The 118,761-nt window shown below is 41.0% G+C and overlaps 1 protein-coding gene across 1 annotated transcript; it reads left to right on the top strand.

The window, feature by feature from the left end:
* The first annotated feature begins 15,169 nt into the window (after positions 1-15,169).
* SLC38A3 (solute carrier family 38 member 3) lies at positions 15,170-90,328 on the top strand. The gene is made up of 16 exons (XM_063291985.1): positions 15,170-15,289; positions 57,439-57,650; positions 60,421-60,505; positions 61,193-61,308; positions 67,764-67,837; positions 68,561-68,653; positions 68,795-68,876; positions 72,654-72,736; positions 73,307-73,365; positions 78,185-78,355; positions 79,243-79,322; positions 80,125-80,225; positions 81,032-81,156; positions 81,958-82,102; positions 82,864-82,967; positions 83,640-90,328. The coding sequence occupies exons 2-16, from the start codon at positions 57,544-57,546 to the stop codon at positions 83,742-83,744; spliced, it is 1,530 nt and encodes a 509-aa protein (XP_063148055.1). The 5' UTR covers positions 15,170-15,289; positions 57,439-57,543; the 3' UTR covers positions 83,745-90,328.
* The last annotated feature ends 28,433 nt before the right edge of the window (positions 90,329-118,761 follow it).

The raw sequence follows: 118,761 nt of genomic DNA on the forward strand, positions 1-118,761 counted from the left end.
TGGATGAAAGTACTGATGCTACAGATACGGCTCAACTTGCCATTTTTATTAGAGGTATTGATAACGAATATAATGTCATTGAAGAAATGGCTTCTTTGGTGCCATTAAAAGACATAACTAAATCTCTTGATTTGTATGAAGCAGTAAAAATGACATTAAAGTGATTTTTTTTAACCACTGTCAACGTGTCTGGTATATCTACTGATGGCACCCTGGTGATGGTTGGTAAAAGTGAGGGACTTACAAAATATATAGAAGATGATGCAAGTGCCACTGGCAACTCATGTTTGATGAAGTATCACTGCATTCCAAATCAAGAAAATTTATGTGCAAAAGCTTTAAAAATGGATAATGTCATGCAAATTGTCATCAAAGCAGTGAATTTCATAAGGGCCAAGGGATTGAATCATTGTCAATTCCAGGAGTTCCTTAAAAGTATGGATGCTGATTATGGGGACATCATTTACTTTTCTGAAGTACGGTGGCTAAGTCGGGTAAAATGCTGAAAAGATTTTATGATTTGCGAAATAAATCAAATCATTTATGGAATCAAAAAGAAAATTTGTGCCAGAACCTGAAGATGAAAAATGGCTCAAGATTTAGCAGTTTTGGGGGATTTGACCACTCATTTAAATGAGTTAAACATGCATCTTCAAGGTGAAAACCAATTCATCACTGCAGTGTTTCAAACCATAACAGTGTTTGAAATGAAACTTAAAGTATGGCAAGCTCAAATTATGGAAAATAATTTTATACATTTTAATACATTGGCTAAACACAGTCCTGTGAACAGCAAGAAATATGCAGCCTTGCTTTTCAGTTTGATACAGGAATTTGAGAACAGGTTTCAAGATTTCCGGAAAAATAAACAATATTTTGGTATATTTTTGACTCCATTTTCAGTTGACATAACTACCTCCATATTTTCAAATAGAATGCATAGAGTTGCAATCAGACATTCAACTCAAAGAAAAATTTGATCATGTCTCTCTACTGGACTTTTATAAGACCTATCTTCCCAGAGAAAAATATCCCTCGCTTCACAATCACACCTTATTCATGACATTGCTTTTTGGCAGCAAGTCAAACGAGTAAAATTTTGGCACACGAGTAAAATTAGAATTAAAATTTCTGACGAGTACCTTGAGAACTCACTGAGAATTGCAACCACTTTCATCGAACCAGACATTGATGCATTAGTTTCACAAAAACAAGATCAAATATCCCACTAGTTTTATGCTGCCTTCTTTTCTGAAATTTTATAATAAAATATTTAAAAAATAAATGAAGTTTTATTACTTATATACATTAACTATATTATATATTTTATGTATGGCCCAAGACAATTCCTCTTCACTCAGTGTGGTCCAGGGAAGCCAAAAGGTTGGAAACCCATGCTTCAAACTCTCTTGCCTGTGATATTTGGTTCTTCTACTCTGCTTTGGTGCCTGACCTCTCCTCCCTCTATGATGATGTCCTCTGTCTCTGCTTCTGCCCACCTGACCCTCACCTTCCTTTATCCAAATTAGACTGTGGTGTCAGCCTGGCTCAAAGCTAGACCCCAAGTCCAACAGTCATGACAGTACTGATCACTGAAGATCCAAAGGTTTAAAAACTCCCAGAAGCTCTTGAATGGTCATTTCACTGCTTTGTTGCCGGCCTGCCCATTACACAGAATCTGTGTGGTTCAGAGTTCATCATATGTAGAGGAGGGTCCACACAGTTGTGGGTGTTAACCCGTGTGGTTCTGCTTATATGAAATGTCCCCAGCATGTTGCTGTTCATTTCTTTCACAACTGAGCAATTATTTGTCTGTTGCCCTAAGCATCAATGCCCATAGAATCTTCCCTGACAGGTATTTCCCACGGCTTCCCCACAGCTTCCCCTAAGTCACTCTGCACCATTCATAATTAGATATTCATCTATTTGTTGAAGCTGTGGCTGTGGATTCAAAACAGTTAATGCTGTGCTGGTACCTTTGGTTTACTTAAAACAGGGTCTTGCTCAACTGATCACAAGTGAGGTCTGTGACTCAGCTATTAGCTTTACAACCTACCTTGAACTTCAGAAGGCCGGGGCCAGCCAACTCTTTCAGAATTCTGGATACTGCCAGTTCGATTCCTCTTGATTCTATGGTCATTCAGGATTAACATTTAGCATGTTCCTTGGCCAAAGACATGCAGAACAAGAGTCTGTGTAATATGAGACAATGCCACATAGGGCTGGGGAGCACAAGGACAGATCTTGTGACTGCATCACTATGAATATTTAACATCTTAAATCTATGATACGGGTCTGTGGTTTAAAAAAATAGTATTGCCTTTGCAGGAGAGATGAAGGAATCAAGAACATTCTTGCAAATCGCAGCACACTCTTTTGAGCATTGTGGGGTTTTTTTTCTTTCCTTTTGTTTGTAACACCAGAAAAAAAAAATCCTGATAAAAGAACATAATTTGGCACAAGTTTTCAGAAGGGCTGGTTGGCATATTTTATATTAAGGTGATCAACTGCAGATTTTAAATACAGGCTTACATTTAAAAAAAGTGTTTTCTTTTAGAATTCATTTGGTTCCTGTCATCTTGTCATTTCAAAAATTTTCCATTTCCCAACAAATGTAATAGAAGTTGAGAACTGTAAAATATGTCATTTAACAGGCAGTGTTATGATATATATACAGGACCACATCATCATTCTATTCATGTTAATCAGTCTGAACAACTCTTGACCTCTCTTTCAGATTGCATTACAATTCTGGAGGACATCTAGTGTTGGCTGTGATTATAGTTGGTGTATCTAATTTAAGGCCCAAGTCTACATGAACCAAAGTCTTGGTTTTGGATCCCAAGATAATCCCAACAGTTGCTGCTGAATTAGGATTTCCAACATGCCAGAAAGAGAAAACTGAAATATATAAGAGAGCAAGTACATGAATTATGTTTAATTTCATTAAATAAATCAAGTTTAGGCTTTATTCTGGCTCATCCATTTCAGCTAATACAAAAATACACCTTCAGCTCAAAAAAGATTATGCATGCTTGAGTTAAAAGATTACCAGAAGTTCATGCAAAGTGTTCTTGGAAATATGACTCCTTTAAAAAATACGGTACATTGGTTACAAGTTGAATCCTCACTCAGCTATCTTGTGTGACCTTGGTCCAGTCATTATTTCTTAGCCTAACCTGCATCACAAGGCTTTTATTAATAAAAATGGGAGAGTGTATGCTGCAATAACTCTGAAGGAAAAGTGGGAGATACATATAATGAATGAAATATTCTCTTATAAGTCATGGTCAGGAATATTTTCATAACACATTTCATTTTCAGGTAGTTTTGCCAGCATTAGAAATATTCTTTAGAGGTCCCACTTCCGCTACATGACATCCGGACAAGCCAGTCCCCCCACCCTTCAGTAAGTCCCCTAGGATGGGGTATTTGTAGTGGAAGGAGGCAGGTTTGGCTCCCTTACTAACAGTGTTCAGAGATGGTCAGTCAAGATTGGCTGTTACGCTGAGGATTTTCAGTAGAAGACAACTACAGTAGCTGGTATCTTTATGGCCTTTGTTTTTACATATTTGTTTTTTCTGTGATTCCAGAAAAAGATTTTTTTGTTGTGGGTTTTGTATAGAACAAAAACATCTGAAATAACAATAGAATATCTGAAATTGATTTTGTTGCCTTACTGTCTTGTCAAAATAAAATATATGTAGAAAATGGTAAGCAAGATGAGCCAAAAATAGAACAAATTCCTTCCAATAAGATTATACAGACTCAACCCAGGGCTCACAAGGCCAGGGATACAGCTCCAAACTCTGCCTCCAAATTGTAATGTTAAGATTTCAGGAAAGGGGAAAATATTAAATGCAGTATATTAATTGTTCTAATTCAATTAGATTTAGGGTTTTTGGGGGTTATCTTACCCTTTTTGGTTTGGTTTTGGTCCACTCACTTGGTAGAATATAGCTTCCTGACACATCCATTAAAAAGCTAAGGGCATCCTTGGCCCTAAAACTGTTTATTCCTGCCTTATAGTAACTCCTTGTCCCAAAGCTGTTTTTGAACACATGATTTCCAAAGATAGCAGTGATCATTCATTAAAAAGAGAGTTCCTTTCAAATAAAATCAAGTATATTAACATTATGGAGCCAGAGCATCCTTCACTTGTAAAATCTTGAGGAATGGTTTCTAGTTGTAGTTTTAGCACTAAAATACAGAAGCACCATATGAGTTGGTCACAAGTCATTCTATTTATCAGTATGCCTCACAGACCCCTGAGAAGTTTAAATAACTTACCAATGGACAAATGGAACAACATTACTCATTAACTAATTCAGTTTTAGGATTACATTGGGACCTTGAGTTCATTTTTTTCCTGACTGGGTACCTGCACTTACCTCACAATGTGTACAGTACAAACAGCTTTATTTGTATTGGTGGATATGATAAATGAAAGTAAAATTTTCAGTTATATAAGACTACTGTTGCTTATGATTTCATTGCTTTCACCTGCAAAACAATAGTTTTCTACTTGATTTGGTTTCATGCTGAATTTAAAAAGTAAAACAATTTTAATTAAAACTCATGTAATTTAAGCTAATTTAAACTTTTAATTTAAAATGAAAATTAGAAAGATACAACATTAAAATGTCAGAATTATGTTCCTATGAATTTGGCTACACTGCTTAGAAGGCAGTAATATGTAATAATTCAATCTGGAGGTATTGTTCTTGGCCATTCCTCTATAGACTGATCTCCACTTTTATATGTAAACACAAAGGGGAAACAGGACCATGCTAACTGGACCTGTCACACGCACTCCCAGGTTCAGCTTACGGTCACTCACACACTCACAGCTTGTTGAGGCATGCAGACCTAGTAGCTCCCCCCCCCCCCGCTTTCTACCTGAGTTTCCAGATAAGTGCGGCTAGAGCAGAGGAGACACACAGCCGGGAAATAATTAGGGACATGCGCAAATCACTTTCAACCAAATGCTGAGGCACATCAGATTCTTTTGGAATACATGGAGACCCAATGAATTTAAAGTAGCAGCAAAACTTTACTGGTTACAATGTACATTTACTCTTTCTTTCACACACTCATCCCCACTTACCCATGACCTTCTCAGCTAGGCTGCCAGGCCCAAGTCTGGATCCAGGATTCAAAGAGTGGGCAGGCTTCAGGACCCTTTTTATCCCCAAAAGTTCTTGCCTTGTTGATTTACAAGTCTGATAGCTGTTGATGAGATGGGGGGTAGAGTTTCCCATGTGCTCAGGCCCAGCCTCCTTTGTCTGTTTCAGCTGACATTTCTCCTTTGATTCCTTAACAACTTTTTTCCTTCTTATCTACCTCCCCAAAGGGATCATTTTGACAAGGTTCTTGGCTTTTGTCCTCTCTCCTTACCTGCTGCTTCATCTTTAGGTTGTGACAGCTTCAGTCTAAGTCTCAATATTGCCATGCTTCACTAAATCCCATTCTTGCATAATAAACCAGCTAGATTGCTGCACTTGGGAGTATTCCTGTCTGTTGTGGTGACTGGAGCCATGGACTTCCACTCCAAAGTCCCTAATGATACCCACCATTTTTAAAAAAAAATTTGCAACCAAATTGATATTACATGGGGGGAAAGGGTGGGTGGGTAAAAATCTGCATTGATCTTGCTTCTTCCCATTACATTTGTTCCCAGAAAAACAACTTCTTTTGTAAGGGAGGTAAAAAACAACTAGGTAAAATGTACTTACATGTAAGGAGCTAATGGCAGAAAGTTTTCCTCTTAGTTTCCAAGAATTGCTAGTGCCTAAGCCCAATAAGACTAGCCCTCAGTATAAAGAATAAATGTGTTGCCTATACCTTTAATATTTAGTTCATTGTTGTTGTTTCTTCGTTTAGTCGCTTCCGACCCTTCGTGACTTCATGGACCAGCCCACGCCAGAGCTTCCTGTCGGTCGTCAACACCCCCAGCTCCCCAGGGACGAGTCCGTCACCTCTAGAATATCATCCATCCACCTTGCCCTTGGTCGGCCCCTCTTCCTTTTGCCCTCCACTCTCCATCAGCATCTTCTCCAGGCTGTCCAGTCTTCTCATTATGTGGCCAAAGTATTTCAGTTTTGCCTTTAATATCGTTCCCTCAAGTGAGCAGTCTGGCTTTATTTCCTGGAGGATGGACTGTTTTGATCTTCTTGCAGTCCAAGGCACTCTCAGAATTTTCCTCCAACACCACAGTTCAAAAGCATCGATCTTCCTTCGCTCAGCCTTCCTCATGGTCCAGCTCTCGCAGCCATATGTTACTACGGGGAACACCATTGCTTTAACTATGCGGGCCTTTGTTGTCAGTGTGATGTCTCTGCTCTTAACTATTTTATCGAGATTGGTCATTGCTCTTCTCCCAAGGATTAAGCGTCTTCTGATTTCCTGACTGCAGTCAGCATCTGCAGTAATCTTCGCACCTAGAAATACAAAGTCTTTCACTGCTTCTACATTTTCTCCCTCTATTTGCCAGTTATCAATCAAGCTGGTTGTCATAATCTTGGTTTTTTTGAGGTTTAGCTGCAAGCCAGCTTTTGTATTTTCTTCTTTCACCTTCATCATAAGGCTCCTCAGTTCCTCTTCACTTTCAGCCATCAAAGTGGTATCATCTGCATATCTGAGATTGTTAATGTTTCTTCCAGCGATTTTAACTCCAGCCTTGGATTCCTCAAGCCCAGCATGTCATATGATGTGTTCTGCATACAAGTTGAATAGGTAGGGTGAGAGTATACAGTCCTGCCGTACTCCTTTCGCAAACTTAAACCAGTCCATTGTTCCGTGGTCTGTTCTTACTGTTGCTACTTGGTCGTTATACAGATTCTTCAGGAGGCAGACAAGATGACTTGGTATCCCCATACCACTAAGAACTTGCCACAATTTGTTATGGTCCACACAGTCAAAGGCTTTAGAATAGTCAATAAAACAGAAATAGATGTTTTTCTGAAACTCCCTGGCTTTTTCCATTATCCAGAGGATATTGGCAATTTGGTCCCTAGTTCCTCTGCCTTTTCTAAACCCAGCTTGTACATCTGGCAATTCTCGCTCCATGAATTGCTGAAGTCTACCTTGCAGGATCTTGAGCATTACCTTACTGGCATGTGAAATAAGTGCCACTGTTCGATAGTTTGAACATTCTTTAGTGTTTCCCTTTTTTGGTATGGGGATATAAGTTGATTTTTTCCAGTCTGATGGCCATTCTTGTGCTTTCCAAATTTGCTGGCATATAGCATGCATTACCTTGACAGCATCATCTTGCAAGATTTTGAACAGTTCAGCTGGGATGCCGCCGTCTCCTGCTGCCTTGTTATTAGCAATTCAACCTCACTCTTCCGGATGTCTGGCTCTAGCTCACTGACCACACCGTCAAAGCTATCCCCGATATTGTTATCCTTCCTATACAGGTCTTCTGTATATTCTTGCCACCTCTTCTTGATCTCTTCTTCTTCTGTTAGGTCCTTGCCATCTTTGTTTTTGATCATACCCATTTTTGCCTGGAATTTACCTCCAGTGTTTCTAATTTTCTGGAAGAGGTCTCTTGTCCTTCCTATTCTATTGTCTTCTTCCACTTCTACGCATTGCTTGTTTAAAAATAATTCCTTCTGTCTTCTGGCTAACATCTGGAATTTTGCATTTAATTGGGCATATCTCCCCCTATCACTGTTGCCTTTTGCTTTCCTTCTTTCTTGGGCTACTTCGAGGGTCTCAGCAGACAGCCATTTTGCCTTCTTGGTTTTCTCTTTCTTTGGGATGTATTTTATTGCCGCCTCCTGAACAATGTTGCAAACTTCTGTCCATAGTTCTTCCAGGACCCTATCTACTAAGTCCAGTCCCTTAAATCTATTCTTCACCTCCACTACATATTCCTTAGGAATATTAGTGAGCTCATATCTAGCTGATCTGTGGGTCTTCCCTAATCTCTTTAGTCTCATCCTAAATTGTGCAAGAAGACGTTCGTGATCTGAACTACAGTCAGCTCCAGGTCTTGTTTTTACCAACTGTATAGATGTCCGCCACCTTTGGCTGCAAAGGATGTAGTCAATCTGATTTCGGTGTTGTCCATCTGGTGAAGCCCATGTATAAAGCCGTCTCTTAGGTTGTTGGAAGAGAGTGTTTGTTATGCAGAGTGAGTTGCCTTGGCAAAATTCTATCAGCCTATGTCCTGCTTCGTTTTGTTCTCCCAGGCCATGCTTATCTGTAATTCCAGGTGTCATTTGACTGCCCACCTTAGCATTCCAGTCTCCTGTGATGAAAATAACATCTCTTTTAGGCGTGTTGTCCAGTAGGTGCTGCAGATCCTCATAGAACTGCTCTACTTCAGCTTCTTCAGCATCTGTGGTTGGGACGTATATTTGGATCACTGTGATGTTAGATGACTTGCCCTGAATTCGAATTGAGATCATTCTATCTTTTTTTTTTTATTGTATCCAAGCACTGCTTTAGCCACTTTACCAGGAACTATGAAGGCTACTCCATTTCTTCTGTGGTCCTCTTGTCCACAGTAGTAGATCTGGTGGTCATCTGATGTGAAGTGGCCCATTCCAGTCCATTTCAGTTCACTGACGCCCAAAATGTCTATCTTTAATCTTGACATCTCACCAATAACCACATCCAATTTGCCCTGGCTCATAGATCTTACATTCCAGGTTCCAGTGGTGTGTTGATCCTTAGAATATCAGATTCGCCGTTCACCACCAGCACCGTCGGCCGCTAGCCATCCTTTCGGCTTTGAGCTAGCTGCGTCATCACGTCTGGGGCTAGTTGAACTCATCCTCTGTTCCTCTCCAGTAGCATGGAGGTCTGACCTGGGGGTCTCATCTTCCAATGGTATACCAACATATCTCTGGTTGCACTGATCCATTTAGTTTTCACGGCAAGAATACTGGGGTGGGTTGCCATTACCTTCCCCAGGGATCTCATTTATCCTGACCTCTCTGTCATGGCCTTCCCGTCTTGGGTGGCCCTTCACAGTTTAGCTCATGGCATCACTGAGGTGCTCAAGCTCCAGCACCACAACAAGGTAACGATCCTTTGCTGAAGATTTAGTTCATAGAATCAACAATAAGATATTTTCTGTTGTGGTCCTAAGGATATGGAATGGATTCCCAAGGAAGATTCAATCTCTCCCTACTTTTTAGCAAGCTGCAAAAAAGTATTTCAATGATCTTTTTAATCAGAAATTGTATTTTTCCAAAGTGGAGAAAATTGCAGGACATATTATTTGGTCCTTATATCTCAGTTGTGATTATTGTCTTGATCCTAGAGGAAGCAGTGATGCCTCAGTAGCTGAGGAATCAGTGGTACTTCCTCCAAGCACCAGAATGGAACTGAAAGCTCTTAAGCCTAGACCAGTGTTTCTCAACCTCAATGCTGGCTGGGGAATTCTGGGAGTTGAAGTCCACACATCTTCCAGTGGCCAAGGTTGAGAAACATTGGCCTAGACTGTCAGACCTTCCCCAGCCCAAGGCTCAGACTAATAACTGCAGCCATTATCACAGCTGCAGCAATAAGCTGCTTCCAAGAACTACATAATTGATAGAACTGGTGGATCAGTGCTGACAGTAGAACTGGTGGTGCAAGCAAGGGAAAGCAGAAGAACCGCTATGTTTTAGTGCAAAGGCCTTTCGCTTTAAGGCTTTCCACTTTGCAGGACGGGGGTGGAGTCTGAGTGAGGCTCTGCAGCCAAGGCTTCCGTCTAGTCTTAGCCCATGATGGAAGAAGTTGTTCACAGGGAGCTGTCCATGGTACTGCAACTGGGCACCAATCTGCCTTGCTATTGCCTGGTATACTGTATTCTGCAGAGCTAAGACTGGACAATGATAAAGATATTCTTAAACTGCTATACTTTATTGCTTAACATTATGCTATTTAATTTTTTTAATTTCATGAGTGCTTTTGTTTTTGTTAGCATTTTGACATGAAAAATTGGAATAGAAATGCTTGGAATAAGTGCATAATGATAGCGATTGTTTTTGTTCCACCATGATTTCACAACTTTCACTGCAGAAAGGCTGCACAAGTTTTGATATCATGCTAGAAGCATAAAACATATATTTTTTTGCACTTAATTGGAGCTACCTTCAAGTCATAAAACTGAGCTGAATTCTCTTATTTTAGCCACTGGCTATAACCAAGTACAAGATATAGGTCAGAACACAAAATGAGGGGGGGAAATGAAATACAACAGACTGCACGACTACAATCAAAATAAAAACATAAAATAAAGTACCAGAATTGTTGTTTATAATTACTGAAGTGGACATCATTCATGGTATTTTGCTGCTGCTACAGTATTAGTGGTAAATCATTTTATACTAAGCTATGCTCTCTCTTGAGTCATCCTTAACTCCCGATGATTTCACAGACACAGCCATGTAGTTCTTGGCAACAGTATTGAGGTGATAAGTGACTGTTTCTTCCAAGATTTTTTCCCCCAAATTCCCAGTCTAGTCTGCAGCAAGAACAATATTCAAAGTTTTGCAGTTTAGGGCATTCAGAGACCAACTTCATCTCTTAATGCTTTACTCCTTATGGCTGGGGCATATGATCCAGCTATTTTTCATCATGACTCTTTGATAGAAAATGTTGAGCAAGAGACCAGTAGAAAAAACTAGGAGGAAATCCAATCAAGACACATCCAAAAATGTGTAAAGCCACAACCAATTAAATGGAGTATTTGTACTGGCCAGTGGACTGTACGTTACAGGCTTCAATTGTCTTTTGCATCACAGAGCCCTGCTGCCCCACCCCATACCCTCAGTTATACTTCTCCAGTCTAAATTTATTAGAATCCGTGCCGTACATGCCCCCTTTTCAGGAGAGATGGGCGGTGATAGAAATTTGAAAAACAAACAAACAAACAGACAAACAAATAAATATGATCTGCCCCCAACATGACATGCACACGGATTATAGTGGCTGCCTTATTCATTGCTGAAACAGTGCTTACAAACAGCAGTGTGAGATGTTCAGAGTTGTGTTTTATGATCTTGCTTGAGCTCAAGAGGGCAGCAGATGGGAATATTGCACATCCTGACAGAAGGAAACTCCCATTCTTGAGATTAATCTCACCCAGAATCCATACTTCTAGCCTGCAGTGGTGACCAATAACCAGGGTGAGAAAATGGATAATTAGCTGCTTGTCTCCTTTAACCAAGTCAGCACAATGACTGTGACAAACATATTATTATTTTCAATCAACTGAATGAAAGATTCTTGCATGAGGTATTAAAAAAAACTTTAAAAAATGAAAATGATCAGTGGCTACAACTGCAACCCAGGTGATAGACAGCATTCTAGAGGCTACATGGAGCAATGTCACAAGTTTGCTTTTGGGTAACTAATGTTTTGTATGGCAGCTTTTTAAGATTTTGTGCCATTATCCACAGAATATGCTTAACATTCCCAGTCTATTCCCTGGCCCCCAAAGAATGTATATCTCAGCCTCAAAAACCTGGTATATACTTAACCAGCACACCTAATACCATAAGAACTCCATGTGGAAGTATCTACAAGCACATTTTATATATTATGGATAGGTTCCAGCCCCAGCATTTAGGTCCTACTAATTCAGCTTGAGAGGTTTAAAACATGTTCTTAGCCCATCCATCAACCCAGCCTGTGTATTAATAAATTATATGGGTTAACCTTTTTAAAAAAATGCCTCATCAGCAGCATCTGCTGTGGGGGGCATGTGGGGAGGGGCCAGAATGACTAAAGCACTATCACGGTGTTGTGATATAAGCCCCACCCATTCTGTACATGCATTGGAATATCACACGCATATACAAAATATGTGGAGCTTCAGAGCAATGCCTTGACTTTGCTTTCATCATTTTGACAAAAGCAGAAAGATCCTGTGGATGCAGCAGTGTTTGATCATTATACCATTAAGTAGGGTTTATAAAAGAAAGTGGGAATAAAAGAAAATGCAGGAACAGAGAAAGGAAATAACTATTCATATATGTTATATTGGTGAGGAATGGCTGGAACTGTGCATTCATAGGCTGGAAGAAGGGGAAGTGTAGGTTAGAAATTTTTGTAAGGACTTTGACCAATAGTAAGTGGAAGTGCTGATATAGGCTGACTGCATTGCTATTGATGCATCAGAAAAATAAAAAAAGAGTAACACATTTTCAAAATATTTTAGTGGACATGGGATTAAATTCCCAATACTTATTCTGTGATGCAGAAGTACGATATATAAACACCAATTCCTTATTAAGTCTATTCATTGAGCTCTGATTTGAATTTCAGTTGGATAATAATGATTACACAAATCCTCAATATATAGCATTTTTTCAAATCTTCATAGGAGTATCTTCAATTAATATTTATTTATTTATTTATTGGATGTATAACCCACCTTTCTGTTTATTCCAACACTCAAGGCAGCTTGCAACAATAAAAACACAGAGTATAAAACAGAACAGAATTAATACAATTGAAATGAAAATTAAAATTAAAATTAAAATAAGCCCTTACAATAGTTGATTAAAAACTTGGCAAAAGTGTGGTGTTCTTACCATCTTCCTAGATTCTGGGATTATGGAAGCTTAATGAGCCTCTTTAGGGCAGGCATGAATAGCCTGGGAACCACACCAGAGAAGACCCTTGCATCTGCACTTATAGACAAGCTTCTAGCAACAGAGGCATCTTCAAAAAGGCCACTCTGACTGAAGTAGCAGTTGTGGTCCCACAGATAATCAGGCCATTCACGATCACCACCACATTAAATTATGCCTAGGAGGGTTCTCCACTTGACAATATGTTATGCCCAAAGTAATGGGCTGAGCACATTTGCGTGTTTAAGGACATTTTTTTTTTCTGGAGGCAAGAGTGCATTATTTCAAAACGACATAAAATTCACTATATGCAAATATTATCAGCATTGGGGAAGAAACATTAACAATCTCAGATATGCAGATGATACCACTTTGATGGCTGAAAGTGAAGAGGAACTGAGGAGCCTTATGATGAAGGTGAAAGAAGAAAGTGCAAAAGCTGGTTTGCAGCTAAACCTCAAAAAAACCAAGATTATGGCAACCAGCTTGATTGATAACTGGCAAATAGAGGGAGAAAATGTAGAAGCAGTGAAAGACTTTGTATTCCTAGGTGCAAAGATTACTGCAGATGCTGACTGCAGTCAGGAAATCAGAAGACGCTTAATCCTTGGAAGAAGAGCAATGACAAATCTCGATAAAATAGTTAAGAGCAGAGACATCACACTGACAACAAAGGCCCGCATAGTTAAAGCAATGGTGTTCCCCGTAGTAACATATGGCTGCGAGAGCTGGACCATAAGGAAAGCTGAGCGAAGGAAGATCGATGCTTTTGAACTGTGGTGTTGGAGGAAAATTCTGAGAGTGCCTTGGACTGCAAGAAGATCAAACCAATCCATCCTCCAGGAAATAAAGCCAGACTGCTCACTTGAGGGAATGATATTAAAGGCAAAACTGAAATACTTTGGCCACATCATGAGAAGACAGGACAGCCTGGAGAAGATGCTGATGGTAGGGAGAGTGGAGGGCAAAAGGAAGAGGGGCTGACCAAGGGCAAGATGGATGGATGATATTCTAGAGGTGACGGACTCGTCCCTGGGGGAGCTGGGGGTGTTGACGACCGACAGGAAGCTCTGGCGTGGGCTGGTCCATGAAGTCACGAAGAGTCGGAAGCGACTAAACGAATAAACAACAACAACATCAGCATTGGAGACACATGCACGAGTATCTTGCAACTCAAGAGTGTTGAGCAGGCTCTGAAGGTAGACCATCTTGCAGACTACATTGGAGTAGCCTGAAACTTAGTTTGAAGTTAGTGGCACAGCATTTATTAGAGTTATCCAACTATTTTTGCACTGATAGAATAGTAATGAGGATATAATTTCCATCCCCTCAATGATGGCTGGCCATAGAAGATGCTAAAGATCACTAGTGGAGGTCTGCCATACATAGTTACCCATTTTCTTTTTTGCCATTGAGTCCAGTAGTCAAAGCACATTCAAGTCTGATGGGCAAAGATTTGACCAGAGATAATTATTGTGATTATGAAGTCACAGGCAAAGCCTACTCTTGAGTCTAGGCACTGCAAAAGGAAATAAAAGTTGATTCCACTTTAGATGCAGATGTTCTGCTTCTTTTAAAATGTTCATAGATATAAGATAGTGAGAATTACTAAGCATCTTGAAGAGAATTTATTCCAAGAGGGAGACCCACCACATTCCTTTGCAGATTTCCACTTAGGCAATGTAAGCAACGAACAGTTGCTATAAATAAATATTTTAAAAAGAGGAATGAGTCGACAGAGACCGGACAAGATGCCTTTTATCACCTTTTCTTCTAATTTAAACACTTGTCTGATATTTATTTTAATATGATTTTACTATAACCTTTATGACAGTTTAGGAAATGTTTGTATTTGGAAACCTGGCTCTTAAATAAAATGAAATTAATTAAATATATAAACTATATTGAACACAGTGACGGAGAGAAAGAAGAATACGAATACTAGAAGTAGCCACAAGTCCCAAACGCGTGCCCGACCGTTTTCCTGTTCCTGTTGCGTGGGAAGCATCTCATTTCTATTTCTGAGTCTGAGCCGTGCCATTTCTGCTGAGGAAGGGACCCTTTTTCCTTTTTCAACTTCCTTTTATTTCAACGGAGTCCAGTCGCCTCAACCGGCATTCGAGGATCTCACTCGAGAAACTAGTGGCCAGATGAATCCACAGGCTCGGAGAAAAAACGGAAAATAAATGCTTTCTCTCCCCTGGATCCAAGGCGTCCCCAAATACCAGGAACATTGAGCATCTTGGAGTTCGACCAGCGCGGTTAGCTCAGGTCGTGCTGGGACTGTAGGACTTTCCTCCAAGTAGTCGCCTTCCCCGGGGATCTCTCCTGAGTCAAAGGGTCCCCTCACCTGGCCGCTGGAGCCGCGCTGGGCAGGCAGCCCGCCCGCCCTTGCCGGTGTGCACGCGGTCCCCGGCCGACTGCTCAAGGCCCTGACGCCGGCCTCCCCCGCCCCCTCCGCTTGCCTCCTGCCAGTTCGGGGCGAGGGGGCACGAGTGACGCTCCTCCGGCAGCCACGGAGATTGGAGGTGACCGGAGGGGCGGGCCCGGCTGGCATTAATCTTCCCCTCCATTGGGGAATATTGGCAGGGCGCTGTAATCCGCGAGCCAGAGGGAGCCGGCGAGCGAGGGCTGCTGCCGAGTCGAGCTGAGGCGTCGCGAGAGACCCACAAGTTTTGTCCGCGCGCGTCGGTGAGAAGCCCCTGAACGTAAGTCAGCACCGAGGTCGCGCCCCGCGAGGACTCTGCTGCCGCGGACGCTTCGCCTTTCCTTGCTAATCCAACGGGCGCGGATTTGAGGTGGGGGCGGCGGCAGGGACGCCTTTGCCCAACTCCTGGGCGAAACCTTTCGACTTCGAGCGAGCGGCGGCGGTGTCCCGCCGTTGTGCAGCCTTCGCTCCTCCGCCCGAACCCCTCTTCCACCCCTGCCGGCTGTTTCTAAATAGCGTCGCCTCCTCGCTTTAGCCTCCGACCGCGGCTCATATAGGCGCGCAGTTCAGGCGGAGACGCGCTGGAGCCCGCGCGGCACCAAACGCCGCCGAGCGTCTCTCTGCCCGGGAGATTTGGTCAGCAGCGACGCCTGGCTCCCCTCGGTTCGGGAGAATGAGGGCTAATCCGTGGGGTGCTCGTGCGTGGAATTTACTCCGTTGAGCAAATGCTGGACCCCCCGGGAATTTATGCCTCCTGGACCAGCATCCCTCTCCTCCCTGCGCGCTCTCCTAAAATTTTCCCCCTAAAACTGCTCCTCACAGTGTACCTTACTTTCCTATTCGGATGTTACCCAGACAATGATGGTGATAACGATATTAGTTTCTGCTAGCTACTATGCAACCCCTCCACGACATCTGACCCATCCAAAGAGAGACGGAAATAGAACCCGGCTTATTGAATTTCTAGCCGTGCGATTCGATCGCTTGAGTCAGTGAGGACTCCAAAAAGAACTGAAGAGCCCCGTCTGCTTCCTCCGTTACGAGGAGCGTCTCCTGCACAAGCAAACATGCTTCTTGGGTCCAAACAATGAATGGACGGTCATCTTGAGACATCCCTGAACTGACGCTGGCAGACACAGCCAGTGTGACCCTCTCCACCCGTGGCCACAGCACTTATGGCATGACCTCTGATGTGCAGGTTCCTCATTATGTGCTGTGCACCAGTCTACCACCACTCATCTTGCCCTGATGGTAGAGAGGAAGAGAAACATATTCCCACGTTGTCAGGCAGAAAGATCGCTTGCCACCCTGGACACATTTCAAATGTGTGTCCTATCGAAGAAATACTAAATCAGTTTTGCTTACTCTGTAGGGACAGAGAGGAGAAAAGCTAGCAGTGAGTTTGGGAATACTTTTCGGGACTGCCCTGGTTTGCGATATTTCTCAACAGAAATTACTTAGGGGTCTCTTCCGGTCCTCACATTACAAGATGGCTGGAAGAGAGAAGGTTATCTTCTCGCCTGTTGTGGGAGCTTCCCTCCTTGCTTTTTTTAGAAGACTACAAGGGTTTGGTAGAATAAAGCCAGCTTGTCAGTTTCTCCCAAACATTCCCTCTTAACTTTGAAGGTTAGTAATTTCTATATGGCGGCTGCCTTCCTGACCCCTGAGCCTATAATCCCAAATGTACAGTGGTTCAAAGCAACACAATACACTGCTTGAAGCTCAGAACGGTCAATGCTTCCAGACAAGGCTTTGCACTGTTTTTGTGGGCTTTACACAGAATTGTATGGGATGGGGGCAAGCAGTGTTCCTTTCTAATTGTAACTCTTCCGTAGTCTCTCTCTGTATCTTCAGTTTTCTCCTATCATCACAAAAAGCAATTAAGAAGGAAAAGATAGAATAGCAGAGCGTCTTTTGCAGTTTGGAGCCTTTGGTCAGGAAGCACCCACAGACTAAATCTTTAGAGGAGAGCACAAGTAGAAAGAAAATGTTCCAGGAGCAACCACAATAATCCTACCCAGAGCTTCAAAATTCTCAGTGATAATGTAACTGTTTTATTTCATGGCACAGGGCCAGAAGTTGGGCCATGGGATTCCCAGGGGTTTCTTCCGGCTCCATATCTTTGCCATGTATTGAACTAATACAGTGGTTGAGAGCATGTGCCAGGGAAATTCTCAGTTAAAATCTCACTTTGGCACCATCCACAAGCAAAGCCCTCCTAAATTCAGTCAACATGGAATAAGGATTTACGCCTGCTGTACATGGTTGTTGTAGTTTGCTGAGGTGAAGTCTGTGAACACTTCACTTACTTGACGCGCACCGTATAAAGTGAAATTTCTGTGCTGTTGTGGATTTCTGAGCGGAATCTCTCGCTCCAACCTGTTTGCAGATGTTAGACCTATGCCAGATCCGCTCCTTTCCCTGAAAGTCCTCTAAAGTGCTGCAAAATAGGGTGAATTCGCAGGATATACTTATTTATTATTATTTATTTGATTTTCTATCCTGCCTTTATTATCTCATTGCTAAGACAATTTTAGCCATACTTAAATACAATGCACTGCTTATGGCAAAACCTTGGAAAAAGTTGTCTGCTAAGAGGCTGCGTTATCCAAGAGGATACAGATATGTCGGATATGTGCCGACTTTTATAGATTAAAATAACCCCCTTTTACCAGTTTAATTTTTAACTGGGCAAAGAAGTGACATCTGTTTCCTAGCTCTGGCAACTCTTGCAGAATAGATCAAATATCTAGACCACCTGATATAGAGCTGAGCTGGACAAAACCATAAAGCATGAAGAGTTTGAGAGCCTCCAATTCCACTTGGGTTGTCAGTTTGGGAGACAAGAGATCCTCCTCTGTTGTAGACTATGGAAAGTCTCATGTCTCGGTGCCTTATTGTTTGCAGCAGTAATAGTCCACAGCTGGACTAGGAGACCATTGCTAATACTCTGGCTGCAGGCCTCGCTATACTCTCTGTCTCTGGAAAGGGGAGAGAGAATCTTGCCAGAGGGCAGACTGCATAGAGAGACAGTGGTAAGGACATGCCCCGGGGCGAGTATTTATAGAGCTTGGCTTATTGATGCTTTGTGTGTGTGTGTGTGTGTCATGGGGGAAGCACTTGGCATTCTCTGGTGGGCTTCCCCCCCGCCCTGCACTGTTGGGTATTTTATTTTATTTTTTCATTTACTTACCCAGTGTAAAGGTGTCTCTTGGCTTTACAGAGGGTAAATAGAGTAAACAGGAGAAAAAATCCTACCAAGCGATGTCTACAATAGCCATATTTTCAAGAGACACATGCACAGTAGAGACCGTGTTGTCTTGCCTCCTAATCTTGAAGAGTAAGAAATCAATTTTCTAAACCTCTCTCTGCACATGTGTGTACTCACAGCTAGTGCTAGTGCTGCACTAGCAGGAATACAGGAGATTAGGGTATTTTGGCAAATTTGAGCCTAAGGTAAAAATTGTTGTTTCTAGAAGAATAACTTTATAACCTCTTTCAATTAGCAACTGTTTTATCCAAGGAAAGTTAGCTCCCAGGTGACTTCTTGGTTGGAGTGTGATTCTTAATTTAACAGAAGCACCACATCGGTTCTTTTATGAGAAGACAAGGTGCTTCTTCTTTTGCAATAATGGCCAGCATTAAGATCAGATATTTTCCTGCCTTGTATCAACGCGAAAGACATCTGTTTTCTTCTGAAAACAATCAAAGGTTATTCTTGGAGGATAGGATGCTTGTCAGTAATTTCAAACGGCTCTTCCTGTGGCTCTTGTCATCTGATTCATCTCCAAGAGCCTTGTGTTCATTCATTCATTCATTCATTCATTCATTCTCTTGTCATCACTGCCAGCATGTTATTCCGCATGTTCATTTCACAGGAGGATGGTGTGGTAGGAACAAGCCAGGCAGTGGTGCTGTCAGGGCAAAACCCTAGGCCTCCTTGCAATTTAAATGATGGTTTTCTTCCCTAATCACAAGAAGCCATTTGATGTGGAGTCTTTCTCACATTTAGGTTACTGTGTGACAGACTTAATCAACATTGTTTCTCACCCATTGTGCATGGATTGTGTAACTTCCCTCAAGATTCTGTGTTTTGGAGAGAATGTGCCAAATTCATATATGACAATCCTTCCTATATGACAGCTCCACAACTCTACTCCACACTCAATCCCAACACAGGATTATTATTTTCCCTAGCCATCAACCTCTTTTCCAACAGTTCTTGACTTTTAAGCATTTGATTTGTATAACATGCCAAAGAGCAGACCAAGATCTTCCATAACTGGTCTATGACCATACGGTAAACTAAACTTGACCATATACATACATTTTAGGTGAAAAATGGATGGGTCAGATGATACTCATAATATGTTTAGTTACTTCCCTGAACTCTAAGGGAAGCCTTCTCCATCTGGTGCCTTTGGAGGGTGGGGTGGCATCATTCCTTAGCCTCATTTAATCAGAGTGGGGAAGACTGCCCTAAGGCTTGACTCAGCCATCAAAGCAGTTTTATTTCATTTGTAGTTCCCTGACAAACATTTTCAACCTACTGGGACGTTTTCTTCTAAAATGGTTTTCCATTTTTGTCATTACTACTACTCATAGAAGAGGTTAGTTCCTACTTTTGAGTAACTATTGGTACAGAAGTAAACAATCTATTTATATTTCCTTAGCATGACATCTTAAAGAGGAAATCTTCAAGAGTAGACAGAGTATCTTCACCCTTAAAACTGAGCCCTGATTTTGCATGGTGGAAAGGGCAATTATTATTAGCAGTAACATCCCAAAAAATGCAGCTGGAGGCATGTAAGTTCTGGAGTAAACAAACCCGTTACAGTTTGGGCTGTTTTCTTTGGTACATGCATAACAAAACAAAGTATTAGTTCAGAGTATTGACCTGTTCATCCAGGGCATTGTTTTCAAAGCTGTGTTATACCTGGCAAGGCAACGAAACTATGGACACTGCACATTGGGTGGGAATCGGTTCCACTTGCTATGCACAGATATGCTCCCTACTGCCACCTGTTGATTCTTACCCAGATATTTTTATTTCCCGTTAACTCAGCCTTCCTCAACCTTTTGACCCTGGAGGAACCCTTGAAATATTTTTCAGGCCTCAGGGAGCCCCTGCACATTCATCTGAAATATAGGCCAGAAGTTACAAAATTATTTGTTTCATGGGTAGGCCTGTATACATGAGTTGACAGTGTTCTTAAACTAAAAACAAAGAATGAAACTTACCTCTTTAATGTGAAGTTGCCCTAATTTGAAATAATTTTTTTTAAAAATCGTGATCTCCCAGGGAACCCCTAGTGACCTCTCGTGGAACCCTAGGGCTCCATGGAATCCTGGGTGAAAAGCCCTGGATTAACTCCTTGGTTTTCACTTCCTTTTCTCTATCAGGTCTTTGCAGGCAATATAATCAAAGTACATTGTCAAAGATTAAAATGCTTTTAAAATACTTCTTAAAACACCGCTTTAAATAATAATAATTTCAATTTGTTTACTTTTTTCAGCTTATCAGTAAACCCCTTTCCCGAAATCTTCTTTTTCCCCCTCAAGTTCTGTTCCCAGGATTTGTTCTGAAGTTGAAAGGGAAGCTGGCACACAGTGATGTGACCAAGACTGGGGGCAACAGATTATTTACACATTTGAGGAAATGTGGACTGATTATGAAGAGGAACTTCAGGGGGTTATGTTCAACCCATTCCACCCCGTATTTGTTTCCTAATTAAATGCATGTGGTTAGATACCCAACACCACACAAAGACCTGTGACAAGATAAAATTCTCCTTAATGGTTTCAGGGGGCTAGAGACAACCAGCTTCCCAAATGATAAAGTACCATTTGGCATTTGTTTCTATGGTATCTTAAAGAAGGAGAACTGTTCAGGCATTTTTTACCTGTGCCAGGCCATGCAGGCTGAGCTGTATGGAAGTTGTAGTCCAACACAGGTGGATGGCACTAGACTGGAGAAGGCTGTGGTAGAGACAGTCAAATTTCTGCCTTGTGGTTGGACTTCTATATAACTGTTTTCTGTGGAACAGCCCTATTTTGCTCATTCTTTAATGGGCTATTGACTGACAGTATTCTGAGAGTGCCCTACAGTGTTTCTTTTTCATGCCATGGGAAATCTTACTTTTAGAGAAAGGTTGGAAGAGGTATAAATATTTCCTGTTTTTCCAGTGCTTTCACACCGAAGGCTACCAGTCAAAAGTTACTGCATGTCTATTCTGTATTAGTCTCCTTAATTTTTTGGAGGGGGTAGGGGATAGGAAATGAAACTGAAGAGGTGATAAGACATGTTCCAAAGCTAAGATTGATTATGATATTCATACTGTCTGTAACATTCCTCAGATGAGGCAAGGCAACCACAGAACAAATGTTTCATCTCCAAATATCTTTTTTGGTTGTTGTTCTTTAAAGATTTTGGCATGCACTAGATGGGTGAACATGCCGCTATGTATTTATAACAAGGCTTATGCTCACTATTGGCACCATTTTAGTACATTTTTTTCCTAACCCAACTACAGAACTAGATTTATTCAATGCAACTTTTGATCGTAGCCTAACTTTGGCTATAATGGCTGCCTGGACTCTGCATGCATTTTTCACCAGTATTTTGCAGATCCTCATAATATGGAGCACAGTGACTATATCCTTCTGTTCATAAAGCCTTGATTTCTATGGATTACAGTTAATGGACAATGTTCCTTCCCAAAGGGCAACTGGGGACGTGAGGACTGATGTCACACTTCCAGTCTCCATGGCTTTCTTGGCACCTGGAAGCAGCAGAAGGGGGGAAGTAGAACAATGGCCCAGAGCGAAACAGAAGGTCTTCATCTGACCTGTTATTTTGGTGCAGTGGCATCTGAAGTCAATGGCATCAGAAGAGCTGGGAATCAGCAGCACAGGCCTGAAGGGCGTATTGTTTTCACTGTCAGCTGAACACTGAGAATGTGAGTGGTAGAAAAAGGAACAAGCAGCATTCCTCCCAATATCAGTTGCTGGGGAACATGATCAGAGAGGCAGTTGTTGCCTTATGTCCTACTTGTGAGCTTCCCAGAGGTACCTGATGGGCTTCTGTAGGATCAGAATGCTGGCCTAGAGAGCCATTGGCCTGATTCAGCACAGCTCTTCTGTTCTTATCTATATAGTCCAATGCATACATCTTTGCATTTTTACAAACTAATTATTGAACAATCACTGTTCAGTGTCCTCAGTATGTCCTCAGTCAGTATGTCCTCACTGCCAGCACATATTGGAAGTTCATGGCAAAAAGTTTCATTGAAGTTTGAAGCAGAGCCGTGTTGCATCTTTAGTTTTAGCAATGCTAATGACATTTCAGTGTTTCCTTTCCAGTCTTCTGCTTTGGAGAAATGTAGGCAATTGGCAGTCCTCTGATATTCTGTATTATTGTGCATTCAGAGTCTGCATGCCATGATCCTAACCAACAAAAGCCTGACAACTGCTTCACATGCATGTGGGCCTTGTCTTTGTTGTTGTTTATTCGTTTAGTCACTTCTGACTCTTCATGACTTCATGGACCAGCCCACGCCAGAGCTTCCTGTCGATCATCAACACCCCCAGCTCCCCCAGGGACGAGTCTGTTACCTCTAGAATATCATCCATCCACCTTGCCCTTGGTCGGTCCCTCTTCCTTTTGCCCTCCACTCTCCCTAGCATCAGCATCTTCTCCAGGCTGTCCTGTCTTCTCATGATGTGGCCAAAGTATTTCAGTTTTGCCTTTAATATCATTCCCTCAAGTGAGCAGTCTGGCTTTATTTCCTGGAGGAGAGACTGGTTTGATCTTCTTGCAGTCCAAGGCACTCTCAGAATTTTCCTCCAACACCAGAGTTCAAAAGCATCGATCTTCCTTCTCTCAGCCTTCCTTATGGTCCAGCTCTCGCAGCCATATGTTACTACGGGGAACACCATTGCTTTAACTATGCGGGCCTTTGTTGTCAGTGTGATGTCTCTGCTCTTAACTATTTTATCGAGATTTGTCATTGCTCTTCTTCCAAGGATTAAGCGTCTTCTGATTTCCTGACTGCAGTCAGCATCTGCAGTAATCTTCGCACCTAGAAATACAAAGTCTTTCACTGCTTCTACATTTTCTCCCTCTATTTGCCAGTTATCAATCAAGCTGGTTGCCATAATCTTGGTTTTTTTGAGGTTTAGCTGCAAGCCAGCTTTTGCACTTTCTTCTTTCACCTTCATCATAAGGCTCCTCAGTTCCTCTTCGCTTTCAGCCATCAAAGTGGTATCATCTGCATATCTGAGATTGTTAACGATTCTTCCAGCAATTTTAACTCCAGCCTTGGATTCCTCAAGCCCAGCATGTCGTATGATGTGTTCTGCGTACAAGTTGAATAGGTATGGTGAGAGTATACAGTCCTGCCGTACTCCTTTCCCAATCTTAAACCAGTCCGTTCTGTGGTCTGTTCTTACTGTTGCTACTTGGTCGTTATACAGATTCTTCAGGAGGCATACAAGATGACTTGGTATCCCCATACCACTAAGAACTTGCCACAATTTGTTATGGTCCATACAGTCAAAGGCTTTAGAATAGTCAATAAAACAGGAATAGATGTTTTTCTGAAACTCCCTGGCTTTTTCCATTATCCAGCAGATATTGGCAATTTGGTCCCTAGTTCCTCTGCCTTTTCTAAACCCAGCTTGTACATCTGGCAATTCTCGCTCCATGAACTGCTGAAGTCTACCTTGCAGGATCTTGAGCATTACCTTACTGGCATGTGAAATGAGTGCCACTGTTCGATAGTTTGAACATTCTTTAGTGTTTCCCTTTTTTGGTATGGGGATATAAGTTGATCTTTTCCAGTCTGATGGCCATTGTTGTGCTTTCCAAATTTGCTGGCATATAGCATGCATTACCTTGATAGCATCATCTTGCAAGATTTTGAACAGTTCAGCTGGGATGCCGTCGTCTCCTGCTGCCTTGTTATTAGCAATGCTTCTTAAGGCCCATTCAACCTCACTCTTCCGGATGTCTGGCTCTAGCTCACTGACCACACCGTCAAAGCTATCCCCGATATTGTTATCCTTCCTATACAGGTCTTCTGTATATTCTTGCCACCTCTTCTTGATCTCTTCTTCTTCTGTTAGGTCCTTGCCATCTTTGTTTTTGATCATACACATTTTGGCCTGGAATTTACCTCCAGTGTTTCTAATTTTCTGGAAGAGGTCTCTTGTCCTTCCTATTCTATTGTCTTCTTCCACTTCCATGCATTGCTTGTTTAAAAACAATTCCTTATCTCTTCTGGCTAACCTCTGGAATTTTGCATTTAATTGGGCATATCTCCCCCTATCACTGTTGCCTTTTGCTTTCCTTCTTTCTTGGGCTACTTCTAGTGTCTCAGCAGACAGCCATTTTGCCTTCTTGGTTTTCTCTTTCTTTGGGATGTATTTTGTTGCCGCCTCCTGGACAATGTTGCAAACTTCTGTCCAGAGTTCTTCCGGGACCCTGTCTACTAAGTCCAGTCCCTTAAATCAATTCTTCACCTCCACTGCATATTCCTTAGGAATATTAGTGAGCTCATATCTAGCTGATCTGTGGGTCTTCCCTAATCTCTTTCGTCTGATCCTAAATTGTGCAAGAAGAAGTTCGTGATCTGAACTACAGTCAGCTCCAGGCCTTGTTTTTACCGACTGTATAGATGTCCGCCACCTTTGGCTGCAAAGGATGTAGTCAATCTGATTTTAGTGTTGTCCATCTGGTGAAGTCCACGTATAAAGCCATCTCTTAGGTTGTTGGAGGGCCTTGTCTTGGATCTGCTCTAAATCACCCTCTCATGCTGCTTCCTCTTTTACAACCTCTCTATTAATATCTAAATTAAACATTTCAGTTTCTGAACAAACATTTTGAAAGTTGGGGAAGGGGAAGGATGGGGGCAGAGATCAATAGGTGAGGAAAGGGTTAAGCCCTCCCTCCTTCTGTTACTTTTGCTATGTTATCTCCTCTTGAATCATGCCCAGATACTTATGCGTGAATTGTGTTATTCATCCTGGAAAATGGAGATCTGAGAAGATGCATGTTTTCTTTCTTCATGCCTCTCAGTGGCTGCAAGCTGAGACTAGTCATTATGGCCACAGCAGGACAAGTGACCTCTGCTTTGAGATCAGGTGGATGCCCTTACATTTGTCAATTATGTGACTGAATAAATCAAGAAGGCAAGAAACATTGCCTTAATAACGTCCTCACATCAGGGTAGGTTCATTTACCAGGGTCTCTTTCCTGACTTCCACTTTATTTTCATGAAAAGCCTTTAAAAACCTGCCAAGTTCCCTTATTTCTGTGTTTTGGGTCTTAGTGCCTATTGCCATCCAGTCATGTTTGATGAGCAGTTAGAAGCAAGGACCTCTGCTTCCACGAACACGTCAACTTATAACACAGCAGAGAACAGCATAGCATCAAAGGTGTTGCAGGACGAGTTAGCAAAGTGTAAAAAAAAATTAGCGGTTTTTCATGCTCGCTAATTAGAAAAGCAATACAAACATATTTTAAATAAATACAGGTATTTCACTAGGACGAGAAAACCTTTTTTGCTCAATAGCTGCATTGAAGACTTCTCATTTTCACATTTTTTTAAACAAAGGCATGTTTTTATGTGAATGACTAAGCAACGAGAGAATGGTATGTTTGTTTTTTTAAGACCAGTCCAAACCTTGTGTCTAAGAATTGGTTCAGGGATGAGCAAGCTGTGGCCCTCCAGGTGTTGTTGGATTCCAGTTCCCAGCAGACTTGGCCAGCATGTGGCATGATCAAAGAAGATGGAAGCTGTAGATCCATACTATCTATAGAGCCTCATATTTGTCTTTATTGCCAAGTATCTGTATGGCATGGACTGATGAGGAAAACCTTATAAGTAGCAATATTCCAAACATGGCCTAAATTTTGGGACACAAAAGGTTTCATCTACATGTGTGGGAATAAGTTCCCTCATATTCTGTATTGAGAGTAGAGGTGTTATCTGTAGGTATATGAGAATGAGAGACAACTGGGAATGCAATGGGACAGGCACACCTGAGGCATAGCGATAAGTACCATGTGTGAATAGATTATTAAGATTTGAAGGATTTTTCTTCCCTATATTTTGACCTCTTTCTATTAGAAGAGAGAGTATCACTCCCAGAATATCAGTCAGTGATATGATTCAGCTATCCTACTCTTTTGTCTACTTTATTGCCCACAGTTAAGGCTTAGTTAACTCTCTACATCAGTTTTTCTCAACCTGGGCAACTTTAAGACGTGTGGACGTCAACTCCCAGAATTCTGGGAGTTGACGTCCGCACATCTCAAAGTTGCCCAGGTTGAGAAACATTGATGTAGAGTGATAAAATTACTGGAGGCTACAGCAAGCAAAAAGTAAGAAGGGAAAGCAAAAGAATATTGTAATTGCTGGGCTCCTGGCTGTGGAGAATTAGCTAGGAGGATGTCTTCCAGATGATTCAAGGAAACAAATCATGTGGCCACACACTACATAGGATGTAGCCAAAATAATCTCCTGATAGATTATGGTGTATGCGTGTGTGTATGTATATATGCATATGTGTGTATATATATGCCATATATATATTACACACACACACACACACACACATATATGCCATAACCTATCAGGAGATTATTTTGGCTACATCCTATGCAGTGTGTGGCTACATGACTTGTAGAAAAAAATCAGGCCTGTGTCTTGGAGCAGCAGAATGGTGGGCAATGGAGTTATGATAATAAACGGTAAAATTGTAGCAATAGAAAGAAAAAATAATGACATTAGTAAGTGTTTATAGATAAGTGGGAAAATTAAATGGAAATCTATTGGGGAACCATTGTGGGGCTTTGTACTAGAGACAAGATTCCAGATCAGGTTTTTAGTTACAACAGCCCCATTACTTTTATGGGAGCTAAAACGTAATCGCCTTCTACTGACGGACCTCCTGTACTCCCTTACTTCTCTTTTTGCCCTTATCACAGAAAAGCCATTAAGGGGGGCTTTTCTTACCTGCCTAATGTCTTTTGACTGGTAGTGCTAAGAGTTGTCTGAAAGCACACAAAGATGAGTAAAGTGCAGCGGAAGAACTAGAAGAAGTTGGTTTCAGTTAGCTGATCACTGATGGGCGGGTAAACATCTGGGCATTTCCTCTCTGTCTTCTTAACGGAACTGCATTTCGAGCACAGGAGGAGAAGGTGGGAAAGCAGCACCTTCTCTTCCTACAGAGAAAATGTTTGTTATCCTGGCTCTATTTTCTAATGGAGTCCAAATTCTACTGGAGTATCAGAGTAAATATGACCCTTTGGGAGAGGATAAGAAGTCTCTACAACTGATTATCTAAATAGCATTCCCTTGTGTTGTGTTGTGTTGTGTTGTGTTGTGATGCCAGATACCCAGAGCTGGGGCTGGCATAAGAAAAGACTTTATTTCCTCTGGATGAAAATGGTTTCTGAAACACCCTGCAAATAATGGGAAGCAGACTGGGAACCGTGTCTGGCCTGAGCAGAGTGCTGGGTCAGGGTGTTGGGAGGGATGAGGCTCAGCCATGAGCTTGAGATACCTTTTGGCTTCATCTCCTGATCAACGCAAAGGGAGTACTACTAACTTCTGCCTTGCAGCACTGCTTATATTGTGCACTGCAACTGAATCTTGCGACCTCAGTATTATGTGCGCACTGCCATTTATGCATACTTGTTGAAATGTATTTATTTCTTTATGACTGAGCCCAGAGAGTGAAAGGCTGGAGGTTTCAAACTTCCTCCTCCAGAGATCCGCTGCGTTTACGTAGCCTGGCCTCCTTGGTGCAGCTGGATGGTAGTTACTGCTGCCACCCCCTATCTTCAGGGGGATAGTTTTATCTGGCAAGTTCCCCTCAACCCCAGTCTGTGAGAGATATAGGGCTCCTACGACCTGTGCTGCCCTCCTGGCAAATGAAAGGTAGATATGGGGGGGTGGGGGTGGAAATGAAATAATTTCTATCATGCAATCTCCTGGCCTTGCAGCATAAAGAGGTATGACTAATGGGTTCAGCCCTTCCTCCCCACTGTGGGAGGTAACTCAGTCTTGCAAGATATACATAAAACACAATGTTATTTTAAAAACAGTAACCTGAAAGATAGGATTTTTGAATCCCCAATTTATAAAATACATGCAATGCTCTCAGCAGACCACATGATGGTGTTGGTCTGGTGTAATAATTAGTGATCTCTGAAGGGAGGGCTTTCAAATTATATATTGGCTCCCAAGAAATTAATGAAGAGAAAGTAAACCTTGAACTCAGTCTGAAATTACTTTGGACAGAGAAATAGGAGTAACAGAAAATAAAGCTTCTAACATGTATAAACAAAGCCAGTTTGGCCTAGTGGTTAAGGCACCAGGCTAGAAACCAGGAGACTGTGAATTCTGGTCCCGCCTGAGGCATGAAAGCCGGCTGGGTGACCCTGGGCCAGTCACTCTCTCTCAGCCCAACCCACCTCACAGGGTTGTTGTTGTGGGGAAAATGGGTGGAGGAAGGAGTGTTAGGTACATTCGCCACCTTGAGTTATTTATAAAAATAATAAAGGCAGGATTAAAATATATATATATACTTTAAAAAAATCTAAAAACTTAATGCAACATCTAACTAGAGCAGTTACCTAGTCTTTAGATATAACCTGAATTCTGAAACACCCCAGCTTTTGGGGGAATTTCAGCCATTCATTAGAGCTGTTGGAAAGATGGACACTGCACATTTTTCTCAGCTCAGGCACAGAAACTTCTTTTTCTGTGCCCTGGAATTTTGACGGTTGCCTTTAAGAAGACCCACACTTTTTAAAAAAAAGAAGAGGTTGAACTAATCTCCTCAGCAGGTGTGCTAAAGCCCATGTCTGAGAGGACGTGTGTATTCAAACTCAGTCACGGGCTGGCATTTAGACTGGCAAGGAGGCTGCAGTATTTTGGATGCTGGCTGGCTCTTCACAACATTTACCTAGTTATTCAACTCCCAGTGAGGAGGAGGAGGTAAAAATCAGGGCAGGGCATCGAAGTCCACAGTCTAAAACTACCAGCAATCCCGAGTGTAACAACCAGGGGAATGGAAGGGAAAGTCTGTCCCGACTAGAAAAGTTAACTTTTAAAGAGTACAAAACCGGTTTCCCACAAGGATTGCCCCAAACATAGTGATAATTCCCACTAAGGCATTATTAAAAAATGTTTAAAGATTGCCACCTATGCGCCGCTCCTATACAGCCTTACTAGCTGGAAGAAATGAGAGCATAAGTATCTCTGGCAGGGAGAGTTGCTAGGCTGTAACTCAAGGAATGTATCAGAGCAGTGTTTCTCGACATGCTGGCTGGGGAATTCTGGGAGATGATGTCCAGACCTCTTAAAGTTGCCACGGTTGAGAAACACTGTATTAGAGGCTTAAATTTCCTGATGCCTCGGGGGAAGAGGTGGCTGTGGCTCTCCCCCTTTCAGTAGGCCTTTGTCCACTCGTTGAAATGCATGGAGCTCTCCCAGCACCACAGAACAGATCAGCGAAGGGGCCAATGGAGGAAAAAATGGGGGGACCCCCCCAACTGCACCCAGAAGGGGTCTCAGCTGATAGGCAGGTGGCCACAACTTAACAAGGCTCAAGCTGGGCGACAGGGAGACTTGCAGCACTTACTACAGGACATGATTTGTAAAAGAGAGGAAGGGACCCCATATATCGGTTCAAGGCACAGTTGCCTTGAAAAGAAAAGTATGACCACCTTGTAGCAGCTTGCAGGCCAGGGCCAAAAAGCCTGTTTGAGAAGGCTTCGTTTGGGAATATTTTCACTCAGTGGTAATATTTTGAAATGTTATTTTACAAACAAGATCCATGGCTTCTTTTAAAATTGCCTTGGTTTATGCCCTGCTTCTTGTGTGGCTCTCCTGTAGCATAAGCTAAGAAGCCTGACCCATGCCAGGCTAATGGCTGAATTTAGCCATTGACTGGTGCATCCAACACCCAGAAGTCGTGATGGCCAGGAGAAAAGAGGTCAATAATTCAAGGCAATTTATACGATCACTTCCTATATTTAATTCTTGCTTTGGTCATGTTAGAAATGTGGCCTTGGATCTCAGGTTATACATCCCACCTTAAGAAATAAGGCATTCCTTGTCCATTTGGTCCCATTTATGAATGCCCTAATTGCAAAGCAAGAATTTTTCTGGGATCTTTGCAGGCCATACAAAAACATGTTACACATAGACATCTGATGATCTGTCTTTGCAAGTGCCTGGGGTGAGTTTATTTTATTTGTTGCTTTTTTATTTATTCCTGTTTCAGGGGTACCCTTAAAACAATGTGTTGCTAATTCAAGGGTTGACAGGTAGCAGTTTATCCTTTTAAACTGTGTAAGGATGGAGAATAAACATGATATATTGGTTTAAGGGTTGGGCAGCGACTAGAGAGACCCAAGTTCAAGTCTACCCTCAGGTGGGTGACTCTGAGCATGTCTTAGCCCAGTGTTTTTCAAACCTGGAAACTTTAAGATATGTGGACCAACTCTCGGAATGCTGGCTGGGGAATTCTAGGAGTTGAAGTCCACCCATCTTAAAGTTGCCAAGTTTGAAAAACACTGTCTTAGCCCAAAGACAACATCACAGATTTGATCTTCTGGAGAACATTAGAGGTTAGAACACTATGTACTCTACCTTGAGCACTTATTTAATCAATCAATCAATAAATAAATAAATAAATAAATAAATTGTAGTCACATGGCCTGCCATTATAGTATAGATTGCATTCCTTTGCAGCATAGTGACCATTGCATACTTCAAGTTGACTTCTTTCCTTTGCTATCTATTTCATTTGAGTTACATCTCCTGTACCATTGTGAAGCATAATGCATAACCCTTGGGCTAGGTTGGGGGTTAATGTGGGAGGCTGTTTGGTCTGGTGCCTGGTGGGAAGAGTGGTTTTGTTTTTATCTCTGGTTTTTATTATTGTAAGCCACCTATTGATTGTTGTGAGATCATTATATGAGATACTTAGCCATGTAAGTTTTGTAAATAAATAAATCATATTTATCCTTCATTATTCTGTTCTGACACTGGCTGGCCCTCAGAAGCTGGAGTCAGACAAAGGAGAGTTTGAATGAAGCATCTAGTAGGCAGCTACAGTATATTGGCATATCTTTCTTCTTGCATGCTATTGTAACTCCCCAAATATTCTTGATGAGGCCTCAACTAGAGATAAGACTCTTCTTTACAATGAGGTTGCCCAAACTATAAAGTTACAGTGTGAAATCTCCAGATGTCTGGCTCTCCAATAGGGTAGGGCTTTTTAATCAAACAGGTAAAGCTCTAGAAACTGTGCTGTCATCCTCATTTAACTGGGCTTTAACAAGGAGATTAAAAGATCTTCTCTGCCCGCCATCTTTCCTATCCTTTCCCTTCTCCTGTATTTCTTTCAGGTAGTTCTTCTAATGCTCTGTGTGTTCTTGTCTTACCATCACCCATCTCTTTATTCCTGATTATCACCCTCCCTACCTAGATGATACCTCCTCCTCCTCTCTGATTCACAACTAAAAACATTAAAAACAAGAAAAAATACAATACAATAACAGATGTCTCTTCTGAAAGATGTTGGTCTTCTAAAAGCCTCTTGTGCCTTCCCCAGCTTCTACTGATTAGTACTATTTCCCTGATACCTCTCCCACCTGCCTACTTTACACAACCCCTTTAGGAAAGAAAGCAAATCTGATTGTCAATCACCATCAGGCCAATCCAGGCCTGCTTAAGTCTCTAACAAGCAGGCTGTTAAACACCATAAGAGAGGCTTTAACAGCTTCCTAGGCTCTTGAGAAATGCAGACACATCAAATTCTTTGGGGAAAAGGAAAGCAGCTTTGTCACATGGTGGTGATTTTTTTTTTTGCCACCTTTTAGGTGGTTATGAGAGAGACTGTAAGAAGAATCAGCCCAAAATTGCTGATGTGTGAGTTGTTCACACAGCCAGGTGTCAAGCCCGGAAACATCACAGTAAAGATCTGGAGCATGTTTTTATTCCAAGATTAATCTGAATAAGCTTGTATTTAATATTTATTTCTGAAATGGTTAAAAAAAGGGATGCTCAGGAAAATGGAGAAGAAAAGAGACCCAAAGACTCTTGTTCAGCTCAAATCTCAATTATTCTCTTAATGAATGGCAGGCAGATTTTCTACACCTACTAAGCTCCAGGTGGGCAAGGAATAAGTGTGAGCCAGCGCCTCCTTTCTCTGGGATATATAGATGGCTACTGGGGTGTTTGGCTATTAGCATGCAGCCAGTATGTCTCGCTAAAGCTGATTTAACAATGTTTCTTCGTGAGCTTCAGAACTGAACACTGTGCAGTGCTTTTGCTAAATGGCAAAGGCTTGGCAATTTGTTTCCTCCTCTCAAGTACATTCATTCCCATCTGTAGCATTTGATGAGGGGAGGGGTGGGGTGTTCTCAAACAAGGGTTTTGTTGTGCAGTTGTGTTTTACAAGAGATTCCAATCAGATCATCTTCCATGTGTTCCTTGTGTGTGTGTGTGTGTGTGTTTTGCCTCCTGTGCTTTCCCACCATTTCAGATTTCCTTTCTTTCTTTTGATAAGCATCATGCCTTTGACTAGTGGTGCTAAGGGGCTTCTTGTTTGGAAGCATCTCATGAAGCACTGAAAATGGCATTCGTGACTGGTGCAAGTGATCTTCCCTCCTACCCCTGGTATTAACAGTGTTGGTTTTTTTTAGTATATTGTACAAATAGTGAAATAAGGGTACTCTCTCAAACTGTGTCTCATCTATGAAACCAGTGCTTTAAGCAAACCCTCCCGCCCTCCCTTTGGCTTCCCACAGCCACAGCAATACAGTTCATCCATAAGTCTGGAACATATGCCATGCTAGATATTGTTTTTATTTATTTATTAATCAAATTTATCACTGCCCATCTCCCAAAAGGGACTCTGGGCGGTTTACAATAAAAATTGTTGATTTGTCTTTCCTCCCTCCCCTTTTGCCTTCTGATAACTAACCCTAAACATTCAGAAAGAATGTAGCTAAGTGGCCCGGTGCCAAAATTTGGTAGTAAAGTGTATAATCACTGCTGAGTTACAGCAGCAAATGAGGAGGATCAGGAGGTGTTTTGGAAAGCTCCAGGGCTAAGGGTAGCCCTCCTCAATTTAGGCTCTTTCCAGATGTATGGACTGCAAGCCCCAGAATTCCCCAACCAGCATAGCCATTCCTGAGAATCTGTGGAGTTGGCTAGATTGGGGAAGGCTGCCCTAGAAGATCCAGATCTGTACAGATAGGCCTTGAGATAACCAGAGATTAATAAGTCAGCTCTCTGAGCTATTTTTTATTATTACCCTCAGACTCTGCAGAATAATGAATGAATTTAAATCATCCTATTAGAGTCCAGCCTACCTTTATGACAATGGAGGGCCACTGCTAGGACATGAATGACTCAAAGCAAACTCTAGGCTGTCAGCAGCTGACATCCCTGCATGCCATGTGATGGGACCCCATCTTCACATTTTTCTTTCTTGAAATTTGACACCTTCAATTGGCACCCTATACACCATAGGGATGGGGCAGCCCTGTGAAAAGGAACAGAGGTTGTGTTGGCCTGCCTCCCAAGCCATACACAAGAGTAACTGATTATAGCTTAGGAGAACCCCTGGGACTTTATTTGTTTCTTCGCAAACTTTCTTTTGCGAAGCCATAGTGCAGCACAGTCTGGATGTGGTCTGCATGAAGGTTGTTATTTCCTTTTGTAGAGCGCTGTAAGCTTTGAGTTCCCATTCCTATGCCAGGCCTCCGGAGAGTGAAGGGGAATAATCCACAGGGCTTCTATCTGGAACTCTTCTTTGTGATTTCAGCTGCTGGGGAACCCCTGGAATGAGAATTGCATGATGAAAACCTGGCTGTGTAGCAGGAAACAAATTAATTTTGATTACTGAATTAATTATCTTGAAAAAGTCATGCAGCTCATTAATGGCGTATCTTGACTGGGTCAGGCAATATTTATTTCTCCTTGAAAATATTTGAACAGTTCTTCTCTTCTATTATCTTCGTAAAATTTGGATTTTTTTTTTTTGGCCTGATATTAGACCTTCTGCTTAGCCAGGCCTTTCCAGTTTGAATTAGGGGACAGTTGATTTTAATTGTTCTTATATTTAACTATTTATGTTTTAGTTTTTAGTGTTAGTATCCTCAAGAGCAAAAGGGTATGTTTCAAATCAAATCACTCGGTCAATAAAAATCCACTGGACAGTCCTCCGACTGAAGAGTCCTTATCATAAGTTACAGGGGCAGCATCTTTCCCATCCATTTCAGCTGAATAGAGGTTGTACAGAACAACTTCACTGTGTATTAGGTGCCCACAGGCTGGGTGATTCAAAAGCACTTGTCCTCAAGGCAGAGCAAAAGCAAGGGATCGAGCAGTTGGCACCCCTGGAGTTTAGAAATGTAACCATATCCTTGATACCTGACTGAGGCTTAGCATTCCAAGATGAGGTTTCACAGATATAATGGATGCCAACTACAATATCCTTTTCCCTCAAGCAGGTCTGGTTCTTTCTAGAAAAAAGGACATCATATATCCAATCAGTTTTGTTTATGTAGTGGCATTACATAAAATGAGAACGTGTGAAGCTACCTGAGATGATGGTAATATACCCACTCAAATGTCACTGTTCTTCTGGTTGGGAAAAAATGACGAAAGAAGTTTTAACTACGAGTTTAAGAACTTAATTTTTTTTTAATAAACAGCAAAAGGGTAATTAAAACTTTGATTTTGGAAAGTTATAAACAGACTAAGGGTCCAGATAAATTTGAAATAAGATTTTGGAATTAATTATAAAGAATCCTTCCCATGAGAAAATGCTTTTGTTTTGAATTCTTTAAAAAAAACATGATAGGATGGGACTTTGAAGGTTGGACACTGGAGGGAACTAGAAGGAACTAAAATTAAAATTAAAGGAGAAGAACACTTAAATTTGACTTACTAATACAGAACTGAGCAAGGTATTTTAACACTGGACATACTGAAGCATATTTTTGAACAATGGGCCCAGAAGTTAATTTTAATAGTATCTGCCTTTATAGATAGACTGTGTTTAAAAGATGTTATGGAAGAGGAACAAGTTCTATCTGACGAGACTGATTTGAAAGTGGATTTAAAAATAACAGGCTACAAGAATGATATAGAAAAAGATGTTGCACTGAACATACAAAAGAAACTGGCTGATGTCTTAATAATGAAAAGAGATATACAAATAACAAATCAAGACAGTGACCTGGATAATTGTCCTATACTGGATTTACAAGAGAGGCTTGTTAAAGTTTTGAAGAACTTTGTGAGAAGGGACAAAGAAAAATGAAAAAAAAAATCAAGTTCTATGACACTGTTCAAAGGAACTAAAGATCAAGATTGTTAGAAGTAGAATGAAGGAATATAAAGTTGGTTTATTTGATCAAGGTTAAAATTGATATGTTATTTCTGATAACCTTTAAAGAACTTTTGCTAACATCATGACTGAAATGATGAGCCTTTATGGATTTATTTATAGATAAGAGATGGGATATGGGAAGAAGAGATCATTTGTTGTATTTTAAGAGAAAGTGATAAGTTACTAAAAGTGTTTATACTTGTGATGAAGGGGGAAGTAACTTCTTTATATATTTTCTTTTTTTCTACTATATGCTTATTTTTTCTTTCTTTTCTAATTCTCTTCTTTTTTTCTTTCTTTTCCATACCTTCTATTTTTTCTTTTTATTGTTTTCTTTTTTTGTTTGTTTGCATTAGTTTTTACTGTTGTAATTGTAATCTTTAATAAAATTACTATTAAAAAGGGGGGAAATGGCAGTGAAGTGGTAGTTGTGCTAGTAAGCGGCAGTGAATTAGTAAGCATGAAGTTGGTTTGATGACGGTTTCAGTCCTGGAATCCTCACTAAACTCATTCATTCAAAGAATCCAGTGCGACCATACTTATATTGCTACCCTCTTCTAAGCCCAGATAGAATCAGAAGAGGGGCAGATCAAGCCAATAAGGCCTGTCTTGATTCATTAGCTCATAGAGTAAATTCCAGGTTTGATATTGCTACTTTCTCGGTTTGGAAGGCCCATAATTTGTATCTGAAATATTCAAGAACACATTTCAGCTATTGTGGAATTGTACACAGAAAGCAAGTTATTCTGATGGTAGAGGCAGTTCAAGTAAAGGAAGTGCTACAACTAGAGGGATGGGTTTTTTTGAGCAGATATGGGGCGGGGGGAAGTAACTTGGTATTGTTAATGCTATTTGTTGAGATTTGATCTTGCCACCTTGAGTTATTTATAAAAATAATGAAGGCAGGATATAAAATAAATAAAATAAAATAAATAAATTTGATGTTTAAATGCAGTATAAATGCCAATCTGTGATACATCATAGAAAAAGTACTAAAGACTGCAACCAACCTTTGGGTTGTTAAATTGCAATGTCTTAGTCATTCTCCCTGCTACAATCTACCAAATAGATTGAATTTTAAGGGAAATTCTCTATTCCTCACTTCATCTCTGTTTCAGATACATGTATTTTCTCTTTCCTTTCCGTTTTGCTTGTGACTTTATCCCCCTGTCTGCGCCATTTATGGAGTCCTTGGTCCTCTGAGCCTTGTTTTCTTGCAGACGTTTCACTGCCAGACTAGGCAACATCTTCAGTGCGAAGAGGGAGTGGGCCTTGCTCTCAGTTTATATACTGTGGCTTGCCCTGCTTGTGCTGGTAGGAGTGTTGTTCTCTCTATGGGAGTTCTTTGATTGGGCTGTTGTTTGTTGCTTGGTTGATTGCTTGAGTTAATAGATTAGGGTGTATTGTGCTGTTTGATGGTTCATCTGGTGTTAATCCTAGTGTTGATTTTTGCATATCTGGGTGTTGACTGCTGGCAAGGGAGTGTACTGGTCTTTTGGCTTTTCTGTTCTCTCTTTTGAATGGTATGTAAACGTTGTTTACCTCTATGTGTCTGCTGATGGCTGCTTTGTCTGAGTGCCAGGCTTCCAGGAATTCTCTGGCATTTTTGGATTTGGCTTGGTTTAGGATGCTCACAGTTTCCCAGTTGAAACATGTAGTTTATATACTGTGAAACATGTAGTTTATATACTGTGGCAGGGCAAGCCACAGTATATAAACTGAGAGCAAGGCCCACTCCCTCTTTGCACTGAAGATGTTGCCTAGTCTGGCAATGAAACGTCTGCAAGAAAACAACAAGGCTCAGAGAACACCAAGGACTCCACAGGTCAACCCTGAGCTACAAATATTTGCTTCGATTGTGCCATTTCTGGCAAGCTTTCAGTTAATCACAAAGGCATTCCCACATCAATTTTAGTATGATGTTACAGCATCTATAGGAATCTTTGTCCAACAGGAGAGCTTAGATTATGAAAATAAGTTAGCAGCTTCTTTGGCCAGGATTTCATAGAAGTCTAGCTGTGTCTCAATGTGTTATCATCTTCCCCAAAGGATGGCAATATGTGGCCTCACTTTTTTTTTTAAAGCTTGTGTACTCAGAATGACAGTGCTGTGGCAAAGACATGCAACGACCCTGCCTTCAAATGGCATAAAAAGTAGCGGGCTGCAGCTGGTATTTTAGAATAAATGAGGCAGTTAAATACCTCTGCTGTACTTTAATTGCAGGGGTGGCTGGCCTATGTTATTAGTCATAGTTCACAGATGGAGAAATAAGAACTTCAGGGGTTTGCACTTTGTGTGTAGAACTGTTGATATTTACATCTGGATGAAACTAAGACAAAGACCTTGACACTAATAAGAGTTTTACATTTATTGGTCAGATTTTTTAGTAAGTACTAAATATAAGTATGGGTTGGGGAGGATTCTAGAATGTCTAAGGGTTTGATGCAGCTGTTGGTGAATAAAGTACAGCTTTGTAGCAGTTTTCTGAATGCCATGTGCACTAAAAAACCAAAATCCCAACACTTTCCCAAAAGCAATCTGCAAGGAAAAATGGCTAGATGTAGAAAGAGTTAAAATGGCCCCTGGCCATCTGCACTAGTGAGGTAACCTTAAAGAAGAAAATCTAAAGTTTTGCTTCATAAGCTCTGTTTCAGAACAAAATGTCATTTGAGCTGTTTGGTAGGGTTCAACATCCCTTTCTAATTTCATGTCTTTGGTTTAAAACCAGGCTTAGACAACTAGAGGTTGGCCCATACCAATGAATGAATGTCTGTTTTCTATGTTGATGAAGATTCTCAGTCATCCAGGTGGAACTGTCTGTAGGTTGAGTCATGGCAACTGGATTTCTCTCTTTTTGGTTGAAATGTTTCGCTGCTTGTCCGAGCAGCTTCTTCAGTCCGGGCAAAGGTTGGTGAGGGGACCCCATATATGTCTTCCTGGGTGGCTGCATTGTCCCTATACCTGAACAGCTTCTTAACTGTGTCATGGAGGTGTGGATTGTCTTTGAGATGTCTTGCTCCTAAATCCTTTGTTCATTCCCAATTAGATCATTAAGAGTGGCCTTCCTGGTGGTCTTAATCTTCCTGGGGACTGATGAAAGAGCAGCATGAAAAATGGGGACAAGTTGTGTCTGAGGCCTCCACCTCTATTGAGGGAAGGATTTTCTACTTTGGCATGAATGGATTCCTTAACCCCTCTCTCAAGCCACCTATCTTCTCTGTCCAAAATGTGAACATTATTGTCCTCAAATGAATGTCCTTTTTCTTTTAGATAAAGATAAACTGCTGATTCTGGTCCTGTGGTGTTGCTCCTCCTGTTTTGGGCCATCCTCTTGTGTAAAGGCTGTTTGGTTTCCCCAATGTAGAGCTCAGAACACTCCTCACTGTACTGGATTGCATATACTATGTTGCTCCTCTTATGTTTTGGTGTTGGATCTTTAGGGTGTACAAGCCTCTGTCTCAGTGCATTAGTGGGTTTGAAATATACCAGTATGTGGTGTTTTCCAAATATCTGTTTTACCCTTTCCGACATGCTGGCCGTGTAAGGAATGTCCAGGTTCTTCCGTTGACTCTGGGTCTCAGCCCTGTCGGCTGTTGTTTTAGGTCTAAGGGCAGACTTAGATTTAATGAAGGCCCAATTTGGATACCCACAGGCCTTCAGGGCTGTCCTCAGGTGCTGGTCTTCTTTCTTTTTGGCATCCATGGAGGTGGGGATGGTTTCTGCTCTGTGATGTAATGTCCTGATGACTCCTAGTTTGTGCTGCAGTGGATAGTGGGAGTCAAACATCAGGTATTGGTCTGTGTGTGTGGGTATCCTGTAAATCTCTATTTCTAGCTTGCCACCAGTCCCAATAAGAACCTCACAGTCTAGGAATGCCGGCCTGTTGTCCTTGGTGTCTTCCCTGGTGAACCTAATGTTTGCATCTATGGTGTTTATATGGTCTGTGAAAGCCTGTACCTCCTGAGCCTTAATTTTAACCCAGGTGTCATCCACATACCTGAACCAGTGGGTGGGCACCATTCCCTGGAATGTGCTGAGTGCTTTCTTCTCCACTTCTTCCAAGTATAGGTTGGCAACAATGGGTGACACGGGGGAACCCATGGCACAGCCATGTTTCTTTCTGTAGAAGTCATCTCTGTAAGAGAAGTAAGTGGTGTTGAGATACAGGTCCAGAAGATGGCAGATCTGATTCGGGTTGAGGTTGTTTCTCCTACTGAGAGTGCTGTCCTCTTCTAGTCTCTTCCTAACCACAGTTAGGGCATCAGTGGTGGGGATGCTGGTGAAGAGAGAGGAAACATCAAAGGAGACCATGGTTTCATCTGTATCCAGTTTCAGGACCCTAGCTTTAGCAGCAAATTCTTCCGAGTTATGACTGTGGTGGTCAGTGTATCCAACCAAAAAGAAAGAAATCCAGTTGCCATGACTCAACCTACAGACGTCTGTTTTCTATGGTGTAATATCAACTTTTTTTTCCAGATGTCAGTGAATCTGTACTAGACCAAACTATGTGTCTTGCCTTTTGTCTCCATTAAATAGTGGCATATGTCCATCCCATGCATAATGGAGAGAGAGATTCTGGTTTGGCCTCTTATTTTCAGTTTCTGGAGGGTTAGCAGGGCTAATCTATTGCAACAAAACAAAAGAGGTATCTTGAGGCATTTTAAAGGCTAATGGATTTATTATGACATATGATTTCATGGATCTCAGTGGCACAAAAGCTTCTGCCACATTAAATTGATTAGTCTTTAAGAGGCCAGAAGAGTCTTTGTTGTTGTTGTTGTTTTTCGGTTTCCCTTTTGCTTCAAATGTGCTCTCTCTCTCCACTGTCAGAGAGCCATTTGGTTTACGGTAGCAAGAAATCAGAAGGAATCTGGTAGCATCTTTTCCAAATAACTAATTTGATTTAAAAACCATAGGTTTTCATGAGCTGCAGCTCATGAAACCTTAAGCCTCTTAATCAAGTATCTTAGTTGGGAATAGTGGCACCGGACTCCTGATTTTTCTCTTGCTGTGATTTTGTCTATCTGAAATCAACAGATCTGATGCCAAAGAGAGAAAACTAAGGGAGAGGAAAGGTACCCATGCTGATTTCTTCTCCGTCTCCCAAAAATTATGGCTAGCTGGAAGGTTTTTAGTTTTACATTTGTTTATCTTTTTTTTTTAACCTTGCTTTTCAGGCATTTATTGCCTTCTAAGACAATTCACATTAATTAAAAAAGACAATGGCTGTGTTCACACGACACATTTATCTATGATTAATTTAACGATAATTTACTGAATTAACTGAATTTCTTGACTTTGCATAACAGCCATAAGTTAACCAACTGGACAAGGCTTTGACAACACATCGGGCTAAAACGAAGTTGGCTGATTTGTGTGTTGTGATAATGTAGCAAAATAAAGAGAGATTAAGAATCATGGCTTACTGTACTGTGCAAACACTGAATCTAAAAAGTCAAGGTAGAGAAGGAGAAATAAATTAAGGGAAGAAAGGTATAGAGAGCCGTACGCTAGCACATATATCCAATTGGTTCTCAACTGATCTTAACGTGTTGAGGTTCCTGGTTGAATAGTATTGGTGTTCCTTATTTATCTGGCTGATGGTTGAGGTTGGAATGTCTTGTCCTTCATTCCTGTAACAACAGCCTTGGATTTCATTGAAAGTGTTGCAGAATATATTTATAGTTTACACTAATTTATTTATTTATATTTCAAATTTAGTCACTGCCCATCTCACTCAAAGAGCAACTCTGGGCAGTTTACAATAAAACCTAATGAGGATCATATAGTAAAATTTACACTATTGTATAAACATTATTATGAAATAGTAAGGTAACTAATTCAGAAACAGCTACTGGCATCAGCTTGCATCTCATAAGAAGAAACAGAACAAAGGGGAGTAGAATGAAGGCCACAACCAATTAGTGTTCAGGGTTCATAAAGAACTGGGGAACTGGCATCTATTCAGTAAATGGGGAGGAGGAATGTTCCATGAGAAATAACAAATGTTCTTTTACAATAAGCGGTACAGTGGGAGCAATCAGCAAAGGTCCTGGATGCTTGGATTAATAAGAGTTTAAGCAGCAGGCAATTGGGGATTACTGCCTTGCTATACATAGCAACAAACTGTGTTCCACATCTCAGTGGAGCTGGGGGCAAGGGGGAGGGAAGAGAGGGAGGCAGCCAGGATGACTAGATGGGCCAAGTTGGTTCCTGTGGAGTTGCTGATATGCTGAACTAGAATCTCCTGGGAGATCCAGGTTTATATCCACCCTCATCCATGGAAGCACTGGATAACGTTGAGTCAGTCATCGTTTTCAGCCCAGCCTCCCCATATGGCTGTGGTAGGAAACATGAGAAGAGGAAGTGCTATATTTGCTCACCTTGAGGAGAACTAAGGTGAAAAAGTAAGAAATAAAAAGGAACAAAAAAATAATAGACTTCTCCCCAAATCCAGGGATTCTGTTCCTCCTTTACTTAACAAGGATAACATTAGGTGATTCCTTGTGGAGGGAGTGGGACAAACTATGGGTAATAATACTCTACAAGGTGCTTTGAGATCAACCCAATGATAATTATTGTTGCAATTTGGTGATTTGGAAGTTATACATCTACTGCTTCCTAGTGGGTGGAATTCTGTTAAATAGGGCTGTGTAATGTTCTGGATCTGATTCAGTAGAGATGCTTTGGAAAGCACAGGAGCACAAATGCAGTACCTTCTGTGACTCAAAGCAGCATCTATTTCCAGGACTCTGTGGCTGCAGTGGAAAGCTGTCTGCAACAGATGACAAACCTGGAAAAAGATGTGGCTGTTTTGATGACTAACAGACAGATACTCCATTTATAGTCCTGCACATACTCCCCTTCCAAATTAGTCCCAAAATGTTACGCTGGCCTATTAGTTGAATTCTAGCACATTGGAAGAATTTCCCAGTGATTCATTTCTTTTTTGCCTTGTGGGCTCTGAGAAAAGAGAACAAGTTAACTTTCCTAATAACAAATGTATTTTCTCATAATTTAACTGAAAAATGTTTACAAAACCTCCATCAAAGAAAACATCTTGCTTTTAGTTCCCATTTATATATACCAGAAGTATGCAACTTCTTCCATGTTAAGGACTGCAGTTCGCCTTTGAATGACATGTCATGGACAATATGTAGATCAGAAAAAAAAAACACTAAATTCTATGAAATTACATTTCATATATGATTCCTTAGACTCCACTCACATATTCAGTCATATCTCCTACTGTCACATGAAAAATCTCAATTCATTAATTTATGGAGGCTCTTGGGGCCACACCACATGCAAGGTTTCTGCAGATGTGGTTTTCAGAGGGGGAATCAATTGATGGACAATTGAAAAGTGCAGTTAATAGAAAAGGGGCATGCAATTTGAAGGAAAAATAAGGGATGATTTGGAGTGAATGACATTCTTAAAATGTATAAAAAATAAGGCAGGATGATTGAAAGGGAGGGAAATATCAAGAAATAGAGATTTGGGGGAGAATGGATAATAGGAAATACTAACAAATTAAGGAAAGGATTCATACTGCATAGGTTCTCTCGCATAGCCTTCTTTAGCTTTTAAAATTAGCTATAGAAAATGAGAAGGTGCAGAAAAAGATATACAAATAGGAAAATAGAGCTGTTCTTTAATCACTAGCGAGCTATTCTGCATTAGAAAAGAACAAAGAATGAAAGATAGGGCTTTTCTGTAATTGACACCGTTTGGGGCTCTGTTTTCAGTCAGCAACCAGAAAAAAAAAAGTTGCAAGAACTCAAACTACTCAGAAGAGAGTCTGTGAAAGAATATTTGTATGGGTGGATATCCCTTGAATTTTGAATAATGGCAATTTGTATTACGAGAAATCATGTGTTGTTGCTTTATCTGAGGCTTCTTCTCCAGAATGTATTTCTGAACTGAGAATAAGATCGTAAGAAGCATGTGGTTAAAGATTGACCAAAGCCTCCACTCTAGTGAAATCTCATGTATGGAAAGAAGTCTGCTGTAATCAGAGTGGAGTTGAAGGTATCGACCTTCAGGTGCTGTGACCTAGTCAGTGTATGGCATGTCAGAGAATAGAACCCACACCCCCTCTGGGGTAGTCCATACAGGAATGTACCTATCCCCTGCCCCATGCTCCCTCCCCTTCCCTGGTCAAATAGGAACAGCTTGTTTTGCTTGGAAGCTTCAGGGGACAGGGAGGGGTTGTGTTTACCACAGCCAGCACCAGTGCACAGAACTGTAAGAGAATGATGGTAGTTAGCATCTTATTTGGCATTTCCTGAGCTGCTAGAGCAAATAACTTTTATAATAAATCATTCAGACTGAGACTGAAAACCATTTTTATACTATATGACACATTATAGGCCAAATGGAATATGGGTCTTTGTAATCTGATCCATGCTTATATTGAATTGGGTGTGAAATAGGTAGAAGGGAGTACTATTTACAACCAAGAATGTATAAATGTGGGTAGCCCAAGCTTCTCCAATTACATTAAAGAAGATTTTTCTGGGCAGCAATGGTCCAGATGTCCCAATCAACTATTATTGTAGCAGCTGCAGGAAAATTATTAAATATTAAGCTTAGTTGATGAAATTCCCTATTTTAGTATGGTTTATAGGCTACCTGACCAAAACAAAAAACAACAAAAAAACAAAACTCTTGTGGCTGGTGAAAATTTCCAAATTTCTGTTTTGATTAATTGTTTTGATTTGTTTTTTGGAAGTATTTTAAAATTGGAATTTTCTGACTTAGTTTAAAATGCATTAATATTACTTGAGATGTTAGAAATGGTCCTCGGAATTTCCAGTTCCATATACTGGTGCATTGTATGAATACCTGAAATCACTCATTCATCGACATCATAAGCAAGAGACACTGAGCCACTTCCTAATCAACCAGAAGGAAGTTGCCTATTGCTTGTTGAGAAGAAGCAACATCTTTCAAGATTTATTTTATCTTCTGTAATTGTCCATGTTCCGGGGGGGAGGGATTTATCGTCTTTTTTTCCTTAGACAATAAATCTCCATCTAGTGATTCATGACAATAATGTTCATAGATGTGAATTCAGAACAGATCTGCCTGCTCGTTTATGAAGTTGATTCACAGAAGAAAAAAAAGTGTTCAAGTGGAAATAAAAACCAACTAGACCCACCAACTTAATGATGGCTGCCCATAAGTAGAATGCAACAGAGGTAAAGCAGTAGGTCATGCTGACTGCAGCATCATTGGAACAGAGCCTGGCTACTGAGACAGTTTTAGAATATAATGCTTATCCCGATGATTTAAAATTAAGCTGGGTCTGGAAGAAGAATTTAAGTAAACTTGAAGGGTGTTTGGATGAAAATGGTAGAGCTGTGGGAACATAGGAAGCTGCCTTCTGCAATGTCAGACCGTGGATCCGTTTAGCCCACACTGATTGGCAACTGCTGTGATGGATTTTAGGCAGAATTCTTCTAGCCATAGCTGTAAATGTCAGGATTAAATTTGGAAGTTTTTGCTAGCAAAGCTGGCACTGACTTATGTCTCTTCCTTGAGGAGCGCTGAAGACCGAGGTGAACTCGGTGGAATTGCTAAGGAGCAAAGGCTGTGTGTGTGCGCGGGTGCATGTATACATGTGTGTTTCAGAGCAGGGGAACCATTGCTGGAAGAACAGGAGTGCTGCTGGCTGGGCATCTAAACCACATGCACAGTAAGACTATTAACCCATTCTATATAGGCTCCTGTGGGGTTTTTATTTGTCTGGTATTGCTCTCTGAACTACCCAGCTTCTTCTGCCCCTCAATATATAAAAATGGCTTAGCCATAGTATATGGAATATGTTGCTCAGTGCTTCACTGTGACACTTCCTAGTGTGGACATCCAAAGAGAATTTCAGTATAGCGTCAATAATATGTGTGTGAAAGGGAAGGAGGGAAAAGGTGTGAAGTACAAGTATAACACACAATACACCCAGAAGTACCCTTTACATGGGCTGCATTCAGTGCTCATTGTACACAGACATAGAGACTTCATTTCCTGTACTGTCATATACTTTACCTCCTAGCAAATAACATTGTCATGAGGACAAATATAGACTCAAAGTACAACATAATGGCATACAGCAGAGTTTTCTCACAGAATGGCACAGGACATTCCAAGGTAAAATCAGTGCAGATATGATATGCAGACTTTAAAATTCAGATGCAGTAAGGATACTTGTGGGCCTACACCTGTCCCTTGTCACATAAAGTTAGACTTATTTGCTGTTCTGCAAACCAAACCAAACCAAACCAAACCAAACCGTTTTAGGGAGCGTTTGCCTTCCCATCCTTTCAATTTTTTAAAACTCTCCCTGTTTCCCACTGCTACCTCGTTAACATAGTTTTCAAATAAGTGTTTTAAAAAATAATTAGTACCATGCATGGCTCCTTCATTTCCACATTAATATTGCTAATCAGGAGCCCAACTGAACTGCATTCTGGGAAGAAAGCCAGCTATGGAACAAATGCTGTGGCTGCCAGATCCTGCCAGCTGTCAGCAGAGCCTGCTCACTCTGGGAGTCCCATAGAGTAGGGCTGGGAGCCGGAACCTTTTCTTGTACAGCCCATTAACCAAAGAGCAGTGGAAATCTGGACTAGCAGTGGCACTTGGTATTCGTCACTCAAGTAATTGAAATGCTCTGTGTTATATAGGGTTAAAATGGGTGTTTAATTTTAGGATAACAAGACTGTTGAGCAAAAAACCTAAAAGGAAATTTTTCTTAGCCTCAGATAAAAAACACAGGGCTCCCTGTACTGACTGTGAAGGGGTTTGCTGTCCAAATCTTGCATGAAGCTTGGAATTGTTTATCTTGCGCTTGCTTCCCAGCAGAGAAGTCATTATTCATCTGCTAAGGAGATGGAAGGTAGGAAATCAAACTCTTGATCTTATGTGTCTGTGTCTCAACCTTATTTTGCACCAATCAAAAGCTTTCAATAAATTATGAAGAAACTATAGTTTTAGTTTTTGCCTGACACCACTATAAGGTTCACAAATGGCAAATAAATGGGACTCCAATTGAACAGGTACACACCTACAAATACCTTGGAGTGCAGTTCCACGCTTCCTTATCCCGGAACGCTCATTTTCTGTACCAGACAAGTGTTGCACAGCATACCTCATCAGCTATTATAAGATTTTACCATTCCAAAGGAGCCCATTATATTCCTGCAGCTTGCAAGGTCTTTCAGGCTAAGGTAGTCCCTCAGCTTCTCTATGGGTCTCAGATCTGCTCCCTTGCAAAGCTCAATTCTATTGAAACCATTCAGAATAAGTTTATTAGGTCCATATTGATGGTACCAAAAAGTATCAAAAATGCCATCCCACGGGTAGAAATAGGTATAGTTTCATTGGATGCCAGAGCATGGTTCCGTCTTCTTACCTTCTGGCTAAAGTTAATTATGTTGCCTATAGGTTTAGCCCCATTAATATTTAGAGACCATTTTAAGTCATCTTGACTAAAAAAAGCCTTAGACAAAATTAAATTGCTGGGCTTCTCTATGGAAAGTCTGTAGTCATTAGGATTTGATAATGCTAGAACCACCCTGAAACAACAAATCTGGGATATAGATCTCCAAACAAATTTAAGTAAGGTGCTGCACCCCAATATCTGTCATTTTCTTCCAGAAGGGTTTGTTCTAGCTTCTTATTTATCATCTATCACAATTTTGAAATTTTGTCAAATTTAGTCAGGCTGGACGCACTGCCCTCAGCAGTCCTTTTTGGACATTTTAAGGGTATTCCCATGCACTGCCTGTTATGTCCATGTGGTGACGGCTCAGTAGAAACCCTAAGCCATATGTTGTTATATTGTTCCCTATATGAGGACTCTAGACAGATCCTTCTATATCCGCTATTGAAGAAATTTCCAGGCAGGGAATGTGGTTTCTATCTAATGCTACTTCTTTTGGACAAGGACCCGAAAATATCCTCCCAGGTTCCCTGGTTTTGTGCTACCACCTGCACAATACGCTGCACCATCACTTAGATTTAGAATTTCTTAACATAGTATTTTATTTCAATTCATTTTAGTATTTTCATTCTTAATTAATTTTGGATTGTAGTGTACTAATTGCTTTTGTTTTATATAGATGTATTAATGTAAGAGTGTTGCTATTGTATAGTTTTATTGTGTCTGGCCTTAGGGGCTGTAATAAACATGATGGATGATGATGTCTCAACCTATAGGTTGCAGCTATATCCAGCACTGCAAGTATTTCTGGGAGAATTTCTTTTTTCCCCTCTCATCAGCTCCAAATTAAAAAGAGGCAAAACCAACAGTGTTGATGTTTAGTTTTGCTAAATAAGATTTCCTTGTTGCAACTTGCTGTGGAGTTTCATCAGAACCTTGTATGTTGTCGCCCGAATTAACAATGTGGACTTTGCGTCTTCTAAGCCAATTTGAAGCATTCCTGATTTATATCTCACTTCCCTCTCCTTCTGCATCTGGGGAGGTAATTCATTTATTACTTGCTTGTCCATAGATCATCAGGCTTGGCATCTCATGGCAATTTCCTTGCAGGAGAGCAAATAGATACTTATCTCAGCCTGGGTGGTAGGCTTGCTATTACTTGCTTTTTTAAAACTGCAAGTTTATCATTTTTTCAAGGAAGATCCTTTGATCCAATAAGAATCTAAGGCACTGTGGAATCAAGAAATCATAGCAATTTTTATATGAAAATATAATGTAAGTAAATTAGTACCTTTTGATTGTTACTGTTTGGGAGTGGAAGGTCCTCCAGCTAATTTGGGCCTAAGCCATATAAAACTCTGTATGTAAGAGTGAGCACATTAAACTGGGCTTGGAAAGCAACTGGCAAGCAGTGCAGCTGTTTCCAAACCCTACCTGTGTTGTTATATTCTGGGCCAGTTGCAGTACAACCACTTGTCATTCAGTGACTACCTTGGTTACCAAATATGACGGTAATAAATGGTAATAAAAATTTCATTTTTAGACCAATGCACGCATTTATGACCAAATTTTGTGTGCCTGACAACAATGCATGCCGGAGTGAAAGTAATGTTGATGTAGCTGTGCGAGAGAACTTTATCTGAATGAGATGGCAGCAACCAGTGATCTTTGTAACACCTCTCTCTCTCGGTCACATGTTCACTTAGCAACCATTTTGCTTAATGACCAGATTGTTGGAATGGGACTCAGTCACTAAACAAGGAGTGGGTGTATCTGGACCAAGGACCACTCCATAAGGAATGTATTACAATAAAATAGTTTTGCAATAACCAGCATGCATATGTCAGGTCTCTCTCCTCCAGTAGGGCAGAGACAAAGCTGATAAAAAACTTTTCCTTTAGTAGAGATGTTATGTGCTTTTCCATGTTAATGCTGTATTCAGGAGGACTCCTAGATTGTGAACCAGTTCCTTAATGGAGAAAGCAGTTCCATTCAGGACAGAGTATCCCTAATTCCTGAAATCCAGTCTCCAGAATCAGCAACAACTCCATTTTGTTCAAATTCAGCATCAGTGTGTCCTCCCATATCCAGTCCCTTATAGTCTGGAAACACTGCTGAGACATCCAACCCAGAGTTTACAGGAATGGAGAAATACTTTGAAGTATTGCAATTCTGTTTTAGCTGCCTAGGTTCTGGACACATTCAGAGTTTTGAAGTCTGCCATTAAGCTTCCCTTGAGACATCTATCTCGTGGTGTCTTAGTTGTGCAGTATTTTAACTTTAAATAATTATTTGAAGGAAAGAGCATCTTTCTCACTAAAACATGTTTATTGTAGGTTAATATGGTCAAGAATAGGATGAAGCAATTGGAATAGCATTCACATAATGAAATCATTAGCATGTCTTGTGGCGGGTTGTTTTTTTTTTTTTAATCATATGGCATAGCAGTTCGGTGTTCATGTATGATAGCTTGTACATGGCATAAACATGAGGAAAGGCACAGAAATACAAAGGAGCAGGAAAACCAAATGTATCTGATGACCCAGGGGAGAGACGTATCAAGGTTTAACTGCTTCCCATGTGTGGTAAATAGTGGCCCATTGTTGAACAGAATAGCTGAAGTAAATTCTCAATCAGTTGTTTTTATGCTTCCTCTTGTCTAATTATTTATTTGATAATTCATGTTCATGTTTGACAATTATGACCAATAACCTGAGACTACATTATCTTTTCTCCCACATTGTAAAATATTCTTGTGACAGACAGCTTTAAATATTCCTGAGGTAGTTAAAACCATTATCCCCCAAGCCCGAAATCTCTGTGAAGTAGAGATCTTCTCTACAACTTTCTCTCACTTTCCTGGAGGCTTGCCATTTAAGAAATATACAGTGAATTTATGACTTTAACACCCTCTATTTTATGATCCCTGCAAGCTCCAATTTCCACTTTTATCACCAAACAGAAGATAGCACCAGAAGCCAGCCAACAGAATACACTAGGCTTTCCATCAGATTAGCTGTCAGTTTCCTCCCAGAAACTCTTTCTCAGTTTCATTCAGCAAAATATTTTTATTTGGACATTGTCTATTATTTTGTTCATGAATATTCTCATCCAAATTTAAACTGTGCAGGAGGTGCTTCCTCTTCATAGAATGGAGGTACTGCAGCTGTTGCTCCCCCCACCCCCTGCTCCTCAGGTGCTCCAAGAGGATAACATGGTCAGGGGCATCAGAGGCTCTGAGCAATGCAGGATATTACCTGGACTGCAGTCCTCCTTTCTCTCTCCCACTACGGTACCCAGTGCAGATTATCCATCAGGGCAACCAAGGCCAAACCTGTGCCAGCTTTTGATCTGAATTCAGACTAAAAAGGATTGAGACAATCAGTTTCCTCTGTTGGTTCCCATTTTGTAATGTTTGCATCTCTCCTTAAAACATTACTAGAATCTTTTGGGGATTGTTGTTGTCGCAAAGAGTCAGAGTAAATACAGTCTGAATGAAGACTGAACTGATATTCCACTGCATCATAACTTGAATTCATGGGAAGGAAGGGATATCATCATGCAAATGTTGTGAACTACTGTATGTAATTCGCATTATGATGTCATGGTGTGTGGGACCTCATCATGGCTTAGAACAGATGCCTAAGGACTTGATGACCTGGAACTTTAGAAAAGATAGCTAATTCAATCTTAAATTAGCAGTACATTTACAACAGATGCCATATTTGTCTTTGACATGTATTGTGGATTTCTAAACACTTAATTTTTTTTTAAAGAAAATCTGTGCAAATGATGGTTTTTAAGTTAAAGCAGTTCTGACTCAAATACGGAGAAGTCTTAGATTTCAACAAAGAGCTGTTTTGAGATCTACCTAAATCCCACTCAGCTTCTGTGATCTCACATGTGGCCACCCCTGAGAATGCAATTATGGTATTAACTGAGGCATTTTAGATTTTAGTCTTGGATTTCAAAACTGCCATTTAGGTTGCTTTAGCAAATCTGTCTGTTGTAGGAATAAGTAAGAAAAAAGTCAAGCACGGTCTGAAAACGTTTTGGCAAACTAATAGTTTTACCCTTTTACATCTCAAATGAAGTCAAGAGGATATAAAGCTGTTCCCTTGGTTGAAAAAAAATAAATCAAAATGTCAAAGTCATTTGGTCAGAAAAAAATTGCATATCTTTTTTTATGCATGTAACATACTGTACACTGCTCATGCATATATACCAATCACACTATTCCCTGTCATGGAAAACAATGTTAGGAAAAATACAAACAAGGAAAAATAAAAATAAATTAAATATAGGAGATAAAAGAAAAAGAAAAGGAAACCTAACTAAATCTGGTTTACCCTGGCATCATTACCTATACCTCTCTATACCTATCTGTCCTTGCAAATTGTCTGCTCTTAATTTAATTCTTCATTACTTATTCTTCATTTGCTTAAAATGAACTGTAGTAATTACTTTTTGTAGGATATGGAAAGTGCTTTTTTTGGCAAGAAGTAAAAACTGGGTGCATGCTGAAATCATCACTGCAAGCAATATTAAGTTCTCTCCAGTGTTCGTCTGGGTTTCTGATGTGGCTTTCAAAGTCTTTGGAATATTCTTTCCGATATCATGAATTGGATGTTTTACTGACTAACTGCTTGAAGACAGAGCTTTTCTGAATCATTTTGATGACAATCAAAAGCACTTCTCTTGAGGCCGGAAAGCACTTGCCTAACCCCAACCGCTGCCACCCTGGGCTGTTAAGAATCTATAGTAGAAAAAAGGATGATTTGCCACTGAATATTTCCTATGATTCCTACAATTTCTGAGGGTTTTTTTTTTAAAAGAAGTGTAACAACAGGAATTTTCAAAGTGTTGTGAACGTGATTTATAGGAATACATCGATTTGTTTATACCTGGAGCCTTTTCTTGGTGACTTGTTAAATTCATAAATGTAAGAAGCAGATCCCATGTCATATCAAGAGATGGAACTAAGTGTAAATTTATGCAGATGAAGAGATGAACCAACCACTGATAAGGAAAATTCAGTATGAGAAAAGATGAATTCACAAAAATGTGGGCCATCTCAGGAAATTGGTTCATCATAGTGACAAATATTTTGATTACAAGTGAAATTCTCCTCATGATAAAGATCAATTTGTGGTTTCTATTTCTTTATGTAACTCTTCATTGCACTTTTGCAAATGGAACCTGTACAGAGAAAACTTAATTTCTTTTTCTTAATTCAGATTAAGCACCAAAAGACAAGTAAGTGGCAGATTGTTGGGAGTAGGGGCAGAACCTGCCCCTTGAAGGAAAAAGATCACTAAGCATAAAGCCTGAAGCTATGTGATGCCCCTGCATAAAGGCTTCTATTTTCTGCCATTCATTCCCAGAAGGAAAAAAATAAAGAATTGTGCTTGAAGAGAAAAATTTAGTGGTGATCAAAAACCTGAGTCTGACATGGGATGGGGGGGGGCATCTTGCTTTCTGTTGAGAACCCCCTCACATTTGTGGGGCTATGATATGTCTCTGTGCCTTCTGCACTGGGTCTACCTATCCCTTGCAACTCCAGTCATAACTGATAGAGCTGCAAAAATGGTGTGCGGATGGCCATATCTGCATGAAAGACCACAAGACTGATAATGGGAAATAGTATACATCTCATATTTTACATAATTACCAGAGGCCTTGTTCATAGTCACAGTAGTCACTTCCCAATTGGATTATTGCAAGGTATTCTACATGGGGCTGTCCCTGAAGACCATCCAGAAGCTGCAACTGGTTCAGAGCATTCTGTGGTTTGCCTATGTTACACTGATGTTACACAAGCTCCATTGGCTTTCAGTTGCTTTCTGGGTGCAGTTCAAAGTGCCCTACATAGCACAACAGCAGGTTATTTGTGGGATGGCCTCCCCCTGAGAGTATCTGTCCATCTCACTAGGTTAGATAGGGTGGGGGCGCTCCAGGTCCCTTTCTTCAAGGTTGTCACCTAATGAGACCTTGGAGGCATGACTTCTCCATAGCTGCCCTGGCCCTTTGGAATAGCTTCCCACGTGCGAATTGGTGGGTTAGGGTTGCTGTGAGCCTTACAGGATCTCTGTGTGAGTTAGGCAGCCATGTAAGTTCTTTAAATAAATGAAAAGGATAAGAATGGTAAAGCAATTGCATAGAGGACAGTTTTTTCCCAGGTGAATACCGAGAGCTAGGCGCAAAGATTACTGCAGATGCTGACTGCTGTCAGGAAATCAGAATACATTTAATTCTTGGGAGGAGAGCAATGACGAATCTATATAAAATAGGTAATAGCAGAGACATCACACTGACGACAAAAGTCCACATAGTTAAAGCAATGGTGTTCCCCGTAGTAACATATGGCTTCGAGAGCTGGACCATAGGGAAGGCTGAGCGAAGGAAGATAGATGCTTTTGAGCTGTGGTGCTGGAGGAAAATTCTGAGAGTCCCTTGGACTGCAAGAAGATCAAACCAGTCCATACTCCAGGAAATAAAGCCAGACTGCTCACTTGAGGGAATGATATTAAAGGCAAAACTGAAGTACTTTGGCCACATCATGAGAAGACAGGACACCCTGGAGAAGATGCTGATGCTAGGGAGAGTGGAAGGCAAAAGGAAGAGGGGCCGACCAAGGGCAAGATGGAGGGATGATATTCTAGAGGTGACGGACTCGTCCCTGGGGGAGCTGGGGGTGTTTACGACCAACAGGAAGCTCTGGTGTGGACTGGTCCATGAAGTCACGGAGAGTTGGAAGCGACTGAACGAATTAAAAACAAACAAATACTGGCTATGGAGAGGTAGACTGGAAATAGAATAAATCCTTGAGTTGCATAATACCAACTGCAATTTATGGTATACTAATGTAAATATCATTTTAAAAACAACTACAGCACAGCAAACTTTCATGAGCTATAGGTAGCAGAGAAAAGACAGTCAAAAGGAGTTGGTGGTGAAGAGAAGCTGGGATGTACAGTAGCCCCCCTCTTTCTTTGGGCACAAACTGCCTCTAAAGATGCTCTGTTCTGGAAACTACTTTCCAGCTATCAGCAAAGAAGAGCTAGGAGGCCCAACAGAAGGTGCTTTGTGTTGCCTGCCAGCATGTCTGAGGCTCAGGGTTTTCCAAACCTGGCAAACTAGCCTGCCAGAGATTTGCTTCCAGTCCCTCTGCAGCTCTTCTCAGACTTTGGTCCATTCATAAGCTGATGGCCAGCCCTAGGTGGGCTGAACTTTTGTTCCTGTGAGAATATGAGAACACTTGGGGCAGTATCTCTCGATGTTAAAGGAGAGACCCTCATCTTGCTTACTGATGAAGTGAGATGATTAATTTCCCTTCTACTTAAAGCCTTGTGACCTTTAAAAAAAATACTGGCCTAGAAAAGCTCAGTTGCTGAATGAATGAGAAGAACCACACTCCACCTGCCAAGCTCCTTACAGAATTGTTTTCCCCCCAATATTTTTAATGTCAATGCAATGCAGTTGGTGTTATCAACCCTCTGCTCTGGGCAGCAGGTCAGATATTCTTAATGGGGGCTAAGATTTGGAATATTTTTTTCCATGTACTTAGAGTTGAATGTTTTGTATTTGAATATTTTGTATTTTGTATGTGGAGAATTTCTACATGGAGATTTTTATTGAAAAGCAAATATTACTAAGGTAATAAAGAGATTTAAGAGAAGAGCTTGGGTGTTCTGTTCAATCTCTTCTTCAGTAGAATATTATGTTTCAGTTACTCTTTTGTTGGTAGAAAATGTTGACTTGGTTACATTTTTCTAGGCTTGAGCCTTACATCCTGTGTTGTGTTGTGTGAAGTGTAAGACTTGAGTAGAAACCACAGCCAAGCTTATAAATGCCCAGGGGTAATCTGGCTGTTCTGTTCTGTCATTGTGCTGGAAGAAATCATACTTGGTGAGCTTCTTGTTTAGCATTTGAATGTACAGGAATTTATGAAGAATTGGTAAACCTTTTAAAAATGAATACTGGATTATTCCAGGAAGCAAAATAAAATGCAGCATCTTCTGTGAACCAGCAGTATTAATGAGCTTGTAGGACAGTTTAGGACCTCATATATCCCTGCCTCCAGTTTTCTTGCAAAAAAGTGGATGATGCCATTTTCCATCAATAATTTGAATCTCCCAGATTTGTGCCCAATAGTCCACTTACTAGGAAAGAGAAGACAGGATTCCTTTTGCAATTGCTGTCCATTTTTTCAGGTTCATTTGCAGGCCTTCTGCACCCCTTTGCATTAGTTTAGCCTGTGTCCACTAAGACCCTTCTCTTCCTGCTGCATCTGCCTTCGCCTTTAGCGCTGCTGTTCCCCTCTCACTTTTTCCACTCAAGCACAAAAACAGGGATACTGCCTGTACAGCATGCCAAGTGCTTTTCTCAATTCTGCTTCAACTGCAACTGTGTGCTTGAAAGGGACAGAGGCTGCTCTACTTCCAGCCAGAGAGTTAAGGCGCTCAGCCTGTTTAGCATCTAAAAAGAAAGTTAAGGAGTAACTTGGTTATGGTGAGCAAAGCAAGAGTGCTAATAGCTGTTGATGGGAAACTGCAATGACAACACCAAAGGGCTGGCGATGAAAGCTACTCAGGTACACATAAGAAATAAGACACATTGTTTTACTGTGAGAGTAACTAAGCATTACCATGGCTTGCAAGAGAATGGGAAGTAATCTTTCTTCAAATACCAGTGGATGTAGGCTTCAGGGCTGGTTAGATTTGGCCTGCAGTAGCTTTAGACTATCCCATGGTCCAAGCTAGATGTAGTTACTTGACATTCCCAAGTCTGATGCCAATGCCGTCTTCTTCCAACCCATAATTTCAGGCTGGATTTTCCTCTCTTTATTCAGGAGCCTATTGCCCACTGAAGACATACAAAGCTTTGTGTGTATTGCTTTGTATACCTTCAGTGGGTGGGGGTGAGTGGGGGTAGGATGGTGATGGCACATATAGAAAGTTTAGTATAGCTAAGCAAAGCCCAGAAAACGTGCAACCTTCTGTATTCATCTACACTGATTGTCCCTGTTGGGTAGGAGAGCGCCAAACTCTCTGGAGCAGGAAATCAGTAATCCAAACAGCTAGATGCTTTGTTTTATTACCATGGTAGTGCTGCTGCCAGATAGCTAGGAGCAGAAAATGGGAGGCACTGCTTGAATTTATGACCTTTTTCTCAAAAAGGAATCCTGTACCAATATTTTCTCAATAATTGGAATCCTGTACCAATCAGAAAAAGCTTACCTCAGATTTCCATCTGCAAAATCTAAAATAAGATAAATTATTCTGATTTTTACAAGGATTCCAACATATGCATATGAATCCATGGTGAAGTTTTCATTGCTTTATTTATTATTGGGGAAGATTCCCCAGTTGTAATCTTTCCAGTGGATTCCAATCCTATGAATATCTACTTAGAAATACTTTATCTCCAATACTTTTGTTGGAATTTACTTGTCCATAAATGAATTGAATTGCAACCCAAATCTTCTGAAGAAATTTCCTAAATGTGATACTGGTATTCCATAATAATTCTCTATACTTGTCTGTTCCCATTCACTTTGCCACAGTCGTTCTTACTGGTGGGTTCTGTCACCTGAAGTGTCATCGAAAAGGGTATGCCTGGAAACTATAACTTGTCACTCTGCTGAATTCCTAAAACAATGAACTGAATCATGAACTTGGCTTCATGAAATAGAACAGTTGAGAAGCTTGGTTTAAAAAAAAAACAATTTGAATCTGTAAGGAGAGATTTTCTCTGATTCTTGGGGATCACAAAGTAACCCCAAAATCAAGACTGTCCTTTCTGTACCCAAAAATACCAGATTAGACCTTGGATGTTACACAGTGTATCAGACATGGAAGCCCAAGGGTCAGATCTTTGGGAAAGTAATGATTAGCATTGGACCAGAATCATTTGTCAATGTAAGGAAAAAAACATCACACAATTGTTTTAACTGTGAAAGTAACTAAGCATTACCACAAATTGCTAGAGAATGGGTGGCATCTATTTTCTGTGGGTAAGAGAACATTGCAGATGCATAGGGACAGCTTACAGTGCCAATTGCAATCTTCCTGAGCTGGTCAGACTTGGTAACAGTGATCCATGCCTTGAATACAACCCATCTTGATTAGTGCAAGATGCTTTGTGGGAGTCTATCTTTGTGAAGTATTCTGAAATTACAACTGGTGCAAAATATAGTGGCCAGGCTGCTAACTGGTGCATGATATAGGAATCATATGATGCCTGTACTGAAAAAATTTGCACCAGCTGCCAATTGTCTACTGGGCACAATTTAAGACATTTCATTTCATTACCCAACTAGGTAACATCATTACTGCACTGATGATGTCACCTAGTTGGGTAATGAAACATCTGCAAGCAAACAACCAAGCTCAGAGAGCACCAGCAACTCCACAGCTCAACCCTGAGCTACAGATATTGTCTTCTATTGGAACTATCTGTAAATCTTTCCCAAGCTGGACATATCCTGCTCCCCTATGCTAAGCCTCATTTTGTGAGAACAAATACCAGATATTGATCCTTTTTTTTTTTTTTTTTTGCAGATACAGCCCCTCTCAGTAGCCCAGCTTTTGTAAACTCGTGCCGCTTGCTGCTTGTCTGAAAGCATTTTGTCAGAGGAGGGAAGGTACTGACTTCAAGAGGAAGAAATGAACTCTACGGAAATCCCCATCCAGACGGAGATGGTAGACCTGGTGCCAAATGGAAAACACTCAATATTAAATGCCTCTTCCATCTCCACTATGGGAAATGACAGGTGAGGTGACTTGTAAGGCCTGGCTTATCTGACTGACTCAGACTGCACGGCTGAGATACTGCCCTTGTCCTGGATATAAGATTATCTTTTTTAGTGAATGGGGTTACTGTCATTTCACTCTCCTGATCCACAAATGCTTGCCTGTTGGCACCCATTGAATCTTGTGTGGCTGTTTCCACTTCTGTTCTTTTAATCTTTACTCTTCCCATGACTACAGGATATTGCTGGTTACTCCTGGCCATCTTGTGTGGCTGTTTCCACTTCTGTTCTTTTAATCTTTACTCTTCCCATGACTACAGAATATTGCTGGTTACTCCTGGCCATCGGTGCTGCCACCTAATTAGTGGTTTGCAGATACCCCAAACATATAAGTAAACAAAACTCCAAGGAACTGGAGTACTATATATGCATAATTTAACACAAGATCAAATGGAAGGTAGGCAACTGAACTGGAATGACCAAGCTCACAGGGTGGAAGGCTGGAGATCTTGAACCTTCTCCGCCAGAAGCCCTGTTGATCTTAACACCTGCTTTGGGGTAATAGCTTGGTAGTTTCTGCTGCTACCACCTATCTTCCAGGGGTTGCCTCACCTGGTATCTTCCTCCTAACCCTTCTGTGTGAGACAGAGATAGGGCTTTCATAACCTGTGCTGCCTTTCTGGTGATTACAAGATCAGAAATGCAAAAATTGAAGTAATTTCTATATTGCAGCCTCCTGGCTATGTAGCTTAGAGGCCTATGATTAGAGGTTTCAGCCTTTCCCCTCCATCTTGGGAGATAAACCAACCTCATCAGAGATGATGATGATGATGATGATGATGATGATGCTATTCATTCAATTGTATCTGATTCTCGGTGATTCTATGGACCAGCTCTCTCCACATTTTCCAATCTTGTATGACTTCTTTTAGTTTTTTTATGCTCTGGCTGGTGTTGGCTTTGATGGTGTCTAGCCACTGTGTTTTTTGGTGGCCTCATTTCCTTTTACTGTTGACCATTCTGAGCATAACTGCCTTTTCCAGTGAGTTTGATTGCATGACATGGCTGCACTATTTTATACTGATTTATTTATTAAATTTATATCACTGCCCATCTCTCCCAACAGGGGACATCATTTTATATGGTGGAAGGGAGTGGTAAACCACTTCCATATTGTTAAGAAAATTGTTAAAATTGTTAAAAAATAATTGTTAAGAAAATTAAATGGATGTATTCCTGTAATCACAAGAAGCTAAGTTTACTCAGGCAGAATTTTGTGATTTTGCCCACCAGCAATGTGTCTGGTTTTATAAATCACACTTTATTAAAAGAAAGAAAAACTATACAAATCCCTTTTTAATTTTAAACATCCAATATACCAACATTCAGCAGTGAAAGAGATCAGTTATAGAGCGATTCAGAATACGGGGGAAAGTAGCTTGATTCAAACAGAAAATTTATAAAAGATATATTGGTGCTGGCAGACCACAAAATGCCATTTGCTGCTACAAATGAACGTTCTGCCTGAATCTATAGAAAGATCCTGGAGAAAACTTTACACTGATTGTTGCTGATCAGACAAGATTCTAAGGAGAGACTTTTCCTCTTGCTCTGCCTGAGGATATGCCTAAACTACTGAAATACACACAATTATGGAGTGTGTATATTATAAAACATGAAACTTTGGTTCAGCGTGGTGAACAAAGATTAAACTTCACAATACTCTTAGCTAAACATTTTACCTAAATTATCAGAGACAGCAGCCATATCCTGAAACAGTTCTGCCTTTGTTTTGCCACCCAGTATAGCAAGGGGGACCAGGTGCCTCTCTGTGTCTGTGTGATAAAGCAGCATGACTCCTCGTGGGCTGTGCGTTCTCAGTCTGCGCTCTGCATGAGGGGACCGTTGTGGGGAATGTCTGAGTTCTGCTGACTGGCAAAGGAGCAACGTTCATAACAGCAATAGATCCTGATTACCTAATCATGAGACAGATGTAATGGAAACTTTGGGACTTTCTATTTAGGCAGCTAGTAAATGCAGATTTGTTTCTTATTGATTTCTGGTGCTTTCAGATTTGCAACCAGATATGAACCTGACAGAAATGCTACAGTTTCCAGCATGTGAAATGCATTATGTTGTCTTTGTGAAAATGTGATTCTTCCCCCCCAGATGATACATTTATTGCTGCTGTCTGGAATTTTCAAGAAACATAGGCTGAAGTCTTAACTGATAGTCTTTGGAGCAGTTCTTAAGGACCAACACAAAGTTCTGCTGGCACTATTTTATATGGTAGAAGGGAGTGGCAAACCACTGCCATACTGTTTTTAACAAAATTCAATGGATGTATTCCTGTAATCACAAGAAGCTGGGTTTACTTTTTCAAATACGTTCTTGGTAACTGTAGTGTTGTACAAGTCAGCATGGCATCCCAGATCTAGCTAGATTCTTTGAAAATCAAAAATGCATTTGGAAACAGATTTTTAAGGCTTACTCCTTCTATTCTTTCATCATATCTGAGGTTATTTTCACAAATGGTACTGCCTTCTGGAAACTAAGGAAGAATTTGGGAATACATAGCAAAAGTTAAAATGTAAGTGGGGTTAGACTCTGTAAAAAGACCCCTTGATAAGATTATTTCTTTTCAATATGTCTAAGGATAGAAGGGGTAATTCTGCAGCTCTGTTACCACTGATACCAATCCCTTGAACCAGAGTTGGGAAAAAGGGAACTTTTAAGAGAAGACTGCTTATAGTAATGAATATGTATTTTTTTTCCTACTATCTTGTGCCAGATTTGATGAGAACCAAGCACATGTACCGGAGATGGAGGAGTTTCTTCCACATGGTGCTGAAAAGAAGCAGACCCATTTCACAGATGTAAGTTTTGGTATATTGTTTTGGTTGCAGTTTGGATATTCATTGATAACTAAGTCATACCTCTCAAGTAGAAGCTGTTAACAGAGAAGATGGAAGGCCAGTGCATATTTTGCAAGTGGTTTGGACAACAGCCATAGAAATCCATTCCAAAAAAGGATTCCATCTTTGGTTGTGTCCCTTCTAGTATAGAACAAATAGCCTCTGAACCCAAAGCAGCTTGTTAATTGTCTTGATTCCCTTGCTCTGCTTGCCCAGTAGACATCAAGTTGGAGACAAGGGAAACAGAATGGAAGAATATATGGCGGTATCTATGATAATTCCAGTATGGGGAAGATTGCTATCAGGCCCTGGGTTGAGAGAGGGGATAGATAAAAAGAGAGTTCAGCCTTTCCCAGTAGCCAGTAGGAAGAGGAATTGCAGAACAATTTTAGGGAGTCTAGGAAGCTCACTTGGACTTTAGATCAGAGGGAACAGGGTTTCTGAGCAGATGTTGCCATAGGAGTGCCCTCTTCCTGAAGCTCATGATAAGAAACAGATGGGCAGGATGGAAGATGGCTGGCATAGACCATGCCCTACTCCCTTCTGACAGCCTGTGGGCAAGGACAATGTATAGACACAAGGCAGAAAAGTGTTACGCTGGCATACAACTCTCTCTCTCTCACCCACACACTTTTGTTTCTGTTTCAGTTTGAAGGGAAGACTTCTTTTGGGATGTCTGTTTTCAATCTCAGCAATGCCATCATGGGCAGTGGGATCCTTGGGCTGGCATATGCTATGGCCAACACTGGCATCCTCCTCTTTCTGTAAGTGCTGTGCTCATCATCAGGAGAGAATCCACACTGTCCTTTCTCAGTCAGATACTCTCCACAAATTTTGGGATTCCCAGTATGGTGAAATGTCATGCTGATTGTGGGAATTCTGGACACTGTGATCCCAAATCCCTGGAGGATCTGTACTGTCCTGATACATAGGAGTAGATTGTGCAGTTCTCTCTTGTTTTGCTCTATATACAGTACTCCTTTTCCAGGGAATTTTATACTGCCCAATAAAGCAGATCCTTTATCTCCAGATGCCAGGGAGGACTGTTGTATAGCCTCATCCAGATTACTTGGGATACAGTGGATTTGTCCATTACTTTGGAAAAATGTCAGAATGATTTTTTTTTCCCGTTGCATCCGAAGTCTGTTAAATAGAAGTCTGTTAGACCAATACTTTATTCTAATGAAATGGGATTCTGATTATTGTCCTGGACCCTAGCTGTTCCTGTCATAAACTTAGAAGGTTAGCTACTAAACCAACACACACACGGAGGGACACACACAGTTGCAATTGCAGCCCACACCTAAGAGACCTTATGATCCCGCAGCATGCCCTTGGATCTGAGAATATACAGTACATGCTGGCCGGACATAAATATACCATTTTATGCTTCTTGCCTTTATAAGAAACTGCTTAGCTTCAGGACAGGCATGATGTTGGATGCTCAGCCTGGCTGGTCTTTATTTTTACATTAGATGAACAGAAAAGTTGACAGAATTTGATCCTAAGCTAAGGTTCTTGGCACATGGAACTCCTGTAGTCAGAGAACCAGCTAGGCTGAGTGCACAGAAGGCTTGGGAAGGAAAAAAACAAAGGAGGTTTGTTAGGTTCCCACTATGTAGGTAGGAAAGATGGGCTGGAGCAGGTTAGCCTAGGGACAAACAAAACTGTAGTCTATTGATGGTTTGGAGCAGAAGTTTGTGTTAGAGAACTCAAAGGATGCTCCTCTGCAATGAAGGGAGGTTCTTTGGTTGGAGAACAAAGCCTCCAGGAGATCTCTGCCTTCCACATAACACTCAGCATGATCTTGGGTGAAACAAAAGCCCTATCAGGATGGCATAAATGTGGAGGGACAAGAAGGGGCCTGTGGACTGGAGGCAGAAAAGAACAGTGAGGGAGGAAGACCATTGCAAAAGACCTTTGAGGAAGTCTCCCATCATGATATATGTATGTGCTGTTGCTTCACAGAGTCCCTGCAGAAAGGGAAGGGTCCTTCCCAAACTGCAAAGTGGCTGACAGCAACACAGCCTCCTACTGTGCTATGCCTCTACTAGTCATTGCCCTCTGGCATTTGCCTGAAGTGCAGACGCAGAATTGCTATTTCACCCTGAACAGCTCATGGGATGGAGAGCAGTGCCAGCTCCTAATCAACCTGGAGCTCTCTTGCTAGGTAAATGTAAGCCCACCCTTCTGTTTTTTGGCAGTGTTAGGAGTCACCACCCATCAACTGGTTTCTCCTCATTTGTATCGATTTCTTTCTCTACACTCACTTTAATCTGGGTGACAACCATCACTGACAACCATGCAAACCAAAACACAGGCAGAAACATCTGCATCCATGGGGCTGGGAAGAAACAAGGCAAGAGGTTTTGTCAGAAGCCTCACTGAACCTTGAAGAAGGAGGGGAAGAACCATCCAGAGCCATTGCAAAGTGATCAGCCAGAGAAAGTAGCAAACCATCATCACCAGCCTTGCTACTTTTAGTACATACTGTTACAGTATGTACTAAAGTTAGTTAGAACTTGTGAATTATGCAACAGTTGTTGGAGAATGACTCCCACATCAGTGGTCCAGACACAAACATACAAGTTACAAAACAAATCCAAGGCAGTGGAGGACCCTTTCTTAGGCATTTGTGGAGGCTTTTGATGACACCTGATGGTTTCTTGCTACTGTACCAGACAATGGCCACAGTCCCCAAGTCATCCTGGCCTAACTTCCCATCCACCCTGCAATCCTTTATTTTCAACTGGGATAACTATTAAATGGAGCCTCCCTATTTAGAGACAGTATACTTCTGGAGCAAAAAATTACTGGGTGCCAAAAGAGAGGAATATTTTTGCTTTCATGGCCCTTTCATGTCAGTTTCCCAGAGGTGTGTGAATAATAATAATAATAATAATAATAATAATAATAAATTAAACTTGTATGCCGCCTAGAAATTTAGAATGTCAATGACTCTAGATGCCAGACTCAATGGAAAGACGTGACTGCTCAAGGCCAGAAATGGAGAAAAAGACAGAGAATCTGAACTGTAAGCAAAGAAACAAAAAGTTCCAAGTCATCCCTGCACTATTGATCCACTTATTCCTTCTCCAGTCAGTCAACTTGAGGCATTATATCCTGCCAGCATTGGGCTGTCTCCTAAAGCAGTGCTGCAAACATTGTGGTGGGGCTTTTCCAACTTGGTGCCTCCCAAAAACATTCCTTTTTCTGTGACACTTGTACAATAACAGGGAAGGTGGAAGGCTTGTACTTTGGAGGCAACCAGTATGGGAGCAGGGTCTGCATGCAGAGCTGTGGGTTGCCCTCTTCCGTTTCAAATGTACTCTCTGAATCATCTACTACTGGACCCAGCTCAGACCACTGGATTCATTAGTGCTTCATGCATGCTTTTTTCCTGAGGCTTCCTGTTCTTCTGGTAGTCTGCACCCTGCTCTCTGAGCTCCATTTTTATCATTTGCATCTTCACAAGGATAAGAATGACAGTTTGTTGGGAGGACTGAAATGCTCTCACTGAAGCGATCTGTTCTCTGCTTCCAAAGCTCCCTGGGGCTGATTTCTCATTTAGTGTGAGCTGCTTGTTGGGAAGGGCAAAACATGGGCTTGTAAGCCCTCCCAAGGTCTGGGAGGCAATTCAGCAGCATGCGGCTACCCTGCAGAGAGCTTTGCTTTTGTTCTTCAGCTGCGTTCAGCCACAAGGTTCAGCTAGGGATAGTGCTGGCCTGCCTGCCCCCAATCTGCCAAGCAACATTTCTTTCACCAGGGAAATTTCATGTCACTTTCAAAGCAAAAATGATCAATCCCCCTTTTTTCCTAGAAGGCCTTCTTCTGGAAAACAGCCATATTCATTCACTGTCCTTCCTGCTGCCCCTGTTTTTAGCATCTGCTCTTAATTTTGGACTATAAGCATCCCGTGGACTTGACCATCTCTCCCTTTAGAACATCCCTGGGGTGAATCTACCTGGAAGCCTCCTGTGTTCTCCTTTGGTGGCCCACAGAAGGCAAGGATTGTGAAACCTGTCGTGCAGGTTGCTCAGCCTGCAGTAGTCCCACTTCAACCTTTTGTATAGGCAACTTGTGGAGAAATTCAAGGATTTAATATTGCTGGGTTTGGTCACCATTGTATCCATACACATCCTCCAAAGTCCCTAAAGAGGGATCTCAACGTGGCCCAATGAGTACTGAGAAACTGTGTTAAATGGACTCTGATTATTAACAAGAGAGGGAAAACCCTGAGAATTGGATTGAAGAGGAGGAATGAACTGGTGGATCTGGAAAAAAGAAAATGAAGCTTGTGGGGTGTAGGTGTGTGCACACATGTATATAATCACTCATCTGTTCTTCCACTAGCAACATCTACCACATTTACTCTTTGCTTCCTTTGCCTGAAGAAGGAGAGCTTAGAAGACCCGCTTACACACGTGACTTTTTTGTACAGCCCCTCTTTTTATTTGCTAATGTTCCACTTGCCAGTGCAGGGCAATATTTCATAAGGGGGTGTGGCTTTCCATGCCAAAGGTTGCCCACCCCTGCTCCAAGCCACAGAGGCCTAGTAGGTTCATTGGTTTCTCACCTATTGTAGATGGGCTGACTAAGGAAGAGGCAGAGTAGCCTCTGAGGTTCACTGAGATTAAAAGTGGTCCAGAACCCCTTTTCTATATCTCTGTAACATGTCAGCAATTTTCCAGCTTGAACTCGTATAGTTCTGGTGTTGGATGAGGAGGAGCAGAAAAAATGGAGTTTTTCTCTTGATGCAGGAAGGATCAAGAGGAGTTGTAGCGCTGCAGCTGTCTGGAAGGAAAGACCTGCCATTTCAGTGGGGGCTGAAATTACAACTGTCTGTCTTGCTGCAGTTCCAGCTTGGGACCATGAACATTGTTGTACTACAGTTCCCATCACCCTGGCCATTGGCAATGTTGGCTGGGGTGATGGACATTATAATCCAATAGCACTAAAGGCCAAGGATAGGAACCTCCAGCCGCAATTTTAGGAAAGCAAAAGAGCCAGCAATTATGTGTCATTCCTGTCCAGTTGGGATTTGTGGCTCAGCCGCTGAATGACACACACAGAAAATTGTGGAAATTCTCTGGAGCCCTTTATGCCAAGTTTTTAGCAATGCATAGAAATTAGACTAAACCCATAATGCAAATTGATTCAGAGAGTTGGACAAAAATAAAACTAGCAGTGATTCATCATGGCTGAGATTCAGAGGAAGCATTTGGGAAACTGGGAAGGGATAGACATTAATAGGCATCCCTGTGCTGGCCCTGCCTCTCTACAGATTTGGGATGGAAAAACGGACTTTGAAAGAGGGGCAGATGGGGCTCACTCCACACCTAGTCAGATAGTTTGAAGTACTTCCAGCAAGTATCTTTTACAGAAGGAGTATCTTTGGGGGGGAGGGGGTCAAAAATGTCCAGTTGGTGGCTGCAACCATGCAATCAAAGCCCAGACCTTACTCTGCCTTTTTTGACCCCACCCATGGACAACCCTGCTTTAGAGTAAGACTGCTGTTAAATTTGCATGATATCTGGAAGAATTCATTGTAGGTATGTTGAATGCTCCTACCCATCATCTCCAGCCTACTTGATGCCAGGATGGGGATGACTAACATAAAGTTAAGGACACATCAGGAAGTCAAGCAGCCATGGTGGCAACGTCCCTTTTTCTTTTACTATGTTTGTCATTACTTTCAAATTTGAGTGAAAATTGTGGTGTTTCATATCAGACATACTGAATATTTGGCAATCTAGATTGACCTAAATGCATTTTTTTCTTTGTCTGCCTCTTTGAGCAACAATTCACTCCCTTTCATCTTTATGTGTGGCAATAACAATGTGCCAGGGGGAGGGGAAGGATGTGAACCAGGATATTGGAAAATTTAATACACAGAAAACCATTACAAAGCTGATCACTGAGTTTCCAAAACAGCATTGCTTCTTTCCACGTGGTCATTGTCCAGTCATGTGATTACACTATACATTCTGAGCATAGCACGGGAGCATTACCTTATGGGGCTCTGTTTAAATTTTTCTCCTTTTGATAATGGTAACATGTTAGTCAATCCTGTATACCTTTGAAAGGTTAACTAGAACACAATTACTTGTATGTCATTTATTCATGGAACTAAATAATTGGTATAGGTAGCTCTTGAAGTGATTAATTCAATGAGATTGAAGCATTGGTTCAGTCTTGAATGAACAAAACCCCTGTCCAGATGTAGGGCAACTAATGCTGGGAGAGAATTACTCCCCAGCTGTTTGTGTGTGTGTTTGTGTGTGTGTGTTTATGTGTGCATGTTTGTGTGTATATGTGTATATGTGTGTGAAGTTTTTGCTGTGTATTCTCCTGGCTTCCATCCCAATGTATTATCCTCTGGGTAGAATTATTTGCCTTTTACAAATTAAATGGTTACATAACACACTAGCATTAGGGCAGTGCATAATATACCACGGCTGCTTCTTTGCATGCACATCTTCAGGGGAGCCCGTACGGAATAGTTCTCAAATCAAGTTAATGCTCTTACGGAACTGTGCCTTCCCCTCTGTGCCTTGCCTCTCATCACCCTCAATCTGTGAGCTTACCAAGTAGGATGAACTGGGAGTAAATAAAGTGACCAGATGGTAAAGCTGTACTGAATCATATTTCTGTGCAGTAAGTGTGCATTTGTTTCTCAATGTTTGTGTTTCTGTTTATAGAAGTACAACATTTGCTGATCATAGAAATAGGAATATTTTGTTTTCTCTTGTTTCTTCCCATGAACCTTCTCCAGCCTCATGTACTCCAGATGTATGGAATTCCAACTATATTGGAATTGATTAGCATGGTTGGGCTTGTGGAGGTGTAGTCCAACATGGTTATAAGTCTCAGACAGGGGATTGGGCCTGAAGAAGGCCACCTGGGCACTTCATACATGATAACTGATACAATGGTTCCCTTCTGTGATGTCTACTTTAAAAGCTCCAGATACCCCATTCATAAATTAGAGGATTGCTTTTGGAATTAGACAAAACTTGGGGAAGTATTTCACAAAAAATAAAATGTAGTTGAGATATGCTCCAGCTGTGCCTTCAGAAAACTCTTAGAAGACCACACCCCTTCCTTCTGGAGTTGTCTGGCATGCTGTGAAAGAAGAAGTGGAGGTTACCTCTTGAGTTTGTCCAATACTATCCTAGTTCTTTAATCATATAACTTAAATGTCCTCTTTTTTCCCTAGATTCCTCTTGACTGCTGTAGCTCTCTTGTCCAGCTATTCTATACACTTGCTGCTTAAATCCTCAGGGATTGTTGGTAAGTACTATAAAACTGCTGAGAAACCACACAGGGGGTTCAGTTCAGCCAGCCCTATGGTATATGATTCAGCATCTGGCTGTGACTAAATTAATGTACTCAGCTAGCAGACCAACTGAGACTACATTTTCTCTGTCTTGGATTCCATGATGGACAAAAGATGGAATATACAGTACATCTGCTAAATAAATAACTAGACTGCAGGCAGTTGCATTGATGCCTTCTCAGCAAACTCTGATCTGAGAAGAAAATGGAAATGCCTTTTCCACCCTCAGTCAAGCTGCATGCATCTGGTGAGCCCATTCCCAAAGCTAGGAGACGAGAGGAGGTAGAGCTGGTTCAGCTTCCTTAAATCTGACTTTGCTGGTAGTTTCACTTGATCTCACCCAAAAGATTACATTTATTCTGCTGCTAAACTACTAGTACTCTTGCTAAATGCCATCATTGTTTCTCCGCTTAAGCAGTGGGGAGGAAAGGAATCTTCACTATAATAAAAATCGATCAAGACAGAGTTTAACTCTGTCAACTTTGCATGTTCTATTTTAGATATACAATTTTCAGTGTTTGCTGTGTGTGCAAGAACAGTTGTTGATTTTATTCCAACTACTTTTGTTATGAGAGAAGTGCCCAAAACATTGTTCATTGTGTCACTGAAACTGTGCGTTTCATTCAGATGTCATTTTCTCTCTTGCTTTTCTTTTTGTAATTTTTGGTATCATGTAGGAATCCGAGCCTACGAGCAACTGGGCTACAGGGCCTTTGGGACACCAGGGAAATTGGCAGCTGCCATTGCTATAACACTACAAAACATTGGAGGTAGGAAGGAACTTTTACCTAGACCTTCTAGAAAGCATTCTAGAAGAAGGAATCATGCAGGCAAAGATGCATTCCTAAATAACTTTCCCTCTGGACCTTAAGTGGCCTCCATCCTCTGATAACTTCCTTCTCTTTCTTCAGCAATGTCAAGCTACTTATACATTGTGAAGTCTGAACTGCCTCTCGTCATCCAGACCTTCCTCAACCTGGAGGAGAAAACAACGTAAGTGTCCCCCACCTGGGTCTTCTAGTTGTCCCTCATACCACCTTTTCTACATTTTCTATACCTACATGCCATAGACATATTGTTGTGCCTAGCTAGGGTGTGATGTCATAGTTTGCTTAGCTATAGTATATTGAAAAAAGAATCAACATTGGCTAGATTCATATATATGCTAAGCTTTGAACAAACACACACACTGTGGCTTGGTGTGTTGCATGAATCTCATTTATATCTCTACTCTCAGATGCATTACCAGTTGCATCAGGGAGAAATTGTTTAATATCCCTGCTCTACCCTGTGCGCTTGCTCTGTATATGTCTCTCCAATTCAGAGTGCAAATTGTCTCTATGGTGGGTGCCAATTATGTTTATTATCTAATCCTGATCCCCAGCTCTTGGTCTGTTGCATGGTCAATGGAGACAAGGTGGTAGCAGTAAGCTGGGTGGCTGACCAGTTGGCTAGAGGGAAGCAGCAAAGCAAAGAGGGAAGCTGGTACATTACAGAGCTACTTTAGGATTATTAGCCCAGGCCCCAAAGGGAAATGGAGCTGTGGGGAGGTACAGAGACTTACAGAAATGCATTGATTGTATCTCACTTTAGCCATTTGGGTGTGTTTCCTCACCTCTGTATTCTCAGACATCCTTTCCTTCTCCCATCTTTATTCATGAGCTCCCCACTCCCCACCTTCTCCTTCCCTGTGGCTCAGCTCCAGTTAACATATCTCTAGTAGCACAGAGATTTGTCTCCTCTGGACAATCTGTTACAGGGATTTCACAGCATTAAGCCACTACTATTTTTGATTGACGCCAACGTTGAATAAACCCTCTGCACAGGATTAAACCAAAGTGAACTTCCAATCTGTGCATGATGTTCCACTTTCTTCTGTCCTGGATGCATTAGTCAGATCTGCACTTCTGTTCATGGCCTGGCTGGGCTTTAGCATGCCTTCTACCACTGTAGCAAATCTGAAGAAAACAGATCAACCTTTCCTCCTGGTGGAAGGGTTACCGGGGAAACTAGTATAGATAGTAGACAGAGAGAGAGATCCTCTCCCTTGGATGTATGGATTGCTGTCAGGCACCTGGGAATATATCACTCCTCTTTATGTCCATCCGAGAGGTGTTCAGGGCTGAGCCACCACTATCTTTGCTTCTTTCCTTCAGTGTAAGATGAATCCATGGAATTCTTAGAGATGTTTTATGTTAAGAGCTACGTTCTGATCATCTGGCATTAGCCTTAAGACACTCTGGAAATGTACATGTCCAGAGACAGCAGAATAGAATATTTCATTATCATTGGAAATTTTTATTTAAAGAAGCAGAACACGTGTTGACTACAAGGAAGAAGCTTGAAAATGGCAACTGGGTTCTCGTATTGCACTAAACAGTGATGTGGTCTGTTTAGTTTTGGCTTAGTCTGTAGTATGAACCAGCTATTGTGAGTTTGGACTGTGATTTGTAATGTAGTGCAATTAGTGCACTCAGTCATTGCAACACACAGTGTGTGAACCCAATGAGCTTGAAAACATCAAGAGGATATGCTTAAGAGCACTAGAGCGTAGCGGGTATCACGCTGTAGCTGCAGTGGTATGTGGGAAAGACCTTGGGAGACCGGGCAAAGAGACGCTGCCAAGGGAACGGTCAGATAAGAGACAGCAGAGCCTGCAGCTGGATAGTGGGAGGGAAGGGAGGCTCAGAAGAGACCCTCCCTAGTTTCTTTGGCGGTAAAGGAGGTTGGGGGGAGAGAATGGTACTTTGAGACTTGAAGGTTTCTGTCAATGTAGCCTTACAAAAAAGTAGAATTAGCTCATCTGGTTGTGATTCCTATCTGGTTTACCCCACGAGGCCGACAGTAACAGGTGTACCTTTGGCTGGATTTGGACCATCATAAGCTGCCAAGCTAGATACCACCAGCTCAGCAGAAGTGTCAGCATGTACTTGGAGAAACACTGTGCCCATTGACCTTTAACTATCGCCAGTCTAAAAGGCAGGCTAAAGATCAAACTAGCACACGACTTTTAGAATGGAACAGGAGCAAGAGCTACTTCTGAGGAAACAGGATGGGCAGAATAGCTGGTGACTTAGCCTCTGAGGTCTATATGATCAATTTCTGGAACTCAAACTGAACAGGCTGTAAGAGTAAACTGGGGACAAGAGCTGCCTCCTTTTAGAGCCTGCTTTGGTTGCCGGTTGGCTGCTTCTTTTATGAGAAGTCTTTGCACTGCACAAGGCTGAAAGAGCTGCAGTTCTGCCTTCTGGCCTGCATCGTACTGTGCCATTCAGGACTAGAGACCGGAGTTTCACTCTCAGGGGACTCTGAGTCTTGTAGGGCCTGATTCAAAGTAAGGATTTCTTTACGCTCTGAAATTGTTATAACTAGTCCCCTAGCCCGCTTCTTGCGATGGGTGGTGGCTGCGTGGTGGCTCGGTGGTTAAGATGCCAGGCTTGTCGATTGGAAGGTTGCAAGTTCGGCGGTTCGAGACCCGAGTGCTGCATGACGGAGGGAGCTCCCGCACTCGCCCCAGCTCTTGGCAACCTTGCAATTCGAAAGCATGCAAACGCGAGTAGATAAATAGGTTCTGCTTCGGTGGGATGGTAACAGCATTCCGTGACTGTCATGCTGGCCACATGACCGCAGAAGTGTCTTTGGACAACGCTGGCTCTTCGGCCATGAAATGGGGATGAGCACCGCTCCCTAGTGTCAGACACAACTAAACAGGAACCTTTACCTTTTACTAGCCCACTTCTTAAATATTTGTCTGTACTCGCTTGAAACGCCTCTCCTTGTTCCTTTAGGAGTTTCCACACACCCATCCTTTTTAACTCCTAAGCTTTTCCCATAAAATGAAATAATTAATATAAAAGTGCCTTCCAAAAATAGTGTTCTTTGTTTGATTATGAAAATTAAGCCTGTTCATATCCAGATGTATCTATCTTTAAATATTACATGAGTCATGCAGAATTCTAGTTTCCTGGCTTATAATGTTTCCTTTTCTTATCTTTAGCCTCATGGAAAGATATGTGAGGTACTGAAATATTAAACAGAACTTTGCCTCATGTGCTTTTAGACTATGCCTTTTGCCTTATATCTCCCTTTGGAAGGAAACTTGGTAAGGTTTTCTTAGATTTGGATTGAAATTTCAAAGGCTCAGGTTAGAGACAAATGGGAGTTGTTGATAGATAGGTAGATGACAGACAGACAGACAGATGATAGATAGTAGATAGACAGACAAAATAACAGAGCTCTTTCAGAAAGATAGGAAGTGCCATGATTCAGGGGCTGAGCTCAAACATTGCATGCAAAAGGTTCAAGGTTCAGTCCTGTTTCTCCAAGCTGAGCTGGCGAACTCAGCCTAAATTTGAAGAACTGATATTGGTAATTTTGTTCTAGATAAAACAGTGGTCTGAGTGACTAGATCCCTACAGGAAGACTACTGTCTCAGAGTATTTTCAGCCAGAGTCTAATAGTCCCAGAGAGATCTAATCCCATTGTCTGATTCCAGAAAAGAGTCTGTAGCACAAGGGGAACATATGACCACCAAGATCCTCAGTGGGCCCCCCAGAGATCCTACGTAAATTATTGCTAAATGTTTTAATGTGACTATAAGGAATAGTCACATTAGCTGTATTTAATGTATTAACATTATTTAATCAAATTAATTTTTCTACCTGTCTGCTTCTTTGCTTGGGCTGCGTTTAGTTTGTAGAGATACCTCATAGCATGGTACCCAAAGATCAAGTGGCTACAGATGATGTAATTTTGGCTGTGTCATTCCAGGGACTGGTATCTGAATGGAAATTACCTGGTAATCCTGGTCACTATCACCATTATCCTTCCTCTGGCCCTCATGAAACAACTTGGTAAGGTTTCCTTAAGTTCTTTATCTCCCATTGGGAATGGGATTAGCAGGAAAAGCAGCATCCATATTGCTGGGTATATAGGAACAGGGGCTTTTGTTTTGCCAAGTCTTTCTAAAAAGCATGCAAGTCACCCCAAATACCACATCCACTGAAATTTTCCTCTTCAGACTATTGTGCCTGCAGGACTGATGATCAAAGTATTATTTAGAACTGGAGAATCTTCAGTTGACTTTGCAAAGTGGAAAACCCAAAGCACTGTATTCCTTGAGAGCAAAATACTTTCAGGAACACATGCTTCAAAAACTTTCTAATAACTAGACCTCTTTATAGATAATAATAATGAAAGGAGAGGAGAGGAGAGGAGAGGAGAGGAGAGGAGAGGAAGGAAGGAAGGAAGGAAGGAAGGAAGGAAGGAAGGAAGGAAGGAAGGAAGGAAGGAAGGAAGGAAGGAAGGAAGGAGATATTTGTCAAGGTAGAAATTTAGCACAACACAGAAACCTAGAGAAGAAAAAAAATACATTTGAGGGACATTACAAATCCCTTGCAACTTATTGTTTTTTCTTGTTCCAGGTTATCTTGGTTATGCCAGTGGGTTTTCTCTCAGCTGCATGGTCTTCTTCCTTATTTCAGTGAGTTTTGAGTGATGATTCCTTGCATGTGTTATGAAGTCTTTTTTAACTCTGTGTAAGATATGATACAGTCCTCTTCATGTCTATTCAAAAGTTTGATTCATTAAGTTCAACAGAGCCTACCTGCAAGAAAATGAGCATAAGATTTAAGTCTTAATTAGTGACTACAGGTAGTTCTTGCTTAACAGCGGTAATTGGGACTGAAATTTCCATTACTAAGTGATGCGGTCATAAAGCACGACATTACGTGACTGTGCCACTTAGTGACAGCAGTTCCAGCACTTCTGGTTGCTGTTGTTAAGTGAATCCTGCGCTGTTGTTAGGCACAACATCACATGGTTGCCATTTTGTGACCTCCTGCCAGCTTCCCCATTGACTTTGCTTTTGGGAAGCGGGCAGCGAAGGTCACAAATGGTGATCACATGAACATGGGATGCTGCAACGTCATAATTGTGAGCCAGTTGCCAAGGGCTGGTCATAAGTACCACTTGTTCAGCGCCATCATAAGTTCGAATGGTCGCTGAACAAGTGGTCATTAAGTGAGGATGGCCTGTAAGTATATTTCTGTCCTGCCCATCCTTTAAGAGTGGCAAATACATTTTCCTGTTTCCTTTATTCACATGGCAACCCAGTGAGAAGGATTAGATTAAGAAACAAAGAAAGCCATTCTGAGCTTTATGGCTCCATGGAAACTTCAGTGTAAGTCTTTTCAGTCCTAATGCAACAGTGCAGATGTTTTGGACTACAACTTTTAATCAGTCCCCACCTATGGTCAGAGATAATAACAGTTGTAGCTAAGACTTCACAGAGGCACCAGACTGGAAATTTGGTAGCTGGGTTACCAAATATTGTCTAAGATGAATTACCTGAAAAATTAACCAAAAATCTTTCATGCCTGGACATTTTCAAGGGTTTATTTGGGATCTTTCCATTTTTCCCTAGTTTTAAAAATCTTCATTTTAAGAGCTTTGTTTGTTTGTTTACAAAAATCCTAGTATATCTCAGCCTAATCTATTTTATAAGGATCTTGTAAAGATAAAGTAGGCAGAGAGTCAGGGAAAGAAAAGTATGTTTGCTGCCAATCTCACCTTGGAGAAGGTCCAGATAAAAATGAGATCAAATTTTAAAAGAGGGTTCTTAGGAGACATATTTCATCTTAGCTTCTATGGGAGCAATACTGCAGGGCATTGACTCACTATGAAAGCACCTTTGGTGAAAGGTGGAAGGTGAAAGGTCCCCTGTGCAAGCACCAAGTCATGTCTGACCCTTTGGGGGGAGGCTGCTTTTGTGCCTTTTTCTTGGCAGACTATAGCAGGGTGGTTTGCCATTGCCTTCCCCAGTCGTCCCCTTCCCCAGCGAGCTGGGTGCTCATTTTACTGACCTGGGAAGGATGGAGGGCTGAGTCGACCTGAGCCGGCTACCTGAGAATCCAGCTCCCGCTGGGATTGAACTCGGGTCACGGGGAGAGTTTTCGGTTGCAATACTGCCACCTACCACTCTGCACCACACGAGGCTGTTCTGAAAGCATCTTTACTTGCATGTAATTCTTTCTGCTAGATTCTGCCTCCATCAAACCAGACGTATTCAGCCTCTGAATCTGGTCCTAAATCTTTTTCCTTTTGGGTCATCTGGCCAAGGAGGAGGATTTTGTATTTCCTACCATTGCTAAAATTGGATGGTACCACTTTTTCAAGTGCAGCTTGACTGTCACAGCAAATAGCTCACAAGGAATTTGCCTCCAGCCATTGAAAGATGCATCACTGCATTCTCACTCCCTTGCCAGAAACACTGATCTATTTCTGGGAGAAGAAGCTTTGTACCATTGTGGGGAATAACAGGAGAAGACAGGAAATAGTGCCAGAGACCTCACAGGGATGTTAGCATGCATACTAATCAAACACAACCTCAGAGCACCTACTATTCATGGGGAAGGGGATATCTTTTACTCTCCTTCAAGCTGTCATAAATTTTCAAGTCAGGAGTGGTTCTTAGTTTAAATCAGCCAATTGATCCAACATGAACTGCTGAACTGAAGACGTTCATAGCTAATCAGATTGTACCTTTTGTCCTGGATTATGATCAGGACAATCCCTAAGGGCCTCCTAGCTTGGTTTTTTCTAACACTCCAGCCCTATAAATATTTGTAGCTGTGATCTCTTGCAAAAAATAGCGGTAGTGCAATTATCACTGGCGCATCTGTGCTACTTGTACTCCTTGTTTTAAAAAGTTGCAACCCAATGGCTTTATGGTACAATGCCTTTATGAAGCTATGTAAGTGAATATCTTTTATGGGACAGATTGCTGACATGTCATGCTGTCCAAGCTTAGCATGTTTTACAAGTTTCATGCTGGTGCAGGAACTTCATACCCTGGAGACATTTAATTTATTGTACCATATTGCTTGATGCTTCAGGCTAGCTATTCCTTGGGGTTTTGCAAGGGTTAATGTTCTGTCTCCCTGGTTTTAAGTTGCATTATTTTACCCTGCTTTTGATAATAATGAATGAATTCAGCAATTTGCAACTGTTTTTCAAATTTTAATTTGAATAGTTTTATTGTGTTTTATTGGCTTTTCTGGAACCTGCTTTAAGTTTGTTTTATAAAGAAAAGCACAGTATAATAAAAAATAAAAAAATAATAGGATTGTGCACTAATGTTCAAGGAGCATTTATTTACTAATGCTCACAAGCTTAGGATGTGAATTTATATTGCCATCTTTGTATTAGTTTAAAGTCAAATCATTCAAACCATAAAGTGGGTTTGGAAATCACAAGATAGATTTGAGAAGTATGAGTTAGGAAAGTAGACTGTAAGTACAATGTTTAGAACTCAGCTTAATAACTGAGTTCTAAACATTGAGACATGTGAGTGAGCATGGATGTGGGTATTCCAGCGGAAAGTGTAGTTCTCAGGATCCTCAAATAAAGTTATAGCAGCAGTAGGCAAACAGATCCCTTCCAGATATTTTTTGACTTCTATCAACTCTAGTCAGCAAAGCCAGTGGCAAGGGAATGTGAGAAATGTGGTCCATAAGGTCTGAAGACATGTTTCTAGTATTAGCATATTATGTCTCTGGCATCTGTACTTTTGTGTTGGACCTCCTTGACTGGCTGACATGCCGTACTGCAGTCACCCCCAGCATAGCTGAAGAGAATTGTGGGAGGTGGCCCAATGCATAAGGAGGACATTAGTTTGGAGAAACCTGTCCGACTACAAGGTCATTTCTAGTGCTATTCCATCTCCATTCAGCCAGTCAGAAACACCTTCACTTTTTAATTCTAAGAATGGTGTAACCTGAATCAGATGCTCCCTAGTTCCTGTCATCTTCCTACTGTGGGTTGGTTTGGGCACCATTTTGGGGCATTTGATATTTTGAGAGCATCTTTGGATGTATTCACAAAATGACCGTCTTGGAGATGTGCTTGCCTGTTCACAGAATGGCTATGGTAAGCATGGCAGTCTTAACATTTGTTGACTTCCGCAAACAATTAAAGACCTGGTTTTGTCACCACGCCTGGGGTGGGAGGGAGAGTGGTCACACCTGGGGATGGCTAGCTCCCTAGAATGGCCCTGTTTTACTTGTGGATTTATAGAGAACTTTTAGTCAGTGGGTCTCCATCATATTTATATTTCATTATGTACTATATTTATTGTATAGCTCTTTATTGTATTGTTTTAACTGTGTTTTTATTGTAAACCACACAGAGTCCCTCCTCAGGGGGATATGGCCAGTGATAAATTTGATCAATCAATCAATCAATCAATAAAATAAAAATAAATAAAATACTTGTTTATCGGAAGGCAAATGGGTGAGACGCTCCTCTTCCTCTATCTCTTTTAATTCCCAAAGAACTCCCTAGTGCCCTAGCTTTGTTGGATAGGTAGGCATCTTTCCACATGAAGCACTGGGTTGTGGCCAGTAATCATTTTTATTTTCTAAGGGCTTGAAAAGCATTCTTGGAGAGGGGAATTATAACAGTAGTAGTTGATATTGTCACTTATTCATTTGTTTTACAATAACCTTTTTAAAAAAGCAGTGTAGTCAGTTGGAGTAGAGATTCTGGCAAAGGCTTCGGACACTTGTTCATTTGTTTGTTTTGTGTAGCAGTCCAACTTACTGAGTAATTCTAGGTCACTTACAATTTGCAGAAAATTAAGAACACAGAATTAAAAATAGAATAAAATACAACATAATAAATATTCAGAACAGAATAAAAAGAAAAATAGGATGACGGAATAACAGAAATAACAATAAGAACAGAATTAAACAAGGCCAACCCACACATATCTCAACCAAGAACTTTCATTCTGTATGGGCTCATCCCATGTTCTGGGCCAATGCCCAGGGGAAGAATCAGGTTTTTAAGGCTTTACAGAAGAACAAAAGGGTCAGGGCCATCCAAACCTTGGGGAGAATGTCCTTCCACAGGGCAGGTACTATGACAGAGAAGGCATACCTCCTGGGTCTCACCAGAAGACACTGTTTTATAGCAGGAACCCAAAGCATGCCTGCTGTGCCAGATCTCATGGGGCAAACAGAAATCATTGGAGACCAGCAGTCCTGCAAATAACCTGACCCCATGCCCTGAAGTACATTGATACATAAGGTCACCAGCTCTTACACAAACCATTCTTAGCCATTCGTTCCTCAGATAACATGGAGCTATCCAACATAGCTGATTTCTTGCCTAACGTTGAGGTCATCCAATGAAAATATGATTAAACTATGTGAAACGGGCAAGTAAAGATCCTTGTCTTGATGACTATGTATCATCAAGCAGATGAGAACTGTACTCATGGGGTTTTATTCCCTCCTCAGGTCATTTACAAAAAGTTCCAGATTCCTTGTCCACTTCCTGAGCGGATCAACACTACAGGCAATCTGAATTACTCCTTGGTTAGCACGAGCAATTATCAAAATGAACACACTACTATCCAGGCTACAGAGGAAGACACTTGCTCTTCAAACTTGTTCATGCTCAACTCTCAGGTCAGTTGAGTGGATTCATGATGAAGCCAAGAGTAATTAATAATGTACCCTTCTCCAGTGTAGGTGCAATCCATCTGTGTGAATTTTCAGCAGAGGTAATGCTGATTGTTGAAGTTTTAGTCTAAATATCAGGAGAGTGTCCAAATTAGAGAAGGATTACCAGACCCAGTTAACTGCATCAGATGTTTACTGTTATTGCTGACCTTTTATTATGAAATGTTAATGGTGGTTCTAGAGCCAACATGGTACATATAATATAAGCCAATCTTCTCCAGTCTGAGGCTCTCCAGATGACCATGCTAGCTGGGGGCTTATGTTGATGGAGTGAAAGTGGTGGAAGGAGAAGGAATTAATAGATATATAGAAAGGGAAGGAATAAATGTAGACATGATTGTTTACGAAAGAGTGAAAAAGTGGGTTTGGGCTGGGGAAGTTAAAAGAGGAGAGGGAGGCAAACAGGAAGCTTACAAAGATAGGGAAACAATTTGGAGGATAAGAACCTTATAGCCAAAAAGACAAGATAACAGTGAGGAATGAAACTGATGAAAGATAAAGTAGGTAAAGACCTAAGGGAAGACCTGAAAGAAGCGCAGGACTGAAGTGGCATAACCATCCTTTAGTGATTGCCACCACCTGATGAGGTGAACGGAAGAATGTCCACAAGAACACACCTAGACTGGGTCTCAAATAATCGGGGAAATGCAACTCCGTCAAGAAGATTTGTCTCCACTTCTTCTGTTAATAAGAGCTGCTAATCTTCATTAATACTTTTTTTGTGTGCAATCTGTTTGCATGGGCATAGTTGAGGGCTTATGACAGCATCACTCTTGTGGACAGACACTTCCATGACATTTCCCCAACATCTCTTCTCTCTTTTAACTTTGCAGACAGCCTACACCATCCCTATCATGGCATTTGCTTTTGTGTGTCATCCTGAGGTCCTTCCTATCTACACTGAGTTGAAAAAGTAAGTATGTATATATGTTAATAATACCTCTCTGTGGCATCACTGAAGTAGTGTTGCAAGTGAAGAAACAGCATGGGGGACAGGATACTGAATCTAGAGGATGAATATAAAGGTGCTGTTTTGAGAGATTAGTTCTCTTTCTTTCTCATGCACATGCACATTTTCTGTACATCACCTATAGAAAATTCTGGTCAGCTTCCTTCCATATCATAGGAAAGACATGCAGCTCTAAGCACAAAAGGCCAATTGGCCAGAATTTGCTCAAATTCTGTTGAGCAAATGTGTCTTTTCTGTCATTCCAGCACACTGATTCTCAGTAGGAAAGAGGACAGATACCTGTTCAGGAATGCATATGATACCTGATAATCAAGAGGTGAACTTGCATTTTGTGGTCTATTAGAACTGCATTGCTGAGAATCAGTGCTATAGTTTTCACTAGAATTTGGTAGCATGGTTTGTGCAACTGAGGTTTATTTTAATTTAAAAACCCATTTGGTGTTTCTCCTTTTTGGGTTTTCAGCAGGAAGTCCCCCCCACCTCCACTTAATGACAGACAGGTGACATACATGCCATCCAAATTGCTGTGGCCTGTCATTTAATATGATTTTGCAGGATGAATGTTCAGAGTTTAAAAAAAAAAGTTTCGTCAAGCATTTGTGTTTTTAAGTAATAGCAAGGTACGAAAGAAATTCAAATGATAACGATGTAGTGCTTTTCATAAACTAAAATCACAGGATGATTAACGTAAGTTAAATAAAAAAAGTTCTAAATCCTTCTCACTGAGCTTTTGTATGTCTTTTAGCCCATCCAAGAAGAAGATGCAGTGTATCTCCAACATTTCCATCACAGTCATGTATATTATGTACTTCCTAGCCGCCCTATTTGGCTATCTCACATTCTATGGTAAGTCCTTTTCCATTGCACTAGGAGTACATGCATGTTTATGTTCTGTGGATCACATGCAGCCCATCAGTATCCCTTTTATGACTTCCAGAATTTGGCCCTTTTGGGGTATTTTAGGGGGGGAATTTTTGTGAGGGTGTATATTAAGCCTTGCAGAGATTTCAGGCATCCATCTGATCTCTTAAACCGCTCCCTTGCAATTTTTGGAATATAGCTACTGACATACTATACAAAGACTGGGGAAACTTTCAAGCCAGCAGAAATGCTGAACCTGTGCTTCATATTTACATGGAAGAAAGGTAGATACTGAGGGCAGAAAGTGCTGTCTGTTTAAGGCTCTAGCCTTATCCCTCAGGGACTAACCATTGGAATGCAGTTGCAGGCAGTTACATGTTCTTTTGATGCTCAACTCACAAATGAACTGTAAAGCACCAACAGCAGAGATGCTTTCACATTTTGCAAAGCTTGTGTTCTCAGCTGTGCTTTGGACTGGCATGTCTCATGCATTTCGTTAGAGAACCTCCAAAGAATGCTGAATCCTTGCATTGTATCCTGCACAAAGATACAATAGTACATCAAGTTTCCCTTGTTGTACAATATAATTACTTACATGTTCATTTGGGAATACTGTAATTAGCATTTTAAAAAGTTACCCCTGCTACCAACCATACGGTTGCAGCCTCCCGAAACAACAAACACCTATGCAGTCTTCAATTCTAAGGAACAGTTGGGCGGTACAAAGTAAGTCCTTGTTATATATCTGTCCTGATCAATGCTGCTATGGTATTCTTGGCTGTCTTCTACAGGGCGGGTAGAATCAGAGCTGCTACACACCTACAGCAGAGTAGACTCTTTCGATGTGCTGATCTTGTGTGTGCGGGTAGCTGTGTTGACTGCTGTGACACTAACAGTGCCCATTGTTCTCTTCCCGGTGAGTTCTGCTGTCAGCAAACTGACAGAAGGAGAATAAATTTAGAGTGTGTGTTGCATGTGTGTGTTTCTTAAACTGGAATCTTGATCTAAAATCTAATTCCTCTCTTGTGTGAATTCTTGATATCTATTTTGTGTAATTGAAAAAAGGAATAAATATGAGCGCAGCCTAGGCTGTAAACCAGTAAGGTCATTGTGGTTTAGTTCAAAACTAGAGCACCACTGATATACATGCAACTGTGGGACAATAGTAGACAAGATCTAAGCACTGGTAGACAATTAAGGGGGAAAAACAGGCCATTAATATCTCGTGGGTGCAGTGGTACAACTGTCAAATTGCACACCATACCGGTGCCGTATTCACTTAAGGATCTGGAGAACTAGGAAACAATTCTGCAGATTTAGCCATTCTTGACTAGTGCAGCCTCCTGTGACTAGCACCAGATTTAACTGCGCTTCACTCAAGTAGCCTCAGAGAACAAGATCTATGCAGAGCAAATTCCCAGCAGCAACCATAGTTCTGACATTATGTATTTGCCTTCCTTCTACGTTAGAAACCTGGATTATCTCACTGAGATTGGTTGTGCAATAGAGAGCTGGCTGTCATAGTCCACCAAATTAGAAATGAGAATTGGAGTGAAAAATTAAGCCACTAGATCAGAAGACTGTTCAGCTGGGCAAATGGATAAACTCAAGTAGCTGTGATGCAGTGGACAGGAGTCAGGACAGACCTAAAATATGTGCAATGAAGAACTCTGCACTGCTTCTAAAAGGAGAACCTGACTAGTTTCTCTTTCTTCAGGTGCGGCGTGCAATCCAGCAGATGCTCTTTCCAGACAAGGATTTCAGCTGGATTCGGCACATTATAATTGCTTTTGTGCTACTGACATCTATTAATTTGCTTGTTATTTTTGCTCCCTCCATCTTGGGGATCTTTGGCTTGATTGGTAAGTCTTGCATTCCAGGCATGTTTTTTTTAAAAAAACATTTTATTAAGGATTTTAACAATACTAAAAGATAATACAAACTAATATCAAAAAGAAAATAGAAAGAAAAGAAATACAAAGGGCAAAGAGAAAAAGAAAGAAAACAGAGAAAGAAAGAAATAGAAAAAAGAATATTTAAGGAAGTGACTGATGTCAAACTACTATGTCTGTGTAAAATGGATTCTGCATTCTGGCATAATACCCACTGTGGATATTGTTTATGGATATGGATAAAATCATTTGTATTTTGAGAATTGTTTCTCAAAAACATTTCTAACACACCAGGGAGAGTCAAAGCTTTTCTGTAAATAAACGAGCTCCTAATCATGGAAGTTGTATTGGGACAATAATTATTCCGTACTCCTTTGGGAGTGTCAGTGGGACTCCTTGAACTGGTGGCCTCAATGCTCTGTTTTTCCAGGATCAAGGCCATCTTATTAAACATGTTTGTTTGCCGTGTGGTTCCAAAGGGCTCTTTTTTGTTGTTTTTGCTCCTAGCCACTGCTTTTTTTCCCCTGCTGATTTTAAACTCAAGCACCATCCTAAGAGGAAAATCAATAGTTTGTCTGGACACTGCCAGGGATGAGGAGCAAGGCTGGAGGCCCTGTTGTCACAGCTTGTCCTGTTTCCCCCAAAATATATTAGTGAAGAAAAGCAAAGGGATGGCAGAGTATTTTCATTTTCTGAAGATCCTAAACCTGCTCTCTGTTGGGCTCTCACAGGTGCCACCTCAGCTCCTTGCCTGATATTCATCTTTCCAGCAATATTCTACATCCGGATCATGCCCAGGGACAAGGAACCTATGAAATCCCTTCCCAAGATCCTGGTATGTAGTAGACCTTGGCTACAGACTCAGTTATTTGTGGAGAGTCCCAAGGGATGGATCACAGTATGAGAAAAAGGTCCTTCTGCTTTAGAGAATCCACATAATAGTGAAACCTAGGAAGTAATTTTTTGGCAGGGAGGAGAATGGGCCCAGCATCTCCTGTATATTGTCTATGGAAGCTACAGTAATTTTTGGATTTCATAGTTAATTTCAAACTGAATACATGGCTTATCATTATCATTATAAATATAAATATCATTATAATTCGTAGTATATGGGGGGTTGCTTTATTTTTACTCAGAAGGAACTATTAAGAGGAGAGCTGATCTGGAGTGGAATCACAATTTTCAAGGAAGGCATGCTTCATTCTTTCCTTCTTAGTTGCAGCACTACTTAGCAGTAAAGGTTGCATGACTCATGCTTTTGGCTGTGGGAAGCATGCTTTGTAATGAGTGAATTGCCAACCCCTCTTTTTTATTGCACTAGAACTGGCACAAATGAGAGCCAGATCTGGACTTTGGGGGTCTAGGTCACTCTCCTTGCCTCAGATGTTGGGAGAGAGAAGAGAAATACTGAAGGCCACCCATTCATATACTTCTGCTCCCTTGTTTTGGGGTTCCATTCCTTTCTGTGAGTGACACCCTCTTTCTCTCCTGTCTCTTCTACCTGCAGGCAGCCCTCTTTGCATGCCTCGGTGTGCTCTTCATGATCATGAGCCTCAGCTTCATTATCATCGACTGGGTATCAGGTGGCATAAAGAGTGGAGGCAGCCACTAGGCAAGATCTGGAGCCCTATGATGCTCAACAAAGCCTTGGGAAACTCAGTTGGCTTGGATCCATTTCCTGCCCCCGACCTCTGTTAGTACTGTATCATTCTTTCATCCCTGGTTCCATTCTGAGCCAAGGTGTGGTGTTCCATTACAAAATCCTCACACTCACACTGAGCCAGAGGTGCTGCAGGCTGGACTAGACCAGAAGCCAATCTCTAGCTCTCTGGGCATTTGATTTTCTCTCAAAGTCTGGGATGGGCCAGACTAATGGTAGTCTAATGAGCATATAAACTGGAGAAATAGCCCATTTCAAGGGATAGGGAGGGGGAGGCTGCTACGATATACAGTATATATCCAGTTCTATGTGTCCAGTTCAGCTGGCCCACACAGGGGGCTCAAAAGTCAGCAGGACCAGAAGAAAATGGAGCAACTGTGCTAAATAACTTGGATGTAGGGCTCTCACCTGATGTTCACTACTGAATGGTTGACTTGGACCAAGCTTCATATTATATGAATATTACATTGGGGCTACAGAATGAAAGGTGAAGGCTTTTTAGAGCTTGAAGAGATTTAGGAAATAAATAATAATCTTTCCTTTTAAAAAGTCCTATTGGCCACAATCCCAGCTCCAACCACAGATCTTTAATCCTCCTCAGATGTCCCTTGGCAGTCCTGACTTTTTTCTCTCCCTTACACAGGTTCAGTTCCCTCTGATAGAGTGTGAACAGCTGTCTGCCCTCTACAATGAACTCCTTGCCACTTTTTTAGATAGCCATAGGTCTTAAAATTGATGGGGACAAATTGCAAGATTTCAGGCCTTCTGAACTATCAGTTGTGATAGGCTGAAGGCTTGCACTGGTTTCCAAGGATCCATTTACATGTTCTGAACTACCATTAAGTAGATTAAGCAGAAAAGAGATGATGACACTGGAATTTGGGCAATATAGCTCTCTCTCCTTATATGGAAAAGGGGACGTGGTGGCGCTGCGGGTTAAACCGCTGAGCTTGCCAATTGGAAGGTCGGTGGTTCGAATCCGCGTGACAGGGTGAGCTCCCGCTGCTAGTCCCAGCTCCTGCCAACCTAGCAGTTCGAAAACATGCAAATGTGAGTAGATTAATAGGTACCGCTTCGGCGGTCAGGTAACGGCGTTCTGTTTAGTCATGCCGGCCACATGACCATGGAAGTGTCTACGGACAAACGCCGGCTCTTCGGCTTTGAAACGGAGATGAGCACCGCTCCCTAGAGTCAGATACGACTGGACTTAATGTCAAGGGAAACCTTTACCTTTACCTACCTTATATGGAACTAAGCTTCAGTTTGGATAAGAGATGATCCTGTTGTTCATGTCTTCAAAACCTAACTTCTGTCCCTTTGTCCCACTGGGAAGCAATAATCACAATTTTAAGATTCTATGTTAATTAAGCTTTGTGTCCCAGGCTCCCACATTAAAAAATTATTCATCACTTGAGGCTATGAAAATGGGTCCCTCACCAAATCTAGAGATCATCCGTTTCCATCCTATAATGTATAACAGTAGCTTCAGTTCCCCTCTACTGTGTGTAAGGGAAGAGTTACACTGTCACAAGGTATTTAGTTTCTGTCACATATAGACAGAGAAAAGAATGGTTGCAGTAATAATTACCATAAAGGGACTACCATTCTTCAAATGAATGTTGCGAAGAACAGTGAGAAACAACCAGTGGTGTGTTGAAGGCAGCTCATACTGGCTTACAAGAGCTGATTGTTAAGTTTTTTGAAATTTTGCAAGCTGGTTGAGAGCAGAGCTGAGCCACAACGGCTAGCACACCAATCAGCGGTTCAGTGGCTAGCCACACAGTGAGTAACGGTAATGGAGCCAGCAATGTCATTGAGACCTGGAGGCACTGGAGGAGCTTGGCAGTATATTTCCCAGCAGCCATATTCCTAGAGGTAGCAAACACCTTGAACAGGCTCCTCCCCCTTAATACTGCATCAGCTTGAAAGAGCCTGTTGTTATACATTTACCAGAACACCACTGAAAAGCACCATGTTGTCAGTAAAAAATTCAGATCTAATCTTAATAGTGAACTATCAGAAATAGTTGCATTGCATCTAAGGTGGAAAGGATCCCTATGGAATTGGTAGTTCTGTCTCTTATTCTTAGCAATTAGTGCACAGATTATCTGTACCACATCTAGTACATTTTCATCTGACTGCAACCATGCCTTTAATCAGTCTTTGACTTGAAAGAATTAGCATTAAAGTTTCTCAAAGCAGCTTTAGTTACAGTGGCCTGACTGAAAAGCTGACTGCTTTTGTTCAGTTATGCAATAGAAGGAACAGTGGCTTTCTTTGCTGTTATATATAATAATGAGATAAGAGTAACACTCTTCCCCTCCAAACGAATGAAGAGTGGATCATTTATGGTGGGTGAATAACTACTAATGATAGCATAGAGGATGGATGACTCTTCCAGCCTGGTACATTTGACCACACTGGCTGGGGAATTCTGGGAGTTGCGATCCCAACCCTTTTAGATGGCATCATATTTGGGAAGGCTGGCTTTCAGGATTCATAAATCATTTAAAGCATGAACTTATGAGGCCTTGAATAGAAAAGTATATGTCATCTGAACAATGGATGACATATAGCATGCAGGATTTCATGAAGCTGAGCTGATTTCAGGATGTACAAACTGTGGAAAACTTTGATACCAAAACTGACGTAACATTCCAAGGCTGGGAGAAACCAATTCAACTTTTCCTCCCTGTAATTAACACCCATTTTACATAGTATCTAGGGCTTAGTCCTTGGAACAGGGGAACAAAGATGCAATTGGTTCTTACTGAGATTTGAAGGAAGATCAAGGGGCTAGTTGTCCTGCTGTGCTACATCAGAGACTTGTGAAAATCCTTTGAAGCTTTATGGGTACTCTGATGGTTCCCAGATACAAACTGTCATCTCTAGTCTGAAGGCATATTATATTCAGTACTTAGCCCTAATATATAATCCTTATTATGCAACAAGAAGCTGATAATGATGTTTGCAAAATTGTCCTACTTTTCTCTCATAATCCTGAAGAACATTGTTCATACCTTGCAACATTCAGCAGAGAAAAGTAGCTCCTCTGGTTTTATAGGAAGCAATGAAATACTTAATAGTTAACAATACTAAGCAAGTGAAATGGAATACATTTCTTCCCTCTTGCCCTATAGCTAGCACATCAAATCAAACAGTGTTAGAGGTTTTAAAGATGCACTTTCTGCACTGGATTACAAAAATATACTTTTTGTGTTCTACAAATCCAACTGCACCATATAGAATACTTCAGAACTTGATGTGTAGCAGCACTTTTCCCCCAACACTGATCCATATTGGAGCAAGTAACTCAGCATTCCTGCAGCATATTTTCAAAATGTCAGTGCTCTCCTATAGAGTACAAATTCATGGAGAGTTGCATTTATGCAGGTACTGCAACAACTGAATAGGTATCTCAGGGCAGGTGGCCATAGCTCCCCATTCCATATTGGATGTTCAGATCTGCTGTTAAGGTAAACCAGATAGCTGTGTTTCTGGGACTAAAATCTCAGGCCGAAACAAGATGCCTGAAGGAATGCCTGAGATGGAAAGCACTGGGCTTCTTCTGTTAGAGCACTTTGCCACTGACCGCTCTGCAGCTTTCTCCTGCTATTACCCCCACGCAGAAGCACTTTATGTAGGCCCTGCATGGGGAATTGCAACAGAATCTCTCACTTTCCATGCACATCAACTTTCTGTGCACTTTCAGCAATAACCTTTGTGCCATGCCTGGTGTGCCTGGAACAGGATTGCAGGGTGGGGGATAACTATGTGTCACAACTGTGTTGGAAAGTAGCATTCACTCAGTTAACGTGATACATTGAAGTGGCTTGTCAGTTCTAGCGCCACAGCACATAAAAGGCACTACTTGAAGCTGTACCGCCCTCTGCTGTAGCTTGAGACTCTTGCAGCTTCCAATAATTTGCACCTTGAATGGCTGCTGTGGCTTTATTCTTCTTTTAATTATCTCAAAGACAGGGTCGTACACAAAAGTGTCCCGAAATTGGGTATGTTACAGATTGAATGTGAGGGACATAACTGAGCAAGTCAAATCTTCAGAAGAAATGAGTGTTGGTACCAGCATCAGGAACAAGCTATTTTCACTCTGAAATCCTGGTCTAAGTCCAGCTGAAGACATGGAGAACAGTTCCTCCCTGCTCCTGTCCTCATGCTACCAAATTCCCAAGCAAGTCCAATTGATCTTAATGACGTTTGTATAATGGAGTATTTCCACTTTGAAGTTGGTACAACAAGGCCTGCACTAGACACTAAACACCTTCTGCATTATTTCCATGTAACCAAAAAAAAAAAAAAGCAAGCAGATTAATCACATCTGTGATCCTAAACAAATAGATTTCCTTTAAATAGCTGGAACTCATTTTTAAGTTGGTAGGCTAAGAATGTTGTCTGAAAAGAAGAACAAAAAAATAATCCCCATATTCATCCACACTGTATGTGGGGTTCTGAAGTAGTTTAGCTCAACTTTTAGTCAACTTTTAGTTTTTCCCACTATGTCTATCATCTTCAACCTTTTCCCCTTGCCAAAAGTCATTTTAAAAAAGCCTCATTCGTTCATTCATATATATAATGCATCCAATGAATTTTATGGTTGGATTTTTGTTCAAACTAATTTTAAAGTCAATCAGTAATTATTTCTAGGGGTTAATAACTATAATGCACATAATAAGAAACATATTTTTGTATTGGGGTGGTGGCTGGTCAATCTGCTTTTTATAAATACTGTATATAGGAGTAGATCTTTTTTAATGTATTTGTTGTTGCACTCACCAATTCTGTATAGTGTACATATATTATGTTCTCATTGAAGATGGTCTGGATACCAGAAGACCTGTCTGAGCTACAGAGAAAACTTGCTGCCAGGTGTGAAACTCAGGGTAGTAGGGGCTATTTCTACAGCTTGGTGTCCAATGGAAAGAGCAGTGAAGAGAGAACACTACGTCTGCAGTTACAAACATTTGGGTCAGGTTGTTATGAATGGTCTGCATATTAAGCCCAAGCATGGTAGAAGTCAGCTTGAATCTTCTACCTGATTTCTGATATTGATACAGAATAACAGTTAAGACCCACAAGTTAGCTGCATTGCCTTGTGTAACTCCTGTCCAGCAGAAGCATTGTGTGATGGAGTATCTAGCAGGCCTTGAGAACAAGGGAGAGAAAACAGGGCCATTGCAAAAGAGACACCTCAGGCCAGGAGAAGGGGTGGGGTAGGGAAGCATGAGACAGAGACTCAGAGAAAATCCACCTTAATTACGCTAAGTATAAGTTGATCTGGAGAATTGCTTTAGTGGGCTTTCAAGATGAATGTGAAGCCCTGTGAGGCAGGCAAACTTGGAAAACAACCACTTGGGTTTCTGGAAAGATCTTTATCGTTAGTAGGATAAGGTACAGAATCTTGAAAGTCTAAAAATTGCAAGGAAGGAGCAAAATAAATGTTGCAGCCTAATGGCTTACTCTACAAGACACCATGCTTGTGGCATGCTAGGAACTACTAAAAGGTAACTAGTTACTTATTAGTCCCTGTTGCCAATTGACCATTTGTGTAACCTCTTCAGGTCGTTCTCAATGTTAGGCAACATTAACTGTCTTTTATGTCTTTTAATATTTATTTATTTTCTGTAACTTAGACTGGAGCTAGAGATCAGGTTCCAATGCTTGTTTGCAACCAGACCAAGATTGGTTCTTTGGGATGTCTGCACTGATTGTGACCATGAGGTCCATTGTTATCAGCAAAAAGATTGGGTAGAAATGGAAGAGAAAAAATACAGTAAAGGTGTACATTGACTGATGCAAGCACTCATGCGGAGTCTCAAGGGCTCATGCGGAGTCTCAAGGGCTCTTTCTCCCTCCTTTCCTTTTCCAAACCGACAGAGGTTTCAGAGGGGGTAGACTATATCTGCCCTTCCAGTGTGCAAACAGTAAGCAAGTTGTGCTGCCTAGCTCAACATAGATTAAACATCAGTATCTCAGTCTCTGGGTGCATTGCACAATATGCTTAAGCAGATGAATTAAAGATTTAATGGTGATGCCGACACAGCATAGCTTGGTTAGCATTAACCTGGGGCTTTTGTTTTTTGTGACTTAAGTGTTGTGCAAATGAACCCAGCCAATTGGTTCATTTGCAATGCAATGTATTGTGCAAAACTCCGAAAACTAGTTAATTCAAGAGCCAGGTTGAGCATGTTGTGTGAACACAGCTTATGTGTCATAAGATATACAACACAGAAATGTACTTCTGAAGAAAAAGGACAAAAACCTTTCTCTGGGGCTCCTTTGCCCAAAGAATGTGGGATGTCTGCTTTCCCCAGGGGATGAAGCAGTGCCTGGCATTAGTCCTATCCTCTCTGTATCCCTCTCCTTTTCGTCTCTGTGTTCCGTGTCACAAAGCAACAGGAGAACTTTTCTGAAAGAGTCCTATTTCTAGAACAGTTTTAAATTATATGTAGAAATTAGATCTATATTTGGAAATGAAACAGATCTTTTAAAATAACAATAAAGAAAATGTGAAACCTTTACCTGTACATGAATCTGTGTCTGTGATCGAAAATCCAAGATTTGGGTGCCAGATGAGGCATCTACAACTAGAGAAAGAATGTAGGCAAAGCTAAAACCAAAATATACATACAGTGAAAGGCACATTTCTCTGAAGTAACTCTGTTCAGTAGGACTTTCTTTTTGGAAGCAACTGCTGAAGATTGAAGCCAAAATGTCATTGCTGGATCCTCTTCATGCTCTGATTAATTCCTACCTCCACTGAAGTGTGTTAGAGCATACGAAGATAGAGTCTACCTTGTCTAGAATTCTATTCTAAAGACTCCGAATTGCCGGACCGCGGTCCAAAAGCCCTTTCATTTCTATTCTCCTGCTCCCGAGATTCTTAGACTCTACGATACATGTAGGTGCTACAGGGTCATTATGACTACTAGCATATTATTTAGCAGCACTAATTATATAACTGAACAGCATTTCTGACAACTTCTGATGTTTCTTCCTCTCTCTGCCATGGAGAGTCTGTTTCAGGGAATGATATTCAGGCAGTTGGAAAAAAATTTACACAGTAGACTCTCAGTTAACCGGCACCCGTGGGGATTGGTAGATGCCGAATAAATGTAGTTTCTGGTTGCTTGAGAGTTACTATTAAACCCTAATACCCACTAGAGGGCAGCAGAGAGATACAGATTTTTTTGCTGGTTGCTTGAGTTCTGGTTAACTGAGAGTCTACTGTACCTACGTAAAATTCAGAAATCCCCAAAGTTGAAGCATTAGCAAAAGCTAGTAAACTTTCCTTGGTTTTTGAGAACTAGTGTCAAAATGAGATCATTGTGACTGTTAGCATGCAACTTGGGAAAATGTATACTGCTGCTGACTGCTACAGCATCATAATGCTGCATTCTGAAATATGGTCATCCCATATTTGTTTGTTTGTTTATTAATCAGATTTATATAGCCACCCATTTCACAAGAAGTGACTCTGGTGGCATACAATAGTCACTAAAAACAATACATATATAAAAACAGGTATTTAAAAATATAAAAATCAACTTTAAAAATAGAGATTAATTAAAATTAAAATATTTGGGTAAAGGCCAGAGATGTTAACTTAAAAATCAGGTCATGAGATGACTGCTAAGTCCAATGTAAAAGAAAAGCATCTCTCAAGTGTTATTTTATCTATAATATATGGTTTTGGGTCAAGAGTGCTTGGCTCTGTAAAACCATTCCACTTCGCAGGCTGATAGCACTTTATTCTCTTGACACATCACATACCATTTTGAAAGCACAATGCAAATGGTTTATTTGGGTGTACATGAGGGGGAATGTGTTTTGTTTTGTTTTGTTTTGTTCTGAACCTCTTACAATGAGAAAGATCTACCAAATGAAGAAAAATAATGTCAGAGGAAGACATGATTTAGCAGAGGCTGAAAGATGACTAGGCAAATGTAGACAGTATGATTTGAACCTTTAAGCTAGTCTTATCTTTATCTTTGTCTCTCCAGAGGACAGAACAAAATTCAGTGGATGGAGATTGCTTAAAATTAGTAGATACCACCAAATGGTGAGAGCATCTTAGCAAGAGAATACTCTATGTCAAGAGGTGGTTGGTTCTTTCACTCAAAGGTAATTGTGGGATAGGAGCCCACTGGGGAGATTGTAACAATAAACCCTGCATTGCAGATTTTATACAGATTTTTATACAGATTTTATACCAGCTGGGTGACCTTGGGCCAGTCACTCTCTCTCAGCCCAACTCACCTCACAGGGTTGTTGTTGTGGGGAAAATAGGAGAAGGAAGATTAGGTATGTTCGCTGCCTTGAGTTACTTATAAAAATAATAAGGGCAGGATAGAAGATAGATAGATAGATAGATAGATAGATAGATAGATAGATAGATAGATAGATAGATAAAATTTTTGGATTTTATATAAAGCAGGAAGATGAGAGTTTGATGAGCGTAACTACCATGTCCTGGTAACATTACTTGACTTTTTATTAGACAAACCCTGCTTGAGTTAACCGCCATAGAAGAACCTGCAATTTGTACACAGTGTTTTCAAAATTGAAGGCAAAAAGGCCTTTGCTTCCTCATAATGTGCAACTGCAAATGCCAGTATTTGGGGATAACACAAAGACCTATAATAGGCAGGAGAAAACTTTTCATGACCTGACAAAAATAATATATCCTATCTTGATTTGCAGAACCCCCCAAAACTACACTAATGTGGGTTGGGAAGTCTGTAGTTCACTGTGTTATAGGAATTCAGCCGTTGCCTTAGTATGCTGTATGTGTTGTGTGAATCTAGCTTTCATAATTGCCCCTGTTGACAATTTCTGAAATAGGATATTTCCAATTTCTTGATTTTAATAGCATTTATTATTTGCCATACAAATTTAGATATATCCTTCTGCCATTGTTTAAATGGTACAGCAATTGTCAAAGCAGGTATTGTCTGAAACAAAAATAACATTCTAGGCAAAATATTCATCCTAATCACAGAAATTCTTCCCAGCAATGATAATTGTACTTTATCCCATCTTAACATATCTTTTTAAACATCATTCCATGTCTTAACATAGTTATTTTGAAATTTATTTATTTATTTATCAGATTTCTCTGCCACCCATCTTGTACCCAATGACTCTGGGCAGCTTACAGATAATAAAATAACAATCAGTAAAAAACAGTATGAAATCAATACAATATAAATATACATAAATAGCAATTAAAATATAACATACAATTCATATTTGTCATGGTAATACCCAAATATTTTACCTTATGAAGTGACTGGATATGCTTTCTGACAGAAATGAAAATGGGTAACCCCAGCCAGGGCCACTTTTACAAAAAGTGATGTGTTTGGAGCTCTGAAATATAAGAAGCTGCCTTCCCCTGAAATCAGAGAATTTATTTCTCTGCCAAAACTGACTGGCAAAAGCTCTCCAAGGATTCAGTCAGGAGTTCCTCCAGTCCCATTTTCCAACCAGGGATTGTTCTTGGGTTCTGGGGTTGTGCTATGGCACTCAGTTGAGGGAATATTTGTAATTCCTTCTCATCACAGCTTTTGCTTTCTGCATGTTCCTTTGTTTATCCCCATCTCCCATCCTCACCTCACAATTATTATGAACACTCTTTGGTGTCAGTTCCATGTATCAAGTTTCAAGCAGTCTTTTATGACCCTCTTGAGCTCATGCAAAAGTTTGCAAATGGGGAAAATATCTACACTTGTTCTAAGCAACACACCTCTTATTTATAAAATGTGGTTCCAGAAACTGGTCTTTCAATGGTTAAAGAAGAAATACATTAAACATCAAATAATTTCAGCAAACAAGCAAGGGGAAACAGTGAGCTTTGGCTACCATAAGTGCTCTGGTAATAATCAAAGTACTGGAAGAAGAGGAAGAGGAAGAGGAGGAGGAGCCAATATCCACAATCACAAGGCTCTTTCTGTCACTCTTAAGTATGGTTTCTTCAAATGCAAGGAAGGGCCCAACTTTTCTACAAAAATAATCTAAGCTTACACATTAGGCACCACCAGGCTTTTTCTCCTATTTGGCTTTAATTTTATTTAGCATAACTGAGTAAAATTAACTAGTCATACTGCAAAGTACTATAAAGCATTTGCAATTCGAGCAGTCTTTCTTCTCCAAGATTACTTGTGGAAGCTAAGGAGGGCCCATAAGCTTTGTTTTTGTTTTAAAAAAAAGATGGCAGGTGCCTATACCCCAGTACTTTGTTAGGAAGTGTGTCAATTTGCCAAGAAAAAAAAAAACAAAGATACATCTGGTGACAGGGAACATTTGGAGACGCTTAGAGTGCAATGGAGAGTAAGTGATAAATGGGTATTTTCTGAGTGGTTTTGCCGTCCATAGCAACGCTTTTGTAAATTAGCATTTCCATAGCAGCTACTTTGGGAGAAAGTCCACAAGCACTTCTCAGAATTCCAGAGATGTGCACCCTCCTAAACGTATCCCTGAAATCTGTGTAACGTAGCTCAGTTCCTGTGTAGGCATCAAAGAAAATGAAGTTTTTCAAAAGAGCTGACAATCAGCAGCCATTTGCTAACTATCTTTGCAGTAGCAAGTTCACTGAACGAGTCCCTGGCATCTTCTTCTTCTCTCTGGAAATCTGGCCCTAAAAATAGATAGATGAAATATTCATTTATCTGACATGTAGGTGGCACCAATACTCCATTTCAGTTCCAGCCCAAATGCTTTGTTGTCGCTGTTTCTTTCATCAACTCATTAAGCACTTCTCCTGCACATACAGTGCTACAAAAAGTCTCTTCTGAGGAATCATTGCATGAACAGATTGTTATAGGAAGAAGTGCTCCATCAGGTGTTTTGAAGGGCATTTTTTTTCCAGATTTGGGGCATACTTTAAATAATGTGATGGCCAAAGAATGTAGTAAGGCAAGGCATTAATATCTTGCAGTAACGCCAATGGACAATTCTGTGCAGCTCCTGAGTTTTCTGAGGAAGCTTGGTTTTGGATGATGATGATGATGATGATGATCTGTTTTCGGTATGTTTTGACTTATTCAAGGGCTTAATGCGTCCCATTTCTTTTGCTTCTCACTAAATTTTCAGTAGGAGATTGTGTCACCACTAGTTTTCTATGATGTACTGTCAAATTTCATTGATAGAAAAGGGGGAGGTGGTCCAATGCACCCCATGAGAACACTTTTTTAATCTCTGCTTCTAAGGTAAGCACCAACACTTTGAATGAGATGTAACTGCAAATAAGCAGCAAAATTAGTTTGTTTGGAAGAAAGCGAGTGTAGTATACCATGCAGTGTTGGACTGGAAGGACCAGGTTCAAGTTCACACTCAACCGCAGAACTCATTGGAAAGCAGGCCAGACACACTTTCTCAACCTAACCTACTTTCCTATTATTACTGTGGGGAAAAAATGAAGGGAAACCCCTCATATGCCACTCTGAGCTCCAAAGGGAAGAGGCAGAATATAAATTACCTGTTGCAAGGGAATAACAGTAGGAGGGGGGCGTTTCTATTTCCTGCTTGTGAGCATCTATAGGGCATCTGATTGGCCATTTGAGAAACAAAATGTTGGACTAAAATGGGCCTTGACTTGATGCAGCAGGGCTGGTCTTATATTCTTAATTGGACTGCTAAGTAAAGATAATATGCCTTTGTATTTATAAATCAGCTCAAACTGGTAATTATCAATTACAATACAGGAAACTGTTTTAATGTTTTAATTTTAATGACAATTTCATATATATCAAAACAGGCCTATCCGTCCTGTGGGGTGGAGTATTTACAGGAGCATGGATATCATAAACAGGCTATTCCTACTCAGGAAAACCATGACTGAGAAACCAGTCAAAGCTTGTAAAAGATGCCCTAAGATGATCTAAGAGATGATCTAAGACTATCCACAGTGCCTTTGTACTTCAAGATTCAATTTCACTTTATGGGCTGTCATTCAGCCTATTCCAAAGTTTAGTCAGAGGTTTGGGTGACAAAAAGAAACAGAACTGCGTGTCATTCCGATACTGAGGACCTCTTCTTCAAAGCACTTGGCTGACCTCACTCAGCAGACTTTAAAAGGAGAAGCGTGAAAGCTTGCAGAGCTCATGTGCCACCAGGCTGAGCAGAAAGTTGTAGACATACCCTGCAAAACAAGTGGAACAGTTATATCACTGGATCTTCAGCTTCATCCACAAAGATGGTCCAGCAAGATACTATGATCAACAGTATCAAAAGTTGCTGAAGGGAGAAATCAAACAGACTATCTCCCATACCTCCCCCAGTAGAAATCATTAGTTTCTCAGCTTGTTTCCATGTCAGATCTTAGCCTAAATCCATAATGAATGGATCCAGATAATCTATTCCTTCCAGTAAAGCTTGGAGCTGACTTATTTTGCTCCATGTATAAACTGGCCTTGGGCATGTTCATAGCCTGCCTGCCTGCCTGCCTGCCTGCCTGCCTGCCTGCCTGCCTGCCTGCCTGCCTGCCTGCCTTCCTTCCTTCCTTCCTTCCTTCCTTCCTTCCTTCCTTCCTTCCTTCCTTCCTTCTTTCCTTCCTTCCTTTATATTGCATCTATTAATACTGTATAAGAAGAAGCTCAAGAAGCTCAAAGCTGCATATATAGTGTTCCCTCTTCCAATTTTCACTCACAATAACAATCCTGTAGGCTGTGTTGGGAATAGTGCCTGGCCAAAATCACCCAATCAGCCTTGGCTGAAGGAATGCTTAAACCTGGGTCTCTCTGGTTCTAGCCCAGCACTTTCACTGCTACAGTACACTGGCTTGTGCTGATCGTCCTCAGACAATATATAACCCAGTGCGGCCAGTTTTCCCAGGCAAATGACTCCTGTCTAACTGGATTGAGGCAATTGCCCAGATCATCCTCCACGAGAGAGCGACAGAGCATTTTATCACTGAGTGGAGGGAAGAACAAGGCAATGCTGATTTATACCAGATACAAAGCCAGTATGATTCTTTATAATTGCTTGATTCATTGTACCAATTAATCATTCAGTTTCATTATTTAAAACTCTTTTTTTAGGGGAAGGCAACTTTATTTCCCGAACAGAAATAAGAGAAAGAGAGAGAGGGAGGGAGGAGGAGGAGGAGGAGGAGTTGAGGCGGAGGCGGTGGCAGCTTTTGCAGTCACAGAGAGACCCTTGTGTCTTCCTGAGGAACAGAGCATCCTTCCACGGATGGCCTGGACTGACCCTGCTCGTGAGCGGAAGGAGAGGCATCGGATGCAGACAGAAGGGGCAGCAGCTGGTCTGTGGACACAGAGCACTGGCATGGGCCAGGGAGAGCCAACCTAGGGGGCTCGAGCGAGCAGGGAGAAGACAAACTCTTTCTGCTACTTCGTTCTCTCTTCTCGGCCCTACCCACCCCAGCTTGCTTTTCTCTTCCTCTATGACTTTTCCTCCCCTCTCCTCCGCTCCTCAGCTGCTATTGTGTTCTCTGCTTCCTTTCTGCCATCAGATTAATGCTTTATTTCTCCTTAGGTACAAACAGCTCAGTCAGTCAGTTTAACTGCAATCAACTGACTGATTGCAAGCAATGCTGCGTTTTTTTATTAGGTCCGGAACTGCCTCAGCATCTTCTGAGCAAAATTCCTCTGTTAGCCCAAGGGATCAATAGATCGACAGAACAGGGGTAGCAATATTTGGATCCAACCCATTGCCAACTACTTCGTGCTTTTATCATCACACATTCGAAAGCTTCACCCACCAAGTGCCACAAACCAAACTGCTGGTTAAAGGTCAGACACAGAACAACCTGGATTCTTCTTCTGAGAGTCGGCAAAGCCTACCCTGAGAGTGTCTTTTCCTTCCACATATGTGTGAACACTTGTTATTTTTATCTCTAATGTGATGGTTTAGAGGAAAGATTTGCAAAGGTGATTTAGCAGTGGGTAAAAAGAAGGGCAGGCATCAGCACGGTATGCAGAAATCGTCTGACTCTGCCCTTGTTCTTCCCGTCAACTGAAATGAATATAACTTTCTTCCCTTTTCCCGTCTTCCGGGCTGGCTTTTCTGCCCCTCTGCTCTGTTAATCACAGATGCTGCACAGCTCTAATTCTCAATGCTTTCAGCTCTCATTTTCATCCCTGAAACTGGGGGATACATCAACAAGACTCCTTTTCAATCATTAATAAGCCCTCGTGAATGATGCCAGTGAGGGCCACCTGTGGACACAAATTACTAGGACTAGGAGGTTTGGTGATAGCCTGATTAAGATGCAGGCCGAATTTTGACTCTGTGCCAGGCAAAATCTCCATCAAAGGCTGCTGCCAAGTTTCTTTTCTGGTCAGATGTTTCCGCAGAAAATTCAGCATTTCTGCAGAAATTTTCTTGGCAGGGATGGGAAGCTTCACCATTTGAATTTCTCAACATGAACCATTTTTCTTGTTTAAAAATTCAGGAACAATGCCAGAAAAAAGTGAAACACTGCGGGAGGTTAAAGGGAACGCTGCAGGAAATACCCCATGACTCTTGTCCTGGTGCATGGAAAAAAAAAAGCTAACAAATGAATTTATCTCTAAAGCCTATTTGGGCCTGAGAAAGCAGAAGTGGTTTTTCATTATGTGTTTGTTCTGGAAAAGTCAATACCGCTTTTGAAAGAATTTAGGTCATTTGCTGTTCAGTGACAATGGCTCACTGGTTGCATACATCTCCCCATCATCCAGCCTTGAGCAATGGAAAGCAGCTTGTGAAAGGACTGAGATCAATAATCTGGGGTCAATCAGCAATAACATCTCTGTTTGTGTTCTGAGTTGTGGACCAGCTGCTGGAGAATCATTCATTAGCAGAATTAAGCAGTAAATTGTCAGAAAATCACTGGCTACAAAATGGCTTTAAATGGCTTTTCTGTGATAGCTGCCTACATGTAATCATCCATTTGTGTATAACAGTTCAACACCAACAATTGGAGAAAGTAAGATTTTCTATCACAACCAGCTACTTCACATGCTTTGTTCTTAGTGTTGCGAGAGATCTTATTAACATTCACAGAGTAGTCCTCCCATGCATAACAAGGCTATACATCTGGAGTATCTTCAAGGGGGTCAGTGATATCAGAATGGTGGACACAATGGGGCAATTGAAGCCCTGCCTCTTTTTACATTTGTGCAATGCATGGAATCAGGGCCGCAACTAGGGTCTGTGTCACCCGGGGCAAACATGGATTCCGTGCCCATTTTGGCGCCCCCCAGCACTCATTTTGGCATCCTGCCAGCATGGGCCTGGGGCACATGCCCCGGTTGCCCCCCCTAGTTGCGGCCCTGCATGGGATGTATGTTAAAAAGGGGCAGGGCCTTAACTGCCTAGTTGCGCCCACCATTTTGACGTTGTTGATACCACCAATGGAGCTTTTGTATGTATTGCTGAGGATTCTGTCATGAGTAAGGATGGCGAGCAGGGGGCTCCCATCCAGACTGTTAAGCGCATGCGTAGCACTGAGGAATTGGTCAGCCATTCAAAGAGACACAGATCGGGACCGCCTTAACCCTTTGGGGTTTATATGTCTGGGTTTTTCCCACGCTTCTTCAGTTTGTTAGGATTCCTGTTATGTACAAGCAATAAAACATTAGAGACCAGTTCCTTGTCTCAGCGTGGTTCCTGGCTGTTAGGACAGATTCAATTCCAAAAAGATGCTTTGGAATTTGCAAAGGCAGCTGCATGTTCCCAGGAAAAGACATAGCTTCCTTAATGAGCTACAGAGATGGGGTATCTTCATAGTCCTACGCAATCTGCAGCCCCTTTTCTGAATTACTTCTGAAGTTCTGCACACCCTCATGTATAAAGATTCTGCTTCTTCAGGGGGAAAAACACAGTTTTTATATACCTATTGACCTACATTAGACCATACTTCCTAAATTTATGCAAGTTAGGTTGTCAACGATGGAATTCTAATTATATATATATATATATATATATAGAGAGAGAGAGAGAGAGAGAGAGAGTAATGCAGGTGTATAGGCACACAAAACCATACGTACACATACAACTTTCCATCAACTTCTAATACCAAGGATGGCATTAGTTAGTTCTCAGTCTGGCTTCCAGCTGCTAAAATATATATAACTATTACCCTTTTCTACTTTCTTAAATATCAGTCCTATTCTCATTCACCTGGAATTATATTCTGTTGAGGTCACACAGTAAAAAATGAAAGAACGTAAGAAGGGTTTTGCTGGATGAGACCAAACACCTAATTACCCTCAGTCCTCCTTTCATACAATGAGTAGCCCACAAAGACGCGAGGCCAACAGCATGACTGCACCCCAAGTCAATATTTAGAAGTGTTCAGCCTCCAGTACTGGATATACGCCAGTCATGACTAAGCTGTGAAATTTAACCCCAGGAAAACTGGCCTAATAATGTAACTGTTGAGGGATATGTGAATGCTGTTCTCAGTATCGGATTTTTTTCAGATAAATGCAGTTAATGCATGTGGCTCCTGAAGACCAACTCCAGGCTTTGAGTTAATTTTTATATTGGAAAAGTAGAACAATTTTATAAACAAACAGTTTTAAAAGCCCTTCTCATTCTGAGCAAAAGATTTCTTGGTTAATAGTTTTCAGAGTATAGCTATAATGTCAGAATAATAGAAGCAGTCATATTTTTTATTTATTTATTTTCCCGCCTTTATTTTTTTATAAATAACTCAAGGTGGTGAACATACCTAATACACCTTCCTCCTCCTATTTTCCCCATAACAACAACCCTGTGAGGTGAGTTGAGCTGAGAGAGAGAGTGACTGGCCCAAGGTTGCCCAGCCGGCTTTCATGCCTAAGGTGGGACTAGAACTCACAGTCTCCTGGTTTCTAGCCCAGCACCTTAACCACTAGACCAAACTGCAAATATATAGCATTCCACATGAATTTGCTGCTTCCGTTCAGAGAAGCACCTCATTTCACAGCAAGAGAACCTGAGAATAGAGACGTACTCTGTACTTGTTATTCACTGACGGCGGCGCCTCACACTTCCATGATTAATAGGAAAGATTTCCGAAGTATGGCAAACTATTAAAGCTTCTTAAATTGATAATATTAATTTGGAATAGATTCTCTGTCTTGTAAAATACATTTCATGCATTTAAGAAGCCCTTTGGTATTCTTAATATATTTCAAGAATCAGTGACAAATGGCAATGCTCAGACAACACACTTAAACCCATTTACTGAATTTATCTTTTTTGGCTTCACAATGCATTGATCTATAAACTTAATTACACTAGTTGGATTCACACAATGTTAAGCTAGAAGAAAAAAAACTTGATCATGATTAGCACTTACCATGTTTAGCATGTTGGCCTTTAACTGACCCAGCTAAACATATTGTGTGATCACAGCCACTGTAGACATTTACAACCTTTATGACTATCAGTTGCGGACTTCTGGTGGGGACAGGGCGGACTGAACAGCTGTGCCCGCAGGCTCAGCTGGCAGAACTGACAACACAGCAGTTTCTTCGGGCTCAGGCAGGTTTTTCCTGAAGTCCAGGAATGTTTTTCCAAAAAGAGGAAAACACCTGGAATCACCCCATCTGTCCTCCGGATGGCTGCCTGCAGCCAGAAGATCGCAAATAGCATTCGTGTTTGACTGGTAAGAGCTAGCCGGGAGGCTGGGATGTCACCATTTCCAGGCCACACTGTAGCCTTAAAGGGACACTAAGGCCAGCCACCTCATTTCAAAATCACCCAATTTAAATTTCTTTTAAGTATGCGTACCCTAAGAGAGGCTTTCTACAAGAAGGAGAAGCGGGTTCTCTTGGTGCCTATCATTATTTTTGGGATTAATTTTTTTGAAGTTTTTTTTCTCCTCCAAATATTAAGGAGGATTGCGAGTAAACAAATTGTCTCCCTGTTATTATTTTTGTACTCAATTTGAAGATATTAGCATTTTCCTACATGTTGAATTGGCTGTTTTGAACTTTCAGTTTTCTGCTTCTACTTTCCCTGGGGAACTGTCTGCATATCTCACTTTTGCTTGTGTAAACACATTCCAGAATCCTTTCATATCTTCGACTTTCACTGGTAAAGCTCCTAGGGGGCACCATAATCTACTGTGTGAGACATGGAGGATTTTAAACAGACTTTCTCTGACTTTCACCAAGATTTTAAACAGATTCTTTCTGATTCCTGCCAAGTTTTTATGCAAGGCATTCAGGACATTATGGAAAATATGAGGTCTAAAATGTGTCATCTGGTTGGGGATGTCGTGGATGAAACTGAGGAATTTAACAGCGACAGAAATGTCTCTTCTAAGAGTGAAATTGGGACTTCTGTTGAAATGCTGGAGGAAGATCATGAGTGGGGGGTGTTCCCAGCAGCCTTTAAGGAAGTGCTGGTGCACCCCCTCCTCAAGAAACCATCGCTGGACCCTACTATACTAGACAATTTTCACCCAGTCTCCCACCTCCCCTTTTTGGGGAAGGTGGTTGAGAAAGTGGTGGCTTTGCAGCTCCAGAGGATTCTGGATGAAACAGCTTATCTAGACCCCTTTCAGTCAGGTTTCAGGCCCGGTTATGGGACGGAAACAGCATTGGTCGCACTTATGGACGACCTCTGGTGGGAGGAGATGGAGGCAGTGCATCCATCCTTGCTCTTCTTAACCGCTCAGCGGCTTTCGATACCATCAACCATGGTATCCTTCTGGACCAACTTAGGGAGTTGGGGTGGGTGGCGTGGTTCTGCGCTGGTTCACCTCCTTCCTCCAGGGTCAGTCACAGGCAGTGTTGATAGGGAGCGAGAGATCCGGCCCGTGGCCCCTCCTTTGTGGGATGCCGCAGGGTTCAGTACTCTCTCCACTCCTTTTTAACATCTACATGAAACCACTGGGTGAGATCATCCGTCACTATGGGGTGGGGTATCATCAATATGCAGATGATACCCAATTATACATCTCCATCCCAGGTGAAGTAAGTGATGCTGTGGCCACCCTTTCTGAGTGCCTGGGGGCTGTGGGGGCCTGGATGGGGGACAACAGGTTGTGGCTGAACCTGGGGAAGACAGAGTGGCTGTGGATTAATGGCTCCTCGATTTCTGGGAAATTGTCATCTTTAGTTCTGGATGGGGTTGCACTGCCCCAGACAGACCTGGTGCATAACTTGGGGGTCCTCCTGGACTCACAGCTCCTGCTCGAAGAGAAGGTGGCAGCCGTGACTAGGAGGGCCTTTGTGCAACTTCGTGTTGTGCACCAGTTACGCCCCTTCCTGGAGTGAGAGGCCCTTCAAACGGTCACTCATGCCCTGGTTATCTCCCATATAGACTACTGCAATGCGCTCTACATGGGGCTACCCTTGAAGAGTATCCGGAAGCTACAGCTGGTGCAAAATGTAGCTGCGTGGGTGATCTTGGGTTTCCCAAGATCAGCACACATCACCCCTTTGCTCTGCGAGCTGCATTGGTTGCCAGTATGCTTCCAGGTCCAATTCAAGGTGATGGTTATCACCTTTAAAGCCCTGCATGGCACGGGTCCAGGTTACCTAAGGGACAGTCTCCTCCCCATCACATTAACCCATCCCACCCGGTCGTGCAGAGAGGGCATGCTATGGACCCCGTCTGCAAGGGAATTTTATCTGTTGGGGTCCAGGAGGCGGGCCTTCTCTGCAATAGCACCTGCCCTTTGGAATATCCTTCCCCCAGAAGTGAGATTGGCTCCTTCCCTCCTGGACTTTAGGAAACAGCTAAAGACCTGGTTCTGTAATTATGCCTGGGGTGGGAGAGAGAGTAGCCATTCCTGGGGTTGGTTAGTTTCTTAGAAGAACCCAGCTCTGCCTGCAAATCATAAAGAACTTCCAGCCATCAAGGTTTTTATTATATTTATTGCATTATGTATTATAGTGTTTTACAGTTTTGTATGTTTTATTGTAAACCACCCAGAGTCCCTTTTGGGAGATGGGCAGTGATAAATTTGATTGATTGATTGATTGATTGATTGATAAATAAATAAATAAATAAATAAATAAATAAATAAGATCAGATAGTCGAGTTGGAGAAATTTAGGGGAGAGATTGAGTTGCAAGCCAAAAGTGAAATTGATCTTCTGGTGGCGTGCCATGGAAAAGAAGGGGTTATTATGTATGGGAGGTTTCCTGAAGAGAAGTTGGAGTTTTTGAGGGGGGCAGTTGGGCTGTTTGATTTTTTAAGAAAAAAGCTCTGTACACATTGTGGGGATATGTAAATGCTCTGGTTTATTTTGAAGTGGGATAAGAGTTTCAGAATATTTATCTGGGTTGCTTTTAGGGTTTGGCTGATTTCATTTATCTTTAACGATTTGGATTAAGATTATTAAGGTATAATAAAAAATAATAAATGTGTATCTGGATGGTTTTGAGTTTAATATGATTAAGATTACTAAAATTGTATTATCAAGTACAACGGCAGACAATTTATGTTTTTTTTATTTGATCTTTATTATAGTAGACAGGAATGTATAGAATAGTAGTAGGAAGGAAACAAATAAATGTTATCTTTGCTGGGGGGAGTTGATTAGGAGGTTTATATAATTTTTTTTCTTTTAATATAAGGGGAGGGAGCAACTATATGTAGCGATTTTTATAATGTGCCAATGGAATGATTCATAGAAATAATGTGATTTTGGTTTAATATAGAGTAAGGGATTGATTATGGAAAATTTTTGTATATCCTTGTTGTTAAAAGTCAGAAGTCACCTCTTTTTGTAATTTTGAAAAAAAAATCTGTTGTATTTCTACATTTTTTTACTTTTCTCTCTTTTTTTCTTTGTAGTTTCTTGTTTTTCTGTAGCGTTTGTCTTTGCTTGAAACTTAATTAAATTCTTACAAAAATGGCTATCAATCGCAATATATAGCAAAGTATAAAATATGAAAAAAGCAATATAATTTCTGACAAGGGGTCAAGCAAAAACTAAGTTGTACTGTAATGAAGATATATTGCCTTATATCTAACCAACTAATATCATTCAGATTTTATCTTTTGTTGCAGAACAACAAATGCATGTTTAGATTATGATCAGCCAGTGATACCATCTAGAGTATTCTTCTTACAATGCCATCAGCGAAAGGGAACTTTCAGGACAATAAGGGGGAAAAAGGACCACTTTTGCCCATCTAGCCCAGTATTATCTACTCTGACTGGCAGCAGCTCTGCAGTCTCAAATGGGAATTTTTTGTAATTTTACCTCAAGATGCTAAAGAGTGAAACTGGGAGGATTTATGCCAGCAAGTGATTTGCCATTAAGCTAAGGCCTTCTATTGCCAGGTTCAAATGAACGGTCAAGCTGCTACGTTTCACCACCCCTCAGCCTTTCCAAAAACAGTTCTAAGGCAACCTCACATCTCTGTCACTTTTGCCAGCTCAGGCTAAAAATAGGCAGAGGAAACTGGGAGCCAATCAATCCTCCCATTAGATGCTGGATAAAAGAGTTCAAACAGTGACATTCAAGCAGTGTCTTGCCTAAGGTGCTGTCCATCTGGAGCCACAAATAATCTGGTTCATTTCTATTCTACTCTAAAATTTAAAGAAGAAAAAATCATGCTATGTATGTTTTCCTGATGGTTTGCAACAAAATCTGAGCAATTACTATGAGGGAAAGCTTTTTTCATATAAAACTGGCTTTCAATACTTACCTCCGTATTGCACTATTCCTTTTTGGGGTAAGCAAACAGTAAAATATCAAGGAATAGCAAGCCAAAGAAATTAAAGGCATTAGATCAGTGCTTCTCAGCCTTGGCAGCTTGAAGGTGTGTGGACTTCAACTCCCAGAATTCCCCAGCCAGCTGGCTGGGGAATTCTGAGAGTTGAAGTCCACACACCTTCAAGCTGCCAAGGCTGAGAAGCACTGCATCAGTTGAATAAATATTGTTACAGCTATCAACCCCAGTCACTGTTCCTCTCCGTATCTTTCCATTCTTGCAACTCATCCTTCTTCCAGTGATGTCATACACTGCTTCATGCATCACCTTTTGTTCTGTAAAACTTTATGCCTCTGTGAGTTTTTTTTTTTCAGGATCTCATCAACTCCATCCAATCATGATGTTCTGGATCTTCCACTTCCTCTTGACCCATTCATTCTTCCTTCATGTATTGGTTTTGCAATTAGGTCCTCATTCATTCTCTCTATAAGATCCAGCCCCCTCAAAACACTTTTTTCATAGGGGTCAGACACGTTTGAATTCTACCCATATTCATTCTACGTGTGCTTATTCCAAATGCTATTTCTTCTTGTTTGCCGCATACACTTCTAAAGTACTCCAATCTACTTCATTCAACAGATGCGTTTCCCAAGTAAGCTATTCCTATTGGTTCAATTTATTTTTACTTTTATATTTCTGCCATGCCTTTATACACAGCCGTTTTTCTTATTTTTCTTTTTTTGACAAATACAATAAGCCGCATTCTCCCCACTCTTTCCTCTTGAATTTAAAAGCCTTTTGCAAGTTGTGGTGGTGAAATGATCGCATGCTGGCAGTTTTGCAACCAATGCTTTCCCCAGTAGCTGTAACCATGGCTGCATGTTTCTGAAGGAGCTGGAGTGGGGGAAGAGGAAAGATACACTGCGCGCAATCGCTACAGAAAGGCATCAGGAACAGGAGGCTGAACCTCGCCGGGGAGAGGGGGAAGCAGAATGCTTTCTTTCATCCAGGTAAGGCGAAAGCTGCCTCCAATAGGAAAACAGGTGTTCCACAAGCAAAACAGAGCTGCCATATTGTAACAACAACAAAAGCTAATCAAAAGCAAAGCCTCCCAGCTTTGATCCAATTTCAAATAATCTGCTAGGGAGTTGTTTAAAAACATCCAATATTCTGCAATTGCACAGATGCAGAACTAGTCCTAAACTGACACATAGCCAATGAATGGAGACATAGAGGTGGGGGGGGGAGGGAGAGGGAGAGCAAGTGCTGGCCAATATCAGCTCTGGCTACCAACTCAAAAGACAGCTGGAAAATGCTTTCAAGGCATTGGAAACCTAGCAGGCTAAGCGTGTGACTGGGGGAAGACAGCTCCTTGGTTTTCTCTTATGCATTTTATGCAACTTTCTCATCCTCCTCCAGGCCCATTTTTACAACAACTAATAGCTAACAGCAACTAGTGGAATATTTAAATTTCAAGGTCCAACCTGGGTAGATCTGTCTCTGTATGACCAGCGCAGCAAACCTCAGGGGTGGATTTCCCTCTGAAAAGTTGGAGCATAATTTAAAATTGTATTACAAAGCTTATGGTATTGTTGCTGGTAGTAGACATTTCTGAGACTGGAAATATCACCATCGTTATGCCTTGGATTCAAGATGTTGAATCTTTCCTGAATGTAGCAAAAACCAGAAGCATAAAAGGAAGGCATCAGCAAGCTTGGAGTTACCCCAAGTTTCAGGGACATTGAAACTATCTTTAAAAATTCTGTTTAGGGGAGGCCACAAAACAGTACAACGATATTTCAAAAGCACATTGTGCTGACTGCTCAGCTCAGCATTAACTCTAGGGGTCTCCATATATTGTGGTCTAAACTGTGTCACTATGAAAATTTTCTGTATGAATATGTTTTTACTCAAATTAACCAGGGATGAAAACGTTCAGGGAAACCAAGCCAATAGGAGTTGAATCCCCACCCCACCCCTTTTTTTTTAGAAGGGATATATTCCAGGGACAAAGAACACAACTCCCATTCAGCAGTGTTTTCCCAGTCCTTTGCAACCTAAAGCCAGTAGTTTCTGGCATTAGATGGCATTTCTCCTCTCCTCTGTGAGAACCTGCTCTCCCGCACAAGATTTATGGTCTCAAATTTATGATATTTGCTTTAATGTGTTACTTATTCCATCTGCTTGATGCTGTTTGCTAGATTGGCTCCTCCTATCTTTTCCCTTCTGCTGCATGAGGTAGCCTGATTCAATTATTTTCTATTAACAATGAAACAGGCTAAGAAAGGACCCTGTCTCTGCCAAGGACAAGCTAAACAGGAGACCTAGCACAAGCCAATATCACCTTTTAGTAAAGGAATTGCCCCTCTCCCATGCAAGAGTCATTTTCACTCCTGGATCAAGCCATAGTGAATTCTGAAAACAAGAAGCGTATCACAGCTTAGACCCATCGGGAATGACAATATATTAAAATGTTGATGAAATGTTCAAGTGCTAGAATTCAGATTATAAGTAATCAGGAAAAAGAGACCAGAACAGAACAGAACAGCATAGAACTGAACAGAAAAGAAAAATGGAAGAGAAGAGAAGAGAACAAGTGGATGACAGATCAGTGAAGCTGAGTTACAGGTTAATAAGTCACAAGGAAAATTCATTTCATATGTACTTAGAACTGCTTGGTTTCTACTCCTTCGCATTTTTCTGGGCCAGAGACAGGACTGGGCTAGGAAAAGTGTCTTTTGGGTAATGAAAAGGTATTGTGCAACAAATAACTACCATATCAAACAAACAAACAAATAAATATGGTATTTTAATTTCAATCCCAGGCCAGTTAAACAAGGTACTGGCTACAGAATGATGACTGAACTTAATTTAAAAGAAGTAGTTGATTTTAAAAGCTGAAAACAACTGTTTAATATATTAATGAAATGTTGAAAAAAATTCTGGAACTCCATATCATTAGATATACATAGTTCGAACTCTATTGCATTGTCATACATTTGATAGGCATAGTGTTTTTACAGTTTTTGTCTTGATAATGTTTAAGACAGCAGCCTTATGTGCGTTTGTACAGGGTTGAGTGAGGGTAAGATTCAGTGAACCTAGGGGGACTCACCTCTGAGCAAGCTTGTGTAGAGTTGTGTCATAATCACTTGAATTAAATGCCCATTAACTACATGTACTTTTCAGTAGTCACATCTGAACTCTTAGAATTCATTGGCATTACATACACACACACACACACACACACACACAAAGAAACAAACCAACCCGAAGCCAAAGATGATCTCAACACCTACATAGATATTAGGTACGAGACTTGTGCATCAACAGCTCTTTCTTATGGTCTAAGATCATCTTTGTGACATCGTGAAGAGACAACAGCTACAAACCTTGTGATGCTGCAGTGGAACAGAATCATGACTTCAGACTTTTGGGTGGTGGCTGTTTCTCAGCATGACTCCGGTTTCTGTTTGCCATACTAGATGATGAGAAAAATTTCCCCTTGCAGCCTGACTCAGGATCTTGTGGGGTTTCATTTTCCCCTGTGATTGGGAATGCTACTTGCTTACAACATCTGCTTTCTGGTCTCCAATATTTTCCTCTGGTTTTCAAGAAGTCTTCCTCCTAGTGCATTACTAATCAGAATTTGTCTGTTCTTTTGCAGCATTGAATAATTTTGTTACAATGATCTTGGAATATATTAAGTTGACAGAGATACTCTATTCAGGCATTTATATATTACTACTATAGAGAAGACACATGGAACCATCTTTCCCGTGTTCTTAAATTAAGTGAGCTCTGAAGGAGATTGTGAGTACTTTTGGTTGAATAGGGTTATAATCCTCCCTGCATGTGGAAATTTTTACTGTAAATCCGTGAACATGAGCCTTAACAAGACTACAATTGTGTACAACCATACAACCCCCCCTCAGACATTCTGAAGGCATAAACAGTTATGCCATGAAAGACATTATAAAGCTAATTCCAGATAAGATATGAAGTCAACTCTACATTTTAAGGAAGTAAAATTGAAATTGTGAATCTAATAACATATATAACTTGTATCGGAGGATTGGAAAGTGGCCTGTGCTGCACTGATTTTTGAACAGGGACTTGGGTTGGGGAGAAAGGAGAATCTGGACTAGTTACCTTAATGTCTACTTTAGCTAAATTATTAAAGATAAAACAACTAGGCACATAGAACATGTCTTCCTGGAGAAAAATCAATATAGCTTCTATGAAGGTACTTCTTGTATTTAGGCTTTAGAATACAGTACTTTCAAAATGCAAACATGTGGCAAGAGGGTGAACTTTTGGACAATGTTTGCAGGGAGTTTCTAAAAGCTTTTAATGAAGTTCTTCACTCAAGACTCCCTCTCATGGCTTGAAATCAATAAGGTTATACTACTCCTTAGCATCTGTAAGTGGTGAGATCTCCTCTGGAATAGTTCCACAATAGGAAGCAGAAAAAATAAAAGTCATATTCTGCAACTCAGGATGGGTGAGCAACTTCTGTTGGCTTGAGGGCCAAACCAGGTTTGGTGCAATAGGTCTAGAGTTGCTCTCTAAAACCAAGTGGTGCCAGCAACTGTTTTTGAACATTCCTGCATGTTTTAAGAAATTCAATGGGTGCTTACGTTTCCTCAAGGCTCCTGAACACCCCAAAAAATCAATCTGCAAAAAAAGGCAGACATTTTGAACCAATCTTGAATGGGCCTCTGGAGGCTGCAAAAAGCATGCTAGGGAATTGTAAGAGTTCTCCCGGCTGCATTGTTGCATCTATGAAATAGTGAAATATAAACTATTAGGTCCACAAAATATCTGTTTTAATTGTTCATACAGGATCTGTACCTTGTGAGCAGAGAGGAAATCAGTTTGGCAGGAAGCCACTGAATGATCAGGGTGTGGATTTTAGCAGAGAAGCGAAAAATGAGAGCTAAACTTTTAAAAGCCTTAGAGTACCTACTTTACCCATCCTGTGAGCTCTGTAAAATGCAAAAGGGGCCCAGATTTCCAACACCACCTCCTCTGATGGCATCAGTCTTATACCTCATGCCCGCTCCAGCCTTCAAATCTCAAACAAACAAGCAAAGAAAAAAAGAAAAAAAGGGCACAGCAACTGGCCATAAGAAAAGTTGCCTATTGCTGGAGCAAGCTTAGTGAAGGGTGATTTAAATGGCAAATTAAGTTCCATGTAGGCAAATACAGAGTGGTTCATATTTGGGCAAAAATCTCGTCCCTCCACACATGGATAGGACCCAAGTTTGTAGTGGTGAAACAGAAAAAGATCACGAGTTGTGATGGGTAGTGCAATAAAAATGTAAATTCAGCATAAGGAAAAGAGTAATAATAAAATAATAAAAATAATAAAGGCAGGATAAAAAACACCACTTCCATGCTAGAGATGTGAAATATAAAACTAGCAGTACCATAGAGCTTGGAATACTGTTTACCATTCTAATCAACATGCCTTAGAAAGGTCAGTGGAGGGCTATAAAAAAAGAAAGGAAAGCAGGAAAGGGCAAAGTATCAAGATGCTAAAGCAACTGCCTCCTGAGAAAAGATAACAATATTTGGAGCTCTTCATTTTAGAAAAAGACAGGTATGAGGAGGGAATGAGCTGGATAGGCAAAAAGGTGCAACAGAGCATGTAGGAGCACTAAAATAGCACTTCTTGGCTACTCTCAGATCTACCTCTTCTTGGGATCATGCAGCTGCTGTGCAATCCCAGGAAACAACTCTGGTTTTATAGAGTTGTAGACATTGCTTCATGCCCATACATGCTCCAAAAAGTGCCTTCTGGCTTTCAAATCTGAAATGCTGCATCACCCTGCTGGATCTATATGAAAACAGGCCTGTCATAGGGAGGATCATCTTTTTTATAACACATGAATCTGAAACAAGGCTAATGCCTCTAAATGGCAAAAATCAAGATGTCCAGAAGATTTCAGCTAAGAGATACAGGAAACTCATTCTCTCTCTCTCTCCATTGATTTGTTTTGTTTGCCAACTAGGGATGCTTCAGATTTTTGTAGCCCATATATATTAGCCCTTTGCTAGGTCAAGCAAGGAGTTTGAATGCTGAGAAATTCTGGACAGATAAAGAAAAATGCTTTACATAACATCTAGAAGAACTGTGATGGCCAAAATGGCTCCAAATGATCAGCCTCATATAGGATAAGGGTTACCAATAATCACTTGAAATGCTGGCTGAATATCACCTTCATTGTCGGAAGCAACCCATGTCTTGATAACCATGGCTGTGGAACATGAGCACAAGGATGCTGGGTGGTTTCTGTAGGTGACTTTGAGCCATTCATTCTCTCTTGGGCCAACCTGCCTTATGGGGTTCTTGTTATGAGGAACAATGGGAGAAATGAGCATTGTGTAGGCCACTTTGAACTTCTGAATAAAAGGTGGGATGTAAATGTAACAACCATGCAAACTAACTTACAGCCTGAACCTATGAATGTCTGCTTGGAGGTAAGTAAGACTGAGTGCACTTGTTTTCTAAATTGCAGCTTTAGAAAGCTACTTGCATTTCATCCATTTTCCTGCTGTGATGCTCAGTCCTTGATTTTACAGGGACGGCCTACTGAGTTTGCAGTAATCACTTGTAAATTGGACTGTAGACAGCTATGCACATTTTGAATAGCACCATTTCCTGCGACAGGGGAAAAGCTTTCTGATCAGGGAACCAGTTATTACCTTGGGGAAATGTATAATTGCTGCTATTTCAGCTAGCATGCATATGAATCTTAATGAATTACCCACAGGAAAAACAGAGTAGTCAAGAAAGCAAAATATCTGTTTCCGTTACAGTGTCTGTAAAATTGTTTATACTATAAATCATACCTGATACAAAAATGTAAACCCAATAACATAGCAGTGTATCAATATCTGGCTCCCTATTTCTGTTTTCTTCCATCTTTATAAGGAGGGAAGCTCATGTGGCCAAAATATATTCTACAATTCTTCTTAGGATGGCATTTACTGAAAAGGTGTTCCTACTATTGTTATTGTTTATGGTACCCTCAGCATAGCTTGACTGGATTCCTTTCACAAAAAGGTATAAGCTTAAAAATCCAGAATTTCCTCTTCTGGAATGTCCTAAACAACTATTATTTCTCCTTCCTGACTTTGCTACTGGAGTTTTGTTGACACGTGTTGAATAAATTGGGGCAACCATATCTGGGCTGCTAAATCCAGAGAACTAGCTGATAGTTTTCTGTGCTGTTATCTAATGGTTATCTGTAGTTTGGTAGCCCAGATATGGTAGACATAAATAAATTGTATTCTGTCCCAGAGTCTGTCTCTCCTTGAACCAAAGAGAAACAGTACTTCAGCCCTCTCATGCAATACTATGGAATCCAGTTAAATTGCCAGTCCGGTGATTTTCTTTACTCAGGATTCCACAGAAAATAAAATGTACTTTTTCAGTGGAACCAAAGCTCTCTAGGAAGCCCTCTTTTCGAGAATGTAAGCAATGCACTGCACAACCTAGAGACTCCCATGTAAAGCAGATGAATTACAATTGGTCAAGAGATTCAGTATCGTCATGTATATCTTAACTGGGATAATGAGCTTTTAAACAAGTTTCATTAGTTTGCCAACCCAAGGTTATAGTGTTAGAATTGATGTTGCTTTTAAATAGCTGCTGTTAATAACACAGTTCTCTATTATGGTCTATATTTTCTGTATCACTTCCTTTGGCCTCATAGTTCGCAATTCTTCCTCCTACTCAGACATGCAATTAAGGGCTGCATGTTCATGCATCTGATATGCACTCTAGCCCAGAAAGCTTATTCTGCAGTAAACACAAAAACCATAAAGGAGCGGCAAGGTATCTCTAGTTGAGATCCCAGTCTTAAATTATTCCATGTCTCACTTCCCCCTTCCTGGAACTTTCATGCAGGGATTGTCTGCTCTGTGTCATCGGTGGGCTTAAGCATGCCCATCTCTCTGTGAGATTGTGGCTTTTGTCTTAGCACTGCTTTACAAAGAATTATTAATTCTTGTGCCAAACAAGGAAGAACACAGACCTTGGAATCTCTATGACCTACGTCTATACGCTAAACGTACGGTTGGTCTCAGCCTATTTGTCGCTTACATGTTTAGTTGTATTAGCAGCAGCAGCAAAGATCTGTCCTTTTCTGAAGCTATGATAAACAGAGTTAAATTTTGGCTTCCTTCTTCCATTATTGCTTATATGCAAAGGAAATGAAGAAGCCGTGTAACTTAAACATGATTCTTGAGTTACAGTAAACTTTTCCTGCATCTAGATTAATCCAGCTGAGCTAAATGGTCAGTCTCTCTCATCCTTCATGAAGTGGTGGATGAAAGCCTTCTGTCCCCAGTGCTGGCAGTGTCATCCAAATGTCTCATCCAAAATCTCCTCAGAGTGTCAGAGAAGACGAAGCAGCAATGCTTCCCTCTGCACAGTACAACTGAAAGGAGGGGAATTATTTATGCCAATTTTCAGTGGGGCCTGGAAGGACTTTGGCTCAAACACTACCTCATTCTGCCAGCAAGATGACCCTTTTGTGTGTCTTCCAGCACTGTAACTCTTGTGTCAAAAGAGCACCGGGGGTGGGGAGGGAATCCAAGATCAGAACTCCCCTTGGAGGGTAATACTCAATTCCTGGCTTTGAAAGGAGAGATCAAATAGGACGATTACATCAACGGTTAAACTGAAATACATAGTTGTGGCTCAGGTTGTGGGCAGGTGGAATAATTGCAGTCAGTGGAAGTTACTATACATCAGATCCAGTGAGCATTTTGGATTTCCCTGGAAGAGATGCCTGACAAAATTAGGTATGAAAACTTAGTTTTAAAAACACATTCAGATTACAGCAATAAAATGGAGGGACAATGATAGAACTACCATGCATTTAGTGCAAAGCAACACTTCTTGTTAGGGGATTGTTTACATGGAGGCTAATGTACTGATCAAAATAATTTTATGGAGTTGTAATTAGTAAAAAGGTCTCCTGGGGCATACTAGCACATGACTGTTTCTCAAATCCTAGTCTTTATTGAATGAGACTATACTCTTCCCTTTAGTAAAGGTAAAGGTTTCCCTTGACATTAAGTCCAGTCGTGTCCGACTCTAGGGGGCGGTGCTCATCTCCGTTTCAAAGCCGAAGAGCCGGCGTTTGTCCGTAGACACTTCCGTGGTCATGTGGCCGGCATGACTAAACGGAACGCCGTTACCTGCCCGCCGAAGTGGTACCTATTAATCTACTCACATTTGCATGTTTTCGAACTGCTAGGTTGGCAGGAGCTGGGACTAGCAACGGAAGCTCGCCCCGTCACGCGGATTTGAACCACCGACCTTCGGATTGGCAAGCTCAGCAGCTCAGCGGTTTAACCCGCAGCGCCACCGCGTCCCTACTCTTCCCTTTACCTATGCTTTAATGAGGGATTACACTTCATTTAAATCTTGAATCATGGTTTCTCCTCACACACTAGCATTCCATCTGTTAACTCTGCTACTCTAGGAAGATCTCACACAGGGATATTGCTAGATTTGCCCAATGTTAATTGGGCAAATCAAAAAAGGTTTTTCGTTTTTTGAAAATTAAGAAACTTGGGAAGATTTCTAAAGACAGGTTTGAGGGAAAATCTGTTTTTGAAAATTCAGGAGTTTAACTCTTTTCACTAGAACCATGATAAAACACTCAAATATATAGAATAGTTTTAATCAAAAGTATTCATATAAACGAGTGCTTGATGATGATATATTGTGAAAACATTTATGGATTTCTCAAATTACTCTGCAAAATCCATAACTTTAATAATACTTATTAACAACAGTTATGGAAAAAAATCCATAGAAGAATAAATAGTAGAAACTATATTTTGCTTGGTTCTAGACTTTCCGCATTATTATGTGAATAAGAATGATAATGTTTTGGACTTCCAGCAGGGACTTGGCGCACTGAACAGCTATGCCCGCAGGCTTAGTGGGCAGAACTGACAATGCAGAATTTTTTTGGTCCCAGGCAGGTTTTTCCTGAAGTCCAGGAGTGTTTTTCCAGGAAAAAGGAAAACACCTGGAATCACCCCATCTGTCCTCCGGATGGCAGCCTGCAGCCAGAAGATCGCAAATAGCATTCATGTTTGACTGGTAAGAGCTAGCTGGGAGGCTGGGACATCACCATTTCCAGGCCACACTGTAGCCTTAAAGGGACACTAAGACCAGCCACCTCATTTCAAAATCACCCAGTTTAAATTTCTTTTAAGTATGCGTACCCTAAGAGAGGCTTTCTACATCTTGGTGCCTATCATTATTTTTGGGATTAATTTTTTTGAAGTTTTTTTTCCCCCTCCAAATATTAAGGAGGATTGCGAGTAAACAAATTGTCTCCCTGTTATTATTTTTGTACTCAATTTGAAGATATTAGCATTTTCCTACATGTTGAATTGGCTGTTTTGAACTTTCAGTTTTCTGCTTCTACTTTCCCTGGGGAACTGTCTGCATATCTCACTTTTGCTTGTGTAAACACATTCCAGAATCCTTTCATATCTTTGACTTTCACTGGTAAAGCTCCTAAGGGGCGCCATAATCTACTGTGTGAGACATGGAGGATTTTAAACAGACTTTCTCCAAGATTTTAAACAGATTCTTTCTGATTCCTGCCAAGTTTTTATGCAAGGCATTCAAGACATTGTGGAAAATATGAGGTCTAAAATGTGTCATCTGGTTGGGGATGTCATGGATGAAACTGAGGAATTTAACAGCGACAGAAATGTCTCTTCTAATAGTGAAATTTGGACTTCTGTTGAAATGCTGGAGGAAGATCGGATAGTCGAGTTGGAGAAATTTAAGGGAGAGATTGAGTTGCAAGCCAAAAGTGAAATTGTCTTTTTGCTGGAATGCTATGGAAAAGAAGGGGTCATTATGTATGGGAGCTTTTCTGAAGAGAAGTTGGAGTTTTTGAGGGGGGCAGCTGGGCTGTTCAATTTCTTTATGAAAAAAGCTCTGTGTGCATTGTGGGGATATGTAAACACTCTGGTTTATTTTGAAGTGGGATAAGAGTTAAAGAATGTTTATCTGGGTTGCTTTTAGGGTTTGGCTGATTTCATTTAACGATTTGGATTAAGATTATTAAGGTATAATAAAAATAATAATAAATGTGTATCTGGATGGTTTTGGGTTTAATATGATTAAGATTATTAAAATTGTATTATCAAGTACAATGGCAGACAATTTGTATGTTTTTTTATTTGATCTTTATTATAGTAGACAGGAATGTATAGAATAGTAGTAGGAAGGAAATAAATACATGTTATCTTTTGGGGGGGAGTTGATTAGGAGGTTTATATAATTTTTTTTCTTTTAATATAAGGGGAGGGAGCAACTATATGTAGTGATTTTTATAATGTGCCAATGGAATGATTTATAGAAATAATGTGATTTTGGTTTAATATAGAGTAAGGGATTGATTATGGAAAATTTTTGTATATCCTTGTTGTTAAAAGCCAGAAGTCACCTCTTTTTGTAATTTTGAAAAAATTTCTCTTGTATTCCTACACTTTTTTAGTTTTTTCTCTTTTTCTCTTTGTAGTTTTTTGTTTTTTGTAACTTTTATCTTTGCTTGAAACTTAATAAAATTCTTATAAAAAAGAATGATAACATTTGGGGAAATATGTATTTATCTCAGTTTTAACTGTATGCAAAATATTTAGAGCTATGTTGAAAATTTTCACACTGTAATTATTTTGGAGAAGGGGTAACCTCTTCCTCTTAATACTGACCTGGCCTGGAAGCATAATATTTTATTTTGTGGCTTCAGTTGATATTTTCTTTTCATCTTCATTTCTTTCGACAAACATTCATTCCTCACACCAGATCATATACAATCCACTATCTTTATACCAACTTTCCATGTGTTAAACTTTATCTATCTATCTTTACTAAACTTTCTAACAAGGTGCACAGATTCATATACTTCTCCTAGTTTTTCATCATTTAAATATAACTTGCAGTTCTCTGTCAAACATAATTGCCATGGTTGATGCATTAACATTAATTTGATTTATTACATTAATATTATATAGCATTGTATAGTGTTATATAATATTAATACATTTGATCCCTTCAGCAAAGGATCGTTACCTTGTCGTGGTGCTGGAGCTTGAGCACCTCAATGATGCCATGAGCTAAACCGTGAAGGGCCACCCAAGACAGGAAGGTCATGACAGAGAGGTCAGACTAAATGTGATCCCTGGGGAAGGTAATGGCAACCCACCCCAGTATTCTTGCTGTGAAAACTAAATGGATCAGTACAACCAGAGATATGTTGGTATACCATCGGAAGATGAGACCCCCAGGTCGGAAGATGGTCAAAATGCTACTGGGGAGGAACAGAGGATGAGTTCAACTAGCCCCGGACATGATGACGCAGCTAGCTCAAAGCCGAAAGGACGGCTAGCAGCCGATGGTGCTGGTGGTGAACGGCAAATCCGATGTTCTAAGGATCAACACACCATTGGAACCTGGAATGTAAGATCTATGAGCCAGGGCAAATTGGATGTGGTTATTGGTGAGATGTCAAGATTCAAGATAGACATTTTGGGCGTCAGTGAACTGAAATGGACTGGAATGGGCCACTTCACATCAAGTGACCACCAGATCTACTACTGTGGACAAGAGGACCACAGAAGAAATGGAGTAGCCTTCATAATTACTAGTAAAGTGGCTAAAGCAGTGCTTGGATACAATCCAAAAAACGATAGAATGATCTCAATTTGAATTCAGGGCAAGCCATCTAACATCACAGTGATCCAAATATACGCCCCAACCACAAATGCTGAAGAAGCTGAAGTAGAGCAGTTCTATGAGGATCTGCAGCACCTACTGGACAACACGCCTAAAAGAGATGTTATTTTCATCACAGGAGACTGGAATGCTAAGGTGGGCAGTCAACTGACACCTGGAATTACAGGTAAGCATGGCCTGGGAGAACAAAACGAAGCAGGACATAGGCTGATAGAATTTTGCCAAGACAACTCACTCTGCATAACAAATACTCTCTTCCAACAACCTAAGAGACGGCTTTATACATGGACTTCACCAGATGGACAACACCGAAATCAGATTGACTACATCCTTTGCAGCCAAAGGTGGCGGACATCTATACAGCCGGTAAAAACAAGACCTGGAGCTGACTGTAGTTCCGATCACGAACTTCTTCTTGCACAATTTAGGATCAGACTAAAGAGATTAGGGAAGACCCACAGATCAGCTAGATATGAGCTCACTAATATCCCTAAGGAATATGCAGTGGAGGTGAAGAATTGATTTAAGGGACTGGACTTAGGAGATAGGGTCCTGG

Source organism: Candoia aspera, chromosome 2 (genome assembly GCF_035149785.1).
Source record: "Candoia aspera isolate rCanAsp1 chromosome 2, rCanAsp1.hap2, whole genome shotgun sequence".
Lineage (NCBI taxonomy): Eukaryota > Metazoa > Chordata > Lepidosauria > Squamata > Boidae > Candoia > Candoia aspera.

Excerpts from the sequence above, each read along its gene's own strand:
- SLC38A3 (XM_063291985.1), top strand. The coding sequence starts at position 57,544 with ATGAACTCTACGGAAATCCCCATCCAGACGGAGATGGTAGACCTGGTG. Across the intron at positions 67,838-68,560 it reads TAAATCCTCAGGGATTGTTG|GAATCCGAGCCTACGAGCAA; the intron begins GTAAGTACTATA and ends GGTATCATGTAG. Across the intron at positions 68,877-72,653 it reads AACCTGGAGGAGAAAACAAC|GGACTGGTATCTGAATGGAA; the intron begins GTAAGTGTCCCC and ends GTGTCATTCCAG.